Source organism: Meriones unguiculatus, chromosome 3 (genome assembly GCF_030254825.1).
Source record: "Meriones unguiculatus strain TT.TT164.6M chromosome 3, Bangor_MerUng_6.1, whole genome shotgun sequence".
Taxonomy (NCBI): Eukaryota; Metazoa; Chordata; class Mammalia; order Rodentia; family Muridae; genus Meriones; species Meriones unguiculatus.
This window is the reverse complement of record NC_083351.1, coordinates 66784119-66923001: the sequence shown is the minus strand read 5'-3', so window position 1 is coordinate 66923001 and position 138883 is coordinate 66784119. Positions and strand designations below refer to the sequence as shown.

The following is a 138883-nucleotide window of genomic DNA, read 5'->3' as shown; positions in this document are numbered from 1 at the left end:
TATGTATAAACATGTTTTTAAATATATTTGAAAGCCATCTAATGTCCAGATCTAAGAATACTTTATTCTTTTCACTTACATATATTTCACTAAGCTTTCTTTGATTTCATATGCTGAACTTCAGTTCTTTCCACACTAGGATAACTAAAATCAACTTTGAATATGAAACAAACACATATTATATTTACTCCTTTTTACCACCCTCTGTATTTTGCCAGACCCTTTTTTTGATTGTATGTACCGAATGTGTCTGTATTTTAAGGTTTCTTCATTTGGTGTTACAATTAGCTATGCTTACTGTCATTTCAGGTATTTATCAAGTGTTTGTAACTCTATCAGCTACTTCTCTCACTTCTTAAATATTTGATGCTCCAAGTTTAACTGTGGAATATATACCCAACTATATTTTACTAAAGCCTCTCAGGTTAATGTCATTTGCTGAATAACAATTATTCTAAATTGAAAAGGCAGCTCATTTAAAGCTTTTCTGGGATGAATTAGTGGCTCTGTTTATTGAGGTTTCTAATATAAGCAGTGTCTCTGAGTTGTAGACACAAGATGAGAATCTGGTTTATTTTCCCTGCCTTCTCCACTGTTCAGTAATTATTATGTTTAGTGCTTCTCCTGGGAACGTTGGCTTCTTTATATAATTTTCCTTAACACTCTGTTTCAACAGCTCTCATCCGTGTCTACAGTTCACCTGAATAAGTGCCTAGCCAATGGCTCCAGGAGGCTGTCTCTGTACCTTGAGTTTCTATTAAAAGAGCTGCAGTCTAATGTATTAAAGAAGTAAACTGAGACAATTTAGGAGCCTGAGTTTCCCAACAAGTAGCTAGGTATCATGCAATAATAAGCATCTAAGTTCAATGAATCACGGGTAGTCGGCCATTAGATGATATCCAAATACATCCAACTTCTCACCATGACCAGCTATTTCTGAACCTTAACCACTTTTTCTGTGTGTAAATATTGACTGCCCACATTGCAGAGTGGAGCTCTTGAACCTCTCCTAATGGCAAGTACTGCTGAAGCATTCTTTCCTAGAAATTACCCGAAGTCGCCGAAAGCTTTCTAACACTTGGTACTGCTCTCGGCAACATAAAGATGTTAGAATATAGAACTGAACATATTTTTGATCTGTGTGTATGGGGTATGTGTGTGTGTTTGAGTGCGAGAATATGGGCACCCGGCATGAGGAGTTTGCCCCTTGCCTTCCACCGTCTTTAAACAAGGTCCCTTAATATACAACAGTATGTGTGCCAAGCGAGGTGACCAGGGAGCATCCAAGGACACTCCTGTCTCTTCCTCCCACCTCACAGTAAGAACACTGGGATTATAGATGAATGCAGTTAAACACAGCATCCTGTGCACTCTGAAGGTCAAAATTCAGGTCAACACACTTTCACTAAAGCTTTATAATAACACTTGGTACTGCTCTCAGCCATATGAGGATGTTAGAATGCAGAACTGAACATAGTTTTGATCTGTGTGTTTGGGGGTGGTGTATGCTTGAGTATGAGAATGTGGGCACCCTGTGTGAGGAGGTTGCTCCTTGCCTTACAGTGAGAACTGTGCCCACTGAACCTCCTCCACAGACCAGAAGTGAATTTACTTTTGTTGTCCCCCCATATCATCCATAATGCTCAACATTTTAATAATAACTGATAACAACAGTATATGGAAAGATACTATGGAAACTCAGGTCAACATTTATTAATTATATTATGTTTAAAGTAAATATTAATTCATGCTGATATGAATAAATATTAAATAAATAAGTAATGGGAAGAAGGGGCAATTCTTGTTTCAGAAGAATTTCCATTGATAAATGTTAAAAAAAATGAGAGGAACAAAAAAAATTCACTATTTAAATGCCATCGTAATAGTTGCTGTAAACAACTGATAGATGCTAAAATTGATTGCAAAAGTTTAATGAGCCAGAAGGTAGTTGCATGGCTTTAGTGGATCCCCTAAAAGTGTCTATTCACTGAAGTAGTGATTTTAAGTCCTCAAATTCTCATTCTTCCCACTGTGGGGTGGACTTAATGTATTAACCCTCTCCCTCCTTGACACTGACTGCTTCCCAAACTAAGGAGTATGGAGTATGGAACAGGGAGGAGCACAATTTTACAGCTCAGAAACTTGACAGCCGTTTCACCTTAACCAAATGGTTAAGGCTGGCCTCTGAAATCTTACAAAAGAAAAACGTCCCCTCTTCTGTAACTTATGGATGCGCAGATGGCACCTGGGGCGGGGGAGCACAGCTAGTAAAGAGCTTGCTGTATGAGTATAAGGACATTCTGGGAGTCTTGTCTATGAGGTGAATAGCTTTGCTCCATCTAAGGCTACTTCCATGATGCTTTTGACTGGGTCCAAAAGCAATGGGTCAATCAAACATGAGCCAAAATTGGCCTTTTCTTTTTATGAAGGGATTGTTTTAGGAATTTGTTATCCTAATGGAAAGTTGACTCACATAAAAAGTTATATACAAAATAAAATGGGAAATGATGTTATTTAAGCCAGCTGATCACAATCACTTTTGTCACAGGATTCGACCAGGACTTCCACTGTTGACATGAAATACAACTCTTGTTCAAAGGGATCTAGGGATATTTGTTCTGAGTGTAGTATGAGTTACCACGGCCTAGGAACATGGTCTAGGTTTCTCTGAATGATATGTTCCACTGTGGAAGTGATTACATAAACTTTTGTGGTAACAGAACAAAAGAAAGTCATAAATGCACACATTTACTTCTTTGTTTACTTATTTATGTGCACACTTGTGGGTATTTGTGGAAGTCAGAGGTCAGTATCAGGTGCTCTCCTTAATTAGTTCTCCACCTTTAACATTTTTGTTTTTATTTATTTTTAATTGTGTAAGCCTGCATGTGTTTGTGCACATAAGTGCAAATGCCCTCTGAGGCCAGAAGCACTGGTTCTTCATGGAGTTGGAGTGACAGCCAGTCTCTCGCCACCTAGCATTGGTGCTAGGAACTCAAGTTGGGTCTTCTGGAAGAGCAGTGCATGATATTAATTTTTAAGTCATCTCTCTGAACCCTCCTGATCTTCAGTGAACTGATGATGGGCTGGGCTGGGTATCCAGCAAGCCTCAGGGATCCCATCACTGTCTACCGAGGTATGAACCACTGAATATAAAAGCAATACATCATGGGGGTAGCCTTAGATAGAGCAAAGCTATTCACCTCATAGCCAAGACTCCCAAAATGGACAAAAAGGAATATGTTGGGTGCCTTAAAATCTTCTTCAAAAGCATGTCCCCTGATCTAGTCATTTTCCTCTTGCGGTGATAAACACCATGACTGAAAGCAAGCTGGGGAGGAGTTTATTTCTGCTTACAAGTTATCAAGGGAAGCCAAGGACAGGCGCTCAAGGCAGGAACTGAAACAGAGCCTGTGGAACAGTGCTTACCAGCTTGCTCTCAGGCTCCCTTCCGAATACCTCTGTCACACAGCCCAGGCAGGCCTGCGTCAGATGAAGGCAATTCTTAAATTGTGGTTCGCTCTCCCCAAGTGGGCCAAGTTGACAACTGAAGCTTCCTATGGCAAACCGCGTGATGTGAAGACCCCAGGCCTGACCTCTTGATGTTTCCACCATGTCTTAATAACACAAAACCTGGAAATGAGAGCATTTAACCAGCCAGCCTTTCAAAGACATTCCAGTGTAAACCTGGCATTTTCCAGGAAAAGTAGAGATTTGCTCTCTGTACTGAGACAGCTGTGACTGCTTCCTTGTGGACAATCGAGAAGTGAAATGTTTTATGTGCCTAACAGATAATAAAACAAATACTGTTCAAAATAATTTAATGAAATGGGATTTAAAATACATACTTGTCAATGTGGTAAATAATATCCCAGCTTAATAACACCTACTTGCTAATACAAATTCCCCTACATTCACTGCAGCCGTGAGGCCCCTAGTCCAATCTCTGTCTCAAAAATTACATCAAAATTTCCTCCTTTTTAAAATTGTTGCTGCTTGTTTTGGGTCGCCTTAGGATCAGGCGTACTAGTGCCTGACACACCAGCTATTAACTCTATAAACTGCTCTATCTTTCCTTAAATCCTGGAAGCTGTCATTACACATCTTCTTCCCTAGACCTTAATAGGTGGGCTATTTGTACCTCAATAGTGTACCTCCCTTATCTAAAATTCCACTTTCCAGGGCAAATAGAATCAAACCAGAAGCAAGCAAAAAAAAATTATTTGTTTGCCTCAAAAAACAGTGTGATGGGGTCTGGTAAGCTGGCTCAACTGATAAAGGTACTTGCTATCATACCGTGCAAGGATTAAACTAAATTTAATCCTGGGCACCCATGTAAAAATTCTGACCTGCATATGTGTGCCTGGACACACACATTATACAAACACACAGTAATAAATGATAATAGAGCATGGTGTCCCACACCTTTAATCCCACCACTTGGGAGGCAGAGGCGGGCAGACCTCTGTGAGTTCGAGGCCAATCTGGTCTACACAGGGAGTTCCAGGATAAGCTACATAGAAAGACCCTGCCTCAAAAACAAAACAAAAACAAACAGTAAATGGTAACAGTAGTGGATGAAGTCCTGTGTCTTCCCTCTTGGGATATAAGTCATCCTTTTGTTCAGAATGTCCACGCAGTATACACTACCCGCCTCCTTCTCAGTGGTCACCTCCATTATCAGATCAAGTGCTGTAGTACTGAAAAACTTGTGCTCAAGTAACTTCTCTTATAACAAGGCACAAATTTTTAGTATGGTATGCTATTGTTAGTCTGCTATTCATCACAAATGTGTCTAATTTCTAAGTTAAATTTCATAGATATCGATGTATAGGAAAAGACAAAACAAAGCATAGTAATGTTTGATGTACTCTGCAATTTCAGGCATCCCGCTAGGCGTGTTGTAATGTATGGGATGGAGATAAGGAAAGACCACTTTGTGGCTTGTCAGATTCGTTTCAACCATTGTGCTAATCCCTGAGAAAGTGACCACAAGAAAAGATGTAATTCCGAACGTCCACCCCGCCTCCGTCTTTAAACGTCACGCAGCTGCGAAGAAACAATGCAAATTACATTTGCATCAGTTAGAGCCACTTCCTTCCTCCGAGCTCGGATCCTTGTGCGCTGGCTCCTTGCTCGAGGTATAAAGTTCCAGAGCCTTCCAGAAGCTGCACACTCGTGACAGGCTGGTCTGTTGGGGGACCTTCGACTTAATCTCAGACTCCACCCTCATTGCCCTTTGATCCTGCAGCGCGCCCTTATTGGTCTACCCGGCTACACCCCTGGGCCCGCCCCGAGGGGAGGGTCTCTACCGGAGGCTGCGCACTAGCGCCTTTAGCGTCCTGCCCTGCTGTTCGCTGGCAGGAGTTGGCTGTTTACTCCTAACCCTGTGCTTCTTCTGCTGACTACAGTTTCAAGTTCGCTTACTCTCTTCCCTGCAGTATGGGGCCGGCGCCGCGCGTCCTGGAGCTCTTCTACGATGTGCTGTCCCCCTACTCCTGGCTGGGCTTTGAGGTGACGCGGGAGAACCGCCAGGGCTACCGCCTGCGGGGCGAGTGCGCAGCGGTGCACTGGGCAACAGAAAGTCCTGGCGATTGCCCTCAGGGTTAGGACAAGGACAGACTGTTCCCGGGCTGAAGTTCACTTTGTGCTTCTAAACGGACTGTGGCTCCTCCAAGTAGGGTCCTGATTTCCTAAGGTCAAATATTCTCTTCCCACACGGACCGTAGACAGAAAAGGGGTGACTCCAAGAAAGCTAGGTGAAGTTTGGAGAGAGGTTCAGGGGCGCTAGGATGCTCTACAGGATGGAAACCACACACTGAAGTAAGGAGTCTGGTACCTGTTTCAAAGAGCTGAGAGTTCGGTGCTTTTAAACAAAGCTGTTCAGTGTGGAATAGTCATCCTCTGCACCTAGAGCCGGGAGACAGCCCTATAGTCACTTATGCCATCTGTCCTCTCTAAATGCCACACAGCCCCCCCATTTATTTGTTTGTTTGTTTGTTTATTATCTCTGCACTGGTAGGTCCTATGCAGATACCAGCACCTCTGGAACATCAAGCTGCAGTTGCGGCCGGCTTTAATCGCTGGGATCATGAAAGACAGCGGTAAGCAAGGAGAAGCCCTCTCAGCTGGGCAAGGAGGGTTGTTTCCTGTAGCCTGAGGGGCCTGTCCTACACCCCTAAACTAGCAGTTTGCTCTGTCTGGGAGGGGGTCCCTGGCCTGAGACCCACCTGTCTTCTCTCACCAGTTGTCTAACTCTCCACTGCCAGGAAACCACCCACCAGCTGCGGTTCCCCGAAAAGGCCAGTACGTGTACAAAGAGATCTCTCTCCTGAAACAGTTCTTCCAGGTTCCCATCCGCTTTCCCAAGGATTTCTCTAATGTGGTTCTTAAGAAAGGTGAGGATGGGGTTGGAGAGATGTCACAGAGCTTAAGAGCACTGGGAGCTCTTCTAGATTTGGTTCTTCTAGACCTGATTTGGTTCCCAGCACCGGTGGCCCACAACCATCCATAACTCCAGTTTCAGAGGAAATAGAAATAAAATTAAATAAATAAATAAACAAATAAGTAGGTGAAGAGGGTCAGAAACAGTTGGGAAATCTCATGGAGACCAGAACAGTCGGGGCTTTGTAAGAAAATCTCAGGGACCCAGGGTCAGCTAGACAAAAGTGGGGGGGGGGGGCAGTGGCAGAGACAATGGTTGCGTATTCTAAGACCACCATTAGAAACTGGAATTAAAGAGTTCAGGTAATAGAGCCTGGAAACATGTCAGAAGAAAGGATGAGCTGGGCCTCCATCAGGACACAAGAAATAGGAATCTTAGCTCTCCATGCCTCTGCCCCACAGGAAGTACAAGTGCCATGCGCTTCCTCACTGCTGTGAGCATGGAGCAACCAGAGATGCTGGAAAAGGTGTCCAGAGAGCTATGGATGCGAATTTGGTCTCAAGTAAGGACTGGATTCTGAATCCTGGAGGGAAAAGACAGATAGCTAGATGACATTCTGACACTTCCCAGGGCAATTTCCAGAAACGGGATCCTGCTGTCATACCTGTCTCTTTGCTACTTTGTTCCTGCTAAGCATTTTCTTTTTCTTAGGATGAAGATATCACAGAGTCCCAGAGCATCCTGTCTGTGAGTGTCTGCACTGGAGCCCCCTACTATTGTTACAGAGAATCTGAGAACAGGAAAGGTTCTTAATGATTTAGGAAGAAAGTCTGCATCTGAGGGGGACAGATTACTATAAAGTTGCAGCTAAGAGGGTTCTTTGAAGAGGTTTCTGTGGGCTAGGGTTGTATCTCAGTTGCAGAGTTAAGCTCAGTGCATGCTTAATCTGCTTGAGACCCTAAGTTCAGTGCCCAGCCTCAACAGCAAAATGTCTACTGTGGACCACACATGGATAAAGAGTTTGATGAAAGAAGTGAATTATGCCAGTGGGAGAGAGAGGAGCAGTGTGTGGACACTAGATGGAAAGGTGGAGCCTTCCATTCACAAGTCTCCAGGGATTCCCAGCACAAACGTCACTAATAGGTGCTTGTTACAGAGCAGGGGACTTTACACAGACAAAGAGATAACCGACAAGTGAGAGTTAAACAGATGCTCAGGGAGAGAAATGTAAAGTGCGCAAAACACGGAAGTGCATGCCAGACACAGATCGGGCTTTCGAAGTTAGATGATCCTTGGGATTATGTCAGGAAACTGAAAATGATCTTTTTCTCCTGTATATAGATGATAGTTGACACACACTGTCTCTTAATACACGAGACATCGAATCACTTCTAAGCTAGATATGCAAAGAATGGCTAGTTTATCCTCTAGTGTCTATGTTCTAGTTCTTAAAGGCATATATGCATATGTGTGTTTATATATATGTGCATAATTTTACTCTTTTGCTTACTATTAACAAATGTTTTTAAAAAGCCACTATTCTCAGTGGCTTATCCCTTCCCCTGTTGCTCAGGAACCGTTTCATTTAACTATCAGAGACAGTGGCTCATAGGAGGTCAGGTTGTAGCTGCTCACCTTGAGCTATACACTGATATCAGGAGTGCCGAGTGTCAACTCCAGAAAGGCTGATGTCATCATCTAGGCAATGGCCTTCACATTGGGACATTGAAAAGCTCCTTAGGAGATCCCAAGTTGAAAAGCCACTAATTCTAAACTTTCACAGGCATCCTAATCAGAAGCTCTCCCATTTTCTGGAAGCCAAGCAGGGAGCTGAAGCCATGACTCCATTCCACAATTATTCAGGAAATGATACAGGACTTAGAACCTAGCCTGAGACTGTTAGGAATTCTAAGGTACAGGGAAGAAAGTTTTCCAGATGTGAATTCTAGGGATATGGCTTTTAATGCTGCTACTGACAAGCTCTATACCTCTAAGCAAGGAATAAATAGCTGTTGACTGCTGTGCCCACGTTATGAAATGAAAAAGTGAGGCTAGCTGCTCTCTGCCATGCCATCTGGTGCTGTTTCTGTGACTATGACTTCTTTGTGCCCTCTGCCTTTTCTACTGATGTCAAGACTTTGGGAAAAGGAGACAATTTGTCTTGAGTAGGATAGATAACCTGTTATTTGCAGTTGGGCAAAAGTCTTTCCAGGAAAACTTGAGGGCAGGAAAGGAACAAAATAGCATTTTCTCCCACCCCCACAATGCAGACCCAGCTGCATGCTCTTCCTTTTCTCCCCAGGCAGCAGAGAAGGCAGGAATGTCCGCACAGCAAGCCCAACACTTTCTGGAGAAGATTTCCACAGAACAGGTGAAAAACAAGCTCAAGGAGATCACTGACGCAGCCTGCAAATATGGGGTGAGCAACTACAAGTGAATTCCCAGGCCCTGTCTACAGATAGAGAAGTAATCTGACCACAAGTGCTCCTGCTCCTGCTCCTGCTAGCTGAGTCCTCCCCATCATGGTTCCTCCCCGGCTTTCCATAACCACCTCATCTGCTCCCTTCCTCCCCCTAAACCTAGTCAAGGAAGGAAAGGAAAGAGATGGTGATTTTTAAAAATAAGAAGCTTGTGCCACATAGGTGGAGCTGAGAAGATGCCTGAGGCCAATAGGTCTCTTAGCAGACATTTGATTTGCTTTGTTCTCTGTCTTATGACTACTCTGTACCTCAGTCTAACAGGCACCTGCTCTATCATCTTTCTTCCTATACTCCATTTTCTCTAGGCCTTTGGGCTGCCTACCACTGTTGCCCATGTGGATGGTAAAACCCACATGCTCTTTGGGTCTGACCGTATGGAGTTGCTAGCATACCTGCTAGGTAAGTTTAGAATTCTATTCCCTTGACCTTCTGACTCCAGCCCAACATCCATTATATCACATGACCAGAATAGCAACAACAAAATTCCTGCTATTTCTAACAAGGATGCCTTATATAGTTGGTGCTGATCCAGGTTGAGCAGAGGTAGGAGGTCTTCCCCACAGGGGAAAAGGAAGCCTTCTAGACCTTGAACCCAACCAGGAAGATCTTGGGGCTCCTTGGGAATCATCTGCTGACCTGTCTTAGAACCGTATAAACATCTATAACTCTTTCTGTCTAGGAGAGAAGTGGATGGGCCCTGTTCCCCCAACCCCAAATGCCAGACTTTAAGACTGCCTCAGAAAGTAATCTTTGATTTCTCTGACAAAACTGACTTCTGTGGCCCCATGAGCTGGAGCAGGAGTCCACCTTTGGCTGTGGCTGTCTTTACTTCTGTGCCTCATAAGTGCCTTTTGAAAATCCTTACGTTCCACATTCCCATAAAATAAACCTGATGCCACTGGACAAAGCATTTCTGGGTCTGTGTTTGCCTGGCTGGTGTTGGTATATCATGATCCTATGATCTCATACCCACTCCAGAAGACAGCTCTTTCTGGATTCCCAGCTGTCCTTGCTCCCAGGAGTACTCTGGGGTAACGGTCAGGTAGGTGCCGGAGACAGTCTCCCCTTCCACTTGTCTATCAGCAATAGAAAACTAAACTCTGTAGACTTAGCAGCAACAAATCATCTTGACATTTGCTGACTCTGTTCCTGAAACAGTGAACGGTGGATGGAACCAGCAAGAAGTCCAGCTGTGCTTAGATCTTTAGTCCGTGTCTAGCTGCACTGACCAGTAGAACCAGAACAAGGCAGTCCCTGTGCCCAGCCTGCTCCACCGTCTGCTCCCTCCTAAGTATTGTCAGCTTTTCCACACGCACCCTCAGCCAGTTATTTACCTAAATGCCCGCTTAATGTCTAATAGTCAGAAACTTCTGCATTTTGATACCACGCTGACCTATGTGGGAGACTCTGTTCCACACTGGACACCTGATAGGAACCAGAGACAGAGCTTTCAATCAGGCTATGTCTTTGCCAGTTTCTCTTTCCTCTCCTGGCTTTCTTATCTCATATCCCATCCTCCCATCCCATCCCAGTACCCTATTACTCTCTATCAGCTTCCCTTCTTTTGTCTTCTGTCATCTGTGCATCTTCTGGGATCTAAAATCATCTTTACCCAGGTTCACTCTATGTACATTTTAGGTGAACGATATCCTTCTACAAAGGAGTCTTATAGTACATACAGCTCACACAAAATAAAAAATATGAAGACTTCCAATATTTACAAACATAAGGCCAAGTTAAAACAATGAGTAGTTTTTGTATCCTTTAGAGCTACCCAGGCAATAGTGTGTGTGGAGTATTAGGAATAATTGTCTACACTGTCTTCTCATTCAAACACTAGGGCCAATGAGACCGCCGAGTGGGTAAAAGTACTAATAACTGCCAAGCCTAATGACCTGAACTGAATACCTAGAACCTTCCTAGTGAAAAGAGAAAATAGATTCTTCAAAGTTGTTCTTTGATGGGGTGGAGAGATGGCTCAGCAGTTAAGTGTACTGACTACTCTTCCAAAGGTCCTGAGTTCAGTTCCTAGGAACTATCTATAATGGAATCTGATTCCCTCTTCTGGTGTGTGTGATGGAATCTTAAAAAAAAAAAAAAACCTCAAAAATAAAAATTAAAAAAGCTAAAATTCAAGAACTCTTTTTCATGGCGCCTCCTAGGCGGTTGGCTGTGTCAAGATGAAGCTGATTATCTCCTTCCCTGCCACTGGCTGTCAGAAACTCATTGACGTGGACAATGAGCACAAGCTTCATATGGTCTATGAGAAGCTCTGGGTGAAGAGCAGAAGGATTATGTGGTCCATACCAGTGGTGGGAATGACAAACAAGATTTTCCCATGAAGCAAGGTGTTCGGCCCATGGCAGAGCAGGCCTGCTGTTGAGAAAGGGGCATTCTTCTTCTTTTTTTTTAATTTAATTTAATTTTTTTATTATTAGTTACATTTTATTAACTCTATATCCCAGCTGTATCCTGCTCCTTTATTCCCTCCCAATCCCACCCTCCCTCCCTCCCTCATTTCCTCCCTGCCCCTTTCCAAGTCCACTGATTGGGAAGGACCTCCTCCCCTTTCATCTGACCCTGTTTTATCATGTATCTTCAGGACTGGCTGCAAAGTCCTCCTCTGTGGCCTAGCAGGACTGCTCCTCACTTGGGGGGTGGGGAGACCAAAGAGCCTGCCATTGAGTTCCTGTCAGAAATAGTCCTTGTTTGTCAACACTCATGCCAGTGTCACCATAGTAGCATAAGCTACAGGGCGGGGGATCTGATTTCTCTGGAAATAAGCCCCCTGGAAGGTCCCTGGCAAACTCATCCCACTTGGAAAAGAGACGTGTTCTGAGATTTCTACGCTTCTTCAGTTGTGGCTCTGGGGCTGGAATAATGAATTCTTTGATCTTTCTCTGTGACTCCTGAAACAGCACAACTAACTTTATAAAGAAATTTATTATTAGTAGATTGTTAAAGGCTTTAATATAAATAATAAGTTTAAGAAAGGTAATGAATTAGATTTAATATTAATAGGCATTAAAAATAGTGAAAAAATAATAGGCTCCTTTTTAAGAAATAATAGCATGAGAGGTGCAGCTGGCGGGAGTTTCCCCCTCCCTTCAGTACCTTGTTTCTAGAGAAGATTATAAATATTGGGCTGAACATATGGGAGGATGGTTAACAAAGGTATAGTTAGATTTTGATATGGAAAGGGACTTTGGCAGGCATCTGACTTAGCTCCTGACTTTCCTCTTCACTGGTTAGCAATAATGAAACTATATTTGAGGTTTCTTTTCCTGTGTTTGCTCTGATCAAAAAGTTTTTAGGCCAAGATTACTTGTGGGTACTGCTTTATATTTGACTGCATTTTGAGTTAAAATGTAAACTTTATGTTCTTGGTAAAAGTCTAAATGTTCTGGGAAGTATGCCAATTTTAAGGTGCCTTTTGTGAAATCATTATAAAAAATACTAGCTTGATTTCAGTAAAGTTGCAGCAGAGTCAAAACCATCAAGGTGTCTCTGTCTGTCAATTCTTCGCCGAAACCGTGTCTTCCTGTCCAAAGCCTTGTTCTCCCGAGGATGACTGGGCTGGTCCGTGGCACTTGTTCCCCTTACTATGGGAAACCAATTGGTTACTGAGCTACCACGGGCTACATCCGAGCAGAGGTTCTAGGTTATATCCATACATGGTCCTTGGTGGAGTGCCAGTCTCAGAAAAGACCCCTGTGCCCAGATATATTTAGTCTTGTGGAGCTCCTATCCTTTCCACGTCATACTAACTCCCCTTCTTTCATATGAGATCAAGGAGAACTGGAGAGAGGAAGCCCTTAAACAAAAAAGGTAAGAAGCCCAGGACCAAAGCACCCAAGGTTCAGAATCTTGTCACTCCATGTGTCTTGCAACACAAACACCTATGTGTGCCTCTGAAGAAACATGGTACTAAGGAAAACAAGGAGGTGGCTAAAGAATATGCTAAACTTTTGGCTAAAAGAATGGAGGAAGCTAAAGAAAAGCACCAACAACAGATTGCCAAAAAAATGTAGGCTGTCCTCACTAAGAGCTTCTACTTCTAAGTCTGAGTCCAGTCAAAAGTAAGTCTTTAAGAGTAACAAATAAATGATCATACCTTGAAACCCCTTTAACAATTGTTCTGTGAACCACTCCACTCCACATACACATATTGTGGCACACACATGCCTACGCACAAACATAAATGAAATTTTTATTTTTAAAACATACTTTATGCACAGCAATGGCTTACACATTAAATACCACAATAGAATCATTGAATATAGTCTTAAACGGATGAAAAAAAGAAATTTCAGTTTACAAAATCCCTCCCTGTAAGTTCCCATGCTTACCTACTGGGCCAACCTGACACAGCCATTTAGAAATTAACCCAGGCTCAAGATAAAGGGATCACGGCAAGACCAAAGCTGTAACAATTTTTATTGAGAGCAATTAGACTTTATAGCCTTATCAGAAACAAAATATAGTGTCAGTTGCCAAGATCAATACAGTTGTAGTTGCCAGGATACAGTGACATTTGTAAGCTATGCAGGGTACACAAAATTAATGTCTAAGACCAAATTTCCTGTCAAATTTCCATGCCTTCTTGACTTATAAGGGAACATACCAAGAAACACAAAGTGCCCTGAACATTTCAGTGGGTGAGGCAGTGCCTTGGTTTCTCTCAGGAGCTGAAAGGCCCAGGAGGCATGAACTCGACCCTAAAAACCGGTGAATGTGATACACTGCCCTGGGAAAAGTAACCGAAGAACGGAACGGTTTATTTTGGCTCACAGTTTGATGTGCAGTCCAGCATGATGGAGAAGTCAGAGCAGCTGGAGGCCGAAACAACTAGTTACTTTTTGCCCATACTCAGGAAGAAGAGAAAAATGAATGTTCAGCTCACATTTTCCTTTTGATTCAATACAGGATCTGAGGTTAGTGAATTGAGTCACCCACAGTGGGCAAGTCTTTCCATCTCAACCTAATCAAAATAATCTCCTTTCTTTCTTTCTTCCCTGACCCAACTGTCATTGAGTATCAAGTTGTTTAGTTTCCATACCATGCTCATGGCTTGGCAGGATTAACATAGTAAAAATGGCCATCTTACCAAAAGCAATCTACAAATTCAATGCAATTCCCATCAAATTACCAACACAATTCTTTACAGACCTGGAAGAAAAATTCTCAACTTCATATGGAATAACAAGAAACCCAGAATTGCTAAAACAATCCTCTACAACAACAGATCATCTGGAGGTATCTCCATCCCTGATCTCAAGCTATACTATAGAGCAACACTAATAAAAACTGCTTGGTACTGGCATAGAAACAGACTGGTGGATCAATGGAACCTAATAGAAGACCCAGAAATAAACCCACACACTTATGGACACCTGATTTTTGACAAAGATGCCAAAACCATACAATGGAAAAAAGATAGCATCTTCAACAAATGGTGCTGGTCTAACTAGATGTCTACATGTAGAAAAAAATGCAAATAGATCCACACTTATCACCCTGCACAAAACTAAACTCCAAGTGGATCAAAGACCTCAACATAAAACCAGACACATTAAATCGGTTAGAAGAAAAAGTGGGGAATACCCTAGAACTCATTGGTACAGGAGACAACTTCCTGAACAGAAAACCAACAGCACAGGCTCTAAGATCAACAATCAATAAATGGGACCTCATGAAACTGAAAAACTTCTGTAAAGCAAAGGACACCATGCTCAAAACAAAACGACTGCCTACAGATTGGGAAAGGATCTTCAACAACCCTTTATCTGTCAGAGGGCTAATATCCAGTATATGTAAAGAACTAAAGAAGTTGAAAAGCAACAAATCAAGTAATCCAATTAAAAAATGGGGAACAGAGCTAAACAGAGTTCTCGATAGAGGAATATCAAATGGCAGAGAAACACTTAAAGAAATGCTCAACGTCATTAGCCATCAGAGAGACACAAATCAAAACGACCCTGAGATTTCACCTTACACCCATCAGAATGGCCAAGATCAAAAACTCAAGTGACAACACGTGCTGGAGAGGTTGTGGAGAAAGGGGAACCCTCTTCCACTGCTGGTGGGAATGTAAACTGGTACAACCACTCTGGAAATCTATCTGGCGCTTTCTCAGACAACAAGGAATAGCGCTTCCTCAAGATCCACCTATACCACTCCTAGACATATACCCAAAATTTGCTCAAGTATACAACAAGGACATTTGTTCAACCATGCTTGTAGCAGCTTTATTTGTAATAGCCAGAAGCTGGAAACAACCCAGATGCCCCTCAACTGAAGAATGGATACAGAAATTGTGGTACATCTACACAATGGAATATTACTCAGCAATGAAAAACAATGAAATCATGAAATTTGCTGGTAAATGGTGGGACCTGGAAAGGATCATCCTGAGTGAGCTATCCCAGAAGCATAAAGACACACACAGTATATACTCACGCATATACACATATAATATAGGATAAACCTACTAAAATCTGTACACCTAAAGAAACTAATCAAGAGGGAGGACTCTGGCTAAAATGCTCAATCCCTATCCAGAAAGGCAAAGAGAATGGACATCAGAAGAAGAAAAAAAACAGGAAACAAGTTAGGAGGCTCCCACAGAGGGCCTCTGAAAGGCTCTGCCCTGCAGACTATCAAAGCAGATGTTGAGACTTATGGCCAAACTTTGGGCAGAATGCAGGGAATCTTATGAAAGAAGTGGGGAATAATAGTTAGATCTGGAGAAGACAGGAGGTCCACAAGGAGAGCAACAGAACCAAAAAATTTGAGCACAGGGGTCTTTCCTGAGACCATACTCCAACCAAGTACCAGGCATGGAGATAACCTAGAACCCCTGCACAGATGTAGCCCATGGCAGTTCAGTGTCCAAGTGGGTTCCATAGTAATGGGAACAGGGACTGCCTCTGACATGAACTGATTGGCTCTTTGATCACCTCCCCCTGAGGGAGGAGCAGCCTTACCAGGCCACAGAGGAAGACAATACAGCCACTCCTGATGTGACCGAACAGGCTAGGATCAGAAGGAAGAAAAAGAAACCCTCCCCTACCAGTGGACTTGGGGAGGGGAGTGTGTGGAAAAGGGGGCAGGGAAAGGGAGGGATTGGGAGGGGAGGAGGGAAAGAACTAGAGGGGGGATACAAAGTAAATAAAGTATAATTTTAAAAAAATCTCCTCATAGGCATGCCTAGGGGCCAGTCTCTCCAAGCAATTCTAGATCTCAACCAGTTGACAATTAAAATTAACTAGCATACCTCCTGAAAATAGTGTGTAGACATCTGGATTCTCTCTATTCAAGAGAACTGAACAGGCCCTACCAATAGTCTTTAACGCTGAAACTATTGGGATAAACAAGCAGGCCATCTGCTTAAAACCTGCTTCCCCTTAAGCCAAGGGAACTTGGGTTTTTCTCTGGTCTGTCTCTCTTCCCAACCTTCCCCAAGGTTTGCCAGAGAGAGTAGCTACCATTAGTATAGTCATTCGAAAAACAGTATGACTGTTTTCTCAAACAAACTTAAAAGTAGAGCTCGCGCGTAATCTAGCAGTAGCACTCTAGCGGTACCATGCGCAAAAGTACTGAAATCAGTATGTCAAAGGGATGTGTGCAGCCACATTCATTGCAGCATTATCCACAGCAGCCAGGATATGAATCAATGTAAATGTCCACTAATAGTTACATAAATAAAATATGCTATAATTATAATGCAATACTACTTAGCCTTAAAACAGAAAGAACTTATGCTTGCTGGATGATCCTGGAAGACAATATTCTCATTCAAATGAGCCAGATACAAAAGAAGAAAAAAAGTGCTTCATGGTCCCACAGGGAGAGTCTAAAAATCAAGCTGGGTGTTAGGATGTTAGGATATACAACTGTAATCACAGCATCGAGAAGCTAGGGGCAACAGAATTGTGAGTTTCAAGCTATCTCGGCCAATACAGAATGAAACACCAATAGAAGGAAGAGAGAGAAGTTGGATGGGTGTGTGGATGGATGCATGGATGGATGGATGGGGAAGGAAGACAAGAAGTCCATAGAAGAGTCTGAACATCAGTCTTAAATGTAGTAGAACGGTGGTTATAACAGGACAGGACAGAACAGAGGTCAGGGAGATACTGGGAAGATATTAACCAAATGCTACAAGGTATATGTTCAGCAGAAAGAATGAATTTTCAAGGCCTCTTGCATAATGTGATGGCCAGATTTATTTCTAGGTTGTAAAAGAAATTTATATTAAATCACTTCACTGCATAAAAAGATAAGTAATGTTAATAAATTCACTGCAATCTTTTCAGTGTCTACATATATCAAAACATTGTATCCCATAAGTATATAGTCATATGTCAAAATTTTAAAATACAAACACAGGAGATTACAATTCTACAGTGTTCCACATCTCTCCTTGCCAACAATATAACGGCAGTTTCAAAGAATTCCAAATATGTATTCACATGGCCTAGAAGTGGCTTATTGATTGCTATCATCATGTTGAAATTCTTCATATTTTTTTATTTTTTTAATTTTTTACTATTAATTACACTTTATTCATTTTGTATTCCTCCATAAGCCCCTCCCTCCTCCCCTCCTGACCCCACCCTCCCTCCCCCTTCCTCATGCATGCCCTTCCCCAAGTCCACTGATAGGGGAGGTCCTCTTCTCCTTCCTTCTGATCTTAGTCTATCAGATCACATCAGGAGTGGCTGCATTGTCATCTTCTGTGGCCTGGTAAGGCTGCTCCCCCCTCAGGGGGAGATGATCAAAGAGCAGGCCAATCAGATTATGTCAGAGGCAGTCCCTCTTCCCATTACTTTGTAACCCACTTGGACACTGAACTATCATGTGCTACATCTGTGCAGGGGTTCTAGGTTATCTCCATGCCTGGTACTTGGTTGGAGTATGAGTCTCTGGGAAGTTCCCTGTGTTCAAATTTTCTGGTTCTGTTGCTCTCCTTGTGTGGTTCCTGTCCTCTCCAGCTCTTCCTATTTCCCACTTCTTACATAAGATTTCATGCACTCTGCCCAACAGTTGGCCATAAGTCTCAGTGTCTGCTTTGATAGTCTGCAGCACAGAAGCTTTCAGAGGCCCTCTGTGTCAGGCTCCTAGGTTGTTTCCTGTTTCTTCTTCTTCTGATGTCCAACCTCTTTGCCTTTCAGGATGTGGATTGAGCGTTTTAGTCAGGGTCCTCTCTCTTGCTTAGTTTCTTTAGATGTACAGTTTTTAGTAAGTGTATCCTATGTTATGTCTATATGAGTGAGTATATACCGTGTGTGTCTTTCTGCTTCTGGGACAGCTCACTCAGGATGATCCTTTCCAGGTCCCACCATTTACCTACAAATTTCATGATTTCCTTATTTTTCATTGCTGAGTAATACTCCATTGTATAGATGTACCACAATTTCTGCATCCATTCTTCAATTGAGGGGCATCTGGCCTGTTTCCAGCTTCTGGCTATTACAAATAAAGCTGCTACAAACATGTAAATGCAAATCAAAACGACCCTTACACCCATCAGAATGGCCAAGATGAAAAACTCAAGTGACAACACATGCTGGAGAGGTTGTGGAGAAAGGGGAACCCTCCTCCACTGCTGGTGGGAATGTAAACTTGTACAACCACTCTGGAAATCAATCTGGTGTTTTCTCAGACAATTAAGAATAGTGCTTCCTCAAGACCCAGCCATACCACTCCTAGGCATATATCCAAAAGAGGCTCAAGTACACAATAAGGACATTTCCTCAACCATGTTTGTAGCAGCTTTATTTCTTCTTATTTTTTTGAGGAAAAGATTGAGGCAGGATCTCAGTCCCCATCCCAGGCTAACCTGGAATATAAGATCCTCTTGCCTCAGCCTCAAGATTCCTGGGATCAAAGGCATGCATCTCATCTACTGGATTTCTATGATGTTTGTTTTAATTCATTGATCTACATTTTCATTTTGCATAGGATCCCCACATATACACATACATTATGTTCCTGATCTTGGAAGCATATGATACATTCTGAGTAAATGATCTCAACATAATTAAGCAAAGTTTTTGAAAGGGAATAAAACAAGAGAGACGAAGACAGAGATGGAGGAGAAATCAAGGTCAAAAGAGTAAGAAAAGGTCAGTAAATACAAAATTCAAGTGCAGATTCCAGGAACCGGTTCCTCAGGGGAGGCCAGAAGATTGAAAATGTGGGAGGGTGTGGAAGAGCGGTGTTTGGGGTCCATTTATCATCTCTTTCCTTCTTGAGGGACTTATAGCCCTTCTCCATTCACCTGTTATTCCTAGACAGAGACAATGGTAACAGCAGAAGCAATTACCTAAAATAAGAGGTTAATGAAGGCTTGGGAGGCCAAAGGAACTCCTGCTTCCTCAGCGTAGGCTTCTCATGCAAGGATACAGTCTGTTCAATGAATTTAGGGAAGACAAAAACCATTGGCTTGGATCTGATCAACCCCTTTATTTATTTATTATATATATTTTACATATTAATGGATTATAAAAAGGACATGGAAATTATATGATGAAACATTTCAGAATCCCACCTGAATGATCAGTTTTGTGTGATGCCATTTTAATCGTGATTGATGTCTCCTGTTTTTGAGAAATGATTTTACTTATTTCCATGTTTATTTGTTGCATTTAAGTTTGAAATTATTCACTAACATCTAAGTCCACTTGTTTCCAGAGTATCACCATCTCTTTAAAAATAACTGGGCTGGCATGGTGACAAACATTTTTTTTTTTCTTGAATGAGGCAATTTATTAACCCAGCATCTTTTGTTCTAATGCTTCTTGTAGGCAACTGCTACCTGTCCAGAGATAAAGTCCAGATTTCTCTGCCCTTGAGGTGTCAGCTTGTCACCCTGATGTTGATCCTTTCCCACTATTTTCAGACCCTCCAGGGCTTAGAGGACCCAGCAGGCCACACTCTTGGAGCCTCTGCTGAAGTGGCTGGGCCTGACACCATTTCTCTGCCATCCTCCATAGATCTTGGTCACTGAACAAAGCCCTGCACCACCAATGGAAGTACAGGTGGCATGAGCCAGTTCTCATCATAGGGGCAAGCTCTTTATGTTTGGCCAGCTTGACTGTGTCCACCCATTTGGGGAATTTCAGCTTCCAGGACTTTTTTTCAGAAGGCTACCAGAGCACTGACAAACTCCTGCAGGTCTTTTACAGTAACTCCAGGCATCCTCTGGCCTCAGTGCTGCCAGCCAGGAAAAAAGGGGTGGCACACATCTTTAATTGGAGCACTTGTGAGGCAGAGACAGAAGGACCTCAGAATTTGAGGGCAGCCTGATCTACATGGCAAGTTCCAGGATACCTAAGACTGCATAGAGCAATCCTGTCTCCAAATAAAAAAATAAAAAAAAGGAGAAGGAAGAGGAGGAGAAAAAATTCTAACTCATTTTCTCAGCCATACCCATGTTCTAAGTGTAGTTAGAACATGTGAACCTGATACCAGATTGAAAAAAAAAAATAAGATAGAAGAGGAAGGAAACTTGAGGGAAAATCAAAAGATCAGAAGATCATGTGTTATTAAATTAATTCCTACCCACTAATTACCATTGAATGACAAGGCAATTATTTATTTGAATGACAAAGCAATTATTTATTTCCTATCCTACGCTAATGACTGAGCCACGCATAAAAGAATGTGAACAAACCCTCTTTGTCATATTCCCAATCTCCACCCTTCCCAGGACTCAGTCCCTCCTCTGAACCACAACAGCACTTTGTACCTTCCTTCCAGCTGTTTACAGCTACCCGTCTTTCCACTATGGACCATAAGCTCCCTGCCAGTGAGTTTCCACATTAAGCTTTTACATGCACCTCACAGTGTAGGCATAGCAAGTGTACGATAAAACATTTGTTAGATCTAAATTTGCTAACATTTCCTTGGGGTATGAAGGAGCAGGCACATCTTTGAATCAAAAGTACACTTTGAGTTCAAAGTGCTGAAACTTCTTTGGAGGCTGATTTGGCTATACCTACTAAAAACTTCATACCCTGGAAAGGCTGAGGCAAGATGCTCAAAGCAGAGCTGCAATGTACTGTGCAGATACCCTGTGTCCACATTTTTAATATGATTATGTTACAGAGAGAAAAGAGTTTATTTTATCTACAAATATAAAAGGCAGGTATAAAAATATATTGATTGTAAAATCCTAAATGCATTCTAAATGGTTATTGTTCGGAAAGTCATTGGTCAAATGAATAGTTACCGTAAAGGAGAATAAAATTATGTATTTGTGGCTTATGCTATAATACGTTAACATTTTAAAAGGTGAGAAGAAAATAATGAATGTCTATATAATTGGATGGGAAGAGTCTGGAAGATACTTTCTGAAAGAGAGTGGTGCTTTGCATTTGAATTGGCACTTGGTTTTACAGGTGTATGTCTATCAAAAGTCAGGGAGTGGCCTTTAAAAATCTGTTTCATGGGAGAAGGAAAGAGCTTAAAACACTGAACTCTACGTTGTTCATGCTGACATATTTAGGCAGAAATGTATGATGTCTGCAGACGCCTTTGAAATGTACCAAAAACTAAGGTGCATTGAAAAATGGATAAAATAATAAACCAATGCATATTTGTGTAACAAAGCAAGTATACAGTACAGTGTTGATAATAAAAACGCATTGAGTATGTATAAATGCAAATAGATCTATATTTATCACCATGCACAAAACTAAAATCTAAGTGGATCAAAGACCTCAGCATAAAACCAGACACACTAAACTTGTTAGAAGAAAAAGTGGGAAAGAAACTTGAACTTATTGGCACAGGAGAAAACTTCCTGAACAGAACACCAACAGCACAGGCTCTAAGATCAACAATCAATAAAGGGGATCTCATGAAACTGAAAAGCTTCTGTAAAGCAAAGGACACTGTCGTCAGAACAAAATGACAGCCTACATATTGGGAAAGGATCTTCACCAATCCCATACCTGACAGAGGGCTAATATCCAGGGTATATAAAGAACTTAAGAAGTTAAACACAACAAACCAAGTAATCTAATTAAAAAATGGTACAGAGTTAAACAGAATTGGCAATAGAGTAATACTGAATGGCAGAGAAACACTTAAAGAAATGTTCAACATCCTTAGTCATCAGGGAGATACAAATAAAAAAAAAAAAGCCCCCAAGATTTCACCTTGCAGCCATCAGAATGGCTAAGACCAAAAACTCAAGTGACAACACGTGCTAGAGAGGACGTGGAGAAAGGGGAACCCTCGTCCACTGCTGGTGGGAATGTAAACTTGAACAACCACTTTGGAAGTCAATCTGGCGCTTTCTCAGACAATTAGGAATAGTGCTTCCTCAAGATCCAGCTATAACACTCCTAGGCATGTATCCAAAATATGGTCAACTATACAGCAAGGACATTTGCTCAATCATGTTTGCAACAGCTTTATTTGTAATAGCCAGAATCTGGAAACAACCTAGATGTCCCTCAATGGAGGAATAGATACAGAAATTATGGCACATTTACACAATGGAATACTACTCAGCAATTAAAAAAAAAAAAAAGGAAATCATGAAATTTGCAGGCAAATGGTGGGAACCAGAAAAGCTTGTCTTGAATGAGTTAACCCAGAAACAGAAAGACACACATGGTATATACTCACTCAAAAGTTGTTATTAGACATATAATATAGGATAAACATACTAAAATCTATACTCCTAAAGTAGCTAAACAACAAGGAAAACCCTAAGGAAGATGCTCAATCCTCATTCATTCAGAAGGACAATGTGATAGACATGGGAAGCCGAAGACAGGATACAGGACAGGAGCCTACCACAGATAGCCTCTGAAAGACTACTGATCAAGGTATCAAAGCAGAGGCTGAGACTCATAGCCAAACTTTGGGCAGAATGCAAGGAATTTTATGAATGATGGGGGAGATAGAAAGACCTGGAGGTGACAGAAGCTCCTAAAGGAGACCAATAGAGACAAACAAACAAACAAACAAACAAACAAAAAAACTGGGCCCTGGGGGCCTTGAAGAGAATGATACCCCAACCAAGGACAATGCATGGAGAGGAACTAAAACTCAGCTCAGATGTAGCTCATAGACTCAGTTTCCAAGTGTGTTCCCTAGTAAGGGGAGCAGCACTCCTCCATGGTTCTGTTTCAGTTCCTGCCTTGAGTTCCTGCCCAGACTTTCTTCAGTGATGGAGTATGTCCTGAGACCTGTAAGATCAAATAAACCATTTTCTCCCCACGCTGCTTCTGATCACAGACGGTGTTTATCACAGCAGTAGAAACCCTGACTAAGACTATTCCCTAAGATGAAGTGGGACTGATTTGCACAGGGAGTAACTGGAACTCAGTAGGATCAAAGGCTAAACATTCTGTGATAGTGAATGTTGTCAACTTGATTGGGTTTTAAACTCTTAGGACATTAGTGGGACGTGATTCAGGTGTGTCTAAGGGTGTTTCCATAGAGGATTAGCTGAGAGGGAAGACCTGCCCTGACTGTAGGCAGCCCCACCACATAAGCTAGGGTTCCAGGCAGAATAAGAATTGGAGGAGGGTACACAGAAAGCTAGATGTCACCAGCATTCCCCTTTCTCTGTTTCCTGATGTAATGCCAGATCCATGGGACCTTCAGAGACAACCAGGAGGCAACTCGATGCAATAGCAAGAGAGCTTTATTATGAGAGCAAAAGCGATTGTACTCGGGACCCAAGTCTCACTGATGCAGCAGTAGAGAAGTTGGATCCTGAGCTCTGAGTAAACAGGATATTTAAAGGGAAAGTCTGTAAGCAGGGGGTTTCCATGGCAACAAGCGGGGGGGACACAAGCCTTGGCCTTACAGAATTGGGTGAAGTTTAGCAGGGCGGGGTGACATTTTCTGAAGCACACAATCACAATGGCTAAGGCATATAATCACAATGGCTATTTTTCTAAACTATATCTAAAACATTGGGGAGAATTTTCCCACCCGATTTCCAACTGATTTCCATTGATTATTGTCAGGGAGTTTGTCTCTATTTTCTACAAAGCATTTATTCTGTATTATTTCCTGAAGGCTGCTGCTAGGAGAGTTAACTTTGTTTTCTGCCAAGTGCACATTCTGTGATATTTCCTGGTACCTGAATTCAGCTCCCAGTCAAGATGGCTCTTTCCCCAGGCTAACTATACCCAGGCTAACTTAAACTCTTCATTACTGTACAAAAAATTCCAATAACAAGCTGGCGGTTGGTGGCACATGCTTTTAATGCCAGCACTCAGGGGGCAGAGGCCAGCCTGGTTTACACAGCAAGTTCCCAGGACAGCCAGGGCTACATAGAGAAACCATGTCTCAGGAAAAAAAACAAACAACAAAAAGAAAACAAGGGCAAAACAAAAACAATTGCTACTTTGCTTTTCCTTCCCTTGCTTTGGCCCTAGCAATCTCTAGCCTTCTTGCCATCTCTTTTAGCATCATTTTTAATGATAGAAGTGAATAAAGTACAAGGGGTTTCTGAGTAGCCTTTCAGAAGGGTATGGTAACAGAATTATAGCATATCCATTAAATAAGATGTTTTATGGACATTAGAAATAACTTAGTGCAGCTGAGGATCTATAGGTCACTGTGTTTGCAGAATAGATGCAAGGCCCTGAGTTTGATCCCCAACTAAAAATCATTAAAAGACTTTATCATCAAGTGAAATTTATGCTACCTAATTTCTAAAAAAAAATTAAAGTTGAAAAGCAATGAATATACACTAGTATGAACCAGACTATGGTCTGTTTTGTGAACAGCCTAGAAATACAAAACTTTTAAATGATATCAAGATAATTCATAATCATTTTCATTTATCTTTTTAAATTTTTACAACTTTTTGAAACTAGTGGAAATGATGTCAAATTACCGGTTAGAGAATTAAAGAACACAGACTTCAGACAGTCTAGGCTCTGATTTGTATCTAGTGCTTATCACAGTTACAGACCTCAAGGTCACAGCCTTCTCTGGCAACCCAGAACCTTAAGCTGTAAAGGTAGCAGCTCTCCCACCGGGAGCGCAGCCAGGACCTCGTGCTGTAGACACTCCTACCCACACCCTCTGGCCCTTCCCTTTTACCTCATTCCTCTCCCTCCCCAACCTTACATTTTAAGATAACTTACTATGTATACCAAGGACTCCTCACCAACTTCCTTATGTTGGCATATTAACTGAGGGTTTAAATCTGAATTCCAGTTGTACTTCCTCTATATGAGCTGAATAGTAAGAAAACTGGTGTGAGCAAACAAATTACTTTGGTAATTCAAGCAAAATAACCACAAGCTGTCCTTCCTGTCCCTGATTTATAAAGAGATAAACCTCACATGGGTACTGGAACCTGCCATGCCTCATCCTTTCCTCCAGAACAATCTTAGGGACAGAGGCTCACTAGGAAGTCACACCACTACCCACCTACACCTCTCTCTCTCTCTCTCTCTCTCTCTCTCTCTCTCTCTCTCTCCTTTATCAGTCTAGTCTAGGGCTCCCACAACTACTCCTGGAGACCCTGGATTACATTTGTGTTCCAGTCTCCCTCGCTTGGGTTTTTGTCCATTCTATTATGGCTCAGGGACACAGCAGGCCACCTCCCTCCGTTACATTCTCACAGCCTAGACCCACAACTATAGCATTCTCATAGATGCAGGACCCAGAGGGTGCAATGAAACACTTTGCAGGGAGAGCTCCTGATCAGAGCATAAACTCAACAGCATGGAGCTACCCAGAATCAAGAATCCACTTACTTTCAGGGATTCAACGAACATTGAAAAGAATCACCTTTCTGTAAAGCTCACAGTAGAACAGCAAAGGAACAGAAAACACTATATAACCAGGTAAAAGCTGGGGCCTAGACAGGAAGGGTGTGTTTACAAAGTGCAGACTCCAAAAGCAGGCTGGGAACCTCCTGAGAAGCAGCAGCACACCTCGGACGCTTCTCGAGACAAAGAATCCACAGTCAGCAGCAGAGGCATAACTTGCCGCTCCAGTTTCGAGCCTAGCTCCCTCTGTCCCCAGCAGGGGACGCCAAGGCCTCGGTTCCATTCGTTCAGGAGAGACAAATACAAAACAAATCAGAAGGCACCTGGGGCAAAGCACTGTGATTAGCACTCGTGACGCTTTGAGTAGGACGAAGGAAAAACTAATTCCAGCTCGGGACCTAAGTCTGAAGACCACTGGGAGTGGGTGGTGACAGGGCTTCACCGGTGGGTGAAGTGAAAATTAAGGTGGACAGTACTCAAAGGTCAGTCTTGGGAGAAAGGGGTGGAGAAAGACAGGCTTGAGGGAAGGTTTGGGGCAGAAGAGAGGGTGGGGCAAGTGGGCTCCGCCTTCTGCCTTAGCGTCCAAGTCTGGAGCAGGTTTTTGGCGTCCCTAGCCGAAAGGTGAGCCAGAGCTCTTGGGGCCTCTACAGGGGGCGGGGCGCAGGCCACCGGAGTTGGGCTGGTGTGGGCGGAGAGGGTCTGCGAATTCTTACTGCTCCTAGTTCAGGAAACTGGCAAGGTGTTTGCCTGGTGTGAACTGTCTTGAGATTGACTGTTGCTGCTTTCTCAGAGAAAAAGTGTCCCTCTTCTCACCCTCCTCCCAGCCTCTGTGCGGGCAGGAAACTTGAAATCTGAGTTTAGTGACTTGGGGGGTTGGGGGAGGAGGCTTGGGTAGGGACGACGTGGGGTAGAGAAGAGTCATTAGGACTTTTGGTGGTTTCCTTAGGCCTTTCTAAGATTCTTTCTCACTTACGTGGTGTCCCCGCGGCGGCCTTGTTGTGTCTGGATTCACATTCTCCTCTATCCATAGCATGGGCTGACTCAACTGTGACAGACAGCAAAAATCTGGCTGACAGGTGAGTCATGCGTCCTCCTCCTTTCTCCAGCAGGGTCATACTGGCGACCCTCTCGCTGGGAAAAACAGAATGGAGGTCTGACCAGACCAGGAAAAGGGCAAAACTTGGGCCCATTACCTGGATTCCAGAGATGCCTGTGTGCACTGAGCTCACAGGCCACAGGCCAGACAAGGTGTAGTTGGGAGCTAGAAGGGATCGTGCAGGAGAGAGACAGAGACACAGAGAGACGGAGAGATACAGAGAGAGATAGAGAAACACAGAGAGAGCAAGGAATGCAGGCAGTGCCAAGGCATAGTAAACTGAGATGAAGGCTGAGAATCAGAACTGAACTGGTTTCCCAGCTTTTCACACCAATTGCCTAAAGAGAATGATGGCTGAGAGCCTGAGAGGCTCTGAAGATCACGTATTTCAGACTGAAACCAGGAACCAAAATAAAGGAGCATAGTATATTTACTTTGGGTCCAGTACTGCCGTGGGATAATCGCTAGCTAACAGTGTGTCTTTCTGCAGGTGCCCTGGGAGGGGCCATGGTGCCACAGTTGTGGGGGAAACTGAAGCAACCATTTCTCTTCCTGAGCAGTGCCTCACTCCTCCTGGGTCTGGCTTTACTAGTCATCCAGCCTAATGTCGCGCCTGTTGCTTATTTCTTCCTTTGTTTGGCTGGCTTCTGCTTCTGTGCCTGCCTCCTGGCCTGTGTTGTGGAACTGTGCCTCCAGTCAACGCGGAGCTCAAGGGAGACTGAGAATCCAGAGACCTCAGGCACTGCGCGGTGAGTTGAGAGATGATCAGGATGACAGAAAGACACCCTAAGCCCTTGTTCCTTCTATGGCTATAGTTTAAGCACTGACTCTGCTTTCCTCTGTCGCTGGTATCATTAAGAGCAACAGTTAGCAGATAATAGAGGGGTCTTTTGCAAATGTGGAAAAGAAAAAAAGGAGGGGCTCCTTTCACGCAGCCACTCATGACTGTATTTCTGCTCCCACAGGGACAATGAAGCTTTTGAGGTGCCAACCTATGAACAGGCTGTGGTGGTGATGGACTCACAATCTCAGCGCCACTTCCCGGAGCTGGAGCAACCACCCCCTTACAGCAGCATCGTAGTATCCCCAGGAGCTGAGGGAGCACAGCCTAGCCAACCAGAGAGGCCTACCACAGGCAGGCTGAAAAGGCGAGTGGGCTCAGAGGGAACAATGACTCGTAGAGGAAACCCTGGAAGAGCACTTCGACTTAGGGGTCCACGAGTTGTGTCCACTGCTCCTGATCTGCAAAGCTTGAGGATGGCCCCCAAATTGGAGCCAAATACTCCACCCCCTGCCTATGAAATCTGTTTTGCTCACCCTGATGACGACGATGTGTTCTATGAAAATAAATGGATAGTTCCCTAAGCGATACCCTCAGAACCCATCATCTGTGCCTGTTTGCCGAGTATTTCCTAATATCTACTGAATCAAAAGCTGGCTTTTCCCGGACTTCACAAATGAGCCTTCAAACCAGCGAGGTGTCGGGCTATACCTAGTGTGGCATACTTGGATTCTTCTGGAAACATTTCTGGAGCCAGCCTGATGACAGCATTTCCACAGGAAGATGAGAAAGATAAGTGATCAAGAGTATCTGGAGCGGTACCTCTGAGTAATAGCTGTGTTTCATCTGTTCCAGACACCAAGCCTCCCTAAGATTTCTGGTGGGGTATTACCTACCAGGGCAATGAGAGATTCTAAGGGTGAGGGGAGCTGAATAGTTTGCACGAGAACAAGATACTAGTAAAAACATAAAAATAACTCGAATCAAATCCTAATTCCAGTGCCTACTGTTTTCAATACAAAACAGGCAATCCACATTACTTTAGCCTTGTCTTGGGACAACCTGTAGAGAAGAATAAAGGTCTAAATAAGACAGAGCGGGAGGCCATTTAAGGTAGGGTAAGTGCGACCAGGAGCGCTCCCAGCCTGGGAGAAGAGCGCCTTCTAGTGCTTTCCATTTTCTCCGCACCCTGGCCCTGAAAGTTCAAGGCGAACAAATGAGAAGAGAAGGCCAGCCTCTGTGGGCTCTTTGTAGTTACTGCAGGAGGGGCGGGAGGTACCAGGGGAGGGGGCTGCGGTTTCCGCGGGAATCGGTAGCCAATCGTGTCTCAGGGTGGGACAAGCCCCGTTCTTTTCCCGCCCCTTCCCGTTCCTTCCATAGCCTCCTCTCTTCCCATTGGACTGTTCGGGCCCCGGTGAGCAGTGTGCGCTTGCGCCTCTCCCGGGGGGCGGGGCCTGCCGGGTCGGGGCGTGGCCGCGCGCAGGCGCGGGGCGGTGCGCCGGGTGGGAGGCTGGGGGAGGGATGCAGGGGCTGGCGCGGCCCGGCGTTTGTTTGTTTAGTGGGTGGTGCGCGTGCAGCCCGAGAAAAGCTGGAAATGGCGGCGCGGAGCGGGAGGTCGCGGGCCACGCTGCCCAGGAAGGGGCTGATGGCGGCCGACCGGAGGAGCAGGTGAGGAGAGCAGGGCGGGGCGGCCGCCGCGCGAGCGGCGCCGTGTCTTGGCCTGGTCCCGCGTGGGCAGAGGTTGCGGCAGCTCCCTTTGTCCATCGCAGGAGAGTCGCGCCAGAGTGGGTCTGTCAGCCGCGCTGGACCTCGCGGGCAGCGTCTCCGGAGAAGATGCTCCTCCTTTTCTCTCCAGTTCTCGTCTGAGGACTGAAACTCTTGTCTCTCTAAAAAAACCACAAAGACCTTCTGCAGCTTCGCAGCGCGGCCTGGGGCGCTTTTGAGGTGGATTGACGTATCGCGCCCTGCACTGTTCCCGTCTGAGAGCTGTTTGCCAGAGAATCCCACGCAGGTTTAGGGGATTCGAATCCTTTGGAGGACCACACAGTTCCTCTTAGTCTCCTCAGTTAGTTTCGACGCAAACACTGCACAGGAGGACACAATTTAATGTTTCCTCTCCAAACCGCCAACGCTGACTTAGAAACGCGAACCTTCAAAGCGCACGGAACAAAAACGTTAGAACCATCTTGGTGCTGCTTTTCTCTGTTCCCTTTTCCATGGTGTCCTAAAATTCCGGGTGACTAGAAACTTTGGGAAAGTTCATACTTAATCCTCTTTTTGTAGGTTTTTTTTTTTTTTTTAAGGCAGTAGCAGGTGCGCGGAGTGGTGCTTTAGATAAAAACTAGTGTTCAAAATTCAAGCATGGGACATAAGAGGGCTCAGAACGTGAGTCAGTAAATTGTGCCTGTGGATGGAATTGCCTAGGGAAGAGGCGTCTTTTGCAGGGGAGTCCTAGTGTGATGTCAGCATTTAAAGGCTCCCGGGCTGTAATCCGGGCACCCTGATGGCTGAGGCAAGAGGATTGGACCAAAGACCAGTTTGGTCTACGGAGCTCTAGACCTAGTCGTATCGAAGGTGGTGGGGAACAGGTCAGATACCCTCAAAAGGAAACCAGAGCCTGGTGAGAACTGGAGCGAAGTGAGAATGTTAAGTGAAGGCAGCCTTTTAAGAAATGGCTGCTTCTGATGAATTAAAAAAACAAAACAAAAAAAAAACCACAAAACTGCTGTACCGTTAATTATGTACCCAAGGATATACCCAATTAACAGGTGCAGTTGGTTTATACTTAACCTCATCACTGTGTTGTCTTTTAAGGTTCTTACTGAAGTATTAAATTTATGTAGATGTTATTGTAGTGGATTTTGAGATAGCTGGTCCATTCTGAATACTTCCTCTGCCTCCATATCTCTTGCTAATGTAATGTCCTGTTTTTTTAATCTATCTACTTGAAGGACTTAATTTAATCTAGGGGCATTCAGCAAGTGCATGGTATTGCATTGATTGAGGATGCTTATTTGTTTTCTATTTCACCCAGAATGAAATCAGGATTCATCTAAAAATCTATTTTGATGTATAAAGTGAACCTGTTTTACAACATCACCTCCACTGCCCTCAGACCATAAGCACTGTCTCATGTTGAACAAACTGGAGATCTGAGTTTATATGCATTGTGCACCTAAAAGATATTTACTGGAAATGGGATTCTGTTATTCATGGGCATAAGCAGGTCTCTTCAAATTTGAGATCTATACTAGGAAATCTTTCAAAATACAGTACTGCTGGTAAACCAAATTACCAAAATAATTTACCATTGCTTGTACTATCCTTGTGATTACAAGTTATATCATGTTCACCATTGGTATCTACTTAGTGTGGTTTTATTTAGTTTCTACTTACCAATTTCTTCTTGGATTTTGATCATTTTTTAGTATTAGGTTATCAAGGAAATAGAGAATATTTTTTAAAGATTTTATTTATTATTTATACAACATTCTGCCTGTACACCAGATCTTACTATAGATGGTTATGAGCCACCAATGTGGTTGCTGGGAAATGAGCTCAGGACCTTAGGAAGAACAGTGAGTGTTCTTAACCTCTGAGCCATTTCTCCAGCTCATAGAATATTTTTAAAATTATAATTAATGTGAGCAGTCTAGAGCAAGTTTATGTCTTTAAAATGTGGCTGTCAGCTTTAGGCTTTTATTTCTTTATTCCTGTCCTAAGATCATTTTCACTGTAGGTTAGTTTTAAAAGTATGTCTTATTTTCTGAACGTTAGAGCTTGCCTATCAGAAGAGTGTTTCTTCTCTTGGATATATTTGTGCTTCTTTATATTAAATTGACCAAGATAGTTCTTTCCTCTCATAGTCAGATAATTACCTCAGATAGTCTGATGTAAACATTCTCTAGAGAATTATACCTTATTTGCTTAGTGTCAGTATGTTACTGCTTAGTTTATTTTTATTTAAAGAGCGTTAATAAAATACGCCTTTATCTTCCTTCTAAGTGCATTTTTCTCTTACCCACTTCTCTCCTCTTCCGTGTGCAGGCTTATGCTTGACAGTCCCTCTGCCTGCCTTCTTTTTGTAGGATATTGGCAGTGTGTGGTATGCATCCTGACCATCAGGAAACTCTGAAAAAGAACCGAGTAGTGCTGGCCAAACAACTGTTGCTGAGTGAACTGTTAGAACATCTGCTAGAAAAGGACATCATCACTTTGGAAATGCGGGAGCTCATCCAGGTATCTATAGGTGAAAGAGGCTCCAAGAAGATAAACTGGTTCTAGGGTGGGGCAGAGAAAGACTGGAAAGGATGTGCTTCCTTTTTAAGGAGATGGAAAGTTCTTCTCAGCCTTGAGAAATTGACAGAAAAACCTCACCTGTGTATACTCGCTTGGTAAAAAGGAATTCCCAAGATGAATGAGAACACTGCTAGGAGTTCATGTGGGAAAATAGCTTTATAACTAGATAAGAAGATATAATTTAATGTTTTATCCTTCTAACTTAGGCCAAAGGAGGCAGCTTCAGCCAGAATGTGGAACTTCTCAACCTGTTGCCAAAGAGAGGACCCCAGGCTTTTGATGCCTTCTGTGAGGCCCTGCGGGAGACCAGTCAGGGCCACTTGGAAGACTTATTACTCACAACTCTCTCTGATATTCAGCATGTACTGCCACCGGTAAGAAGCCGTAGAAATGTATCTTGGAATGGGTTAGTTTGATCAGAAAAGATAAGGAGCAGTGCACACAGGGAGAGACTTGATTTTATTTAAGACAGAGCCATCTCTCTGAGGTCTTTCATGATGAATCTTGATTTCTTACAGTTGAGCTGTGACTATGACACAAGTCTCCCTTTCTCAGTGTGTGAGTCCTGCCCGCCTCAGAAGCAGCTTCGCCTCTCCACAGGTGAGAATTAATAGGACAGAAGGAACCTCCCACATTGACTTAGCTGCTTTTTGACTGGTATCTGACTTTTTCCTAAAGGTGAGACACATTTCAAGATAGGAACAGTTCTTTGTGAATTTTTGACAGGCTAGCAGGACAGGTTAGAAGGGATATAAATTAAACCCATATCCCTCCATCATAGGTAGTATTCTTCAAAATAATTGGCTTTTTGTGCAATATATTCAGGTAGGAAATATGACTCACTCATTGTATATGATTTGAGATGTCTTCTCTTTAAAGCCAAATGAGAAAATGCTGCATTCAGGGCTCCCTCTATGTACTGAGGTGATTAGAACCAGGCTTGTCCCTCATTCAGCAAGTTGAGTATCTGCTGTTTGAATCCATAAGTTGCGGGGAGGGAGTGGCCAGTAATGAGCAGAAGCCAACATAGTCTGCCAGCATGGAACTTACATGTTGGGGGAATAAGCATTTAAACCTCAGTTTAAGGGCTGTCTGCAGTTAAAGTGATTAATAGGAGCAGTGCTGAAATGTGTACTAGCTTTTGGCATTTTTCCTACCACAGATACTATGGAACACTCCTTAGATAATGGTGATGGTCCTCCCTGCCTTCAGGTGAAACCGTGCACTCCTGAGTTTTATCAAGCACACTACCAGCTGGTGAGTTTGTCTAATTTCAAAGAAGAGAGGTGGGGAGTGCGAGCTTTTCCTGTTCTTCTGAACCTAGTTTGCATGTTTCCTTGCTGCCTTGTTTCTTGTCAGAAAGTCGTCCACTGATTCCTCCTTTGGCTTTCCTTTTTTTCCAGGTGCGATAAAACAGAAGAATTGGTTTTGGGGAGGTGTTGTCTGCTTTTGGGATGAGGGTTATTGTTTGGGGTGTGTTTTGATCTCGTAGGGTAGTCACAATGCCTGTCTTCAAGAAGCTCGAGCTCTAATTGGCTTCCTCCTCCTAGGCCTATAGATTGCAGTCTCAGCCTCGTGGCTTGGCACTAGTGTTGAGTAATGTGCACTTCACTGGAGAGAAAGACCTGGAATTTCGCTCTGGAGGGGATGTGGACCACAATACTCTAGTCACCCTCTTCAAGCTTTTGGGCTACAGTGTCCATGTTCTACATGACCAGACCGCACAGGTACATCAAGGGTGGGCTGCACTTTGGTCCTGGATGCTTTTCGCTCACTCTGTTGTGCTGCTTCTTGCAATCTAGTAAAAGGAACTAGGGCCAGCCAGTTGTCTGAACATTGCTGTCTCAGGGTAACTGCTTTCATGGAGTTATAATAGTCCAGGGTTGGGTTCCCACATTTATGTGTTCAGAAACTTGACTCCCAGTCACTCAGGAAGTGATGAGACAAGATCTGTCCAAATAAACTCTGAAAGGATATTTATAAATCAGGCTACACAGGCCTTTGCTTCATAGCTAATACCATTACTTAAGAACTCAATTATTGTGTAAACCATTACTTTTGGCAGATTCCGTTCTTCCTAGTAAAAAAATGTATATAAATACTATTTAGAGACAGTCGAAGTCAATGTTGGGTTGTTTTAGAGTTGTTCTGGACAAGTCCCACACATCATAAGCATTTTGTTGTCAGTTTTTCCTCACTGACTTGTTTCTGAGCATCACTGGCAGGTTAGGAGTTAGTTCAAGACCAGCCTTTTCTACATAGTAATTTGAAGGGCAGCTCAGGTAACGTGAGAACATGGCTCAAAAAAAAAAGGTCCCCTTTGGTGTCTTGAGGTGAAGGATTCTGGCTTTGTGTTGAGAGTTTGTTGTGGTCGTCTTGGCTGTCCTACTTCTGTGAGAATAGGTAATGTATTTGCTACACTTTGGGTGTGGCCAGTTTCATCAGTCCTTGTCTCTGTCATTCTTGACATGATACTCTTGCTGGCTTGCCCCTAATTGGCCACTTAAAATAGGTCCATTCTTTGCTTCAGAGCCATAACTGTGGGTTGAGGTTGTGGCTTAGTGTTTAGAACATTTGCCTAGTGTTTGCAAAACCCAGAATTTAATCTCTTGCACCAGAGGTGGATGGGGGAAGCTATAACTAGAACAACCTTTTACATCAAGGGGATTGAGGTAGATAGCTTGTCCTCCTCAGTTACTGTTGACAGAACCTACCCAGCTTTATGCTGTGTTTTTTTTCTGAGGGTATGGACTATCCTTTATATTTTTGTTGGAAACTGTTATGCCATGGTTTTCTAAATTGTATGTTGTTGACAATGGATCTTAGATGCCTGAAAAAGGATTTAATTATATGTTACTAATGTACTTGAAAAACGCTGGGTTTTTGGTTTTTTTGTTTTTGTTTGGTTTGGTTTCTTGTTTTTGTTTTTGTTTGGTTTGATGAGTCCATGAACTGTGCTTTATATAAGCCATTTCCATTTAGGCTATATCTGAGGCATATTCAGTGACTTCTGAATTCACATTCCCAAGTTGTTCTGTCACTTGAGTTGCAGTAAAGCTAACTTTTGAGCACCTTGTAATTTGAGAGCTCTTAACACACACTCACTCTCTTACATACTCATACACACACAAATTTAATGTTGTTCTAAATTCAAGGATAGATGTGGAGGGGGCTCTTAACATCAGTTTTTCTGCCTGCATTACTAATAGAGCTGGAGCTTCTATTACAGGAGTTGAGAGCAGAGACCACCTGAGTATATGAGGTCAGAAGAGTACAGTGGGCAAACTTACAAAACTCCTGAAGGAGAGACAGTGAGCAGCGTGCAGATGATATGAGCATGTCGGAAGCCGGGTAGTTGCTGTGAACATACTTGGCTCCATTGGGAATGTGCAGAGTGCCCTCTTCCTATTGGGCTTCTCTAAAGACTACTTTTTATCTTGAGTCTTTAGCACACAGTGAAATAGAACCAAGAAATCTAAGAGCTATAGAAAATAGTATAATTAATTGTACAGAATTTTTTTCTGCTGTTTTCATGAAGAGAGCACTAACTAGTGTTTTTACCATTCAGTTATGAATTCAGTGTCTGTCATCAAATATGTATTATGTTTACCTCCGGAGGTAACCGGCTTGTCACAGTTTAGCACATTACAAAACAGGTGTGTTGTAAGGTGGTAGGTTTTTTGTATTTGGGGTACAGATGACCAGGAGAATGTAAGGACAGTCGATGGGTTGTCACTGGAAAATGCAGCTATCTATACAGCTTTGCATTTATCAATAAATGGTATACTCCTCATAAGGCCTCCAGCCACCAGCAAAAGAATACCCAAGAGCTATAAGCCCTGCTGTTTATAAAAGTACTATACTGTTATAAAAAAGTTAATCTACAGATTCTATTTTAAGTTATGTTGCTTGTGGAAAAATCTAAATAATTAATCTACATTTGTTAAATGGTTTACTTTATATTCAGTTACAAATTATGTATGTTCTTAGCTTTATTGTCCACCTTTTTACTGATATAATCAGCAAGATTAAAATGGCCATATATATTCTATTCTTAAAGGAAAATTACCTTTTAACTGGTATCTAGAACATTCACAGTTACTCATTCTTTTGAAATTACATATTTTATAAACAAGTACTGTGTTATGGCTTGCTTCTCCTTATCCAGAAAATAGCTCTGCTTTTTCACCATCTCCAGTTATAGAGTATGTAAGCAGAAGTATCCAAACAGGCCAGGTGTGATAATGAGTATGTTTGATCTCTGTACTAGCTTAGGAGACTAAGGCAGGAGGATTAAGAGTTCAAGGCCAGCATGGGCTGCATAATAAGTTCTGGATTAGCCAGAGCCATGTAGTGAGACCCTGTCTTTAAACAAATAAACCCAAATATTTCCAAGCAGGTAGACTAGCATCTCTTAAACTTTAAATGCCAGAGTTAGAACAATTTTCTGAAGCTCAGCCTTTCATATTTTGCACAAGTTCTGAGTGCTGCTGCTGCAATTGTTGCTTTGGGAAACCATATCTTTAGAAGCACCAAAACACGCACAAGTGAGCTGCATATTGAGAGTGGAGAGGATGGTAAATGTGGGGCTAGTGTGCTGTGATGGTTCTGCCTAGAGCAAATTCATCTTTGTTATGTTTCCTTCGAATGTATAGTAAGATGAACAGACATGATTTTCTCTCTGTCCATTGCAAGTAAGAAAGAAGGCTTTGACTAGACCGCCTCTTTAATTGCAAAGGGAGACACAGATTTAAAAGTATATTAGATACTATGTAGTTTTCTTTTAGACAACCAAACTCTTAAGTTGGTGGTATCTGTGTATAGCAAATTAGTGGAGATAAAATTCTTAAGTTGGAACCCAAGTTGAGCAGTAATAGGTTTCTCTGAACAAATAATATTATTACTCTGTCAGACGTGTTTATTATAATAATGATCTATGGTATACATGTGAGACACAGTGAATAAATTCTTTCTTTGCAATATTCTATTTAACCTTCACAACCTAAGAGAAAATATACTTCTAATGATTTGCTTATAAGGTGAAAATGAGAAGTTGGAGGGACCAAGAAGCTTGTTCGAATATATGAATCATTCCCGACTAAATGGATCTGATTCCAGGGCCACATATGATGTCTGTCTGCCTGTGTGGAAGTACCTCACAGCTTCTTCTCCTGAGAAAAGGGTTTTTTGCAGACCTCATTCTGGGACATTTGAATCCAGATAGAGACTAGATAAGTCTGCTGTTCTCCACAGTCTTGAGGCTTTTTCCCATATCACAGAGCAGTTTATGCTTTTGTAACTGAGAAAGTCCTGTCTCCCGTGGCCACTTATGTATAAGGCTGAAGGTTTGAGAATGAGTCAAGATGACACGCTCAGAGTAACTTTTTTTTAACATCTATGTATGTGTGTTTGTATGTGCTTAGGGGTGTGTATGTGTTTAGGGGTGGTGTGTATAAGGTTGATGTCACGAATCCTTGATAGCTTTCAATCTTACATGTTGAGGCAAGGTCTCTCAGTTGAACCCAGAGCTTGCTAGTGTGATGAGCGTAGCCAGTCAGCTTATTCTAGGAAATCCTCTGCCTCTGCCTTCCATGTGTTAGAATTACAAGCAAGCCCATATGCTCACCCAGTGTTTCTCAGGTTCTGGGATCCAAGCTCTAAGCCTCAGACTGTAATGGCAAGCCTACCTGAGCTACATCCCTCTCCCCCATGCACCAGGTAGCTTCCTTAGTCAATTCACTTTTATATTTAATACATGGGTTCTTACCTATAAACCCACATTCACAGTTTGATGTTTGAGGTCATGTGCATTTTTCTTATGAGTGCATAGGTTTTTTTTTTTTTAGCATTTCAGAGAGTTTGTACCTTATTGGTGATCCCAAGAATATACAGAAAAACACTTATATCTGTCAGTAGGTAGGGTTTCTTTTAAATAAGCTAGAGATTAATGTTTATGTTGATGCTGACTGGTGTTTTGTTGATACTAGCAGGTGTCTCTGTCTTTTAGGAGATGCAAGAGAAACTTCAGAATTTTGCACAGTTACCTACACACCGGGTCACAGACTCCTGCATAGTGGCACTCCTCTCACATGGTGTAGAAGGTGGCATTTACGGTGTGGATGGCAAACTGCTTCAGGTGTGTATAATTTTGTGGAAATTGCCCATTGAAAATAGGTCATTCTTCTTCCTGCTTGTCAATCTGGATCAGCTAGTTTTTTTTCTTGATGTGACCAAATACCTGACAAGAAGCTTCTTAAAGGAAGATGTACTTTGGCTCATGGTTTGAAGGGATACAGTGCATCATGCCAGTGGGATGTAAGGTGCTTTGTTAAATAATGTCACCTGAATATTTAATACTGCTGGGCATAGAACATCCTCAGTGTTTTTCAGAGTTGATTAATTCTTTTTTTTTTTTTTAAGATTTATTTATACAGTATTCTGTGAGCATATACACCTGCACACCAGAAGAGGGTGCCAGATTTCATTACAGATGGTTATGAGCACTATGTGGTTGCTGGGAATTAAACTCAGGACCTCTGAAAGATCAGCCAGTGCTCTTAACCTCTGAGCCATCTCTCCGGCCCCAATTCTTTATTTGCTAGTCAGTGCTAAGAACATTGCTTCACATGATTAGATAGCATAAAATGGCAGCTGTATGGGCTTTTTTATAAATTGTTGAAAAAACCGTCCCAATACTAAACCAAAATTCATTTAATAATTTTTTTAATGAAACTTAATCCAGCAATTCAAAAAGCAGTTTTTAAAATCAAACATTCTAACAGCACAGTCCAAAAATGACCAATCTTATGTCAGTGCTAAAGAGTGAAGTAATCTAAACTAGGTGTTTAAGGCAGATTTACTGGCACGTGCAGTGCAAAGTGCACATGTGAAATGTTCAGAACTAAGACTGAAATGAAGTCACATGCTAGAAAACCAGCAAACACTAACAAACACCTCAGGTTTCTTATGCATTTGATTTTTGAATGAGCTGTTGGCTATTGTGAATGTAGAAACCTTTCCATAAATCTTTTGGCAACCCCCACATTTAGACCTCATAGGAAGTTACAACCTATAGTTTTTGTTTTTTTGTTTTTTTATTGTCTGCTTTTTAATAAACCCATAAAGCTTTTGAAAATAACTTAAGTGGAAGTTGATGTCAACAGAAGAAGGCCATCCCAACCTATTTATTGTTCCAGCTTCTGGGTAGGCGAGAACGGGCTTGGCTGAAGGGCCAGCCAATGGAGGCCGAGCTCGCGGGGCTCCTCCACCGGCGGGCTGCGTGAGCCCCGCCCCCGCCCTCGGCCCCTCGCAGCCCCGGCCCCTTTGTTACACCATCCCCCGTGCGCAGGGTGGCCCCGGCTGCACTTGACTTTGTTTGCAGGGGTTCGGGATGCCAAGCTCGCCCGCTGCCCCTTCCCACCGCAGCGGCCCGAGGCTCCCCACGCAGGACGTCATCCCTGCACGGGGACACACCCCGCTGCCAATGGGCTCCGGGATCCCGCACGCCCCGGCGCTGCGTCCCACCGTTCACACGCCGCGCCAAGGAGCACAACCTATAGTTTTAAGAAACTGTTCTAGGGGCTAGAGAGGAAGCTAAACAGGAACATTTACTGCTCTGTAGAGAACCCAGGCTTTGTTACCAGTCTCCACATCAGGCAACTCAACAGTTTGTCATTCCAGTTCCAGAAGACCAAATACCCTCTAGCTTTTGTGGGTGTCTGCATGCACAAAAGGCCTATACACTAGTGTAGGCACACATAACATAAATAAACATAATAGATCTTTAAAAAAAAAAACAGATCCTAAGTTCTATCATGAGGCACCCAAACACATCACATTAAACCATACATAACCTGCTCCTGGATCTCTAAGACTTAGTCAGCATCCCATAGTGAAAAATACATCTCCAAGCATCTTCTATGTTTTAACACTGTTCAAAAGTACAACTCTAAAGTACTATGAGACTGGGGGTAAAATTTAAAACAATGCAAAGAGCCAACCAAACAATATTATACTCAATATGCAATGACAGAGTAAATATTTCTGTTCCAAAAATAAAGGAATGGGGTCATAATAACAAAAATAGATGAAAACAGCACTGAAACCCTCCTGAGTGAATAACAAATCTCACAGTTCTACATTCAGCATCTGGGGTTCCTCATTACATCTTTTGCTCCAACTAGCATGATAAACTTGCCCTTCCAGCTTTAGCATGTGCCTTACACACTCTTTGGGGACTGCTTCACTTGGTACCAACAGCTTTCCATAACAGAGGTCCCACGTTGCTGGTTTCTTCATTATGCGGGGTCTCCACTTACATTTTAGACTTCACCTTCAGTTTCACTCACTTAGGAGTTCCATACAGATACCCAGCCCTGCTGAGGCTACGCATTATATGGCCTCGGTGACTTTTAGGAACCTCGGTGCAAGTATCTGATTCCACCTCCCTCTCTGCTGCCAGCTTGAGATATGGCCTGACCCTCTTAAGCCAAAACTAAAGCAGTCTCTACCTTTTTAGTGAACCTTGGACAATACTTTCCTGGGTAGTCCATACAGCAGGGTACACCTAAGGATTATTTTTGCAGGTACTCTGCTTTGTTTGTATTTGTACCCTCAACCCTGGAACTCTCCTGGTTGGGAACTTTGCCCCAAACCTCTTTGCTATTGTCCAGTGCAGAGTTCAAGTTTTACTATAATGGCTCTCTCCTATGATATCTAGTACTGGATTCCAGTCATCCTTGAGGACACAGTGTTCCCTTGGACCTTTGACACCTGAGAGTCTGAGGGGTTCTGGTAAAAAATAAGAACTTCCACCCTGTCCTTAATTTTAAGCATGCTCAAGAGCCTTTCTTTATGAAACTGCATTTTTATATCTTTATGCTGTATACTCCATTTACTATAAATGTGGGTAAATTTAATGAGCAGTAACCATATCATACAGCCTGAACGTTATACTAAAATATCCTTGGCTAAACAAATTACTCCATTATTTAAATTCAACCTCAATTTTTCGAAATACTAACAGACTGTATCCATATTCCTCACCATAGTGGGACACAAGCTGAGTACTCTTTGGATTCCTTGTTCCATTCTGTTATCTCTTGAGCCTGGCCTGTGCTAGAATTTCTCTTAATACTTTGGTCTCATGAAAACACATTAAAATAGCCCATGAAGTCCAGCTCACAGCACTCTAGGGCTTCCTAGTCTACAGCTTCTAATTCTAAACTAATTCTAATTCCACATTCCTCCAGCAAACTAGTTCCAACGACCTGTGAACACGTGGAAGGGTTATCACTGTATTGACCCCTCTCTGGTACCAGTTGTTACTGTTAGTTTTCTTGAGCTAAGACCAAATACTTAACAAGAAGCAACTTAAGGGAGGAACAGTTTGTTTTGGCTCTCTATTTGAGTGTATAATCTGTTGTGGCAAGGAAGCCAGCTCTCCCGTGGAGACAGGAGCGTGTAGCTGCTTATTTGGGTAGATCATGCAGCATAAAAAAAGATGCTGGCATATCTGGCTTCCTTTCAGTCTGGGCTCCAGGTGTTTCCTCCTCAGTCATTTTTTTCTGGAAATTGAGTGTCCTCGAAGGCACACTAAAGTATGTCTCCTAAGAAATTGTAATCTCGTCAAGTTGGCAAGGTCAGCCATCACCCCATCTTTCAAATGATGGCTGTATTTGTATGTGTTAGACTTCAAGAGCTCTCACTGGCTACCTAACTTCCCCTCTCCCATATTTGTTTCCGGAAGCTCCAAGAGGTTTTTCGACTTTTTGACAATGCTAACTGTCCAAGTCTACAGAACAAGCCGAAAATGTTCTTCATCCAAGCGTGTCGTGGAGGTGAGTGCCCTGGCAAACCAGCATCTGGGTGGTGGCTCCTGGGCAGCCTCCACCAGCTCTCACTTTCCTGTTTGCTCCTCTCAGGTGCTATTGGATCCCTTGGGCACCTCCTTCTGTTCACTGCTGCCACCGCCTCTCTTGCTCTGTAAGTGTCTCCCAATGCATGGGGTGTGCTAGGACTTGGGCAGCCCATGGCTCTCAGTCTGACCAGCTCTGTACACCCCCATATCCTGTTCTCCGGAATCTCATTAACTCTTTTCTGCTTATTAACTGCAGTGTACTTTTTTATTGTCTCTCATTCTAGCTTTCTGCTTATCTCTTCCAAATCTTCCTTTTCTGACCCCTCTTCCATTTTCTCTCTATACTGTGGTCACGCTTCCATGCGCCTGCCTCTTTTCTTTACCATTCTCAGAGCATGCAGGAGAACAGTACAGAATTCATGTCTGCCTCGGACTCTCCTATGCTGCTTCTAGCCTCCTCTTTCTTGCATGCAGTCTCTTCTACCCCTTTAAGAGCCAAACCTGTGTGACACGGCTCAGAAGACACGCAGGCCTCCTTCTCATCTAAAGGAAAACAGTAGTAATTAAGAGTCTAAATTTGGGGTGAGGTTGTGACTGTACTGCTTAATAATTATGTGAAGTTAGATAAGTTACTTCACATCCCTCCACTTCATTTCCTTCTTAAAAACTGTGGGTAGTCATTATATAAAACTTTAAGCTGTTGTGATGATTAATGATAAATCTGGAGAGAGCTAGCCATGACAGCTACAGTGTACTCAGCATCTTCAAAGGCCTTAACAGTTTGGGTTAAAGTTTGCATTATCCAAACATGCAGGTGCCTTATGTTTCCCTCTGTGCCACCAGAGTGTATTTTAAGGTCCTGCAGTGACAGTAAATACCATGACAGAAGCAGAAGAAAATGCATAAGTACGTCTAAGTAGTATATGTACTCAGGAAATAAAAGCAAGTATATGTGGGGCAGTTTGAGGTTAGTTCTCATGCAAGGATGAAGTTCGTGTCCTAGCAACTGTACAAGTAATAGCTACACAGAAATGATTGTTTTATCTGAGGGCTTCCTGAAGAAGTTTTTATGGCTAGGGAAAGGCTTATCTTGGATCATTGATACATACTTTACACAGGTGTGGAGAGAGTTTCCAAGAAAAGTGACAGTGCACATGACAAACACAGGATTGTAAAATGTACATTCTAATTATATAGTGTACCACAGTGTATTGCACATGCATGTGTGCGTGTCCACACGCCTGTAATATGTCATATATCTGCAGTGCTCAGACCTACAAAGCTAAGAATCTCTGTAATTGATGGAGTGAGATGTGGCTGTTCACAGGCTGTTGGTCCAGCTAATTGCAAACCTTTGGGCTTAGCTGAGATTTTGGGCTTCAACAGATAATGCTTTGGGAGTTTAACGATGAAATTAATGTGGTACATTTTACAAGGAAAGTTAGCATGGAAGGGAGCTGCACTAAAAAAAAAAAGAGCATGTGAGGGCAAGCATTTTTCATTTATAGATGTTTCCCCAAGCCCAGAGCATTGCATTACACACAGTAGCACTTAAAAATTTTGAGTGAATAAATGAACTGTATGTATAGAAATTGCAATACTGTAGAAAACAATTGTGAAGAAAAGATGGTTAATGTTTATTGAATAATATGCCTGAAACTTGAAGGCAAGAGGTAAGCTTTCCATCCCTTGAAGGAGCTTAGGCTGACCTAGATCCTTTAAGAGGCAGTAACAACAAAGCAAAACATTAATGGTCATTTTCTTCCTACCTCAGAAATGTAAGTATTGTTGGGGATGGAAGAAGAAATTCCATTTTTGTTTGTTTTGATTTTTGGAGTAATTTGAATCTTCTGTTGTGCCTATCCAATGTCTAAAATGCAGTCCATTAATCTGAAGCTGATGCTTCTCTGAAAATTCGAATTTACCAATCTTCTTGAAATATGATGATTGACTCTTAAGCTAGAGGGTGAGCTTGTTAAGAACATAGTTTTTGGTTTGGTTTTTATTTTGTTCTGCTTTGTTTTTAACTCAGTGTGTCCCTAGATCTCAGTAGAAGACAGTGCCTGGTAGGTGGTACATAGATGATACTTAACACTTTTCTGAGTCAGTGAATCTTGGTCCTTTCACGCAAAGCTCTTCAAACATCAGTTGGTCTTGTGAATCTCACTCAGGAGGTCCTGTGAAAGGGCATACTCTTAGGTTTGCTGTGCTGATGCACACACCTTCATTCTCCCTTTCTCCAGACATGATTCCTGCCTAACCCTAAAATAAACAGCAGCCTGTTATTGACTATTTTGTAGAAGAAAATTTTTAGTTTTTCTAATTTTAAGTTCTTCCTTTTTTGAACTTCTCTAAAAAGTCTTGGATGCCTGCTATAATTTGTCTTACAAACTTAATAAACAAGTACGGAAGGTTACAGAAGTGTAAAAACCACCTTGAAAACCACTGATCATATTCAGTCTCATTTTTTTAAACTGATAACATAGTTTGAGGTTGTAATTTTAATGTAGAATATGACTAGTAAACAGACTTGGTTTCTTATAAGACTGAATATCACCATTTTACTGTCTAATACAGAATAAAAAGTGTTATTTCTATTCATTACTAACTGAAAGGGTTAATGTGATGATTTCTAACTCCATTTGCAAAAAGTACTTAATTTGGCACTTTTGCACTTTGCAGAATGGGACGTGTTCTGGCCTATATAGGTACATGTGCCTGCCCTTTAGAAGTTACCCCTTGAGCAATGGATGCATATTTAGAAAGTAATGACTTTTTAAATTTTTTTTGATTCATTAGTTACAGGTTGGAGGCAACAGCTGAAAATGGCTCTTCAGTCAAGATTATAGGGAACTTGGGTGTACCTGTGTCAGATATATAAAAGACGAGAGAAAGTAATATCTTTATGTCGTCTGTTGGTCTTTTTACAGATGAGACAGATCGAGGGGTAGACCAGCAAGATGGAAAGAATCACCCACAATCCCCAGGATGTGAGGAGAGTGATGCTGGCAAAGAAGAATTAATGAAGATGAGACTGCCTACTCGCTCAGACATGATATGTGGCTATGCTTGCCTAAAAGGTATTTTGAGACACAATATGAATACAAATACTGTCCTAGGTGTGGGTTTTGTTTTGTGCTCTGTTGTCTTCATACTGAGGTCTGCTTCATACTAGGGAGGGTAGAAGATGTGGTAGAAGTCTGGCTTTGTGAAGATTGCCCATGACCTTCACACCTCCTGTTGTAGGCAATGCTGCTATGCGGAACACTAAACGGGGTTCCTGGTACATTGAGGCACTCACTCAGGTGTTCTCTGAAAGAGCTTGTGACATGCATGTGGCTGACATGCTGGTTAAGGTAAGTCAGTGTTAAATGGCTCTATAAACCGTTGCATCTCCAGTGTTCTTCCTTCTTGCTTGAACACTTTATTTATCTACCCTTCCAGTTGGTCTGTATCATGTAGCACAAAGTAATCTCAGACTTTGGACCATTGGTTCTGCCTCCTCAGGTGAATGCCCTTATCAAGGAGCGGGAAGGCTACGCCCCTGGCACAGAATTCCATCGATGCAAGGAGATGTCTGAGTACTGTAGTACTTTGTGCCGGCAGCTCTACCTGTTCCCAGGCCACCCACCCACGTGATGCCACCCACCACCCCCATGATACCATGCTTTTGGAAGTCACTGGACCACTGGGGGCACAATGGAGCCTTCTCTTCAGGATGGTTTTTGTTTTATTTACTCCCTCAGGGATCTTGAGACTCCCAGGCTTGATTCCTTTTGGCCGTCTCCATCATTGGGTCTGAGACTTAAGGGCTGCTCCTCCAGTGTGGAGGAGTGCTCTCTCCCTGTAGAGCCAGCTCCGAATGCATTTGTTGCCAGAAGCATTTTGGCTACAGCCAACGAGCCTGGGAAGTGACATCGTGAACACAGTATTATTGCAGGGAGAGGGCATGTGGGTTTCTCAATGTTTGTGGTATTTCTGTTCCCATGGTTCTTAGGGGTCTTTTGGTCATTGCTTTTTTGCGTCAGCTAAGGTGTCTCAGAGATCATCTCCTACCTTTTCTTCATATCTACAATGTTATTTGTCTCATAGTGAAGAATGGAAGATGTCATCTATCTTGAAGAGGCATATGGGAATGAGACCCTGCTATTCTGAGAAGTTCTTTGCATACCTTTGAGTGCAGGCCCCAAGTAAAGGATAGTCTCTCAGCTTTACTCTTGGTTCTTTTATGGTTTGTGCACCTAGCCTTTGAACAGAGCCTAGAGCCTGTACATTGGAAGTCATACTTTCCCTGGTCTTTGAACTGATATGAACCTTGTAGGACATAGCAACATAAAAATGCAATGGCGGGTCACTGCTATGTTTCACAGTCACCTGTCACTAGGATCTCTCCTTCCTTACTGTGGTTTCTGCTGTGCAGTTAAACCTCAAGGAAGTTTCTTGCTTTGCATTGGTTCCCCCTCTTTACCTTCATCCCATTCGCTGCTTCTGCCAAGTCTGTGAAATCCTCCTTTGCAGGATGTTCTGGCCACTTAAGGTGCAGTGCAGTACCTTGTTTCTGCATCTTCTTCAGTATAATGTCCTTTGGTTTTATGAGGCAGTGTCTCCCCTTGGCATTGTTTCTCTGTGTTTCAGTGAGAATAGTACCATACATAGTACTCCATTAACCTAGAAGCACTTGTCTCTGCTTTAATGAAACTTTCTTATTCTTTAAAACCTTTTGTATTTTTATTTTTGCTTCACTTCAGCTTAGTCTCCATATAACAGAGTAGTTTTGTTTTTTTTAAATACCTGATAATGTCACTCCCCTGCTTAGAACATTAGCTTCCTGTTACACCTCATCTAAAATTCAAATTCTTACCCCAGTTTACAAGATCCGGCTCTTACCTTCCCTTTGGATGTTATTAAATGGTGATTTCTCACTATGCTCCAGTCCCTCTCAGTTCCTTCTGTCAATGTCACAGGTGTTCTGAACTCTTTGTTAGGATGGCATATTCTTGAGTCTAGTGGAGCCCTCTTAGCCATGCTGTTTATGAACAGTCTTCTAAACCTCTTCTTAATTGCATCATGTTGGTCCTTCCGTCATGCTTACTGCAGTTTGTAATGGCACTTTTTCTTGTTTCACTTGTTGATACCTTCCCTCTTAAGCTGAAAGCTCCAAGAGAGCAGAAATTTTCTACTTACTGTATACCCAGTACCTGGCACTTACTAGGTCTTCGATGAATAAAGGAAAGAAAGAGATAAGCATCTAACTCCAGTTGGATCCTACATTTTAGCAATTTATAAATTGCTATTACAGTATAATTAGTAATTGTATTCTTTGGGGGGCTTTGCTGTTTATTTTTATCCATTGTTTTGTTTGTTTTAAATCTTTTGAAGACATATCACATGTGAGACAGGTAACTTCCTTCACATCTCCATGGTGCCCAGCAAATTTGAGGCCTATGGTAGTTGAGGTGCTCAATTAATGTTTGTTGTATGAACCAGGTGGTTTGAAGACTTGCTGCCAAATTCTGCCTTTGGTCAGTATAGGATACATATATTTGAGTGGTAGAATCTTCATACTTCCCACTGCCAAGATTTTGTATTGCCATCAGGTGCCAAATAAATGTTGATACTTAACTACTGATTTGTGCCTGGTGTCTATTTTTGTAGATGCTCAATCTTCAAAAGTTTGCGTATGTAATTTCCTTATCCCTTTACACTGCATCATTTTTTTCTTCTCATAAGTCATGCCTACATCTGAAATCCCTCGTAGTTTGCTACCCCTATCCTTAAGTATGGTCAGATCTGGCCCTGTCTTTGTTAGCATAACCCTAGGATTTCCCATGTTCAGATGAGAGAGAGAAACAAGTAGTAGTTCTGGCTTCCTAAGTTATGGGAGAAGGCGTTTCCTCATTCTCTTCCCCAGAAAGCACAGTAAAGCTCAGAGACTTTAAGCTATCAAAAAATAAAGAAATGCAGTATTGAGGACATTTCCTCTAAGACCACATAATGTAAGATCACATAAATAGCAGGTAGAGCTAGAAAGAGGAGGCAGAAGTGGGAGGATACTGGGATTTCATTTTTCTTTCGGCCCAAATTAGATAAAAGAGTTTTCAAAGTAGACAAAATTTTATCAAATTCTACGTTGGCCATAAGAGCTATAACCAGTGAGTACTTCGGGTGCATGCTTAGAGAAGCAAGAAATTCTGTTGGAGCGTTGGAATGTAAAGAGCTGTGAAAAGCTGCTAAGGAATAACAGGCGGCTATCAACCAGAAGAGCCGAAGCATGTCTCCAGATAGGGGAGTGCAGGTAGAACATTGGGAGCAAGGGAGCATAGGAACTGGAGAGACTGGTCAGGGTAGGGTACTACAGAGAAACAACAGTAGCTCAAGTAAAGGTGGGTATAAAATTTGAGAAGTTACATGGACATAGGTAGCCATTTTCAAGATAGCAAAGACACAGGAGGTATGGTATGTTGAATTAAAGAACAGTGCTGGCTTGAGCTGAAGCCCATGTCCTTCCCACCCGCCCTTGAATAAGAGTGTCAGGTTGAATTTCACAGCTCTCCTCCCTTCCCCCACTTACCTCTGCCAGGGGATTCTCTTCTAAAATTATCCCCCTCCCTGAGGTGGGGGCCAGTCCTCTAATGCCCTTCCCCATCCTGTTTTCTCAAACAGGAAAGGGAAACAGGAAGAAATGAAAGCGCCTTTCACCAGGGAGAACAAAACTGTAAGAAGGGGATGGAGTGTCTTAAAGAGGAGGAAGACACAGCTACAGCTGCTGGAGTGTTGCAGGCCCTGAGCTGGGAGCCTTCTAGTCCATCTTCCCTGGAGTCCCATAAGGAAGTCACTTTCCCCTGTTTTTCCCCAGAAGAGACAATGAGGCTCAGAAACTTTGATCAATCAAAAAAGAAAGAAAAGCAGTATGAGGGCATGTCTTCTGAGATCACATAGATCTGATTTTATGATAGAACTGCTTTTAATGATGCTGAGACACTGGCTAAAGTAACTAACAGTCTGTTTGCCCTTACCTAAAAGTAAGGAAAGGGTTTGTGTCTTTAAAAGTCATTGTAATGGTTAAAGTGATGATGCCAGGAAAATACTTTCTTCAAAAAGAAAGAAACAAGGTGTGACCCCCACTTTGGGAGCGCTTCATTTATCTGTAATGAACTGCCTGTTTCATGCATAGACACAGTGATATTTGTTTGGCTGAGAATAAAGCTCAGTAATAGGAAGCTTGACTAGCATGCATGAGGCCCTGTGCTCTGGGTAGACCAAACTAGCAGAGATAGTAATTGGGAAAAACGAGCAAAAGCTGAAAAGAAAATCAGTTCTTAAAATTTGGGGGTAATGATACTAAAAAGTAATCTCATATGTAAGTACCTGTATCCCCATCTTGTATGATACGGCTTTTTAGTATGGAATGTAGGAGACAATATAAAACTTACAAAGAATGCACATACACGCTTGTTTATAAATTTGCTTCCAAGTTTAAGACTTTTGTAGGACTACCCAGAGCCCATCTCAGGGCCCTCCAAATCAGAACCTAAGCTTTGAGTCCAGTGAGATGCTGGAATAAGGGATGGGCATGGTTAACATTTAGTGCTCTTGTGAAGCAATAGCCCATGGCGTTGAAACTACTTTTAATTCTGAACACAAAGTATTTAACACTTAAATCCTCCAGTCCAACCCTAGTAGCCCTTATACATTGATGCTCTTGCTTTGAGAATCACGGAATGTTACATAGTTGCAGCTGGTCCACAGCTTGGCAGGGTATGAGCATATGCAGGCCCTGCCAGTCTCCACTTTCAAATCTCAGTCCATGACCACACTGCTCCATTTCAGGGTACTGATGTGCTCAGGAATACTTTGGAAGCAGCAATCACATCTGATATTTGTTTCTGAATGTTTCCTAAGAAAGTGCTTACCTTCTTCCCCAAGTGGGAAAAATCTGTCTCTGAAGCCCTCCAAAAATATAATCTTTGTTCTTTATTAGGAATCCCTTGATCCCTGTTTTCTGTTGTCTTCATCTGACCTTTATCGGTCCCACATTTATAATCTTCATGGGTGGATTGTAAACCTTGCAATCACAGGGCTGATTCTAGAAAGGGTGTTTTTACTATTTTCAGCTTTCCTGGTATATAATTGACGTAATATGGTATATAAAGTGAAAGTATACAACCTGATGTACAAGGCATGTATGTATGCCTTGTGAAATGATACCAGGATCCAGATTCTCAGCCTCACCTTACCTATGTGTATGTGTGGTGACACTTGAAACCTACACTTAGCAGATGGCAGGTACACGTTGCAGTATTGTTAACTGTAGCCACCATGTACATTAGATCTCTAAACCTCAGATCTGAATAACTAAAGTGTGCCCATGACCAGCATCTTCCCAGGACCCCCAAAGCCCACTCCCGTCTCAGCTCATAGCCTTTGACTTTGTATGTGTTCCACTGCTGTAGATTCCGCATATAAACAGCATGCACAGTATTTGAATATGTCTGACCTTTTAGCATTGCCTAAAAGAAAGTATGTTTTTTGCTACTGAGTCATGTGTGTATACTTCCTTTATGCCTTCACCTCTTGTCAGCCATGGAGGTGGTTTTGTGTCCTGGCTGCTGCAGATATGCCACAGTGGACAAAAGAACACAGATACCTGAGAGGTGGTGGCTTGTTTCCCTCTCTGCACAAACATAAGTAGGATTGCTGTATCTAGTAGCTGTTTTTTTAACTTATTGTTTTCCATAAGGACCATGACAGTTTCTCCCCGTTAGTACCTAAGGGTTCCCTTTTCTCTGCATCCTTACCAGCTTGCCAAGCTTGTCCTTGGTGTCACTCATCATAACAGGTGTGAGGCGTTGCCTCACTGTCGTTTTGATGTATATTTCCCTCTGATAAGTGATATTCAACACCTAGAAAAGGTGCTGTTGGGACAACAAGACAACTCAGCATGTAAGGGCACTTGGAGCCTGATGATCTGAGTTCAAGCCCCAGAATCCACATGGTAGGAGGAGAGAATGAATTCCCAGAAGTTGTCCTCTGACCCTCACATATGGACATAGACACACACACTAAATGAATTTTTTTAAAGGGGCCAGAGAGATGGCTCAGTGCTTAAAAGAACACTGCCTTGTAGAGGATCCACCAGCACCTATGTCAGACCACTCACACTTGATAAAACTCCAGCTGCAGGAGATGTGACACAGTCTTACTCATGTCTACACACACATACAAAGACATGTAATTAAAAATAATAACAATAAAAATTAAATTTTTTTACTAAAAGAATTTTATTAAAAGAAAAGGCACTTTTAATGATGTCTATTTTCTCACTTACTTTGAGCATCTCATTAGCTTAGGTCAGAATCACGTTGCAGACCAGATACTCAGTGTCCATACCTTTCAGTCCCCAAACTTGGACTTCTAAGAGAGAACCCTCTTGATCCTAAAATTCAGTTTGCCTCTGTTTCTTCTTCATAGGGAAAGAATGTCTGAGAAAAAGAAAAACTGATGGGAAAAGCACAGTGCCTGATGGAGTACTTTGTCCTTGATCAAATTTAATTTATTGACTAGAAAAGGTTACTTCTCCATCTTCTCTTGTTTATTGAGTTTCCGTGATCACCATCCCTATGACTCTGGCCTACTTCCTCTTCTCACCTGTCATCTAACCTATCCTGCTAGAGCTGTCATGAACATCACTGTCCAGTTCAGAGCTCAGTCCCTCCCTGTTGATCTGAAGTGGTGGTGGGGCTAACACATATGTATGGGAAATGAGAGACATTGCAGAACCCAAGGCTATTACCCCTGCTTCCCACAACATTCCACACCCAGTGAGTGATAAGAGTGGGATCAAGAGGAAGGCAGAGAGCTGAAGGGGAAATCTGAGAATGGGATGTATATGGAGAGCTGGCCACAGAAAAGTTCAGTGTCCAGATGAAGACTGAAGCCTTAAGAGATACTGAGCTGAGAACATCCCAGCAAGGCGAGATGGCAGAGAGGCATCAGCTACTCTCCCAGGTGAGTTGACAGATGTTACCAGAACTTTGAGCGGCTTCATTGAGCACTCGCTTTCTGCTTACTTTCCAGGAGGTCTTCAGGGGAGGCTCAGTTGTACATGCAGCCTGAAAATTTCACTAGGAAAATTTTTCGTGCTGGTCCTAATGATATTTATAAAGGCACTAGTAACCTGGAACTGTGAGCTGCTGGCTGGCAGAGGGAATCCCCTGTTGGACTGTCCCACAGGTTCTCATCCTAACCCCCACCCCCACACTGCACTCACACCTGCTTCGACCCCAGAAGGATCAGATGTGGCAGTGGTGTGGGGGGGTGGTCATGTGATGGAGAGAGACAGCTATAAATAGCTGGAGGTGGGCATGTTGCCCCAGACGCCTTGGGGACAGGCAAAAGCAGAGGCTTAAGGAGTTTACTGGGGGAGACCGGGAGCAAGCAGGCCAAGGCCTGGCTGGGGCTTTGGGGGAGGATACATGGAGCGGACCCAGTCCCAGCGGCATGGAGGTGAACAAAGCTGGTGGGGTAGTGCCCCCCAGTACCAGTACATGCCCTTTGAACATTGTACCAGCTATGGACTGCCCTCAGAGAATGGGGGCCTTCAGCACCGGCCCCGAAAGGACGCAGGTCCTAGGCACAATGCCCACCCAACACAGGTAAAGTCCTGGGGAGGGGGGAGCAGGAGACAGATGTCTGTGGGACCAAGGATTGCTAAACATTGGTTGTTAGTTAGAAGAGAGAACAGTATTTATTTTGAAAACTAAATGGTAAGTGTATTCAAAATATGAAAACCTTTTAAAGATCTGAGCTTAGTGTGTTTACTTAAGAAATGCATGCTCTTTCACATAGCCTTTACTAACAGAATATTCAAACCACGTGGGGAACCAGCAGAGCCACACTTAAATTAAGAGTGTATGCTTACATAACCACAGTGGTTCTCATAGGCGCTGCAAATACCATGAGGATCACCTCCACTCTCACCCACATGAAGGCAGCATGGGCTTTCTCCACACAATGCACTGTAGAATACATGCATACACAAACACACACTCCACAAAAGACAGAAGAAAAGCATTGGGACAAGCAGGGGAAACAATGAATGATTTATCAATGATCAATGACCAGTACTGAAATGAGCTCAGAAGTGGCATTCAGTTTTTAAGGGCTTGGAGGTAGCACCCTGGTAGAGCATTGCCTAGCTTGTATGAGTCCCTGGGGTCTTGGTTGTTTTATTATTATTATTATTATTATTATTATTATTACTTTTTGGGGTGGGGGAGTTTTAATAATTGTTAAAAGGATCCAGCAAAATGATTCAGTAAATAAAGGTGCTTGCTTCCACACCTGACAGCTTTAGTTCAATCCCTGGGACCCACATGGTAGAAGGAAAAAATCTGTTCTTACAGGTTGTTCTCTGACCTACACACACACAATTAGTTAATTATAAAACAAAGCTTTATACTTGGGAAAGTACAGAGCTATTTCCAAAGGCAATTGCCCTCCAGGGCTTGGGGACCAGTGGTATATGGACAGCTAGGAAAAGAGAAATGAGGATGGACACAAGACAAGGAAGGTGAAATTGCCTTGGGAAATTTATTATCTACTATGAACCCTAATCCTATTAACTCTTAACTGCAAAGAATGCAGAATGGAACAGAATGGAAGGTGTCTGAGAGAAAGAGACTTTAGAAGAGTTTTTCTGACAGGGCTATGGTTCCTGGAGTCAGCCTGCGAACGTGGAGGTGGGCTGAGTGGGTGGTATCACCACAAGGGTCATGAGGATCTGGTCTCTAAGCAGTTGCTAAGGGTAGGTATACAAGGAGGAGGGAGGTGTGTTGAGCAGGAATTGAATGTCAGAGCCAGCTAATTCTCACCCCAATGCTGGTCATTTCTAGAGACGACAGGCTGACCATTTGAGCAAAGGTGCAGTTAGAGCACTTGTAGTTTGGTTTGTTTTTTTGTTTTTGTTTGTTTTTCTTTCCTTTTTCTTTTTCTGTTTGGTTGGTTTGGTTTTTCAAGACAGGCCTTCTCTGGGCTCCCCTGTAAAGACTTCCTGTCCTGAACTTGCTCTGTAGATCAGGTTTCCCTCAAACTCACAGAGATCCACCTGCCTCTGCCTCCTGACTGCTGGGAATAATGGTGTGCACCACCACCTTTCAGCTAATTAGAGCACTTTCTGGTGACAAGACACTTGCTAAAGAACAGCAAGTTAGATTGAGAGTAGAGTTCCAACCTGCCTTAAAAGCAAGAAAAAAAAATGTAATGTTTTCTTTGTCCAATGTTTGTGAGGGAAAATACAATACACAAAAAGTAGACTGAGCTCCCAGGATATAACAGTTACCAACATTTATCAAGATGGTTCTGTCCCCAATTCCCACTTCAGTCCTGCACATACTAGAGGACTCTTAACACTTTGTAGACATTTAATCATTATACATTTGGGTTTTGGTTTCTTCCTCCCCTCTTCTAAGCTTGTCATAGTGTGGTAGTTATCCTGGACCAGGAGGATACATATGGCTCTAGTACATTGTTTTCCCAGACTGAGTGTTGGAAGGGAGCACACCATTTCCTCATTTCTCCCAGACTGCAACTCAGAGTACTGAGGCAGCCCAAATAGTTCATCTTCAAGGGAATTATTTTCTGGCTTGTGTTTGTTTGTTTTTGAGTTAGGATACTACTATGTATCCCTGGCTGGCCTGGAACTCTCTATGTAAACCATATTGGCTTCAAACTCACAGAGATCTGCCAGTCCCTTCCTCCTGAGTGCTGAGAATAAAGGTGTATACTACCATATACAATTGAGGGTATTTTATGTCTCTGGGTCACTGATGGAGTCTGAAGAAAAATGCTTTCCTCAGTCACTAACCTCATGAGTGGAATAATTAGTATGTGCCTGCTCAGGACCGAAACATCAAACTGCTGCTCATATTGTGAAATAAGATCTCTTCTAGCAAGGCTCTCCCAGAATCAGCCACATGGCCTGGCCTGACCCTAGCTGCAGAGGATGAGTTAGTGTAGGGTGTGTGGGGCTACCACAAAGTGATTAGCATAATGAGCTAATACACCCTTCACAGATACAAATGCTAGAATGGAGACAGGTCTGCCTTCTCCAGTTGTTGGTGCCACCCAGTTAGCTCATTTTGGGAAGTAGATTAAACTATCTTCTTGAGCCCAGTTCCTATTTGTGTCTCTACAAGCTCTGAAATGTGAAAGGGATAAGCTTTGTACAACTTTAATAAAGAAGCTGAGTGTCTCAAGGCAGACAGACATACTAAAGCAAAATGCTAGCAGGCAATATCCAGAGCCGTAAATATATAAAGTCAATTACTAGCTAAGTTAATATGGCCTTTGTCTAAGTTGGGGTCCTGAGCTGGTGAGTCAATGCCAAGCAAATATAGAGACATGCAGAACACAAAAGTGATATGTGAAATGCCTGCCTGGTACAGAAGAATAATTTCTGAACAGTACCTTCAAGTAGAAGCGAACTTCCTTGGTAAAAGCTACTGTGGACCAAGACATGTCTGGATTCGGAGAAATGGTGAAACACAAGCAGGGATGAAAGATCAATGGAAAACAGAAATGTGTAAATGGACAATAGAGAAGTAAGAGAAGGGATGACCATGAAGTACCCTGTATGCAACTTTTAATGTCCAAGATTTGAAACAGCTCTCCTTTTCTCTGTAACTAAGTCTATGTAATGCCTTCTGTATTCTTTTTGGCTCTTCAAGATAGACACTGACCATTCATTATCTATACAGATATATGGCCATCACAGAGAACAATATTCATATAAGGAACAGGACAAGGGAATGCCCAAGAAGATGGGCTCCAGTTCTACCATGGACAGCTTGGATGAGGACCACTATTCTAAATGTCAAGGTGATGGGGACTGAGAAATAAAGGAATCTGGAATAGGAGGTACAGGGATTAGGAGAAAAACTTGTATTCCCCATTACACCTCCTAACAAGTGTGCATGCATACAAACACACACCACTAAAGCCCTCTTCTGCATAGAAATGAAAGTGAAAGACACCTCTCCTCTACCTCCTTAATACTTTACCTTCCTTCTTTCCCAACCAGAAGAAATGAGAGTTCTACATAGAAATTCATGTGTTCATGAAGAGTAGGCCTATGCTTTCTGGAGGGACAGGGACAGCAACTGGCAGAAACATAAAGAGATGTTCAGTGATTAATGCACCACCTCCCTACCTCTACTCCCCAACCTGCTCCCAAAGAACTGACTAGAGCACTCCTTTCTTCCTTGTTTACCCTCACCTCTTCCTAGATTGTATCCACCGCTTGGGACGTGTGGTCAGAAGGAAGCTGGGGGAAGACTGGATCTTTCTTGTGCTCCTGGGCCTTCTGATGGCTCTAGTCAGCTGGTGCATGGACTATGTTAGTGCCAAGAGCCTTCAGGGTAGGTTCTCCCTGCACTGTTGCCCTCTGTCTTCTCTGTATGGAAACTATTTCTGAGTTCTAGAGTAGACCAGGTGTGTTTAGGCTGAGCATGTTGCATGAGTGGTCAGGTGTGACGTCAGCTCCAGATAAAACTAAACTTACTGAGAAACAGATCACCAACCATGCCTTTCCTGGCTGCCACCCAAACTCTGAATGCCCCTCTAATAGGATGGCCAACTTGTGCAGCTTTCCCAGTGTTCCTGTCTGTCTCATTACTGAGATTGCCAAGTGTCCGGGTCCCCTTCTGTTGTCAGTGGCCACCCCAGGGCCTGTAGCCAGGTGCTACAGTCTCTTACTCAGCTGTGACTTGTACTGCAGCCACCAGCTACCTCTGCCAGAGGGTACTTGGACAGATAGCCACTGCCCTCAGAGTTCTTCTATGTACAGTGAAAGGAATGCCCTGGGGCCGGCATATAAGATGCTGTCTTGCATGAGAGCAAGCTGGCACGCTATGTGGTGGTACTGAGACGCTGTCACTGTCAACCTTTCCTCAGCTCTAACTGACCCAGGGTCTTTTTCCTGCAGCCTACAAGTGGACCTATGCCCAGATGCAGCCCAGCCTTCCTCTGCAGTACCTGGCTTGGGTCACCTTCCCACTTATCCTCATCCTCTTCAGTGCCCTCTTTTGCCAGCTCATCTCTCCCCAGGCTGTGGGTGAGTGAGTATTTTCTATAGGACAAGACAGTCTGTTTTTTTTTTACAGACCTCCAACTCTGAACTCACTCCATCCTCCAGACCCCTTTGAGGCCTCAACATGGTTACCTCCTTCCTCCTTTCTAATTTCCTCTTCCGTTTAAACTCCAGTGTGTGCCTGTACATACATTATCCTTTTTAAACCTCTTTAGGCTCTGGAATCCCTGAGATGAAGACAATTCTTCGTGGTGTTGTCTTAAAGGAATACCTCACAATCAAGGCCTTTGTAGCCAAGGTGGTGGCCTTGACTGCTGGGCTGGGCAGTGGCATCCCTGTGGGGAAAGAGGTAGGTTTGCATAGCTGAAGGAGGAGCCAGCAAAGCTGACTGGAGTGAGGGCCAAAGGGCAGTAACAAGGGCAGCCTTGGGAATTCCTTACCCTGGCGTTGATGACTCAACTGTTAAAGCTGGGGAAACCTTACATCCCCTCAACTGGGAATAAGTAAGGTTTGGGGCTAGAAAGCTCTGCTGGGAAGAGGAGTGTTGCTCTGCCCTGTGAGATGCTAGCATTATCCTCGACTTCTAACTACAGGTGAAAGTAGCAGGCCCCAGGCCTGAGTTACAACAACCAGAATTCTCTAGAAAATGTCTGCCTTATCCATATCTGGACCAGTCTTTTTGTTTTGTTTATTATTCAGTTATTTATTATTTTTTAAATTTTATTTATTATTATGTATACAGTGTTCTGCCTGCATGTACACATGAATGCCAGAAGAGGGCACCAGATCTCATTATAGTTGTGAGCCACCATGTGGTTGCTGGGAATTGAACTCAGGATCTCTGGAAGAACAGTCAGTGCTCTTAACCTCTGATCCATCTCTGAGCCCTGTTATTTATTTTATCTTGTGTTTGGTTGTTTGCTTGTTTGAAATAGTCTTATTCTCTAGTTCAGGCTCCCATGGAATTTATATGTAGCCCAGGCTACCTCAAAATCAGCACAGTCCTTGGATTTCGCCCTTATTTTGGCATGAGAAAACTGAGTCCTGGAGTGACACTTGTTTTTTTAAAGATGACAGCTAGGCTCCTTCAGCTTCATCCCTGGGTGTACACTTGTCCCCCACATCACCATTCTGCACAGTAGCCCTCATCTTTCAAAGCAGAATTGGACACATTTGACTTCTAGTCAAGAATGTCCTGAGAGCTTTCCATTTTACTTAGTGTAAGATCTGCACTCTCCCAACAGCCAGCCAGCCCTACAGCCTGCCTGCTTCCCTGTGCTTGGATGACAAAGCTTTTTCCCTATCTTTCTACCATGCCTACTATGCTACCCACTCAGGACCCTGAAGCTTCTGTTCTTTCTGCCTAGAACACTGTCCCTCTGACACCCTTGAGGTTCACTCATGTAATTATTACTCAAGTCACTTAATAGGGTGGTAACTAGCCAGGGAAGGCCAGCTTCTCTAAATCCCTATCCCCACCCCTACTCTTTTGCCTTACTTCTGTTCGTTTGCTTCCTAGGCCTTGGCATTATCTGATAACACACTGACTTATCTCTTCTTTACTGGGATTAGGGCAGTAGTTTTATCTGGCTTCTCCATTTCTTTCAACTAGCCCAGGGACTCGAGCAGGAAATTCTGGTTCAATAAGTCTGCACACTTCTCCATCCCTGAGCCCTCTTCCATTTTCTTCCAGGGTCCCTTTGTTCATATTGCCAGCATTTGTGCTGCTGTCCTCAGCAAGTTTATGTCCGTGTTCTGTGGTGTCTATGAGGTAAGGCTGAGGCAGTACAGCACACCAGGGGCCAAATGATAGAAGGAAGCCCTCTTGTGCGCAGCAGAGCAGGGGAAGGGTGCGTGCTCTGGGCTGGCCTTGGTGCTGAAGGTGGCATCTCACTAACCCATGCTTTAGTTCTTCATGTCCCTGCCTGCTGATCCTAGCCATATCATCCCCTATGTCCAGCTTCTGTCTGTCTTCCTAGTGTACAGCCCTTTCTGATCTGTGGTGAGCTGAGCCACACCTGCCCCATGTTTCCTTCCTACCAGTTCCTTTCCATGTTCCCTCCTGTGCTGCCCGCCCCCCCAGTCCTTTGTAGTTCCTGACACCCCTCCACTCTGGTTTACATATTGCCTGTTTGTGTCTGCCACCTGCCTTGCCCTTCGTGCTTCTCTGTTGCAGACCGTGCCTGGGCAGCTTGATCTCCTGGTGCCAGCCTGTGCAGTGGGCGTGGGATGCTGCTTTGCAGCCCCTGTTGGAGGCAAGTTTCACTTCCTCCCTACCTGGGTTGCCTGAGCCAGACTTGGAGGGGTGGGTGGGTGTCTGCTGTAGCTTGGGGTAGGGGGGCCATGCTCACTGGAGGGACTGATGGGTGGGCAACCAGGGAGTGACTGGATTGCAGCCCCTGGGCTCCAGGGACCCGTGTTTCTGCCAAAGAGCTGAGTGCTCTTTTGACATGGGCTGCTCACTCCTGCAGGCTTTCCTACTACTTTCCTGTTGGGATGAAGTCCTTGCTGCCTCTTGTTACTTCTCCTAAGCCCTTCTTTGTTTGGTCATTATTTGTTCATTTGCCTGACATTTTTTTACTTAGCATTTTCTCTGGTTTGTTCTCCATTGTTGGCCTTGAGCTTATGAGGTCACTTCCTGATTGCCAAACTCATTGAGTTTCCCCTGGCCTGGGAATCACAGGGGTGATGGGACCATGTTCATTCCTGTGATGCAGGCCTCTCATTCTGTTTTGTTTCCCATCCCTGCTTATTTTCTTCCCATCTTTCTGCCCCTGCCCTTCTCTTCCTATTTGTCTGTTTGTTTGTCTGTCTCTCCCTAGTAGCAGCCATACTATTACACTGACATCCTGACAGTGGGCTGTGCTGTGGGGGTCGGCTGCTGTTTTGGAACACCACTTGGAGGCAAGTCTGCCCCATCCCTAGTGCTTAGACCCATTTGCTTGGTCTTGTTCACCAACTAGTTTTTGCTTTGCGAAGTGCTACAATTAACTATTTTCAATATAACAAAAACTGTTACTCCTATGTAACACATGCTTTGTACCTTGTTCTGACCATTTTATATTCATTCCCCCCAATGCTGTGAGTGCAGTTTGATAGAAATACATTATAGAAAGATCAGTGAGCAGGAGCACGTTGGCAGCATGTGCAGAGCCAGATATTAGAACCATAGCATCTCTCCTGGTCCCTACTTATGCTAAAGCCTATTTGCATCGCTAATACTTCTGCTTTACACATACTGTCCTGTAACAGGAGATTCTGTGTACTTCTTTTGAAAAGAAAAACATACCTTCTGTGGTTTATTAAAGACACAGGGGTTTCAGTAGACTGTATATATGTTAATGAGGTACTTTAGAATGGGAAGTACTTTAGAATGGGATGAACTTAGAATGGGAGCTTTAAAAAAAGTTGTTTCTTCACTGGGTGTCGTGGCACATGCCTGTAATCCTGGCACTTGGGGAGGCAAATGCAGGCAGATCTCTGTAAGTTCCAGGCCAGCCTGGTCTACACATAAAGTCCAGGACATCCAAGGCTACACAGAGAAACCCTATCTCAAAAACTAAACCCAAAAGAAAAAAAAAAGTTGTTTCTTGATATGCCAGGAATTCACAAGTGTGTTTAGTGTTTTCTATCCATATAAGAAAAATAGTGTTATTATCACAGGTTAATAATGACAGGACGTTGTCACAAAAGGCAGGCTTGTTTTTTCCCTTATCAAAGTTGAGTCGTAGCTATGTTAATAGAGCAGGGATTGCATGGCTCATTCATTGAAATCACTGATGATGAAATTCCACGTTGAAAACTGAAGAAATACATTTATAAGAAGGACATGTACTTCTTAAACAACCAGCTGCTAGAAGCCTCTTTGCAATGGTGAAACTACTTTAGTCCTTTCATAGAGGTATATAAAATAGTCCTTTTAGGTATCTAAAATGGCTCGACTCAGAAATGATGTATGGATGAGAGTCTAAAATTAATGAAAGCATATCCCATACATGGTGAAATCACGTGACATAAGGGCATCTGGGAAGTGAGTACACCACTGGCATCCCATTTACACTTCTTTCATCAGCTCTAGTCAGTAAAGTCATTAGCCCCTGTCAGTGAACAGCAGTGTGTTTAAGTTTCTGCGTGTTAGACATTCAGCCCTGTATTTATACACACACTGCCTTTGTTTACCCCATAGACTTTCAAATAAAGAAAAAAAATTGTGATTGTTTTAATTCTGTTAGAAACAGTTTAAAGTGAAGAGAACCTGCATTCTCTTCCTGAGACTGCAGCTTATGAGGTTCTTTCTGGTTGTGTGACAAGAATGGGAACCTCACCTTAGGAAAGTTACAGTAGTATATTGGCTCTTGACCCAAAAAATTGCTAAGTACTTTCAAGTGAAGTGAAGGAATTGTACTCGGGCTGTTAAGATTATGCAGCCAATGACAAACCTATCTGCAGGTGGCAGTACTTGATTCGGTTTTATGAATATAGAATAACTAAAAGAAAAAAAAATAATGTTGAGATCTTCTCCTCACAACACAGGCAACTCCTAACTCCTTATATTGACCAAAGCAATATATTTAAGCATCCTCCTGAAACAACAAAAGCCCTTTTGCTCCCATTGTGTGCCAGGTAGTGGGGTTGGTCGTTCACTCTTAAGGGCTCAGGGAGACAGGCACACAGATCATCACAAGGCAGTTAAGTGACCATATGGTATTCCTAGGCAAAGTGCAATGAACCTTCACGGCAGCCTGGGGGAGCCTGTGAAGCTGTGTGAAAGAGACAGTGTTTGCCATGGGTGTAATTATTAAGTAGAGCCTGCAAGGAGGAAGGGAAACCCTGAACAGAATGGACAGTATCCAAAGTCAATATCTGCTGTAATAAGTGGCACTAGGGAGAGTGGAAAAGTATAATAGGAAGTGAGTCAGAACAGATAAATGGAGCTGGATGATGAAGGTGTGCAGAAGTCATTCAAAATAAAACAGGTCTTATTCTCTAGGGTAGGATTTGCCCAAATATGTTTTTCAGAGCACACTTATTCCTGGTGTTAATAGGTGTAATGTGTGAAAACCCACTGCAAGTTCCAGTTGGTTGAAAAATGCAAGATTAATAGGAATAAATAAGTAGTTTAAAACAAGTGAACTGGAAAGGTTATCAGAACACCTGAGGTGTTAGAATGCATTGTACATACCCAGGTAGCTGCAAACAGCGTTTCCTACCAAGCCCTCTTTGCAGAGACAATGCCATAGAACTTGTGTCATCTCATGGGACTGACTTTGTGAGGAATTGTCATGGGTGAAGTGAAACCATGGAAGGATTTAAAACAAGGAAGTGACATGGTTAGTTCAGCCTGCCTATCCAATCCCTTTGGCACATGTGTGCAAGATAGAATTGGCTGTGGATTAACAGGATTGATCTAAGATTAACAAGGAGACTATTGTCATCATCCTGATGCTACATGATGACAGACAGAACTGGGCAGCAAAGGAGATAGAGGAGGGGCTGAGAAACTTGAGTGCTATCAAGTCAAATTGATGCGGCCTGGTAGCTGATTATATGTGAAGATGGGACAGAGTTCTGTGCAAACACCCAGGCTCACAACACTGGCAATGCAGTAAATAGTGATATCAGTAACCATGTGAGAGTACATGGGTCTGGAAGGGAGTGAACTAATTTTACTTGAGGATATTGAGTTTGAAGTTTCTCCGGCATGGCTAAATAATATACAACAGGCATCTAGGTTGATGAGTCTACAGTCCAGGAACTAAGCTGAATCTAATCTGTATCCATGGTTGATGCCACAGCATAAGTGAAACTGAGAAAGAAATTATTTCTGAGAGTAGCAGGAGATGGAAATCAAGAGCAATGCCTTCATTGGACAAAGGTGTGGTGTGGCAACTAGAAGACAAATAGAGGAGGAACCCAGTGTGGAAGAAGAGAACAATGTTCCAGACCTGGGACACCAGAGTTTCTAACAGCTCATGTTTTTAAAGCTCTGTTTTCTTTTAGCAGCACAGTTTATGTTTGTCACAGACTATTATGAAAGTTAGCTCTCACTCCCGATCACACTGTCACAGACCTGCTAAGAAAAGTCTCCCAGGTCTACATCATGGAGGAAAATTGGTAGTAACGTGTAAGTTGGATAATTGCACCCAGGCAGAGCAAAGCTGATTTACCTTTTATTATGGCAAAGCAAAGGCGAGAGACCTACTCCACCTGATTCCCACTGTGGACTTCTGCCCCTGGAATTTAAAGAGCAGGGCAGGAAGAGTGGCTGGCGTAGCTCTGCATCACTTGGCTCCATTCTCTGAAATTCTCTCTGTGTTCTTTTCTCCTCCATATCCTCTCCTCTCCTGTCCATCCCAGTATAGGCATTGAATCCAAAAATGGGTGCTCACCACCTCACCAGGACTTAGTTTCCAAGGAACTTCCAATCCCAGGAAAACTCAGCAGTGTGAACAAATAGTCTCATCTGAAAGTGGAAAATACAATTGTTCAAAATACTGAGAGAGTGGGATGAGAAATGGATGATCTCTACTTGCCAAGAAGATTGGTGATGGCTTTCCAGGGAAGGAGATTCCAGGGAAATCCTCTGCAAAAACAGCTTTGGCTCCAGGAGAAAGTAGCTTCAAGCCATCTCCTTGGTACATAGACTCAACGTGACTATCACTGTCCTCTGCAAAAGAGATGGTGGAGATCAGGAGGTTTTGAATACTGGATAGGGAGAAGAGAATTCCTATTGTGTGAGCTGCTGTCTGAAGAGGGAGGGGATGGCCAGCATTGAGCAGACCAACAATGTACATTATGAGAAAAAGACAAAATTTGCCTTATTCATGGTTTGTTTTGTTTTCCTGTTGGACTGGTTCTCATCCCCATCTATCTCAATTCTCTGTCCTCCTGTTTGATATGGATGAGGCTTAGCCAAGGTTTAGGTAATGTTACTGATGACCTAATCAAAGGTCAACTCCCTTATCCTAAAGCTTACATAGTCTTCTCTTTGTTGTTTCAAATGTTGCCCTTGTGGCGTCATTAGCATCACTCCCTTTGGCTTAGCACTCCTTGTGTATATGTTACATCTCCTCCTCACTTTTTGCTTGTGCCTCTGCCCTTAAAACAACTACTGACTACTAGCTGCTATTCCTTTTACCTCACTCACCTTTCTAAGCATGATGGTTTACCTTCTTCTCACTTTAGTTGTCCTTCTAGCTTTGGTTCTTGTGAGCCACAGTTTATAAGTATCACCATTATTATTAGGAAGGCTCCTCTGCGTTCTTTTCCTGAAATTTCGAATCCCGTAGAAGTGCATAGTGCCCTATTCTGTTTTTCTTATTTCTCCTAGGGTGTGTGGAGCAGTAGGGAATGAGAAGGGATGTCGAGGAATATGCAAATCCTGAATTCTCTTTGACAGCAGTACCTGCTCTGAAAGCTTCTTCCTTTTTAATAATTCTGCAGAACTGTGTCACTGCTCATAAGTCTCCATGGATAGTTCAAAGTTGTGAACCCCATTCAGTCCTATAATTTAACTACACAGATACTTGAGCTTGAAGTTCAGAGAGTTAAGAGTCTATCTATTTCCCATTGTCTCTGTATCTCTTTGGTCCACATTCCTGGGCTGGGAGGGTGGGGGAAGCCTCTACAGACAGTATGTATAGACAGTATGTGGTTTATAGTAAGGGATGACAAGAAAGCATCACTTCCTCGGGTACTTCCCAGACTCACAGTTCAGGGGAAGCTCCTGAGATCCCAGCTGTGGGAGGTGTGGGAGAGCCTGCACCCAACCTGCTTCTCTGCCCCACAGGAGTGCTGTTTAGCATCGAGGTCACCTCTACCTACTTTGCTGTTCGGAATTACTGGCGAGGATTCTTTGCAGCCACGTTCAGTGCCTTTGTGTTCCGTGTCCTGGCAGTGTGGAACAAGGATGCTGGTAACAGGGGAGGTCTTGGTGGAGGAAGTGTGGGATGGAGATTGTGGTGAAGAGGTAGAGTGTGACTCTGCAGCACTCCAGAAAAGGAATAGATGGTGCTTGGGAAGCAAAACTCAGGGCAGAGGGAGAAATTAGATCATGGTGTAGAGAGTATAACCATGGGGAGATGCTATAGGAAAAGGGAAACTTAGTGGAAGGGAAGAGGTTAGGAGTGAAAGAAGGGAAGATTCCTGACAGGACTTTCTACCTTCGACTGTCTGAGCTCTCACCCTAACTGCTAACTGCCTTTTCATCCTACAGTCACCATTACCGCTCTGTTCAGAACTAATTTTCGAATGGACTTCCCCTTTGACCTGAAGGAACTCCCAGCTTTTGCTGTCATTGGGTCAGTGAGACCACTCTTTCTGGGTGTGGGGACTGGGGCATGGCTGTGGTCTGGAAGGGTCTGGAGCTAGGAAGAAAGTTGTGGAGAGCATAAATAAAAGCATGAATTAACTGGGAAGCAGCTGAATGGAAAGGGGGAGGCTGCTTGTTTGCTTCCCTGTACTGTCTGGATCAGAGCTTCCAGCCCTGTAACTCGCACCCTCAGGATTTGCTGCGGGTTCTTGGGAGCTGTTTTCGTTTATCTGCATCGCCAAGTCATGCTCGGTGTCCGAAAGCACAAGGCTCTCAGCCAGTTTCTTGCTAAGCAGTGAGTCATTGCCCTCCTTGCCCTGCCCACTTACCTTATGATTTGCCCCAGCAGTTCCTCCTCCAGGTGGAGTTGCTGTGTCCAGCTATGGGGAGGTCTGATACTGTGGGTAGGGACTAGTTGTGTAGGCTCTTCCCAAGTGATCACTTTCTTGGCAAAGAGAATATGCTTTGCTGAAAGAATGGGAAACGACAGCTTGGAAGCTGAGTTGTGGGTGCATTGTGAACCGGCCAAGTAGAGGAATAGGGTTAACTCTGTTTCTTTTTCAGCCGCCTGCTCTATCCTGGAATTGTTACCTTTGTCATCGCCTCACTCACCTTTCCACCAGGAATGGGTCAATTCATGGCTGGAGAGGTCAGTGCTAGAGACACCCAAGAGCAGGGGGTTAGCTTATATCTTTGGCTGTGTCTTTAGGCCTAGAGTGGGAGCTCTTGGCTCAGACTTGGAGCTTGCATCATTTTTGCCCAACTATAGGCTTTCTCTTGAGAAAAGAACAAAGTGTCCTGGAATACTGAGGCTGAGGATGAGCTCTCTAACACTGGAGGTACAGTTCATCCATGGAAAACCTGCCTCCTCTGCTTCTTCCCTCACAGCTGATGCCCCGTGAAGCCATCAGTACCCTGTTTGACAACAACACATGGGTAAAGCACATAGGTGACCCCAAAAGCCTGGGCCAGTCAGCTGTGTGGATTCACCCCCAGGTCAATGTGGTCATCATCATCCTTCTCTTCTTCGTCATGAAGGTACCCTGCCCCGCTCCTGCCCCTCTAAGCTTCTGTCTGTTATCAGTAGAGGAGCCTAGGCTTTGTATAGGAAAGATAGGACTTCATCTGATCTGTGTCCAACCTAGACAGAAATCAGGAGGAAACCATAGCATAAGTTACCTGTCTATCAAAATGAACCAGGTTGTAGCATAATTGCTCCACTCATGCCCACTTAGTGACGCTTGCCATAATTACTCTAACCCTCTAATAGCTCCAACTGTTATCTTCTTAAGGCTTCAGAGCCGTCAAGTAAATTCCAGTAAGACAGAGTTTAGCAATGTAGATAAGTGTGTAAAAACCCCAGACCAATTAACCAAATTCCCCCCACGTGTTAGATAATTAGATATTTAATCTCCATGGATCTGTTATTCACTTTCAGGTGATTTGCATGCAAATCTCTCTTTTCTCTTTTCTCGAATTTTGAAGGTGACGAAATACCAAATCAACCTTATTAATGACTATAAATAATTTTTACAAATATAATTATTCTCCACCCATGTCGTGAGAGTATGCAGATTTTAATAGCCTAGAGGAGTTTTTCCTAACTTTAATTAGGGAGTAAAAGCTGATACCTATACACCTTTTCTTGTTCAGATCTGTCCATTACAAATTATACATGTAGAGGCTTCATGTTACTGCCTTGTACAAAGTTATTCTTTTATTTCCAAACCTGGTTGTGACACCTATATAATTGATGGTTGTCTGGTGTTTCCTTTTTGGTGATTTCCCTTTTACTCATAGCATGCCTTAAATAAGCAAGTCGGTATTTCTTCTGTCTGTTCGGGTTCTCATAGGTATCTCTGTCCAGCCTGAACTCTCCTGCTTTGTCAATACTTTGCTCGTATTTATAATACTTTTATGATTCTATATTATATAAAATATGAATCACTAAGTTATATTAGTATGGTTCTTATAATACAGCAACTGTCACTTCTCAATAAATGTTATGATATACCATGTGCCAAGTATACAACTCTTGGTCTTCAGCTTTTGGCTAATTTTACATTTTCTTATTTGCTTGTTATTGCTGCTTGTTACTGTACTTTTCAATGATATTATGAGTAAAGATGCCAGCCGCTTCACACAGCAGGTCTCAGATCTCAAGCCGAGACCTGGATTTGCTGGGGGTTTCTTCTTTCCCAGTTCACTAAAGGTGAATTAACTGAATCCATATTTTGGACACTATTCATTTTACCCTTTCTTCAATATGCATGCAAAATTTTCATGAAGACATTCCAAGAATGTTGTAAAGAATTTGATGTCTAGACTTTCAATTATAATTTTTATCTTCTCTAATTTGTAAGTTCTGGCTTTCTATACTGGTTGAGCTTACTTTACTGGGGAATAAAGTAAGGTCTTATTTTGTAACCCAGGCTAGCCTTGAACTTGTCTTCTTCTGCTGAGATTATAACATGAGCCCCAACACAATAACTCTGAATTGACTGTTGAGTCTGAAATCCCATCTACCTGTCTACCTTAACTCAGTCCATGGCTTGATAGTATTTCAGAATCTATTAACCAGTAATGATATAGCTTGGTCTGAGCTGTATGTTACATTTGGGATTCTATAGACTGTTAAAATGTCAAGATTTTGAAAAGTTTTCTAAAAATAAAGTATTTTTAAACACTTACTCCTTACCTTATCCTCATCCCCAGATTTCCAGCTATATATCTTCACAAAATCAAGCTTATTTTCAGAACCCCACTTGGATGATATAGAAGGACTCATCTGTATAATTCACTCATCAGTGAATTATATCCTAGAGAATATTTATATTGTAAGTGTATAAGAAAAGGAGCACATTCTGGACTATATTTCAAGCCCAACAGTTTGCAGAAGGCCTACAATATTCTTTAATATTTCTAATTACAAAAGCATTCCTTGATGAAAATTCAGTTTTACCAGCCACTGCTTCCCAGCATTTTCATTGCCTAATCATTGGACTTAACAATAGTACTCTTTTTTTTTCAAGTGTGAAAAATAGAACATGTAGCCAATTTGAAATATAAAAGTACTTATATCTATCTGATGTTTTTCATTAGTCTAATAAAATGTCTGAAGTGGGCTGCCTTTTCAGGAAAAGAGTAGGGTCACACCAGTGATGGTGCTCCATGCCGTGGAAAGCATCACACAGCAAGCAACAAGAAGCACCCGTGTTTGGTGCATCTATGTGCTCTCACTCCTCAGAAAGCTGCCAGGAAGCCATTGCTGTGTCTCACCTTAGTGTCTTGTCTAATCCTAACACATTTCAAAAGCCTCCATTCCTAAGCACCACAGCTAGATTAGGTCCTCACTCTCTAGCTATCTCACAACAGAGATGAAATTTCCAAATGGAAGCCCAAGAGTCATTCAGTACTACTTTTCTGCAGTCGGACTTAAAATCTAGTCCCTGTGGCCTCCTGGCAGTGTCAGTGAGGGAGGTCACATTCTCGGTTCCGCCATTTCTTAATATTGGTGAAAGGAATGTCCTACTTCCCCAACTGTCCCAGTTTCAAAGTGTGCAAAGTACCATCATGTTGCACATGAAGAGATTTTTCCATGAATATGAATATAATTCTAACATCTCTGCTCCCTTTTAATAAGGCTAACACCATTGCCTGGTGTTGAGTTTCAGTGTAGCCTGTTGCTCTATGGAAGGATTTTGCCTGATTTTCATATTATTTCTTCTTATGGTGGGTCGAAATATAATTAAGTCAGTGACAGGTTTCTAGTTTCTCAGTTCTTTAGAACTGACTCTTGAAAATCTTAGACGTTACTTCTGTGCCACATCATTCTGGGTTTTGTCCCTTCAAGTGCCAATAGCGAAAAGTTTGCTAATCTCAGTCACGCCACTGTGGGCCATCAGAGTTGATAACTTCTTGATAACTGGTCTTGATCTAGTTGTTATACTTATCTGGGAAAATAATCTGCTTTACCCTCCAAAATTAGTCCTATCCATCACCCATGTCTGTATCATTGGTGCTTTTAGATAATCTGAGCCTACAAAATTCCTTATGACTTCCATGTGCTTATTCTGAGGAATACATGAGAGTGCAAGGATTCTTAATGTGTTAAGTGGCATCACTTAAGAAGCTTAAGCAACAGGTACCTGGAATCCTGCCTCCAGATTGTCTGATGTGGTCGCCTCCAGAGGCATCTGCTCATCTGCGTTTTCTACAAGTTCTGTGGATGAACATTGCTTTGGAATGTTCTAGTGAATATTAAGCTTTGGGGGGCCTTTGCTGTTATGCATGAATATAATTATATCAATGTATTGTCTTTCTTTATTTCCTGCCTACATTTATAGAGCATTGTGCCACTGCAGAGGAGGCAGAAATAAGAATATTTTTCCCTCAAGAAATCAACAGTCTGCATTCTTTTTATTTTGCACATTTAACTTGCAATTATTTTTATTTTTTAATTAATTTTTTTATTAATTACAGTTTATTCACTTTGTATCCCAGCTGTAACCCCCTCCTTCTTCCCCTCCCAATCCCACCCTCTCTCCCTCATCTCCTCCCATGTTCCTCCCTCCCTCATCTCCTCCCAGGCTCCTCCCTAACTTGCAGTTCTTAACCATCTCCATGATAACATTCTGACAGGAAGTAGATATTTTCTTCATCTTACACTTCTGAAGTAAAGTTTTCTCTGAATCTTCATCATTGCCTCTTGGGTTCAGGATTGGCTTAAAATAATCCTTCCTAAAGTTCGTAAAATTAAGAAACTTATTTTTCATTAGTGTATCTTACACATGATTCAAGAAATTTCAAATACTTTAATCTTCACAGCTTGTTAGACTTTGAGCTGTTTTCATCATATACCAAACTAGTTTGGAATCCTTTTCTAAGATTTATTAACTTACATTGGAAGAACTTTCAAAGCTATGTCTCACACTTTTATTTTATTTTTTAGATATTTAAGGTTCAGCCATTACTCCTGTTCTACTCTATTTCTCAATTCTTCTGCATTCTTTGCCTCAGAATGTACATACTGCTTTTGCTATAATTGCCCCAATTTCTGTTGGAATAGTGCCTTACAAAGTTGACCTTGGATATCTTTTTTGTTATGTTGAAAGACTAATCAGGTTCTCAGTTTGCCCTTGTGATATAGCCAGGACAGATCAATGTTTTTTTGCTTTTGTTTTTTTATTTTTCTCCCGTACTGGGATTAAACATGGTGTCTCGCGGAGTCTGAGAATACACTCTATCACTGTATGTCCCCAGAATCCAGATATAATTCTATCCTTGTTTAAGGTGGCTTGATAACAAAGACAAAGGCCCTTGTGGAACAGTCCTCTCTTCAGGTTCCCAGTGAGGCTTACCTTCAGTATGGCTTTGTAAATGGTCAAATCAAAGCTAAATTAATCATAAAGTTTAGGGTATATGCTGCATCAGTCTATGGCCCTTTTATAGAAATATAAGCTGAATGGGAAAAAAGCTTTTTCCAGCTTAGCATTGTAGATTACTCCATAGAGGCGAACTTCCTGGGCTGACTGAGTTCACTGGTCTTTTTGGAACAACGAAAGAGGGATCCTCTGGGGCTTCCTTGTTCTAGATTGTGGAAAGGAAAATACAGTCACTCAAAGTTGGAAGGGTTTGTGTTAGCCATCTGGAGGCTGGCTTTATTATCCTGGTGTCTTTGTTGATCTCCCAGCCAAGTTCTCAGGCTCTAGAGAATGGTGACAGAGAAGAAGGCTTCCAAAAGAGTTGGCTATCCCAGGACATTTTTGTTATGACTCTTGAAGCAGGAGGGAGGATGGGCAGGGAAGAAAGATGGGTGTGGGGTGCTTTGGAAAGAGTACACTAAATTTTTTTTCCCTAGTTTTGGATGTCCATTGTGGCCACCACTATGCCCATACCCTGTGGAGGTTTCATGCCTGTTTTTGTGCTCGGTAAGAATTGATGGCATTGTACTAATAACTACAGTCTGGGTGGCTGGTGGGAAAACAAGGAAAAACCTAGGATTTGGGGAGTTTGTGCTCTTAATGCCTAAACACAGATCATGCAGAAAACATAGAGACAAAGGAAATGCATCTTAATATTTTTCTTCTTTCTTTCTTTTTTTTATATTTTTCTTCTTTATCTTCCCTCTAGGAGCTGCATTTGGAAGGCTGGTTGGAGAGATTATGGCCATGCTATTCCCTGAGGGTATCTTATTTGATGACATCATCTACAAGATCTTACCGGGGGGGTATGCAGTAATAGGTGAGACATACTCCTAACTTCTATAACCAGACATTGGGTATTTTAAATACACTTATTTAATTTTGTTCAAACAATCAGCTCTTGGCTCTGCCTCTCACTGTTTCTTTTCTGTAAGCTTTGATTCCCTCCTATGGAAAATGGACATAGGAATCAATTAAGTAAGTAAAGGAGCCAGGAGCAGTGGTGCACACCTCTAATCCTAGCACTCAGGGAGGCAGAGGCAAGTGGATCTCTGTGAGTTTAAAGCCAGCCTGGTCGACAAAGTGAGTCTGGGTCAGCCAAGGCTATACAGAGGAACCCTGTCTCAAAAACCAAAAACTGAATAAGAAAATAAAAGAATGAGGGTTCTCTTCATTGTCTTTGCACGTTTAGTAGGCTTTTTCTTTCCTGAGAATCATGGAACCAATAATCCAGGTGATGAACCCAGTCCATCCAAATTGAGCTGTGCTAACGTTAATGAGACTAAGACAGGAATAAGAGCTGAGCCCTGAACTTCTAAAATGATGTCTGAGGTAGAGCTCTGTATGGCACTGTACTGTCTGATTCTAGTCCATTTATAAATTCTTCCATTATCAGCATCTTCTGTTCTCTTCATGCCTCTCAAGTATCTCTCATCTTCCATAGGGCACAGTTCCCAGTATACACATACTACATAGTTTATGTTCTGAACTATGCTCTGTGTGTTACCTACTAGGATCATACGTTCCAATATTAGACTTCTCTAACCTTTCCTTGTTACATTTTCACGTAAGGATTCTCCTATATTTTCCAACATTATATCTCCATCATTTTATTAGGTTTAGGGTTTTTGTTTTTGCTTCTGTTTCTTTGAGACAAGTTCTCTTTACATAGCCCTTGCTGTTCTAACACTTGCTATGTAGTCCATACTGGCCCTTCCCTCATATTTGAATAAGAAATAACATTATAAATGAAAAACTGCATGTATATAGGTTTTGTGACTTGGTGAATATTATATATAAACTAGGTCGAAAGGATAGTTTTTGAACAGGCCAGTATTCTAGCCCCTACTCTTGAAAAGTAATAATCCTGGGATTGTTGACACTGACCAAGATCCTGTCTCCTAGTCTGTGCCGTTCTTATTGTACCCTCATATATCCCCCATGCCAAGAAAAGCAGGTCTAACCCATTAATACATTTCTGTCACTCCAGGAGCAGCGGCCCTGACAGGGGCTGTCTCCCATACAGTCTCCACAGCTGTGATTTGCTTCGAGCTAACCGGTCAGATTGCTCACATCCTGCCCATGATGGTGGCTGTTATCTTGGCCAACATGGTGGCTCAGAGCCTGCAGCCCTCCCTCTATGACAGCATCATTCAGGTCAAGAAGCTTCCCTATTTGCCTGACCTTGGTTGGAACCAGCTCAGGTCAGGGCCACTAGCTGGAATTAGTTTAGATATGGTGGGATGTGGGAGGACCTGAAGTGGAGAATGAGTTGGGAAACACTGTTTTTTAATTATTTTCATGTTTCCATCCACTTAATAAATATTGTGTTTAAAGAGTGCATGGCAGACCTTGGGGGAAGAAGGGCCAGCATAGGCATATAGTGGGCTAACCCTGGCTGCTTTTTCCCTCCTTAGCAAATTTACGATCTTTGTTGAGGACATCATGGTACGTGATGTGAAGTTTGTCTCAGCTTCTTGCACATATGGGGAACTGAGAAACCTACTCCAGAGCACCACAGTCAAGACTTTACCATTGGTTGATTCAAAAGGTAAGTGGGAAGTAAAGAAGCCAGCTGGGGACCAGCAGGGTTGTACAATGGCAGAGAGCACTAGTATCACTTTAGTTACTGTCTAACACTGATATTAAAACACCTAATGTAAACAGGTTAAGAGAAGAAATGTTTATTTCAGCTCATAGTTTCAAGGAGTTCAGTCTACTATGGCAGAAGTAGAATGGTGGAACAGAGTAGCACACATCATGGCAGGCCAAGATGCCCAGGAAAAGATGTTGGTGCTCAGTTTTCTTCCCTTTTTTGTCCTTCTATTTTTTTTTCTGGGATGCAAAGCCATGGGATCACGAACATATATTCAGAGTGTATCTTCCCCACTTACTTATCTCTAGAAATGTCCTCGTAGGCACACCCAGAGGTGCCTCACCAATCTCCTGGGTGATTCAGAATCCAGTTATTCTGACAGTAGGATTCTCCAATGCAGGTATAGACTCAAACTCAGAGCTATCCAGCTACTAAGGGAGGTTATCTTACCCTTATTGAGGTACATGTTCTTCCTTCCGGAAGTGAGAAACAGCCATACCACAGGCACACAAAGGCAGTTAAAATCCAGTTAAGGAAATAGGAGCAAGTCTTACTATTCATGGGAGCCATGAATTTTAAAGTCTTCCTCAGTTTGGAATTAGTGAACAGTTTACAGGATAATGTTTCAAGGGGAATAAGTCTCTTGATGCTGGTCACAGCATTTTTGCCAAGCAATCAATACATAGCCATGCTTTATGTTTGTTTCTGTTTTAGATACCTTATTTAATATTTTTTTTCATTTATTAACTCTGAACTCATGACCAAAGCACTATAATTCTACCAGATGAAATTCAGCTAATGTGTTTTCTCAATAAGGCAAAGCACAGCCTTCCCTCCTTGTGCTTAGAAACAGCAGACAGCACTTCCGTGGTGCATCTGGGGGCATTTTACCCAGCAGAATCACCACACAAAGCACAGAGATTCGAAAAACAATGTGGCATCAGATAGACCGCTAAGAGAACACTTGTTTACTCGGCCTGAAATGGGAAGGCTGAGTGCTGTTTGTTCAACCTCAGCTGGGAACATGAGGTTCTGCAGCTCACTTTGTTGTTGCTCTGGGCATGGCTGTGAGTTACAGCCAAAGCATCTCTAGCATTGGAATTACAGATATACTCTGGTGGGTAAGCCAGTTCACTTCATATACAATGTGGGTCAACTGTAAATCTTGGGCTCCCTCCTACTTCACTAAATTCAGTTATTTCTTAGTGGCCAAGTAAAGGAAGAATGAAAACCGTGGAGGAGTGGGTGGGGATGTTCTTTCATTTACCGTTCTTCCGGCCCAGCACTGGCCTCTCACCCTAGTTGTCTTTTTCATTAGATTGGGTAGTCTTTGAGTATAGAGACCATGCTTTCTGTATTTTCAGAGTTCTAAGTATTAATGAGTACTGGACCTTCAGTACTCATTCGCTAGTCTGTGAATTAGCCTAATAGGAATTAGACATGAGGAGCTATTTGGGAGCCAGGAGTAATGTTAGTTTTGACCTCAGATATTCAAAGTATCCAAATTTACATTAGTTCAGGCATTTCCCCTAAGCTTGGAGACCTTCTCAGTAGCTTCTGAAACCACAGCTCTTCCTTAGAGCGAAGGTGCAGCCAACTGGGTGCATGGCTTTCATGATGTGACGAAATTGTAACAGTATGAGGTGGGTCTAAGTTCTAAGTGCCCTTGATGCAGTGCTGTGGTAATTAACTTACAGCAGTGTAGCAGAATTTCTACATATACATAAACACATACAAGGCCTGCTGGGAAGGGAGCATTTTGTTTATATCCCATGAGGGCCTACATGCTTTAAGGGATGAAACTTTTTCCAGGATAGGGGCCTCATGCTAGTGTTGCTCATAGTAGATTTCTTTCAGGGAGTGATTGAGTCTCAGACTGTTACAACTGCCTCTCAGGTTTCACTGTATTTGGATAGGGTTGATCAGCCTATTTCAATAGAGAGCTTACATATTTGCATATACTATATTAGGGCAGCGTACAGATAAGTACAGATTAGCACCAATTAGTGTGCTGCCAATCAGGTCCATAAGTGCTAAATGTGTGAAATTAAGGGATCAAGTGAGGCCACCCTGGAGGAGTTTTAGATGAGTTTTTAGTAAGAAAGAGTAAGAACTGGAGTAAGAAAAGGTTCTGAGCTTCTACTGCACCTGACCTGCTCACATGTAGGTGCGAAGCAGGGCCTCAGGGAAGCATGATTGTCTCCCAGATTCAATGATCCTGCTGGGCTCTGTGGAACGCTCAGAACTGCAGTCCCTCCTGCAGCGCCACTTGTGTGCTGAGCGGAGGCTGAGGGCTGCCCAGGACATGGCTCGCAAGTTATCGGAGCTGCCCTATAATGGCAAGGCACAGCTGGCTGGGGAGTGGCACCCTGGTGGTCGACCTGAGTCCTTCGCCTTTGTAGATGAGGATGAAGATGAGGAGCTCTCCGGGAAGACAGAGGTGACAAGACAGAAGGGGGAGGGAGGCTGACAGAAGGGAAAATGCCAGTAGGTGACATTTGTTGTCAGTGACATTGCCAGTGATGGCTGGGCTGGGCTTTGCTATGACAGGTGCTGGATAGAAGGAAAGGGGAAGGGAAACACTGACAAGTACGAAAGTGACAATAAGGATCTAGTGCAAAAGAGACCAGTGCCACGGTGCTGTTTTGAGAGGGAAAAAGGGAATCAGGGTGGGACTAGTAAAGGTAGCAAGGCATCATGGGATGTGGCCTCTTCTCCGAGGCTGGAAATTTTTGCTATTTATTTTTAGCTTCCACTTCCTCCTCCTCCTCCACTTTCCCCCTTTCCTGCTGCTCCATCATACCCTGAAGAACCTAATGGGCCGCTGCCTAGCCACAAACAGCCACCTGAAGCCCCAGATCCCGCAGGTAAAGACTTCTCAGCATGTCTTGGGAGTTATGTTGGAACTCACCTTTACCTAACAGCTTCTCTTAGTAGATGTGAGGCTAGGAGATTTCTAGAGCTCACTCTAATTGATTAATCCCCATAATGCTATCCTAGGGAGTTGGGACAGAGGTAGAAAAGAGGAATCCACTGAGGTACAGCATTGAAGAAGTGCAACTCTTTGGCAGCACAGTGTCAGGGGCCATTGGAAGTCCCTGGCCGCTTCCCCCATCTTCTCGCTATTCCTTTCAGGTCAAAGACCATCCATCTTCCAGCGCCTGATGCACTGCTTACTGGGCAGAGGTCACTCCACAAAGAAGAAAGCAACCCAGGTAAGGATATGTTCAGAAGAAGAAGGACAGTCAGGAAATTTTCTTTGAGGAATGAGAAACCATGGTCCTTAGTTAGAAGGACAGAGATCCCACCAAAGATGATGGTTTGAAAAGGTGGCTGCTTGGGACCTGCCCAGGAGGACATAGTTCCTGCTTTGCTGAGAACCATAACTAGTCTGAGAAGAGAAGGGAAGAACTTGTGTGTCTTTCTTCCCTAGGATTCAACAGATTTAGTGGATACCATGTCACCTGAAGAGGTAAGAAAATCCACAGCTTGGAATGAATTGTTTCATCCAATAAAGGTATTGTTTCTTCTTCTTCTTCTTTTTTTTTTAAGTTTTGCTTTTGAGACAGGGTCTTACAATGCAGCCCTGGCTGGCCTGAAAATCAGTAGCCTCAAATTCACCGATAGCTATCTGCCTCTACTTCCCGAATGCTAGGAGTAAAGGTGTGCAATCAGCATTTCTTATTGTACCAACAAGATTGAAATGCAGCCAGTCAGTGAATATGGCTATTTAATACCTATTAGAAATAAAGTGCATCCAGGTACAAAAAGAAGACTGATGATAGATTTCTAGTGTATATCTTTCCCAAGACATACATAGATGAGACATTTCTGAGGAATAATATCCAATACAAGTAAAAATTCAGAATATTTTGAGAGAAGACAACCTTGACAATATCAAGATGCTGATTTTGACAAAAATCACACTGAGCCAGTACAGAAATTATAGAAAGAATTTGTATGAAAAGAATTCACCTGTGTCCCTGCTATGATTTAAATTTCACATAGTAAGAACTCTGGCTGCTCACGTTTCATAAGACCCAGCAGCAACATCTTCCTCTTCTCAGACAAAAGCTAGAGTTGAGTTGTATCTGAGATTTGGTCAGCACACAAATGCTAGAGTCCATCAGTTGCTGCCTATGGAGCCCCCTGGCAGACATAGCACAGTACGTCTGTACTTCATCTGCAAAACGTAGATGGAGACAGGGTTGTTAAGAGAATTCAATGAGCTAAGACATGCAAAGAAATTAGTGTTATGCCCAGCACAGACAAAGTTCTTGGCAAATGTTCTCTGAAAATGTTACTGCCGCTGTTACTGGGAAAAGGCAAAATCAAACAAACAAACAAAGGATGCAGAGGCTTGGTATGAGCTCAGAAGGAGCAAGAAAATATCCTATCTAGGTCCTTTAGCCTCATCCTCTTTGCAACATTTTGAATAGGTGTCCTTTTATGCAAAACGCCAGTTAGGCTACATGTGAACCTTTAGTTGGGGCCATAGGAGTTTAGAGGATGCATGGCTATGACCAGAAATTTCAAAGGGACATGATACATGGAGGGCGCTTCACTTGACTCCATACTCAATCCTAGGACAAGGAGCTAGCTAACCTATACTAATAGTCTCTGAAGGCTGAAGGTTAGAGTGCAGATTTGGACAAGTAGAGAGTTGAAGTGTGACATCACTTAGAAAAATAGGATGGAAGAATATCTTATACTCATTTCTGAATGCTGGAGAGAGTGGCTTATCTGGCATCTTGTGGGTGTGTCAGTCAAGAGAATTCTGGCTTTGTGCCTTAATGATTTGGCTAATAGACTGAAAACAAAAGCAAGAAAAACATGGATAGTTCAAGTCAACTAAATACCAAGTGATATAGGGAGTCTGCTCAGATTTGATAAATGTTCACTCTGCTCTGCACATAAGGGGCAACTATTAGCTGCCTTGGTCTCCAACTGTTGATGTCACTTAACCCTCTCAATGAGTGTTCGTCTAGTAGGCAGAAGACAGGCAAGTGCCAGCGTGGCACTTTACAGTATAAGCAATGCCATTTTACAAAAGCAAAGATTCACAAAGTGTCAAGGTATGATAGGGATTATTAGACAGAAAATCATGGGGAGTGTCAATACGACACACAATGAAGGTTGGAAATAAATGTTTGGAGACCCAGGAGGACTCAGAAGACTACAAGAAGGAGCCATGTTCTTGGTACCTGAAGGTGAAGGGTAGAATTTGAGGCCAGATAACAGGAGAAGAAAACTGTGACCCTCTAAGAAGAAAAGGTATGCCTATTGATCCACAGTGTCTATGATGATTCCTAGATAAAGCTGAGTTGAAGGGGTCTCTGTGATACTCTGTCAACAGATTGAGGCCTGGGAGCAGGAACAGCTGAGCCAGCCTGTGTGCTTTGATTGCTGCTGCATCGACCAGTCTCCTTTCCAGCTGGTGGAACAGACAACTCTGCACAAGGCAAGCCCTTGCTGACTGCTCAGGGCTTTAGGGAGGGCAGAAGTGGGGACATACTGACCTGTGCTCTCCCCATCAGACTCATACGCTCTTCTCACTTCTTGGCCTTCATCTTGCCTATGTGACCAGCATGGGAAAGCTCAGAGGTGTCTTGGCACTAGAAGAGGTAAGGATGAAGAGGCCCCACTTGACCAGAGAGAGGCAGGAATGGACTTTGCTCAAGGGGCATGGTTGGGGAACGTATAGAGATTTCTCTAAAAGGGACAGACTGTAAGGCATGTTGTAATTCACAGTTCTATAAGTGACAACAGTTCTCTAGCCTAGAAGAGATCCTGTGTGATCTCCCAGTGGTCTGGACTGGGAAATTAGCTTTAGGTGTAAGCTATGGGAAGGGGTATGGGAATCTGAGGGAGGTATGAAGCCATTACTAGGAGGAAAAGGGTTTCCAGGGATTGCTTTCTCAGGGGAGCTGGATAGTATTTGCTGTGCAGGAATAGCTTTGTTTTTTCTGTCTTCTCTGATTGTTCCCTGTCTATCTCTGTTTATCCCTTTCTTACCACTCTTTCCATTTCTGTTTCCTCCTGTTTTGTCTGTGCCTTCGCTGTCTCCCTCATTGTCTTCCATCTTGTTTTTCTTTCCCATTGTCTATCTCTTTACCTCTCCTCTTCCTCCCCAGCTACAGAAGGCTATTGAAGGCCACACCAAATCTGGGATACAGCTCCGCCCTCCTCTTGCCAGCTTCCGGAATACAACTTCAACTCGGAAGAATCCTGGGGGACCACCCCCTCCTGCAGAGGGCTGGAATCTGCCTGAGAGTGGAGATGGGGCTCCTGAAACAGAAGCCATGGCTCCTGCTATGCCAGAGACTCCTGTACCGCCACCATCTCCGGAGGTCCCTTCCTGTCTGGCCCCAGCCAGAATGGAGGGTGAGCTAGAGGAGCTGGAGATGGTGGGGAGCCCAGAACCTGAGGAGGACCTGGCTGACATCTTGCATGGCCCCAGCCTGCGGTCCACTGATGAGGAGGATGAGGACGAGCTGATCCTGTGAACAACCCCCTCCAAGTTTTCTTCATAAAACTCATAGGGCCCATGCCATAGAGTGGGCTTATGTGTGATAGGGATGCCCTGAAGTTGGGAAGGCCTCCAATTCATCTTGTTCCTTCCCCCACTATGAAAGGTGATGGTGATGCTCTTAAGGAAAACTTGATCTCAGGCAGGGAAGAATTTGGGTCCATCAGATGCCCTCCTCCTTTTCCAGGTGGGATTCAAGGCCCCATCCTTAAAGGACCTGTGTTTTCCTGCTGTGCAGGTTCAGCCCCCATCACTGTTTAACCTCCCACAGTTCCCAGTCTTGTTCATTTACCATCCTGGCCCTGCCTATCTAGACTTCAATGTCTACAAGGAGTAGGTGAATGGAGGCCCAGATTGACTGACTCTGCAAATGTCACACTGGAAGGGAACGTGGGACCACAATATTGCCCTGTGGACTGAACGCCATACAATTTGCCCCCAAGCCTGCCAGCCTTACTCTTTACCTGTCTGCTCCACACAATTTGTTCCTAGAACCCTGCTGGGGCAGGGCTAAAAAAGCCAATCCTTGTTTCCAAAGAACCAAGTGCAGTTCCCTGGAAAAGAGGTTGATGGAAGTCCTGTGTGGAGAGACCAGTGTCATGGCCCAGTGCAGTGTCTGTCTACTACAGCAGAAAGCTCTTTCTTATCCCAGGCTCTCTGCCTGATTTCATACATATCCCTCTTGCCCGCTGCAAACGGCTGACTTAGCCTGCCAAGAGTCAGCCCTGCCTTGGGGCCACTCTTACTGGCACTCCTCCCAAAGCACACCCATCCAGCAATGGGTCATGCAGATTCCAGACCTTTATAATAGTTCCTTGGGATCCTCTGGCATAGACTTGAGGGCACCTTGGGGTGGCAAGCTTTCATTTGCCCCCTTAGAGGACTTCCATCTTTTTCTTCCAAACCAGCAAGGAGCTTGTTAGTTGTACTGCACAGCTTAAGCCTGTTTCACCTCAAAAGAGATGCCAGATGTTCTGAGCATCCAGATGCCCTGGCTCCATTTCTGAGCTCTTTTCCTTTCCTCACTGTGTGCCTTTAACTCTGCAGTTGAGCCCTCAGACATTCTCCTTCTTTCCCTCCCCTTGCCCAGGCCTCTTCTGTCCCCCCAAATAAGACACTCATAGTCAGAGATGCCACCACGTTCTGTTTAGTGTCATTGAACACAGACTCTGGTCTTCTCCAACACAGGTACCTTCCACCACCCCAGGCCAAGAAAGACACTGAGGCCTAGGTAGGAGGATTAGCAGCAGGCATCCAAGCCCATGCCCATGTGTAAATAATCTATAATACTTATATATATATATATTTATATAGAATTCTCTCTGTAATATATGTCATAGAATCCTTCTTGGGCCTGGGGTGAGAGTTTCACATTAAGAAAACATGCTAAGACTGACCATAAAAATGGGTATTTCTCAGACCTGGAAGACAGAGTGTGGGATATATAGGAACAAGGGTAAGAACTCGTCCTTCAAGATTCCCTCCTTAACACAAAGAAGGGAGGTGTGTGATCTGGGGGAGGGCCATGGAAGGGGTGGAATGGAAGGTTTGGATTTTCATTTAATAAAGTCTTTTGAAAATGAAAGTGTACCCCCCCTAAAAAATCATTCAGCAAGAGCAGTTTCATTCACAAGAATATTAAAAAAAAAAAAAAAAAAAAACAGCCCTGCTCCCCAGCTGCTGTAAAACGTGCTACACAAAAGAAAAAGCAACCCTTCCCACCCACCCCTAACAGCCTCCTCCTGCACATGCCCCACCCCTCCCCTTAAAGTAGGCTAGAAGCAAACCCCCATGCACCCTGCCCCAGCACCGAGAGGTGGTCTCTCCCTCGAAAAGAGTTCAAAGTGGTCCTGGGCCAGCTCCTTGAGTCTTCTTCAGAGTGGGGTGGGCCTCACCTGCCTCTGTGGCAGTGTGCCAGCCTCCTGGGGAAACCAAGCCCCTGCGTGGGCACAAACCCTATTAGGTTCCTTCAGGTATTTTGTGGTCTTTCATTAGGGACCATTTGGCTTCCTTGAGGAATGGAAGAAGGAAAGAAAGCTGCTTTAGTTTAGTCTTCCCAACTCTCTGGGGCCCTGAGCAAAAGGGAACCAAAATGAATAAACCTGCTCTCTGGACTCCATGTCTACCGTCACCTACGGGAAGAATATGGGGGCACTGAGATGAGACAAACATGTTGATAGAGCAGGACAGACAAGGCAAAGAGACCCTGGGAGTAGGTTAGCTTGAACATGCAAAGTCCCAGGGGGCTGAGACAGGAGACCAGGGGTTAGGGGTAGTTGCCAGGGTTGGCAGGCTAGCCCTTCCTAGTCCTAGAAATGAGGTCCTGATATGCTAAACCACAGCATACTAGCGAACACGAGGTATCTTCTCCCATTCAGGCAGCATTAGAGGAGGTAAGTGACTGTTCACCTACCTTGGCTCTCTAGGTTTAGTCCCATGTTTCCTACATTAACAGACATCAGGATCCCATGTGTCCTCCTCCCCAGTAGGATGTGGGATACCTACTCTGGTTATACTTTATTGTATGAATGTGGCACAGGACAGCATCACAGATGAAAAGAATCACTCCAGTGCTGAGCCTTGTCATGTCTGTGGGTGAGGGAGTAGCTTAGGACCCCTGACATTACAGTAGGACACACGGCCTTGGAACTGAAGCCATGGACAGACAGAAGGAGAAATATAGAGTGACAAGCTTGGACATCTCCTATCAAAACTCTGCTTTTGCCAAGGGCCAATTGCAGCTGCAGCTGCACCCTCATGGCAATACTGCACCAACTTGCTTTTGCTCCCTGCCCCCACAGTCCACTCCAAATCAAAGGGAAAAGGGGACAGGCAAGCTTGTGTCTCACCACAGACAGTCCTGTAAGGAACACCAGATTGAGGACCCCTGGGAATAGCTGACAAACAGAAGCAGCCAGTGTCCACCCTGGCCCTCAGCCACAAGCTATCCCAGCCAAGGCAGTGACAGCACCACACTCCCTACTCCACTCTGCTCAACCCTGAGTCCCCAAGAAGTTATAAAAATGTAGAAAAGGCAAAGAGAAAAGTGTAAACAGCTCCAGAGAATTAAGGGAAGGTAGAGGGGGCCTCACCCTCATAGTACCACCACTGGTGGGGACACTGCATCCTAGGTTAACAATTTGAGATGCTCACCCTCCTCAGGGCTGGGCGCCAGATGGAAGAAGGCAGAAAGGGAAGCCAGAACTGGAGTGCCAACCCCACTGGCCTTCTCCCAGATCCTTAAGGTCCTCCTTCCAGCCATAGGACATTCAAGTGGCTGTTTTTCCTTTGTCTCATCAGTGACCCTCTTGTCTCTGAGCAGGCCTTAGGATAAAGAATCATACTCTGACCCCTGTCAATCCCAGCTGCCACATCCACCTCGTCCTTGGCTCCTGATTTCAAAAGCCAAAGATTGCCTGAACCGGGCCCAGTGTCTGTGCTAAACACAGAAGAGCCCTTCAGGCCACTCTGCTATACCCGCCAAGCCATGTCCAACAGCCCCTGAGGCCTGCTTCCCACAGTGGGGATGCACTGGTGCCATTGGCAGAGAAAACAGAATCAGGAAAGCAAGAGTGAAATGGAGAAAGGAGGCATTCAGACAGCACAGCCAAGGCTCCTGGAAGACGAAATCAGGGGTGTAAAAACTGAGATTCAGTGTTCAGCACGACGGACCTAGGCATGGACCCAAGAGCCACAGCCGTGGCTCATCTCCCACCACCATGCCACCTAATTGCCTGGGTCCAAGTTCCTGGAATGATGGTTTCTGAAGCACAAGCCTAGATAAAACCCCCTGCTGGTCCTTCACTTTCCAGGGCTGCTAGAGGCCTGGTAAGGGCTGGAAGCGCCCGGTTCCCTGCTGTCTTCTGCCTGGGTTTAATCTGTGCTGCTGGAGCTTGGGAGGGTATGGGTTGCAGCCATGCCCCTCAGGTCGGAGTGGGGTGGGAAGAAGCTAGTTGTTGGCATCCCCATCCTCCTCATCAAAGGACTGCACACCTGAGGATGTGACATCAGACACCTTCCTACTGAGGGCAGTAGACATCTCTGGATCCTCTCGTGGGGAAAGTGACTCCAAATCCCGGCATCCTGCATCCTCTTCCTCTTCAGGGGCCAGTGGTCTCTTCTCTTCCTCTACAGGTCCCCTGGCCAGGTCCACCCCACCAACCTCTGGTGCCCAGTCACTGTCCACCCCCAACAAAGGTGGAGGCTCCTGAGCAGAGTATCCTGAAGCAGGTTGGGAAGGCCCCATGTCATGCAGGCTGGGCTGTGAGTCATCAAATGCAGGGCCAAGATAGGATCCTGTAGCTGGAGATGCAATGAGGGATTGATCACTTGCTTCCCAGGCATCCGATGATCCCAGACAGTACATCCCCTGTGACACATAGGAGTGAGGCCATCCATCCATGGGGGCTTGAGCTAACGCATCTGTAAAGAGAAGGAGCAAGGTTGGAGGAGCCACAAAACATCACTGGCAGTGAGAGGAGCTCACAGACTTCTCATACAGTTATGACACAGGTGCAGGGGCACTGCAGAAGGAGAGACAAAAGGGGAAGTCCTAAAAGAACAGAAAAGGGTAGAGGGAACTAATCTAAATAGGCTCAGTTTTCAGGGTTTGATTCTAGAGCCATCTCTCACCCTGACTCTCCATCAGCTCCTGGTAGTTGTCACTGTAGTTGCAGTCCAGTGGCTCCTGGGTAGAATTGACACTCATGTCCTCACCATCCATGGAAGACCAGGCCATAAGTGTAGCCTCAGAAATAGCAAACTGTTCCATAACCCCTATGAGAAGAAATGAAATTATCGTAAAAGTCCTCAAGTAATCTCTAGACCCATGCCAGTGGTATGGAGAAAGCTGTTACAGCATGGTTCAGGGGAAGTAAAACATAAGCCATGTGTGTGATCATTTAAGAAAAGTAAACAGAAACAAATGAAATTACTGTTAATAACAAATCCTACATAAGTATAATATGTGTGATTCTCTTTCAACATATAATCAATATAAACACCGTTAATGAGATACCTTACATTCTTCGTATGATGTCTGTGAAATTTGGTTGAAACTTTACTTATAGCACATCTCCACTGAGACAGGTCACATTTCAAATTCTCAATATACACATGTAGCCAGTGGCTATCCTGTTACTCTGAAACAAAGCTAGAGCATGGGGTATTTTCAAAAAGGTCACACTTAGAATTCCTAGGAAGAAATGTTGGGCTCTCCTGGTGAATTACAGTTAGATATCCCAGAAGCTTGTCTTTTGAGGTTTAGAATTTGAATCTGGAGCTGCAAAGATGGCTTATCAGAAAAAAGAACTCACTTCTCTGGCAGAGGGTGCTTTTGAGCACCCATGCCGGGCAACTCAAAATAGCCTTTAACTCCAGCTTCAGGGGTTGCAGCTCCGCTGAACTCCTAGGACTCTTGTACACATGTAGAACACATAAACTTATGCAAGCAAACACATGTGAACATAAATAAAATCATATTTTTTTAAAGAAAGAAATGAACCTAATTTCAGGTGGTCTAAGAGAGGATTATAGATAGTGGGTTTCAAGATAAATTAATTTCCAAGGGAGCATCAGGTGAACGTGGGTCCCCAGTTATATAAGTGACTCAAGGATATATCATTATATCACGCTGATATCTAGTGATATCAGTTGTATCAAGAGACTCAAGGTGGAGAGGGCATAATAGTGAAGATAGGAAGTTGTGAGCATTGCAGGTCCCTATTCGAGTCAGGGCCATGAATAAGCCAAAGCTCTAATTGCTATTACCTTGTCCTTCCTCTGTCCTCCATGTCCATCCCCCAGACCCACTCAGACCTCCTCCACCACCCACATCTACACCAACAATACTAAAATCTTTCCTTCTCTTCAGACCTACCCCTCTTCTTGGTTATCTTCCAGACACCTGCCAGCAGGATTAATTCACCTTTGTATGTCACCACATACTTGTCATCAGCCCTACACTACTTCCCTAGAATTAAACCACTGTCTCGAGGGCCATTCCCCTTAATCATCCACTAGCTGTCACAGTAATGAGTACAGTAAGTCAATTCATGAAATCAAACGTTGACGAGCATGGCTGCAAGAAACTCCCCAGGCCTCTTTCATTTTTAGAAACAAATGTGAGCAGAGTCATTTGAAGCCCAAGGCCCCTGTGTTTTTCTCCTATACAAAGGGAGGCCGGGGGGAAGGAGGGGAGATGGTACCATACTAAAGGGAAGAAAACATGTGTGACACATGGCCTTAGAAATCTCACCCGAGTAGTAAAAACATGTCGGAGGGCACTTAACCAGTCAAACATACTTGAAATCAAGGCTGGTGGAAAATGTGAGCCTGTGGCCAACGTGCAGGGAGACAGTTTTGCTATAGGGGAGCAGATTGGAGAGTGCCTCTGACCATCCAAAAAAACTGTCTCATTTGAAGGCTTGGGATGCAAGTACCTGCTAGGAAACGTGCCTCCTTCTCGCCATCGCTGAGGTCAGAGTAAGCATCTGTATCCCGGCGCACAGCCTCGTGGCTGTGTTGTGGCTGAATTGTTGGAGCCTTTCCCCAGCCCTGCCATTCAATCATGTGGGCCACCCGGCCTTGCCCCATGGCTGTAGGCTTTGTCACATGGTCCTTCATGCTCCTCGAGATCCCTGTGGAGTCAGACAATACCCATACCCTTCAGAATATCACACAACACTCAGAGCAAATCCTCCCTTCATCCCCACCCAGGTCCCATGTGATTCCATGCACTGGGCAAAGTATCCCCTAGTACCCTGTGGATGAGACCCGGGACAGGAGGGGCTTAGCAGAAGAACGGATGCTTCAGAGTCGTGGGCATGAACCCCATCAGGATTGAGGAACAGGGGCAGAAGGAGAAACCTGTCAGTTGTTCCATTTCCCGTTTTGGAGTCTCACCTGAGAATGATGACTTGGCCAGGGCCCCAATGCCATAGGCATTAGAGTTTCGCTTAAGCTTCGGAAGGATGGAAGTGGTGTCTTCCATGGAGAGCTAGGACAGGGGAGATAAGAGTGGGCAGAAGAATAAGAAGGCTTGGGGTGCCTTATAGACAGAATAGACGTTTTAGCTCCCAGGAAGGTGGATACCCAAGGTAGAAGAAAGTAACAAAGAAAACCAAGGAAGTGTATATCTGGTGCACCCCTGAAAACTGGGGGCTCAGCCTGTCTATAGAGGGTCCCAATGAACATAAGAAAAGAAGGGTCAGGGTAGATTAAGGAGGGCTAGGGTTGGCTGCACTCACATTGATGCCGTCCCAGGAGAAATCTGTTCGTGTTTGCTGTAGGAGAGAGGAGAAGGGATGGTATCGGGGCACCTCTAGGAGTGCAAATAATCCTGCTTTTCTCTGAGGGACTTCCAGATATGCACAGAGAGGCAGACCTTCCTGAGGCTGAGAAAGAGCTCAGTGTGGAGCATTTGGTGTGTGTTTTGGGGAAGCAGGGAGACATGGTATGTTTCCATCTAAAGGAGTCTTTGGGATGCTGTCATAGAATTAATGAAGAGAATTCCCCCTTGGGGCTTTCTGGAATGATGAAGTGGGCCAAGCAGCCAGGAACTTGAGGGGAGGTCGTTGTAGCTGGCGGGCTTCTGAGGTACCCATCCTTACCTCTGTAGATGGTCGATGGAGGCTGCTGCCATGCAGTGAGCTGGTGCTGTCCATGTTGATCTGATCGACATCTTTGAGGCCTTTCCAGTCCACTGCAATCACCTCATTCCCTGAAGGGGGGCGGTTCAGAAGGTCAGTTGCTCACCCTCATTCCCCTGCTTGCTCCCTTTCCATAAAAGCCAAAGGCCACACCCTAGGGTCGAGCCCTTCCGCCCCACCCCCCAATGCCATGCCTTCTGACTACCTATTTCTTTCTATTACTTTATTGTCCCCAAATTTTTGGAAGGAGAAATAATAAGTGAAGCAAAACACTGATTTTCAGCTCAATGGGCAATAATAGCACACCTAGGGAAAAAAATGCTTGGGTTGAATCAGGAAAACATTCTCCAGTCTGTGCTGAGGAATCTTTGAGATAGTCTTTATTGGATCCAGATTTCTCACCAATTACTGCCCTAAAAACAAGGACACAGCTTTCCAGGGGAAGCTACACTACTCTGCAGCTGGCTTTGATATTTGAGGGATGAAAGGAATGTGGCTTCCCCCTTGGGCCTTCCTACTAGTCAGGGAACTTGGTTGACAGGAAAAGATATGGTGGGGACAGAGGCAGGTGGTAGGTAAAAATGTGAGACTGTTTCCCCTGGAGCTAGAGGGCTCCAAAAATTGGCTTTGAGCCCGATTCTCTCAGGGGACAGGAAACGGATTCAAAAGGAGAGACCAGGATAGGAGCAGGCAACAAGAGGACTTCATGATTTCAAAGTTAAAAGAACAGAAATTCAAGGTGAGGAGACAGGAAAAAAATGTGAGGAGGAGGACAAGACACTTTGGGAACTCGTGGAAAAGTAAGAAACCAAGAGGGAGACTCCTGACCTGAGTCCAGTGTGGCACCTTCTGGAGGTCTTGGGGAAGAATCAATTGGGTGTTTACAGAGAGATTCAAGAATCAGGTGGCAGCCTGAGCCATTTGTGGAAAGCCGTTGCATCCTTGAAATTTTGCCTTTTGGGTTTAGGATCATAGGTCCCTTCTCTGGAAAAAGTGCACTGGCTGGGTCTTGGCCATGAAGAGGTATCCAGTATGGTGAAAAGCAAATGGAATGGAGAGGACTGAGAAACAGGGCTCTCCATTCTACCCAGGTTGTTCTGCTCTCTCTTGGGATCTTGTGAAATGAGATGGGTGAGACTAGGACCTGTGGCTAGGTCAGAGAGCAATGACATCTGGACCCAGCAGTAATGGGGCAGGCAGAGAAAGCTCTCTAGAGAAGAGTGGGAGCAAGGGGAGGAGCGGGGAGGTGGCCTTTGAGGAAGAGGGGGAGCTGAGTCAGAGTCTTAGGGAGCAGGGAGATGGAGGGAAGGAGAACAGGAAAGGAGGTGAAAGCAGAGGAGGGTCTCCATGGAAATAAACTGGGTCTCAGAAACCAGGCTTCCTGAGATTGATTGAGTTTGTTTGCAATAATAATACGAATTATTTTCTCAGTCTGAGGTCACTAGGGCGTGTAGGCGGGAGAAATTGGGAGTTAGGAAGGGGAAAATTGGGGGGTTTGGGAGAGAACTGCACTAATGTGTTCAGCTCTGAAGTGGAATGGATGCGTGGGGTGGGGGTATGGAGGGGCGGTAGCAAGGCAGAGGCTAGAGAGAGAGGACCTGTAAGGAAGCGCCTTTCTTCCCTGCCAAAGGTAAATAAAGATCCGGCCCAGCCCCGCCTGCCCCCGCTGACAGGTGCAGGCGGGTCCCGGGGCTCCCAGGCGGACCCCACCCTTCTGGAAAGCTGACTCCCTACCTCTCTTGGGGTAGTAAACCTCCACCACCTCCCCGAGCCACGACTCTTCCGGAGCACCCCGGCTCAAGCCCATTCTCTCCGGGTGTGGAACCCGTTCTCTCCCGGTGGCACTAGCTCTTCCCGCCCCCGCCCCAAAGGGAAAATGCACGTGAACAAAGCAAATCGGGGGAGGCAAGAGCGACGGAAAAAGGCTACCAAGAGAGAAATGGTTGGGGGCAAAACACACAAGCCATATGGAAAGGAGGGTGAGGATAGGAGGAGGCTTGCGGAAGAAAGTCGGGGCTGAGGATGGGGAGGAGGTTCTGAGAAGAGGGGCTATTCCAGAAAGAGGGGCGCGAGGAGGCGCTGGCCACAGCGGAGTAGACGCGGATGGCCTGGAGGTGGAGGGATGGGGCCACCGGGAGTAGGAACAGCGACAGAGCAGTGAAGGAAGCTGGTGGAGAGGCTACCAGGGAAGGACCGCGCCTGCGGGAGGGCGATGGAGAGAGGCTATGTCTGAGCCAAGAGGGATGGAAGCCCTGGAGGCGCGAGGGCAGAGGGATGCAGGGACCGACCAGAGCGGATGGAGGGAAAGTGAAGGCGCGAGGCAGGGCCGGGCGGGCGCGGAGGGAGGTCTCCAGGGGCAAGGATGGGAATGGGGGAGGGGGCCGGAGGAGCGCCCCGGGGCGAGCTTGCCCCTGACCCGCGCCCGGCCGCGGTACCCACCCACAGTCCGCGAGCCGATGCAGCCCATGGCTCCAGGGGCCGCCGGGGCCCGGCCCTCACCGACTCGGGGTGCGTGCCGGGGGGAGCACCGGGAGCCGCGCCGCCGCCCCAGCCGCTCTGCAGCGCCGCGGCTGTCTCCGCTCGGCTCCGCTCCCCCCTCCCCTTTCCATCCCTCCCCACGGCAGCCTCCGTCGCCGCCGCTGCCGCCGCCGCCACCGCCTGGCTCCCCCGCCCCGCTCTGCTCTCGGCGGCCGGGGAGGGGGCTGCTCGGGGATTGGCTGCGCGCGGCGACTCCCCGCCCTGCTCCCGACCGGGCGCCGCGCTCCCCGCGCCCCTCGCCGCGCTGCAGCCGCGTCCCTCCGCCTGTCCTTCGCAGCCCCCGCCCCCGGGCTCCTCGCCCATCCCCGCTGGGTGCTCCAGAGAGATGCTGATGACGAGTGGATAATAGCCGGCGTGGGTCGCAGGAGACGGGTCAGGAAACCAGGGCCCACCCTTAGGCTCTGCTTGATGGACTTTTGAGGGCTGCGGGGTGAGAAGGACGAGAGAGAAAGTGGGGCGGAGAAGAGAGGACACCCTGCTGAATGGCCTTGGGTACCAAATTCCGCAAACGTTTGTTTTCTTCCTGAGGCTGCATCTGGGATGCACGAATCGGGATTGGATGCTGTTCTGGTTGCCCTGCGTCTCACGTGCGTTGCTTTGCCCACCCAAACAGATCATGAAGTCTTTGCCTGTGGATGTTGCCAGATGCTTCCCTGTCCTCTAGCTGTTCTGGGATGGGTGTGGGGCTGATGCAAATAATCTGGCTCTAGGCCTGGTGCGGATGGGAGGAGAATGGGAATAATTCTATTGCAGCTAAAGGGAAATGAATATATCAGGACCCGAAACCGGCATCAAGGCATGGTTTTAAATCAGATTTAACTTTTCTGAGCCTTGTGTGGATGTCCGGAAGCAGCAAAGGGAGAATACTGCCCCCTGCCGAGAAGGGTCAGCACTACATCAAGGGCCCTATGGGAAAAGAGAGGGAGATCTGAGTTGCGGGAATCAAAAGGGGGTGGGGGGCGCTGTTATCACAATTGGCAAGATAGAAGACACACTAAAAAGGACAAATAGACCCTTTCGTCTTAGCCGAACCAGTAAACGCAAACTGTCAGCAAGCAGGCCTGAGTAGTACCACTGAAGAGAAGCAAACACTTCAGGGTCAGCTTGCTCTCCAAAGTTTGTTTGTTTGATTGTTTGTTTTTAACCTTCCTGTGGCTAGAAAGGGAGAGGAAAATGGAGCAGGGGCCTTTGGGGTTTAAAGCAGAGAGAAAGAACATGTCTTAGATATGTAAATTTGTGACATCTAGGTCACAAATTTATGATTGAGGAGTTACATCCCGTTGAAATCCCCGGTGAAGATGTGGGAGAAGATAAACTTTTGTTCTTTTTCTGGCGCCATAGCAGAATACCTGAGACCAGGAAGTTTATAAAAACTAAAATTCTTTTCTTTTCTTTTCTTTTTTTTTTTTTTTTTTTTTTTTTTTTGGGAGGCTGGGCGAGCCAAGAGCCTGGTGTTACCAGGTGCTCCAAGTGTGGTAAGGGTCTTGATGTATTTTAACACTCAAAACATCGTATGGTGAGACAGGATGTATAAGTTAGCTTCAGTCTCATAAAGCTGCTAATGCCAACCAACCCCTGCGAACTTCTCCAATCCTTACGATTGCTCTAAAACCCTGCCTCCAAGTAACCATTAACATATGAATTCAAGGATTAAGTCCAAGTCATGGATTTGAAGGGCCACTTGCAAACTCTATCTCAGGTACTGACACTAACTGAAGGTCTAGGGGTTGGACTTAGAACAGATCTGGGATTCTGGCCAGCTGCCTTCTGGTCCCTGCAAAGACAGTTACTTCTCACCACTTCTCACAGAATGGGCATTCTCTTCCATTCTCTGACTCTTTTGAGCCAAGGCTTAAAAGTTCCAGTTCTCAGACCCGAAACAAGCTTCTTGGAAGACAATATGATGGTACTGATCTTACGTATAAAAATACTTAAAATTGCATCTGCTTTTAACACAGCGATGATTTATGGAGCCTGGTGGAAAGACTGAAAGTTCAGGCATGGCTGAGCTACCCAGAGTGGTCAAGGCCAGCAGGGCTCACTTTGTGAGACTTTTATCTCAAATCAAAATTTTACAAAAAAACCATCTGGGTGAGCACTTGCTTAGAATATGCAAAGCCCTAAATTCAACTCCCAGGAACACAGGCAGTCCTAGTGTGCTGTCTGCCGCTGTGATGAACACCATGACTGAAAGCAACTTGGGAAGGAAAGAATTATTTTATCTTACAGCTTATAGTCCATCATCCAGGAAAGTTAGGGCAGGAGCTCAAGGCGAGCACATCCAGGCATGAACTGCAGCAAAGGCCATGGAAGAATGCTGCTCATTGGCTTGCCCCCCACAGCTTGCGCAGTGTGCTTTCTTAAATAACCCAGTGTGACCTGCCTACCCCGAGATAGCTCCTCCCACAGAGGGCTGGGTCCCAGAGACTTGCCAATCTGTGGGAGGCATCCTCTCAGTTAAGGTTCCCTCTTCTCAGCTAAATGACTCTAGCTTCTGCCAAGCTGACAAAAAAATTAACTGGTACTCAAATCACACACTCCTTAAATCATTAATATTTGTATTTTTATTGTTGTAAATTATTTTACAATTATTCTTTTGACACAAATATTCTAAGAAAATAAACATACAATGTGGACAAAAATTTAGCCTGCTTCACTTACAGCACAAGTTACATTATGCCTGAGACTAACTAGGTAAATCATGGAACGTATCTATAATAAAATACTATGTGACTGTTCATAATGTTACATTAGTTGACATGAAAAAGCATTCATAATAGATTTTAATTATCATTAAAAAGCAGGCTGTAATGTAAAATTATCAGTTTTTAGTTTTTGTTTAAGACAATACATATCCTTCCTGCCTTCCATCTTTTTATACAAGTAATTGATGGAATTTCCTGAGGAATGCTCATGTTTTACACAACTTCAACCCAACCAGAACTCACAGTTTGACCCTCAACCAAATTCTAACATTAATTAGCTCACTTCCAAAGTCTTAAAATACAACACTCTGGCAGAGTCCCCATGTGGCACTTCCTAACTAGTTCCCTTTGGAACAGAATCCCAAGGTGAAACCGTGTTTTCCCTTCTCTTGTTGTTCTCAGTACATGCCTGTGGCCCCTTGGGTTTCCCCTTGGACAGAAGGACACAGTCAAGTTTAGTGACAGCACTGTGAATTATGCAGATTCTTGTCCTAGGATCCATGGACAGAATACAAAATCCATAACTTTGTAAGGGAAAAAAAGCAATATCTATAATCATTGGCAGGTAACTGAAATTCTCCATTTACTTGAGCTGCACATATAGGAAAAAAGCCATTATACTATTACAGGAAGTGTGTCTTCATCACCAGTCAAAATCGCAGGTGCTTATAATACAAAACAGCCATTGGAAATTTTTTCCTATGTTATTTTTCATATTCACCACTCCTTTGAAAATCATTGAAAATAGTCAAAATTTCATACTTTATATTTAATGATTTTATTGAGAAGCAATAAGTTCGGTGTATAACTCAGCGATAGAGCACTTGCCTGGCATGCATGAAGCCCTGGGTCTTTGTTTTGTTCAGCCAATGAGAGTTTTGTGTACATGTATATTATAGTGTAAGTACATTTAGTTCCCATTCCCTGTTACTACCCCTCTCCCTTTAAATCCCTTCTTCTCCCTAGAACCCCAGTGGCTATACCATTGAAGAAAATGATATCTGGCACCGAATCTGGTAATAATTATCAGTCAACAGCTCCTTAGAAGGAGCCTGTAGGTACCGCCCCTATCTGTGATGGGCTGCTGAAGGGCCAGTCTTTTTATAGTTCACAACTGCTGTGTGTTCATGATTCCAGCAGCGATGGAAGGCAGCATTTCATAAAATGCCTCATCCTCCAGCTCTTGAATTCTCCATGGCTATTCTTTTCCATTATTTGATGCTGATATAGCAGCAAAGGCCTGTAATCCCATCTCACTGGAAGATAAATACAAGAGGGTCCAGAATTCAAGGTTAGTTTTGCTATATGGCAAGTTCAAGGTTATCTGTGCTATATGAAGCCCTATCTAAAAATAAATAAATATAAAAAGCATCTATATTACTATATTAAGGACCCAGGGAATTAAAAAGATATTTGAAGCCTCCTGAATTCTAATTATATACATAGTAGAGGATTCTCTTGTTCTTTGGGATTCAATCTGATTAAAGTCACAAATACAATAACCAGGTGACACACAAAGATTTTCTGGAGATTGGTGGTGTGTGCTTCCTTTCCCTGGGAGTTCTCTCAGAGGGTACGTTAGCTCAGAGGATAAGGAGTTCCCATCACACACACTCTCCCTGCCCCTGTTCCACTGCACAACCCTGTGGTATTTCTCCACAAAGAGAAATCCTCAAAGCCCTTCATCTTGAATATCTGTGTCTTTCATTTCAATGGGAGACATCCAGTTAAGTTAAAGAGCTAAGAAAATCCCAGCTGAGGAGACATTCAAAGTCCAAGAACAGGCAAGATTAGTTACCTCAGCAGGTAAGGAGGTGGGTGGGGGCTCACACAGAGGGAACCTTCACTGCTCTCCATCCCAGCAAAGAGGAAAGTGGGCTAATGCTAGCAGGTCACATGGCTTTAGCTTTAATAAGATGAGGGAGTCCATCTGATGGCATCTCTTTCTGAGAAGCAGAAGACAAGATCACTCATATACCGAGTCAGAGCATGGTAGTGGGAAAAGATAATATACAAATATCACTTTGCATCTGGGAAAAAATTTTTTTTCTGTGTATATTTGCAGAAGCCGTAATAGGAAGACAAGGTAGCCTTATGGCTGAGACCCTTGTGTATATATGTCCTTATTTGTGTGTGTGTCCATGTGCATGTCTGCAGAGGACAGGAGTCAATGCTGGACATCTTCCACTAGTACTGTCCACCTTATCTTTTCTTTATTGTTTGTTTTGTTTTATGTGTATGAGTGTTTTGCCTATGTGCACTTTGCTTGCCTGGTACCTGCAGGGGCCAGAAGAGGGTGTCAGATCCCCTGGAACTGAGTTGCACATAGTCAGTGAGCCACCTGAAATCAGGTGGGTACTGGGAATTGAACCACAGTCTTCTGGAAGAGCAGCCAGTGCTCTGAACCACTGAACCATCTCTCCTGCTCCTCAACCTTGTCTTTTGAGACAAAATCTCTCAATGAAGTAGGTGCTCATAGATTAGGCTTACTGGCCAGAGAGTTCTGGAGAAACAACTGCCTCCATCTGCCTCACAATCCTCCCCACCCGTGCTAGGGTTATAAATGCACACCACTACACCCAGACTTTATGTGGGAGCTAGTGATGTAAACTGAGCTCTTCACATTTGCACAGCAGGTTCTTTACTCCTCAAGCTATCTTCCCAAACCAACTGACTTTCTTGTCTCCATGATGATGCAGCTAGAAGACAAAAAGCCAGAGGTTACACACTCCTCTTAGATGAAAATACATCCTGGTAGTGTAGGAAAGAGATTTGGTTATGTTTCTTCCTTTGCTTTTAAAGAGTTAAATGTGCATGTTGTATTTAGGAATGTGCATGTATATACTTATACATATGTGCATGGAGCAACAATTAATGAAAAAGGTCATGAATTTGAAAGAGCACAAGAATAGGTATATGGGATGGCTTGGAGGAAGGAAAGGGAAGGAAGAAATGATGGAATTACATTGTAATCTCAAAAAGAAAAGAATTTAAATAAAGAGAATATAACAGTGTATAGTGAGGTGGTGAGGATCTGGTGAGGGGGATTTGGGGAAAGAAAAAACATGATAAAACATATTGTATAGAGGACTTTTTTTTTCCAATTAAAATAAATAAAAACAGTGTTACTCAGTTAAGGGAATTTTAGTTGATAAGCATTCTTTCACTCCTGACTTTCTTTAATTAAGGTGAGCTCATAAGCTAAGAAGGGATGCATCTACTTAACATTCCAAATTTCGGAACTAGAAGAGCAATCACTTTTCCTTAGGAAGGCCTGTAGCAAGAGGTCTCAGGTGCTGTCATATGGTACTCATGACTCACGTTCCATTTAACATCTATGAAAAGAGTTTGTATCTTGAGTTATAAAGACAGGTCCAGAAAATCCCCTTGCTGAGTCAGCTTTAGGGCAACTCATAGCTAGATGTTCATAGGAGCGCTGCTTGCTTAAGGGACCAGGAATGGGAATGATGACATGGGAAAACTGTGTCTGAGTGGAAAAGAGACTGAGAACTAGCAATAACAACATATTTAATCTATATGAGTTTCTGTCCTTTTGTGGGGGAGGGAGTGATACATGGTCTCTCACTACAGCCCAGGATGGCTTGAAATTTACCATGCAGTTCAGGCTGGCCTTGGGGTTATGGTAATCCTCCTTCATACTAGTGTGTGGAGCTCTCCTTCTCACACTCCCACTCTCAGCTCGGTGCTTGGGACAATCACTAGGTGAGCACAGCCTCTGTGCTGGTGGAAGGTCCTACACTGGACAAGACAAGTCCACTGAGGCAAGAAGGATAGCTCCAAGCAGTTAGCTCTATAAAACGGCATGAGCCACAGCAGATACTATCTGCCTTCTGTCGGGAGTAGAGACAGAAAGGCCTAGGCTGACCAATCTCAGATCTGCAAGACAGTGAGGAAGATAGAACTCTGTAGGCCAACACAGTTGGCTAATTTTTTGCAGTCTGACACATTTGTGAATTTTGCCTCTCTAAGCTAGGCTCATCCACATGGATCTTCAGATAAGGAAGCTTCTAGGCATGGCTCAGGGTGGTGAGCATTCTCTTTGGTGCTGTTCCAAGCCATGCATCGACTATGTGTGAAAGTCTCCCTCATGGATGTGGTTAATCTTTACTGTCAGCTTGACTAGATTTAAAACGGAATAGAAGACATATTTCTGGGCATGCCTCAGAGGGTGTTTCCAGAGATGGTTAACTGAATACAGAAGATGCACCCTGGCTGTGAGAGGTGCCATCCCGTGGACTGATGAAAAGGAGAAAGCAAACTGATCACCAGCATCCATCATTCTCTGCTCCCTGGCAAGTGTAACCAGCTGCCTCAAACTTCTCTAGTCATGACCTCCTTGCCATGATGGACTGTTCACACTCAAATGGGGAGCCTTCCTTTAGTTGTTTCTTCAGGTATTTTTGTCTCAGCTAAGAGAAAAGTAGCATCACCAGCCCACACAGCATGGGATCCTGGGATCCTGTCCAGCACATGCTTGTGAACAAATGGATACTTCCAAGAGATGCTCACAAGAGCTATGCTTCAGATCATCCACAGGATGGATTTCCTGTTTGTTGGTTTGTTTAAACGGATCTGAGTCAAAGCACAGCAGAGAATTACTTCTGATTTGAAGGTTCCATCTGCTCCAGCTTGGATATAGTTTGTCCCTTAAAGACTCATGTGCTGAAGTTTCCTTCCTACTATAACAGAATTCAGAGATGGTGGATCTTTTAAAGGGTGGAGCATAGTGGGAGGAAGATAGATCATTGAGAGTACTGTCCTAGGGATAGATTAGTGCCTTTCTAGCAGGAGAGCAAGCTAGGCCTCTCAGGACTGGGCTCAGTACTGTGAGAGTGGGTGCAGAGAAAGTTTAGCACTCATTTAAGGCCTCCCCCTTTCCCACTTGTAGCTACACATGAAATTTTGCTACGTAATGTTATGTACCAGTTGTACTTAGCATAAGGCAGTTACTCAAAACTTGTACATATTTACCTTCAAAGCCAGAAGCAAAAAAGAAGAACATTTTACTTGTACAGTACCCAGCATCACTGATAGGACTAAAAGTGGACTAAGACACTATCTAAATGTCCTGATGAGTAATGCCAGTCCAAAGGTTCTGGGAAGAGTAGAACACAGTTTCTCTCTCCAAGGGTCTAGTGCTCTCTTGATGCTTCCTGTCAGATCTCAAAATTCTCTAAGGGCATTGAAATCTTATCATTGTGCCCAGGCCACAAGCTGTAGCAGACCAGGTAGGATGCTAGGAAGCTAAAAAGCTGGCCCTAGCAGTTAGGCAACCAGAAGTCAGAGGGGAGGAATTAGTAAATATCAGAGAATAAGACCAGATGGGATTTTCTGAAGTCAAAGAACCAGTTAACTATCATAACCCCAAGAGCTGTGAAGAAAGAAAAGAAACTGGTCTGTAGCGCAGAGACTTACATAGCCACTTACTCTAGCTTCAGTGACCCTCCTGACAATTTCATACCCCATCTTTCAGGAAGGACAAACAGATCCTAGAACTAGAAAGCAGGCTTCTCACCATAGCAGATTCAGTTCATATGCATTTGGAGAAAGGAGCAACTAACACACTATTATGCTCTGGAGTCTTGCTACCTCCCCTGGGGCACCCCTGTGGCCTTCTCTTTATGTGGGTCTCAGAAAAGACCCCTGCGTTGTAATTGGTGATTAATATTCACTATTGATATATCTTCTGGTAAAGCTTGCTCTTAATCCTAAACAGCTGTATAACCAAATCACCACACAGAGACTATGATTTATTTAATTAACCTAGAACACAATGCTGGGCAATAGTTGTTCCATCCTAAACCTCCAAACCCTTACAGTTTCCTAACATTTAGATTTCTCACATTACTTTTAGTGAAATCTTAGGTCCAACCCATCTCTCCAAGTCATTCCAAGATCTCTCCTCCAGCTCTATTCTCCCAGCTTTCCTCGCCTTTTCTCTTCATACTCATTTCCTGCCTTCTGGCTCCTCCCCTCTTTCCTGTCCTCTGGGTCCTCCCATTGGTCCACCTTGTGGCTAGTTTCTTTATTTTGGCCTGTTTACACAAAGTTGAGACAGGATGCTTAGAATAAGTATCACAATGCAATATCTGGATTGAAACGGGGGTGCGAATAAATCAGCATTTGAATGTATGCTACATTCAAAGATAAAGTACATACATTTCAAAAGAACATTATACCAACACCCCTGGGCCCAGATTCTTTGGTTCTGTAGCTCTTCTTGTGGAGCTCCCGTCCTCTCCAGGTCTTACTATCTCCCACTTCTTTCATTAGATTCCCTGCACTCTGCCCAAAGTTTGGCTATGAGTCTCAGCATCTGCTTTGATACACTGCTGGGTAGAGTCTTCAGAGGCCTCTGTGGTAGGCTCCTGTCCTGTTCCCTGTTTTCTCCCTCTTCCAATGTCCATCCCATTTGCCTTTCTGAATGAGGATTGAGCATCTTACCCAAGGTCCTCCTTCTTAATTAGATTCTTTAGGTGTGCAGATTTTAGTATGATTATTCTATACTATGTCTAATACCTACTTATAAGTGAGTATAAGTGAGTGTCTTTCTGCTTCTGGGATACCTCACTCAGGATGATCTTTTCTAGTTCCCACAATTTGCCTGCAAATTTCATGATTTCCTTGCTGAGTAGTATCCTATTGTGTAAATGTACCACAATTTCTATATCTAAGTCCTCTCGTTCTTAGGCTCCCATTCTTTTTCCCTAGCTTATGTTTCCCTAGTAGTTCTGTTAGATTGCTTTTCCACAAATTTTTTTTGAGGCAGGGTTTCTCTGGATAGCCCTGGCTATCCTGGAACTATATATTCAAGGCTGGCCTTGAATTTAGAGATCCACCTGCCTCTGCCTCTGCCTCCTGAGTGCTAGGATTAAAGCTGTGCACCACCACTCCTGGCTTATGATTTTTTTTAATTGTAACATTAAACACTGTTGAAATAAACCCAGGCTTTATTTTCCTTTGCTATGAGTTTAAAACAATATTTTGAGGCAGGTTATATATAGATATACACATATACGTGATGTTGATATCATATACATAGTTACTAAGACTTCCAGAGAACTAGTTGTTCTTCTGTTCTGTGTGTCTAAGAATGGGTGTGTAGTGTCGGGAGAGGTCATTGTTTAGTTAAGGTTTTGTCATAATAAGCTGATAGAATAGTCTTTGCTCTCTGGGGTGGAGGACCACCTGCAGGCTGTTCACTGAGTGAGTCAGTTATGATTATTCTGCCTGTTCGTAGCTCCACCCAGATGAGAAAACTTAAAGGAGGCTGAAATTCAATTTCAAGTAATGTGTGCTTTTCTCTAACTTAAGGAAAAGTTCTACAAACAATATGCATCCACTGTAGGAAAAAAAAAATGTATATACAGGCTAGCAAAACAGAAGTTCATCATTACTCTCTATTTCTTGTACTATTAGCATTTTATATATTTCTTTTCAAACGTGTGTGTGTGTGTGCATGCGCGCGCTGCTGGTAATAAGCGTTGACTGCTGAAAGACAATTCTGATTTTTAATGTGTATGCCTGTGTGTCCGTGTGTATGCACATCTGAGTGTAAGTTCCTTTTGTATGCCAGAAGAGGGTGTCAGAGTCCCTGGAACTGGAGATGAGGTGGGTGATTGTAAGCTGCCCTATATGGGTGCTGGAAACAGACCTCAGGTCCTGGTCAAGAGCAGTATTTACTCCTAATCACTGAACCACCTCTCCAGCACTACCTTAGAATTTTTTTTTCTTTTACATTTATTTCTTTTGTGCGATGTGGGCATATGACACAGTGTGCATACGGAGGTCAGAGCACAACCTCAGAAGTGTTTCTCTCCTTCCACCACCTGGGTCCTGGGTCAGATGCAGGTCAGTGGGTCTGCACAGCTGCATCTGCTGAGCCATCTTGCCAGCCAAGGTTGACCCCTCTTCCTGAAGGTGGAAAATGGTAGGAGCAGAGAGTGAAGACACCTTCCTATTCTAATGTGGGGGCTGCACTGTGTCAGTCTTGCCATATCTCTCTAGTTTCCTTCACAGTCATGTCGCTTCAAAAGCCACGTACACTTCTTGTCTCCTTTTTCTCACCACCGTTCAGTCCTCAGCCCACCTTGTCTACACCTTCACTCTCCTGAAGCCGCTCATGAGCAGTCTATGTGGGTAGATTCTGTTCATCTCAACCCTGCTTTGTGCATGCACCAGGAACATTTCATACAATTGGCTACTTCCTAACAGTTTTCATTTTCCTGGCTTGCCCTTTTTCTTTTTTGCTACTTCTTAATTCCAAGTTACAAGTATTTACAGGGCACCTACCATTTCACAGTACTGCTCCAGCTACTGGAGGCCAAAATAAATGCTATTGTGGGGTTTATAGTCAAGTCAAAAGTAGTGGGGGAACAATAAGATAGCAACAAAAACAAAGCAACTAGACTGGGTGTGGTCTTGCATGCCTTTTATCCTTGCACTGTGGAGGCAGAGGCAGGCAGATTTCTCTGAACCTGAGGTCTACATAGTGAGTTCCAGGCCAGCCAAGACTACATTACACAGTGAGACCATATCTCAAAAACAAAACAAAACCCACTAAATTGTATGTATATTTGTACATATAATATATAAATTAATATTAAAGCAAAAAGCTGGATTATATATTAAAGATGATGGATACTTTGAAGTAAAAATAAAGGTAAGATGGAAAATAAATAGATTTAGTAAGCACAGTTCTGAACAGGGTGGTCAGGAAAAGAAATAGTGTTGCTCAGGATAATCCCAAACAACGTAGTCATGAAGAAGTTCACCAGAAAGACAGCGTTTGAGACAGTAAATGATACGGTAGTAAGCTGTATAGATCTGCGGTTCAAACATAAAATAATCTGCTGCCGCAGTGGTTCTCAACATGGGGTCATGGCCCCTTGTTGGAATGGTGGAATGACCCAGAAACACAGATATTTACATTACAATTGATAAGTATACCAAAATTACAGTTATGGTGTAGCAATAAACATGCTTGTATTGTTGGGCATCAAGCTCAACATGAGGAACTGTATTAAAGCGTCACAGCATTAGGAAGGTTGAGAGCTGCTGCCCTACAGTCTTATGTATTTAATCCTTAGCTTGTGGTATCTTTGGAAAGTTGTGAAACCTTTAGGAGGTGGAATCCTCCTGGAGAAAATGGGTCTGGGTTGCAGTAGAAGGGCCTGAAAGTCTATATCCTAGCCTTCATCTACTGCATGTTCCCTCTGCTTCCTGGCTACACAAACAGCTGTTGAACAATGCTCAGTTACTCCAGACAGATCACTCTGCCATGCCTTCCCAACCATTATGAACTCTAAGTCCTTTCATCATGAGTCAAAAATAAATTCTTCCCCCATTAAGTTGCTTCTGTCAGGTATCTATTCATAATAAAGCAAAAGTAACTGAGGCAGAAAATTGGCACCAAGAACGGGTCCATTGCTGGGATGAGGCTAATCATATGGTTCATGCTAATTTGGACCCTGTTTGCAGGAGGAATGGGGAGAGTTTAGAGCATTGGGTTACAGAAACCCTAGGATGCTGTAAGCAAAGCTTAGTAGGCCAGTCTGTGGGAGTTCAGAAAACCAGAGTGCTGATAAAAGTGTGGCTAGTAAACACTATGCTTCTGAGGTTTCAGAGGGAAAACAAGGGCCATTTCAGGAGATGGGCTAGAAAAAAATCTGGCTATGCTGTACATGTCACCTCAAGATTTTAGTGAAGTTTAATTAAAAAGTAGTAAACTAATTAATGCAGTGCAAGACAGTATAGCATCCAGGCTATGATATGGTCATTGCTCACTGGCCTTTGTTATGCAGATTGTCAGTGGCAAGGACCAGAAAGTAGAGCAGAAATACGAGAAAAGTTTGTGGTTTGGTGTATAAAGGAAGTTTTAAGTTGGCATGAGGAAGTTTCAAGTTTCAGATAAAATTGGGGAGGGAAAGGCAGCTACAGTTGTTAAGGATAGCGATGCAATTAAAGAGGAACCAGGCACTTTGCAACATGGAAGAACCACCCAACCCATAGAAGGCTCCAGAGTATTAAACTGAAAACTAATTTGAGAAACATGCTTTAAAAAGTACCAGGAAAGATAGAGCCTCCAGAGTAAAGACTATCTGTCTTCTGAGAGGGTCAGCCACAACACTCGCAGCCATTGTCAGAAGAGGACATTTTGAGCTGACAAGAGAGCTTGGTACCATCTAATTGGTGCTGGTTTTGAAGACAAGCAGGATGGAAGAATAACAGGAACAAGGAGGCTTGAGCCAAGGTTTTAGAACAACAACAACAAAAGTCAATCAATGAAGCTAGAGAGTGTGCCACAGAGTCAAATTTCCTTCAGCAAGGCTCCAAGAGGTCAATGAGTGAAACTTTGAGGGTGAAGCATAAACTACAATAGAGACTTCAAGATGTTGGAGATGGAAGGAATGTTGAAAACGTGCTGAGGAAAGCTGCTTGAACCAAGTGTAGCTGGTCCAAGGGAAAGCGCACATAATGCTGCAGGTGAAAGAGTCGTGGCGTGGGGCTGCTCATGCCTATTGTAGGGCACATGGTGCTACCACCCAAAGCCCGAGTGCCTCACATAGAGACACAGGGTTTCATGATCGACCTACTGAGTTTCAGTCTTGCTTTGGTCCAACCCTTTCTGGCTATTTCCCCATTCTTTTCCCTGGTCTGGAATGGGGATGTTCGCTATTTGTCATTATAGATTGAAAATACCTAATTCTTCTTTTTCAGTTTGTTAAGTCTGTTTGAGACTTTGACTCTCAAAAAGTATTTTTGAACTTTTGGCTTGTCTTTCTGCTACCCTAAATTGTTTGTTGGGTCTGAACTTTACAAACATTGTGTGCATTAGATGATAGAGCTGGAGAGTATTGCCTTTTCCAGTCTGTACAGTGAAGGCCACCAATAATGCGGTGGAGTTTGTGGTTCTGTCTGCCGATGGCAGTCCACACATCTCCGAGTGCTTGTGGACTGCTTTGGTGATCCACTGGGTGTCAAGATTCCTTTCAGTGGCAGAATGAGTTAATGAAGATAATCAAAGAATTTATAAGTTGCATCCTTAGGAACTGGGCATTCGAAGCCACCACAGAGGACATGAATCCTCTACATGACATAAGCTTGCTCGGCCTTGTATCCCTGCCTGCCTGCTTGATTCAGCTGTGTGGGGTGGGGAGCCATGTGCAGCATAGAGAGCTGCCATCTGTGGGCCCTCAGAAAAGTCTGTATCACCTCAGACTGCTTCTTCAGCTATAGCACTTGGATGTATTTGTATTCACTCTTTCACTCACGTGATGGCTGCAACCAGACCTGGACTTTTAACTTTTGAATGGTGCTGAAACTATTAATACCATCAGGAATTTTGAAGTTGAACTGGATGTGTTCTGCATTTTGAGATGGCCATGAACCTGTAGGGATAGGAGTAGATATTATTGTTTGAAAAGAAAATGGCCCCACAGGCTCATCTGCCTGAATATTGGAGTAGCTGGAACTTTTAAAGGTGCTGAGGCTCACTTGGAGAACATAGGTCAACAAGAATGGGCTCTGAGCATTATAGCTCAAGATCCATTTCTGAACCTAACCCTTTCTGCTTCCTGTTGGTACCATGAAACAAGTAGCTGTTAAACATTCCTGTTGCTCCAGAATAAGCCCTTTGCATGCCTTCTTCACTGAGATGGGCTCTTACTCACTGAGTCAAAATAATTTTTTTCTTTTCTTTCTTCTGTCAGGTAATATGTCACAATAAGTAAGAGGAATACAGCTGAAGAATACTGTTCTTTTGTTTTATTTTGTTTTATTTTGGATTATTTTTGAGGGGCATCTTTGAAAGGATGCTGTAACAGCTATTTTGTGTGGGTGTGACATGACCATCAGCTATCATGAAGTATGTGATAATAGCCTACAGAATACCTTAGCCTTCCAGAATGGCCACAAAATAAACAGAACAGCACAGTGACAGCTAGGTTTATAGTGATGGTAACATTCCCTCACAGAAAGAATGGGTAAGAGCAGAAAGGCCCCTTCTGAGATTCTTGTCACCACTCTGCCCTGTTCTCTAGAAATGGTCTTGGAGAAGTAGTACTTACTAGTGAATAGTTGGGATGTTGTAACTCTGGGGAACAACTTTTTGTGAGAGATCACCTGTGCTGGGGTTGGGCTTTTAGGTGATACAAGCTACCTTTGAGTTACCCATGTTCTTGTAAGTAATCCTGCACCCACCCTTCTGTTATTAACCCCCTATAATCTGATTCGTTCACCAAGATGAACTTGGATGGATTTTTTTTCCTTGTCAATTCCTGTCTAGGGTGATCTTTATGTATGCCTAGGAAAAATTACATGATATGAGTTTGGAGAACAAACTAGGCACAAAAAATGTCAAGTGCAAGGCTCCAAGGTAGGAGTATACTTTGCATATGTTGTTGGAACAGAATGAATAAAGGAGGTCAAGGAATTCTTCGGGCAGACAGGTGGCATGGGTGTGGCTAGGGAAGATCTTTCAATTAGTTTGATTTCTTCACTAAAAACCAGAATCAAGGCTATCAGTTGTGTGTGAGGCTGAAGAATGATAAGTAAATTAAGGATGAGGTCTAGTAGTCTTCCTAGAGACTGGGAAAGTACATGGACAGGAAAGTTAGGAGACTTATGAGGAAGCAGAATTAATTCTCAAGGAGCACTTGAAGTTTACGGTCATGGATTTTCAAATGGGACTAGCCAGAAGTTCTGTGTATTTTCTCCAACCCTGCTGAAGTGAATGGTGCAGGCATGGGAGTAGCATGCAGTTTAACCTTGGATTAGGTTTTGCAAGTACTAAAGAGGAAGAGAGAGAGGCACAAGGGAACTGGGAGCAGATTCAAGAGTGACTTTGTCAATAGTCTAAGGAATTTAAACTGATGTGGAAGCACGGTAATGAAAAGTGGAACCTCTGGTCTTGGAACCTAAGAATTGTCTGCGTTAACATAAAAAAAGAGGAGGGGCTGGAAGAGAAAAGGAACAGAGTGAAGTAGTGGCACAAGGTTTGTTAGGAACTGTTCTGTGATGTGGTGGCAGCTAGCAATGTGTCAATAATGAAGACACAAAAAACGAGACTTGTCTCAATCCATGTGCTGTCAGGACAGGTCACGAGACCCTCTTCCTAACTGCGGAGCTTTCGGAAGCTGATGGCTGCTGAGAGGGGACTGATTCAGTTCTCTTTAACAGCATGGCTTATGGTAGGCTGCCCATGAACTATGGGATGGCACTATACTCTTTCATATATGGGCAGTATTGACTGTACTTAGTGGGTTATAAAAGGGAGCAGGGAAAGGAGGCAAAAGAAGAGGAAGAGGAAAAAGAGACACGAGGTTTGAGGGTGTGTGTGTGCCCAGAAAGAGCTAGAAAGGGGATATGAAAAATGGATATGATTTAAATACATTGTATTTAAATAAGTATATGCAATTACCAAAGAACATATAATAATAATTTTTAAAGATGTGCTATAGTGTAAAATACAGAATGAATTCTCATGAGTTAGCACTAAAAAGAAATATTTCACTAATAATTTTTAAAGTGTGAGCTATACATTCAAATGGTAGGATTTTAAACATATTGGTTTAAAGAATATAATGGGGCTGGAGAGACGACTCAGCTGTTAAGAGCACTGGCTGCTCTTTCAGAGGATTTGGGTATGATTCCTACTACACAGAAGCAGTTCATAACATCTGTAACTCCAGTTTCAGGGAAGCTGACAACCTCTTCTGCCATCCTTGGGCACCACGCACATAAGTGGTACATAAACATACATGAAGGTGAGACACCTCTATACTACCACCAAACCAAAAAAAAAAAAGGTCTTAAAAGTATATTGTTCAAACTAGTTCCTTGCATTTTAAGAGTTAAAAAAAAAGCTATGGGTGTGGTTCACATTTTATTTCTTTTATATTTTGTGGAGGATGTGGTGCTTGTGGGTAAAGCAATGAAAGGAACAAGGCCAGTGAAGAGTCACCTACAAGGATATTAAAGTGACTGAAAAGTCATGGTAGAGTCGTTTTGGAATGACTGACAGTGAACCAGAACATAGCAATCCTCTGAAAATGAGGGTGTATGGTCCAGGATGATAAAGGGTTGTACAAGTGCGTGCACTAAGTAGCTAACAGTTTGATGACATGATGTTCAACGCTGGGAGACATTAGGGCACAACAAAGGGGTATTGTATAGATGTGGCAGTGAGGATCCAAAGAGACATCTGTTCCATGGTCAGTGATAGTGGCACAAAGGCTGTGGTGGAAAGGCATTGCTCCTACTTGACAGGGCTACAGAGGAGGTTTGTCCCTGGCAGATGCAGCTTACAGCATTAAGGGAGAGATTGCTTTTTGCTGAGAATAGCTTGTGAGTTCCAGATCCATCTAGAAGGTTCAGGAGTTGAGCAAGAAAGTAAGATGTAAGATCTTACTTTTGAAGATCTAGGGCTTCTTAACGGACTGACGTATGTGGAGTTAGGGTGAGATGTCCTCTTGAGTTTTCCAGGCAGAGAACAGAGGGAAAGCAGTGAGTGCAGGACGGTAGAGAGGAGAGAGTATCCTTTATTCTCTTCTGCTAGAGGACATGGGAGATTGCAGAAACAGGGATCATACTTAAGTCTGCAACAAGGGTACTCTGCTCCTCTACTTAGCCACCAGATGATGATGTCCCTCAAGGCCCACCATCCTAAGTGTTCCCAACTTCTCATGCAATGTTTACAGTATTGTTTGAATGGTATAAACAGATGTCAACCAAAGGCCCATATGCTAAAGGCTTGGCTGCCAGCCCATGGCACTATGCTGAGGTGGTAGAACCTTTAGGAGTTATTAGCTGGTAAAAGAAAATTAGTTATAGTGGTTTGTCCCCAAAGTGAGTATTGGTACCTTTCTTCTTAGCTGCTAGGAGGCTTTCGACTAGTATCTTCTCACAGACACAAGGGTTACAGGGACTGGTGACCATGGGTTGAAACCCTTTAAGTATAGGTAATTGACAGGTGAATTTCTTAGCAAAGAATATCTTCAAATTACTGTGCAGGGGCAGATGACTTATACATTTGAAACTTGAATATAATTCTATGTTCTGGATGAGGATAGAACACTACCCTGTGTGCACTGGCTTATTTTCTCTGCAGGTCAGAATGAAACAGCTCATATTTCCAGAGCTGTGACCCTGACGGGAAAACCATATCATGTAAAAGCCATAAAGCCAAAAGCTGAGTCAGGCCCATGATGTCTTCCTCACTCCTTCTCCACATTTAATCCATCTTCAGTTTCTACCACAATTTAAGGTCTCTAAACTCTAACCCATCTCTTCGGTTCATCTGCAAATCTCTCTTTTGCCTCTCCTGTTCTACCACAGCCTTTTGACTACACATTGTCTTTGGGCTTTATTGTTAGGACTTTATTGCCGTGAGGAGACATGACGACATGGCAACTCTTATAAAGAAAAACATTTAAGTGGGGCCGGCTTACAGTTTCAGAGGTTTAGTCCATAATCATCATGGTGGGAAGCATGGCAGTGTGTAGGCAGACATGGTGTTGGAGAAAAAGCTAAAAGTTCTGTATCTTAAGCCACAGGCAGCAGAAACTCTTGAGCTTCAGAACTGAAAGCCCGCCTCCACGGTGACGCACTTCCTCCAGCAAGGCCACACCTACTTCAACAAGGCCACAACTCCTAACTGTGCCACTCCTTACGGACCAAGCTTTCAAATACATGAGTCTATGGGGGCCATACCTATTCAAACCATGTTCCTGCTGTTACCACACTGTCCTACTGTAGCATTTATGACATTTCTGAACTCATAGTCTAAAACTCTGCAGTAGCTGCACAGTGTTCTTAAGAGAGAGCTATAGCCCTTCCTCAAGCTCTGTAGTCCCCCTAACCCATCCAGCCTTCCTTGAGCCTGCACTGCCTCTCATCCTCAGATGCCCGGTGGGGCTTGCCTCTCTGGGGTCCTGGAAGGGGCTGTCTCCAGATGTCACAGTCTTGCAGGAGTTGTGCCTCCCAGTTAACATGCCTGTATTCCTGATTTTGTATTGGACATCCTTTTCTTGATCTCTGGGGTCTAGGTAATAGTGACCCAATTCTATGGTCTTTCAAGTCTCTAGGACAGCTGCATGCTGCTTTTATTTGATGAACATTTACCTTCATAGATCCCCTAAGGGTGCATACTGTTTATGAGGGATGGGAGCAAGCACATCTGCCTTCATTCAGGATTATACTAGGCTTGATGTTAAACAAAAGGCTGAGAAGCAACTTTGTTCATATTATATCCCACCACAGAATGTCCTGCATGTAGTAGGTGCTTAACACTGTTGAATCAATAAAGAATGAGTTGGGATGTCATGAAGATCCTGAAGATTTTTGAAAATACAGGATTGTCCATTTACTCTGGATTCTAGTGGTTCTGAAATTCAGTATCAGTCATGAAATGTATCTAAGGCCCTAGATTTGTGCCAGGCTCTGTGTTGGGCTGCTACTAAGCCCACTGCAGCAATTCAGGGCTGAAACTAGAAGATTTGGGGGGCGGTACAAGTATCATAGCTCATACTTATGAACCAGACCTGCAGCAGTTTGCCTGAGCAAGTCGACAATCTTGGCATCTGCTCTTCTGGGCAAATTCCTTTCCTCTTTCTGATACAGCAGCCATTTCCCATGTAGCTCCCACCCCTGGGTGTTGAGGTAAATAGCAACCAACCAGGATAAGCAAGCTCTGCTGGTTAACTCATGAGCAGCCACTTCCTGTGTCAGAGCTGCCTCTTGGGTGGGTTTCTGATGTTCAGCCACCTTACTGAAAGGAAGCAGTAGTGGGAAGCGTTTCCATGTAAGTACTTTTCATCCCCATCATGACAGGTTACCTATCCATCCTCACCCTCAACTCCCTGAGATGTTTACTCCCCGTAATGACATTGCTATTTTCAGTGACAAATGCTGCAGCTTCTAGGCCAGGCTCTCTGGTTCTGGCTTCCTCTGGGTGTGGAAGATGGAAACAGCAGATGCCCCACTACCGGTAGCCCCTGTGCCAGCAATCTGCTTGAGTTGCTGTGGGTGCCCTGGGCCTCTTTTCCTGTCTGCCCTTCACAGTTCCTGTGATTGCTGACTCTTTGCCATTTGACCATCTGCCTTGCCTGGCCCCCACATTTGTGTGCTGACGCTTGCAATGCTTTTGGGTGCCCATCTGGCCCAGCACTAAGGGTGGAGGTCTCCTGCCTGCCACTGCTCCTCTGACCTCTGCGGACTTGGCTCTCTGGGCTCCATAATCCTCTCACTGCCACTTCACTCCTGATTGGATGATAATAGAGATTACATCAGAGAAGGCCACCCAGCTATGGTTATGTCTCCTCACTAAAAAAGCACTATGAAACATGTAGATGATAAACAAACAAACAACAACATAACTACATTTTTTCCCTTTGAGAGAAAGGACTAGGGTACCTAGAATATGGAAGTTATTTGAAAACAGGGGTTGCCCTGAGGTAGGGGAAGGGAAAGAGAAAGTGTGTGTAAGAGGAGGTTGTGACATCAGCTATTTGGGCTGACGGGGAAGAACAGAAGCTCAGTGCCATTATAATTCTCCTGCAAGGTGGTGGAGCAGCAGCTGGGCATAGCAGGAAGCTGCTTGGCTGGGGCTTTGCCCACAAAGCTCCACCCCCATCTCATCTTCACTGCCATCACCATTCTCAAGTCCAAGAATCTTTTGTGCTGACAAACAAGTGCCAGTGGGACCAGGGGAACAACCCTTTTGACTGTAAGTGGGAAACTGTAAGCCACATGCATGCAGCACTTAGTGCAAGGAGGGTACTCTGCAAAAGCAGAGATGTGACGGGTTCACTCCTCTCCTCTCTTTTATTTCTTTTTTTCTGTATTTATTTTCTTTTTAATTACACTTTATTTACTTTGTATCCCCCTCTAGTTCCCTCCCTCCTCCCCTCCCAAACCCTCCCTTCCCCCCCCTTTTCCACACTCTCCCCTCCCCAAGTCCACTGGTAGGGGAGGGTTTCTTTTTCTTCCTTCTGATCCTAGTATGTTTGGTCTCATCAGTAGTGGCTGCATTGTCTCCCTCTGTGGCCTGGTAAGGCTGCTCCCCCCTCAGGGGGAGGTGATCAAAGAGCAGGCAAATCAGTTCATGTCAGAAGCAGGTCCTGTTCCCATTATTATGGAACCCACTTGGACACTGAACTGCCATGGGCTACATCTGTGCAGGGGTTCTAGGTTATCTCCATGCATGGTCCTCGGTTGGAGTATGAGTCTCAGGAAAAGACCCCTGTGCTCAAATTTTTTGGTTCTGTTGCTCTCCTTGTGGACCTCCTGTCCTCTCCAGATCTTACTATTCCCACTTCTTTCATAAGATTCCCTGTATTCTGCCCAAAGTTTGCCCATAAGTCTCAACATCTGCTTTGATAGTCTGCAGGGCAGAGCCTTTCAGAGGCCCTCTGTGGGAGTCTCCTAACTTGTTTCCTGTTTTCTTCTTCTTCTGATGTCTATCCTCTTTGCCTTTCTGAATGGGGATTGAGCATTTTAGCCAGAAACCTCCCTCTAGATTAGTTTTTTTAGGCATACATATTGTAGTAGGTTTATCCTATATTATATGTCTATATGAGTGAGTATATGCCGTGTGTGTCTTTCTGCTTCTGGGATCTCTCCTTTATTTCTTAAATTGTAAAAGCAACCCATGTTCATGGGAAAATACAACTGTATAAAAGCCCTTTGATATCACGGATTCTTTTTGGCTTTGTTTTTGTTTTTTGAGACAGGGTTTCTTTGTATAGCCTTGGTTGTCCTGGAATTTATTCTGTAGAGCAGGCTGGCCTCAAACACAGAGATCCACCTGTCTTTTCTGGGATTAAAGTTCTGCTCCACCATCACCTGGCTCCTATCCCCGATTCTAGTCCCAATAGCTAATAACTGATGCTAACAATCCTGAGAGACCTTCTGGCCATGTGATGCTATGCAATGGAATTGTAAACAACTTATAAATGCAGAATGCATGCCCATGTGCACAGACAGAATCTGATGTGTAATAGGATACAAAGAAAGAATAGTGAGGTCCCGGTCAGGCAGAATGGAAAAGTCTGTGGATATCCAGGCTGGAGTGTAAGAGGAGTTAAGGAACGTGAGGATATGAGTGAGATTGGAGGTGGTAATGAATAGGAATACATCCCAGGTCAGAGTCCATCACTGAAGGAAGCCAGGGCAAACATTCAAGACAAGGAGGAGGGAACTGAGGCAGAAACTATAGAATAATACTGCTTATTGGCTTGCCCCTCGAGGCTGGCTCAGCTTGCTTTTATATACACCACAGGACCACCTGTCCAAAGATGACACTCCTCTAGTTAGCTGGGCCCTCCCACATCAATCATAAATCAAGAAAATGCTTCACAAATTTGCCTGAAGGCAATCTGATGGCTGCATTTTTCTCATTTGAGATTCCTTTTCCCCAGTTTACTTTAGCTGTGTCAAGCTGTCAAAAAAACTAGCCAAAATACTGTGTTACAAAAAATTATGTAGCTTAGAAGGTAAGACTCCAATATCTAGTTAGCTTTAGTTTCCTTAACTGCCAAATGGGAATGTGTGTGTGTGTGTGTGTGTGTGTGTGTGTGTGTATCCTTAGAGATTTATTGTGAATATTAAATGGGAGTAATATATTCCTAGAGCTTAAAATTCTGTAACAACCAACAGTGACAATGCATTATCTCTCTCTCTCCCTCCCTCTCTCTTTCTGTGTGTGTGTGTGAGCGTGTGCACATGCGCTCGTCTGTGCACCGGAGCATGGATGCATGTGCCTGTGCAGAAAAACATGCTGCTGGGAGAGCAAGCCTAAGGTGTCATGGATGCTAGGCAGGCATTGTACCATTGAGCTGTACCTGTCCCGAGTGTTGGCAATTATTGTTAGTGTTTCAGCCCTATGCTGATGCTTAAGGTAGTGCGTCACATCACGGCCCCTTTTGTCTGCCTGCAGCCAGCACATAGAAAGAAAAACTGATAGCATCTTTGCTTTGGAATTCTTTCTTGGGTCACTATGCTGTTTTGCCCGTGAATGCTTTAAATGCCGTACTTTGTATTGAATACCTTTGGGGGGAAATACTTTCTCTTACTTGGTGGATATAAAGCCTTGGAAATGTACAGGGATATTTTAGTAACCAAGGTCAGTGACCAGTTTCTTGCTTCCTCTCCACGGTCTAGTATAGTCTTGAAGAAGAGACCTTGACTGATTTCCTACACATCACCCATACTAGCCAAGATCATCAAATAGAATTTCTTAGGAAAAAACACCAAGAATCATTAGGGTAATTTCTGCTTGCTGTCTGCATTTTAATAGCATTAACTATAACCTCCACTTGAGACATTCAAGGGCCAGTCATTATGACCCTTTGGGAACTTGTTTTGCTTCTAATTTGTGTTTAGACTGGCTGGCTTAAAACTCCCAGCTCTAATATGCTGCATCTTGGATGCTCTTAGTTGTCTGTGAAACTGAGTTTGCCTACACACTCTCCTATTCTTGATGTATAAATAGGTTCAGCTGCCAACAATTACACATGCTCTATTTTTCGATATTCCTTAAGATGGGTTTTGGAGGGTAGGTGGCTTTTACTCTCATGAAGTTATTGGAAACTCGTTTTCCCACATGGGCATATTTGGAAGGATGGTGATAACTCTTGGTCTGAACAGCCCAAGAAACAATCTCCAACATGCAGAGTAAATCCAGGATCACATTTCTAACAGCTCTTCATAGGGACAGGCCTAGGACTAGCTTGAGCATGTTAGAGTATGTGCACCTGCGCACTCTGTGTCATACACGGCCACACATGCAATGCAAAACACTGGTGGTGGAGACGTTAAGATGACAGAGAAAAGAGAGACTACTGCGGCCTGGAAGCATGATGAATGAATAGTCATAGATATGATTAAAGACTTAAGGTCTAAGGAAGGAAAGGGCACTGACTGTATCAAGACACACTAGACCTGCCTAGCGAATTAGAAGGGAGCATGTGAGGAAAACTGCCTAGGATAACTGGCTGGGAATTTCCATTCTTTGCCAGCCTGGAATTTGCATGGAGGTAATACCGAGAACTATATAGAAATTTCAGGAATGGCATGTTATTTATTTCTTCAAATAAAGCACCAGGCAAACGAATTACATACCACCCCTTTTACAGATGGAGGTAATGAAACCGAATGAAAGAAGAAACTTTTCCTTTGGGTTCGAAACTAGGTCCCCTGGCCTCAACTCTGTACTCCATCTTTGCCAAGGATGCTAATTAACTCTGACCTGAATGCGCCCCTGAGGCCATCTCTTCAGGTAACATCCCCATTTTCTCATCCTAAGTTCATGGGGTTAGTTTTCATGCCCCTAAAGCATAGCTCAGAGTTTGAGGACAGTAGGGTGCAGCAGATGGGGAGCTCCAAGATTTAGAAACTCGAAGACAGTGAGGGTTGGGAGCGTCTCCATCAGGGATTACAGCGTAAACCAAAGGAAGCACCAGAGGGTGGCTATTGGACTAGAGGCCTGAACGCATGACTCTTACAATTTGGACATGATGACTGTGCAAGAAGTTTCCGGGTGTAATTTTACGAAAAGAACGATGGAAAAGGAAGGGAGAAAGGGGAGTAAGAAAGTCAGACACTAGCTTGGTTGATCTCTTTCTTGTAGCCTGAGGCACAATCTCAGGTGGAGGAATCCGGTTGGACCAGTGGGGGGCTCCACCGAGCTTTGTCCCAGGAGCCCCTGACGCCCCAAAGGCTCCTGAGAGACTCAGGAAGGTTTCCTGAAGGGCCCTCAAGGACTAGTTCCCGCAGGCTATTTGGGTCGTCGCAGATTGTTAGTCCCAGAGAGGCTTCACCTTAACTGTGCCCTTGCACCTCCATTCCTGGGCTCAAAAGACTCTCTCCCTGGGGCAGTAGATTTGCAGGCGGGTCTCGGGCTAAGAGAATTCCTAGAAGCCCTAAGAGGCTGCCTAGCTCAAGTTAGCATCCCCCAAGAGCGCTTAGGCTCCGGCTCACACACTAGTGGGCTACAGAAGGCGGGGCCCGGAGCCGGGTACCAGCAAGGTGAACGTCCCCTCATCATCCCCGCCCACCCACGAGCAGGGTCCCATCCCAGTCCAGCGTTCCCAGACTGACTACAGGACACGCGGGACGTGGAGCTGGAGCTGCTGGGGGTGGCGGAGGTCAATCAATGGCAGGCATGACGGAGAAGCCGGACTGAGCTGCTGCGGGACTGAGCTGCTTCGGGACCTCTAGGATACTTGCCGGCCCGCTCAGCCTGGAGTGGGGACGGTGAGTCAGATCTCCAGCCTCCACGGGTCGGGAGGGAGGTGGGGGTAGGTGGCAGGTCAGGAAATGACATCAGAGGCCTGTGCTGGGGAAAGGGTGGTCTGTGCCCGGCGGGGGCGGTGGTGAGTAGGGAGGCCGCAGGCGGACCTTTGCAGAGCCTGAAGCCCGGGGCAGGACCCGGGCCCCTTCCTGGGGGAGTTTCCTGCCCGGTCCGCCCTCCCCGGCCTCTCCCCGCCCCCTCTCCGGGCCGCTCCTTGTATGGTCTGGGCGCCGCTCTCTCCCCGCCCCCTCCCTCCCTTCCCTTGCGTGTCGTCCCTCCCCGCCTGGTTAGAGGCTGCTCCGGACCGGGACGCAGAGTCCGCGGACTCGGCGCCTAGGCGGTCACCGGAGACGCGGCGCTCACGCTCCTGCCCGCGGTAAGGCGCGGGGAGCAGCTCGGCCGCCCCGGGGAAGGGGACACAGGGAGGAGCGGGTAGGGTCACCGAGGGGAGCTTGGACCAAGGGGTGTCAGCCTGGCACCGCGCTGCGTAACCTGGCGACCCACCCCCAGCAGCCCGGCCTGGCCATGGCGGCCCCCCGCCCGCCTCCCGCGATCTCGGTCTCCGTCTCGGCCCCGGCGTTTTACGCCCCGCAGAAGAAGTTTGCCCCGGTTGTGGCCCCGAAGCCCAAAGTGAATCCTTTCCGGCCTGGGGACAGCGAGGCTTCTGTGGCAGCTGGGGCCCAACGAGCACAGATGGGCCGGGTGGGCGAGATCCCCCCGCCGCCCCCGGAAGGTATGCGGCTGGGCTTGGGGCCCCGCTCTTTCTCGGGAGCCAGGTGGGGGTCGGTGATTTGGGGGAATTTGGGGGTGTCTGGAAAGGCTGTTGCGGAGGGGGCTGGGCGCTGGGTGGCTCTCCTGTCCTGAGCAGATGTTCTTACCTCATCTTGGAGCTCCTGGCTGGGAGCCAGGACCCTTGGGACTGTTCCAAGTCTCCCGCCTGGGGGTGGGAGGCGGGAATGTGGGCCAGGAATCTTCCCCTCTGGATCCGTTCTCTGAAGTGTAACGGGAGCTTCATGGTTTCTCAGCCTAGTCCCGGCCTCTCTCGACCTGTTTCTACCAGGGCGTCCTGAGCCCTCGTTATGGTCCGCACAGGGATGCAGAAAAGAGTTCTTGGATTAGGGGGTTAGAACTGCCTGCTGAGGAGAGAGGGCCGGTACTGACAGCCTTCTCTCACTTTCCTACCCAGATTTTCCTTTGCCCCCTCCTCCCCTTATTGGGGAGGGCGACGACTCAGAGGGTCCTCTGGGAGGTGCCTTTCCACCTCCGCCTCCCCCGATGATCGAGGAACCATTCCCCCCTGCTCCTCTGGAGGAGGACATCTTCCCTTCCCCTCCACCTCCCCTGGAGGAAGAGGGAGGGCCTGAGGCCCCCACCCAGCTCCCGGCGCAGGTAGGGAGGCCTTAGAGGGCAGCTTTGCGAGAGGTGGGGTGGGGATACCACCGTGTACTGGAGAGATGTCTTTAACTCTCCCCTGATGGGATTGGGATGACAAGGGACGACTGGGATGGGTGCTCTGACCCCTGACCCTCCAGCCCAGGGAGAAAGTGAGCAGTATTGACCTGGAGATCGACTCTCTGTCCTCACTGCTGGATGACATGACCAAGAATGATCCCTTCAAAGCCCGGGTAAGGGGCAGGGCAAGTAGCAAAGTGGGCCCAGGAGTGACAGCCTCCTCTAAGTGTATTTTCCTCCCTCTGCTTCCCCTTACAGGTGTCGTCTGGATATGTCCCCCCACCAGTTGCCACTCCATTTGTTCCCAAGCCTAGTACCAAACCTGTCCCTGGAGGCACAGCACCCTTGCCTCCTTGGAAGGCCCCTTCTAGCTCCCAGCCAACACCTCAGCCACAGGCCAAGCCTCAGGTCCAGCTCTTTGTCCAGCCTCAGGCCAAGCCCCAGGTCCAGCCCCTGCCTGTGTCTTCTACTAATACACAGCCCCGAGGTCCCCTTTCTCAGGCTCCAACACCAGCACCTAAGTTTGCTCCAGTGGCTCCTAAATTTACTCCTGTGGCTTCCAAGTTCAGCCCTGGTGCTTCAAGTGGACCTGGGTCACAGCCCAGTCAAAAATTGGTGCCTCAGGAAGCTTCTCCTTCTATGGGCACAGGGTCCCCTCAGCCCCCTAGCTTCACCTATGCTCAGCAGAAGGAGAAGCCCCTAGTTCAAGAGAAGCAGCACCCGGTGCCTCCACCAGCTCAAAACCAAAACCAGGTGAGGAAGCCACGGCCAGGGTCTGCATGCAGTAGGATGGCAGAATAAAGGGCAAGTGGGTTGAGGGTGGGGTAGAGAACCAGAGGAGCCAGAGTGGGTGTGGCAGTAGGGTAAGTGTGGGGTCATTTGGCAGGACAGAGAGAAAGTTCTTCTGGAGGAAGTCTGGTACTAGCTGGGGCCTAGGTCAGTGGGTCCAATGAACGGCTGGAGCTTACAGTTAGGAAGATATAACTTTCCCTTGTGCCTCTGCCCCAGAATGTTAAAAGGAAGGATGACATCACAAGCCCAACCTTAGTTTTCCCCATTCTTGGCTTTGGCTTAATGCCTAGGCTCCTCTTGGCTTTTCTGAGCAGTCTCAGGGCCTGAGGGCCCATCTAGAGATACAGGTATAGTCAACACCAGTAAACACCTGCTGGGCCAGCATCAGCTGAGGGCCTGGCATTGTGCTCCGTGCTCCCAAGGCTGGGACATGGACAGGAGAGTTCTCTCAAACAGGTTCAACCTTCTGAAGTCCTAGGTCTGGGGTAGAATTTCCAGCCTGTTTCTCACAAGCTGTTTGACCCCACTAGTCAAGTTGGGCAAACTTTGAGACTTTTTTCTTCTTTCTTTGAAATAACTAACTACCCATCCCAAACAGGTGAAGAGCAAGTGAGCTTTTCTTTCTCTAGCACATAGTACAGTTGTTGCTCAAAACATAGTTGTTGCCTGCTAGTTCAGGGGAAGAGCTCTTTTGAGTTGAAGGGACCTAGTGGTCATCTGACTGATAACTGTACATGTCTGCATGTACTTAGACACCAATGTAGAAGAAGTGTTGCTGAGTTCCCATAGGTCAGAATCTGAGTTACACGGATTTGAAAGTAGGAACCAGCATGGGAACTGTCAAGTTAGGAACAGTTTCGTGAAGTTGGTCTGCCTTCAAGTACTTGAGGACTTAAGAATCCAGAAAGGATTGGGAATAGTATTCAGATAGGAAGAGATGATTGTGTAAAATTCAAGGAGAACAGAAAGCACAGGGTTCCTTTGGGACAAACTTTGAGCTGTTCTTGAGATTAGTGGGGATGGAAGTACTACGGAATATCTCCAGTAGGGAGGGAACTTGTGCATATTGGAGAATCACTGATGATTTCTCAATAGTGTGTGGCTTGGCCAGGAGGACTGGTGAAAGCAATACTTTTGGAAGCTTTATACAAAGTTTTTCCAGCCGAGATGCATATTAGAGGTAGAGAGGTCTGTGATGCAGGTGAGTTCACTCCTGGGCCACGTAGTATTAGTTGCAGTAAGAAATAAGACCCACAGATAAGAGCTGTTCCAAAGGAAGAGCCTATGGGAGGAGGCAAATGATACGCAGCAGGAATAGGAGCAGACAGATGCCAGGGGAGCTCAGAGCCTGCGTATATTGGGGAGTAACAATATTACAGACAAAATAGAGAAGTGCATACGGGGAAATACTTTGAACGGGAAGAGGAGGGGTCGGATGTCAGTATGTTGAGCAACAGGCTTCAGGAGCACTTGATTTCAGCTGAAACATTAGCTGTCATTCAGCTAAGTGGGACTGTAATGCAGGGGGCAGGCCTCAAGCCAGAGGTGTGCGCACAGTCATACACATCACAATGTAGCTGACAAGTCTTCCAAGAATTCCATAGCAGGAAGTTAAGAGGCCTTAGGAACCTTGGGTCATGCTAAGAGGATAGAAGAGGATCCTAGGATGGGATCCGTAGATGTGGCTGAGGTGACCTTGTGCCTCCTCATTGTAGGCTTAGGGAGTAGGACTCAGGTAAGCAGAGATGATAAACGACCTTGGGACTGTTTGTGCCCTACGGTGGTGGCAAAGTTGAGGGAACAGTTAGTGGAAACATGGAAATTGGTGGTGTAGCCTGATCTCAGAGTTTGGCAGTGAGAGCTGAGTGTGTAAGTCACAGCACACGGGAAGCTGAAGCAGGAGGACTGTTAGAGCTCAAATCAGACTGTAGTCTCTCTCTCCCTCTCCTCCTCTTTCTCCCTCTGTCTCTCTCTGAATCTCTCTCCCTCTCTCTCTCTTTTGTCTCTGTCCTCCCTCTCTCTCCCCTCTGTTTATGTGCCTGCGCGTGTGTGTGCGTGCATGCGTGTGTTAGGAGTTTAAAGTTAGGGGAGGAGAGTCCAGGTATGCATTTTAACCAGGAAACAGAAGCCATTGAGGAAGAGGCCAGAGATCTCTGAGAGCACCAGTTGACCCCAGAGGCACTAGAGGGAGCAAGGACAGGGTGACATACACTGTGTGATTGGGGAGAAAAAAGGATGAGGGAAGTTAGACTGGCTAGCTGCCAGGCATTTGAGGGATGAGGTCATCGGTGAGGGTGAGGGAGGGGGCGAAGCTGTTGGGGGCTCAGAGAGATGGAAAAGGTTTGGAACAGCTGTGGTGAAGGCAACTGAGAGTCTGGTAGAGCCAAATACCAGACAGAGAAGGTGGGGCCGGAGGGTGTGGCAGGTGCTGCAGTGTTTTGGGAGCTCTGCAGTGTTCCGCTGCCTCTCCACCTACTTTCTGCAGTGTGGGGCAGAAACAGGAAACAGGCGGTGCTGTGGCCTAGGGTTAGAGATTGGGCCAGATAGCCTAGGGTGGTAGAAGAAGCCTTTGTTAAAAGGTAGTGACAAAGCCATTCTAGGGACTTGATTGACAAGGCACAAGGACAGGTCCTGGGGCACTCTAGACCTTCCACTATGCTCTTAGTGACGTGGTGAAAGGAGAGGTGGGGATAGTTGGGAAAGATCTGACCAAAGAAGTGATAAACCATAGGTTCAAGCTGTCCTGAGGTAGAAGATATGGAAGAAGAGTGTGTTAAAGCTGTGGGTGTTGAACAGTGATATTGCTGCTGGCTGGGCGAGAATGCAGCAGCTGATAGTGTCCTGCAGGAAGGACACGGGTACCCACAGGGAGGCATGCGGTTGAATAGTTTATCCTTCCCAAGATGGGAACAGCCATTTATAGTAGCATTTACTAGAGAGCGAGGATGAGCTAAGTCCATTTCCCTCAACGTGCAAAGAAGGGGACTTGGGAGAGCACAAAGGCGAAGCTTGCATTCATTAGTTAAGAGGAGGAGACTGCAGGAGTCAGTCTTAGAAGTGGCTGTGGTCTGCAGGAGTGACTTTTGTGCTTTCCTTGGGAAGGCACAACATGGCAGGTAGAGCTCTGAGTACCATTCCAGGGTGACAGGTAAGAGGAGCGTGGTGGGGGAGGACAGTGAGGTGACCCAGGGGATGAAGGGGTGAAGGCATCAGCAAGTGACGGGCTCTCAGTATCCTGAGGGTCCTTAACCCCCACAATAGTCTAGACTCACCCAGACATGCTGGTGCAGGTCAGATAGCCCCTCCTCACGTTCTCAGGTTTCTAAAGTGCCTTGTTACTACTCAAGGACACTCCCTCCCCTCTATAGTCTTTAGCCATCAAGGTCCTCTACATAGGAGGAATGGTCTGGCCTAGGACCTGGAGACTTATGGGGAAAGACTACAAAACCCTCACTCAGCCCCTCACTTGGGACAGAAGGACCCAGGGTGTCAGGAGAGCTGAGAGCACCTGCCCAAGGCTTTTGAGTGTTTAACCTGTGCTTCCTGCCTATGTTACGTCTTCACACTGACAGGGGCTACTCAGAAGCTGGCAGGACGGGTAGGTGTGCGTGCCCACAGAGTGTGGCATTTATCGGGAAGGGGGACTGTCTGAGCATGCTCTGTGAAGTTGGTATGTGGCCTGATGTGTCTGGTGCCTCTGTGACCTGAGCTGCTGTATGGGTGGTTTCCATTGCTTAGTTCTTCTGGCTTGACTGAATGCCTCCGGGTGCAAGGGTTTGGGCTGTATGGGTGAGGATGTCCCACTGTAGGAGATGCAGCTAAAGTCAGTCATGCCCCTATATTTCTATGTGTGGTGCTTGGGGTCAGGGAAGGGAGGGGGAGAGAGGAGCTTGAAGAGTGCAAGCATCGAGGAGAGCAGGTGGAAGCTTAAGCCTCAATGTCAGAAGCGGTCAGCTGGCCCGACTGGGAGGATTTGGAGAATATAGAAAACACATTGGGGTTTTAGGTGCGCTCTCCTGGAGGCCCAGGACCCTTGACCTTGAAGGAGGTGGAGGAGTTGGAACAGCTGACCCAGCAGCTGATGCATGACATGGAGAACCCTCAGAGGCAGAGCATGGCTGTGAATGGTGAGTCCACCACCCACTCTTCCCCTGTTGGCATGTTGGCTGGGTGAGCTTACAAGAGCTCCTGTGAGCTTCTGTCCTTGCTGAGATGACAGTTTCTGATCTTCCCAGAGTCCTGTGGCCAATGCAAGCAGCCACTGGCCCGCTCACAGCCTGCAGTCCGTGCACTGGGACAACTGTTCCACATCAGCTGCTTCACTTGCCATCAGTGTCAGCAGCAGCTGCAGGGACAGCAGTTCTACAGCCTGGAGGGAGCACCCTATTGTGAGGGCTGCTACACTGTAAGTCTGTGTGGGGCTTCTGGCTGGGGTGGGGCTGCATGAGTTTGGGGAGATGCTTCCCTCACCACCTGCTCTGATGGGTTTGCTAGGAAACCCTGGAGAAGTGCAACACCTGTGGGCAGCCCATCACTGACCGCATGCTGAGGGCCACTGGCAAAGCCTACCACCCCCAGTGCTTCACCTGTGTGGTCTGCGCCTGTCCCCTGGAGGGCACCTCCTTCATCGTGGACCAGGACAATCAGCCCCACTGTGTCCCTGACTACCACAAGTGAGCACCTTTCCTGTCTCTTTCCCGTTCCATCCATGTTTTTCTGGAAACCAGGCTGCCACCTGGCTCCAGGTTGGCCACAGACTGGAGATCTTGCTTGTTGGACAGAGCTGTGGCCTCAGGCTGCTTCCAAGTTAGTCTAGGCTCCCTTGGGCTTCCTGGGGTGTGGCTTGTGTTCACATGCAGGCTGGGTTCTCAGAGTTCCTCTGGAGCTCAGCTGCTTGGAGTATAAGCTTCTTCCTAGAGCTGTAATAGTCCTGAAGGCTGGCTGGCACAGTACCAGCATGTAAGTACAGAATGGAAAGATTGAAGTTTGTCCCCATCCTGGATGGTGTGTGGGGGGTACATTTGCAAGATTTTGTGTGGGTGACTGGGATTCCTGTGCCCTCTGCTTTCTCTGGGGCCAGGCTGGAGGTATGCAGATGCAGAGGGAGGTGTCTTGTGTCCCTCTTTGGGGTTCTTGGCGAACTGCAGTACAGGTGGGGCAAGGGTGTGGGAGCCAACACCTGTGACCAAGGTGTGGGAGATGAAGCATTGTGTGAGTGGGGAGGCAGGAAATCCCTCCTGATAAGGGCCTGCTGTGTGTGTATGCCACTTGGTCCTTTGGCCTTTCTCATGGACTTGCTCCACCCACATATGTAGAAAAAGCAGGTGTTCCTGTGGCCACCCAACCTGTGCCTCCCTTACCCTGTGCATTCCTAGGGGCTGAAAGCCCGAGGTGCCTGCATCTACTGAGCTCTCTGGACCTGCTTTCTGACCCTTTAGGCAATATGCTCCAAGGTGCTCCGTCTGCTCGGAGCCCATCATGCCTGAGCCTGGCCGCGATGAGACCGTGCGAGTAGTTGCTCTGGATAAGAACTTTCATATGAAGTGTTACAAGTGTGAGGTCAGTTGTCTCTTCTGTTTTGGAGAGGTCACTTTGAGCCCTGGAAAAACTTACAGACTTCCCAATGGGAGGGAAGAGTGGTGGGTTTGCCTGTTTTTGTGTGTGCTCATGTATGTGCAGTGGGTTTGGAGTATCAGAGGTTATCAGTGAGAAGCACTGAATGAAGTCGGAATGAAGTTGGAATAGGATGGGATAGGCTCCAAACCTGAAGTAGGCTGGCAGCAGGGAGGTTCCTGGACACTGTCTGCTCCTGCCTTTCGTGCAAGAGAGGCCTGTAAGGAGCAGGGAAGGTAGTATGGTCAGGAAGACATGCAAGGCCAGTACACCAGCCCGAAGCCTATGAATCGTTTATTCTTCCTCCTAAAGGTACAACTCTAGTACAGTAGGGTGAAACAGGAACCTTCCTGGCCAGTGTCCCTCATACCCTTCCTCCTTTCCAGGACTGTGGGAAGCCCCTGTCCATTGAGGCAGATGACAACGGCTGTTTCCCTCTGGATGGCCATGTACTTTGTCGGAAGTGCCACACTGCTAGAGCCCAGACCTGAATTGAGGATGGGCCTTCTTCCAGACCACAGGTCCATCCCCCACCATGGACCACCCACACTGAGACCAATCCTTGCCTCCCTCCCTGCATTCCAAACCCCTCCCCAGTGTCTCAAGTGCCCTGACCCAGGGCCTTAGCATGGCCTAGAGTTGCTGAGGCCCCGTCCTGGTGCTGAGGCCCAGCCCTGGGCTCCAACCCTTGCTTCTCCTGCAAGGATTGCCCATCATCCTGAGGTCCCTAACCCAAGGGTCACGTTTAGTGCTGCTGCTTTCACTGCTGCACCAATGCCCTTGGCTGGCCTGAGCAGCCTATGCAACGTGCTTGCTGAGGGTGGGAGAAGCCTCACACTCCAGGAGCCTAGCTCCAGCAGCCTGGACCCACTTTGCCCTGTGCTGCTAGGCTGTGGCCACAGCTAAGATTATAAAACCTCATTTTCCAGAATTGCTAGTAGTAATTGATTCTTTGATAATATCTGAACTCTTGGGGTTGAAATAGAGGGAATCAACAGGGAAAAGAGATCAAAGATAGGGATGAAAGTCAAATCCTGTTTATTTATAAAAATAGATAATATGCATATATAAGTATATATTAAACCCTCCCCCAGCACCCACCCACAATCCCCTTCACTTGTACCCTCCCCCCTTTATAAACAAAGGCTCCTAGGTCCAAAGGCAGAGTCCTGATTGAATGGGCAGGAGCAGCACCAATAGCCTACGTCTCATAGGCTGAGCAAAGGCCCACAGAGTGACCACAGCCCTGTCCTTGCTCATGGAGGTGGGCACAGGGCTGAAGCATCTTCTCAGTAGCCACTCAGTCCTTAAATCCTTGAATACTGCAGAGAATGCGTTTCTGGTGCCCCGGCAATGTGATTCCCATCTGTGTCAGGTCCCTATGGAAGAGAGAAGGGAGGCCTTGAGTCCAGAGGCTTAGACCTCAACCACCCTGCCATGCCCAGGCTGGCTGGCCCCAGAGTCCTCACTCAGCTGTCAGCTCCAGCACACACTCCATGGTGTCCAGCCCGGCCGAGCGGAAGTGCAGAATGTAGCGCTTCATGCGGATGGACTCAAGCCACTCAGACACACTTCGGTAAGGGATCCCATCAGAGCCACTCAGGCTGGGCAGGCGTAGGGTCACCCTGTGGGAGAGTATCCAGGAGCTGGTTGGCCTGGGCCATCGTGTTGTAGTCAGATGCTCGCGTATAGCTTCATCTAGGCTATATGCATATAACGGCTGTTATCTGAAGTTGCTTCCTGGCCTGTCTTCTGGTTGGCTCTGCTCAAAGGGGCAGGTGGGCAGCTGACTGATCTTTCCATGGATAGATCTGGGAGTGTGGCTGCCGTGGGCATGCCTAGGAAAGTGAATTCCCAGCCCTTTAGACAGGAATGCATCCTGACCAAGATAAATCAGAAGGCAGGAGAAGTGGCCTAGAGCAAGGTACTGTCAAGCCTTCTCCTAACATGGCCACCTAGGAGCAGCCGTCACTTGCCACATTCAACCCCGACTATTATTCTTATTCTCTGATAGCCACAATACAATGAGTGTTCCTGTAGGAAAGCCAGCCAGAGCCAAAAACCATTAGCAAAGTAAATCTGCTGGGAGAAAAAATATGCAGCATTCCAGAAAGATTAGCACACACAGTCTCCAGCGTCCGAGGGAGTTGTGCTCCAAAAGATAGTCTCAAAAGTTGGAACATGGAAAACAATTTCTCCCAGAAACAAGGTTATATATGGTGGGTTTGATACAGAGGCCAGTACACCAGGCTGCCTTTCCCGATAAAGCACTTCAAGTCCAGCCTTGCCTGGCTACCCAACCTGACCCCTCCCCGCCTTCCACTTCATTCTCTACATTCTGGCCATGTTTTTGATGAAATACAATTTTAGGAAGCTGGTCAGCTTTTCTTGTTTTCAGAGTCCTACCTTCTCAGCAGGGCTGGTTCCCCTGTAATGGTCTCTCCTGACTCCCCATTCTCAGGTTTGCCATATTGCCTGTGACCTGTTGTTATTCAGCTCTTGCCAGACTGGCTGTGTAGTCAGACAGACCTATTTAGACTCCCTCCTGTCCCCACCCTACTCTAGCAGCCTAAGCTCTCAGGAGCAGGCTCCAGGTTGCAGCAAAGCACTTGTACCAGTCGGGTCCTCCAAGACTGTCAAATCTGTAAGTCTTTCTGCCTAAAGCAAGAATAAGTATGTAGGGAAAAGAAAGTGTCCCGAGTTTCAGATGGCCACAGGAACACCAGAGGAGGCATTCCAGTCATAGTGCGAGTGACAAGCAGCGAAATAGAGTGAAGTGGGTAATCTAGATCTAACTCTTTAAATCATGTCTTTAAAAACTCCTCATATTCAACCCAGCTGGTGTGCTCTCTGCTTCTTACCTTCCATCAAGTTACCACCATAGCAGATGGATCCTGCCTCCATTAGCCTGGGCCTTCCTGGCAGCATGGACTAGATGCTACCTCTTATGCTGGAGCCTGTGCAGAGCTCCCCAGGGCCCAGTACTCGGTGGATAAGGTGGATAGGATGGAATGCCCATTGTTATTTTTCCAGATTTGACCTCCAATCTCCCATCCTTTTTGAACGTAGTTACCTGGGGTCAAAGTTGGCAATGGTCCTTAGGGAATGGGGGTCAGTAAGCAACTGTTCCAGATGTGCCTGCAGCTGGAGGAAGTGGGGCCGACGGGCACGGTCATAAGCCCAGCAGTTCTTCATGAGCTCATACAGAGGGGCAGGGCAGTCCACAGGAGGGGGCAACCGGTACCCATCTTCGATGCTTTTCATTACCTATAGCAGGAGACAGGTAGAGATGCCTATGTAGGAAGCTAGAGGCATTAGAAAACCACTTACACAAGATTGCTGAGATGTAACTTCTAAGCAGCCCTGACTAGGGTAGCAAAGAGGCAACAAAGAAGGGAACACAGGAAATAGTGCCAAAAATTGGAGTGGAAAAGAAGAACTCATAGGAAATGACGGGGATTTTAGAAGAGACGGGGTGTATCAGGGATGCCATGGGGAGATAGTCCAGGTTTACCTCTTGATTGCTCATCTCCCCATAGGGCTTGTCACCGAAACTCAGCACCTCCCACATCACAATCCCAAAGCTCCACACGTCGCTGGCTGTGGTGAAGATCCGGTGGGCGATAGCTTCTGGGGCTGTCCAGCGGATGGGGATCTTTCCACCCTGAGAAGGCATTACGTAAAGCGTGATGTTTCAGGGTGTGGGCAGTACAAACCAATGTGGAAAGGGAATCAGAGGTCGCATGCTTACGCATGGTTGTCAGAAGACTTGTATATGTGAGCAGGGATGGGGCTCTAACCTGGGTTTCATAGGTGCCATCAAAGTCATCCAGGAGGCGAGTTAAGCCAAAGTCAGATACCTTGCAGCACAAGTTCTGATTCACCAAGATGTTCCTGGCAGCCAGGTCTCTATGGACATAATTGTGGCCACTGAGGTAGTTCATGCCAGATGCTATGCCCAGCAGCATAGCCACTAGCTGGCCAGGAGCTAGCTGGTCCTCCCGTTCCTGTAGCAGGATGAATGTATACATCAGAGGATGAGCAGTCTCCCACAAGGCATGAGGGTCCACGGTGCAACCCCTCCTCAGCTGGCCCCTGCCCACCTCACCTTCAGAAAGGCATCCAGGGCTCCATTTTCCATAAATTCTGTGATGATCATGATTGGCTTCCCTGAGACACAGCGCACACATTACACAGAGACCCGGGTTTCCCCTATTTGGCAGCCTACTCCCCTCTTCCATTGCTTCCACCCCTCTTCCCATTCCCACACATTCCACTCCAGTTCTTGGGGACCACTGCACATACTTTTTGTTATGACACCTTCTAGACGTAGAATGTGTGGGTGGTTGAACTGGCCCATGATAGTTGCTTCTCGAAGGAAATTCCACCAGTGGCCATCTGGGGATGTGTCTTTCAAAGTCTTAATGGCCACAGTCTTGCAATCTTGGCTGGGGAGTCTCAGGGCTCCCCGATACACTTCCCCAAACTCTCCTAGTTGGGAGGAAAATAAAATTGTGGCCTGATGCAGTCAGACTATCCCATGATCAGGCAGTGACACCCTAGTCCTTCAGTTTCTCCTCACTGGAAATCTGAGGAAGGACAGAGTTCAGGTTGCCCTTCTGGGAGAAGCGACAGTCTGAAACCACCATGATGCTCAACCTAACCAGTACTGTCTTCCATGGCTGGCATGCTCATTAGCTTGCCCTAAGTAAGTACTCAGTAAATGTAGAGGGACTGAGCTGTGCTTATGAAGGCCAAGCTGGGCCAGGGCTAGTGCCCAAATAACAGGAGGCTGGCCTGTCTCCTGTGAGTGAGCTGCCTGGTCATGGCTCTTGCTGGCTCAGCTGCATCACAGACAAGGACACTACTGAGCTTTGTTCTCCTTTGAGATCTGTTTTCCCTGGTGACCCAGGGGATTGGGGCAGCCCAAGGACACTCGGCCCCTGATGGGGTGGAATGCTCACTTAGGAAGACTCTGAATCTCTCCTGCTTTGGGAACTGTCTGAGAACAACCTGCACCTTGGCATGGTGTCACCACTATGGGCAGAGATGATGTGTTTAACATTCTTTATCAGAAAGCCCATAACCACAGAGCAAAGTGTGTAGGAGGCAGAGGTTGCTCCAGGGCATAGCAGTTCAAGGAGGATACAGGATAGAGCAAGCATGGGCTCACCTGGAAACTCAGGCTCGAAGAAAGGAACCTGCCAGCAGCCATGTGCTACCACATACAGGGGACCAGCTGGGGTCATAGCAGAGCATACCTTCTCCTATGACCGTGTCCACAATCAGCCATGTTGGGTCCAGTTCCTGAGCAAAGTCTAGGGCTCCCTGTGCAGGGTCCTCATAGGCCTGGAGGTCCACGTAGGGTTTTAGCCACAGCTTGTCCTCTACGAAGGACAAGAGGGCTCAGCCACTACCACACATATACTTCAGGGATCAGAAGGAAGAAGGGAAGACAGCTGAGCCAGTTCTCAGTACTCTGCTCTCTGGGTGAGCCTGGCTTTAGCTCAAGCAGAGGAAAATCTCTATTCTTAGCAATGAAGCCTCCATGTGGATCCCAGCCCTTTTCTTGTCTATACCCCAGGCTCTTCTGTCCTATTGTTCAGGGTCCACAGCGGTGGCCAGAACTTAGACACTGGAGTAAATTCCCAGCCTTGAGTTACCCAATCTTCCTATGACTTGTGGCCCAGCTTCTGTCCCCATGTTGTCTGAGTCACTTACAGCTCATTCACTCCCAAATGAAGCCTCCCTTCAATGCCAGCTACTCAAATAGACAGCAGACGATCCCTCTGGCAGAGCCACCTAATGAGGTGACAAGCAGGAAGCCCACATGTCTCAGAGGACTTCAACCTCTTCCTGCTTGGTCTTAGCCCACAGACCTGGCCACCGGGATGAAGAACACTGTCTAGAGCCCAGGGTGGCTATGCACTGGCACCAAGAGCTAGTGGGTAATTGTATCCGAGCTGCTGACAGCTATCAGGGCAGAGTTAATTAACCAAAATTAATTAGATGGCAAAACACAAGATCCCTAGGGACTATATAACTCACCCATATTCCCAGAGTTGACCTGGGCATCACACATAGACACACAGACTCTTGGCTCACCTCGATCGACATGGGTAGCACGATCACGCTGCCTCTGCTGCCTCTGTCGCTGGCCTCTCCTGTGGAGGTAGCGTAACTTCTTCAGGGACTCAGGGAAACTTCAGTGGTCCCGTGAGCTCTGGCTAAATTTGTCAGACATAAGAGCTAGGTGTGGGGCATATCTGAGCCTTGGTTTTAGGGGACAGCAAGATTATCAAGGCTGCAGGCTTCTAACAAGGCAAGGTTGTCACAGATGAATGGGTGGGGAGGGACAGAGCCAGCACCTTGAACGAAAGACATAAATCCCGATCAGCAGAGCTATTCCAAGCAGCAACCCGAAGATGATGGCCACAATCTCTCCTCCGGTCAGGCTCCTGGAAACTGGGCATAAGAGTCAGAAGTCGGGGGCTGGGGAGATGGCTCAGGGGTCAAGAGCACTGTCTGCACTTCCAAAGGACCCCGGTTCAATTCCCAGCAACCACATGGCAGCTCACAACTGTCTGTGATTCCAATTCCAAGGGATCTGACACCTTCATACTAATGCATATAAAATTGAATAAAGTATTAAAAAAAAAAAGAGTCAGAAGTCTGGGGCTCACAACCCTTAGGGGGATAGAGGCTAAAAGGTAGGGACCTGAGTACACTCAGGGTCAGTTTTTAAGTGGACATTGGCTCTATGACGCCCTTAAAAGAGACTGAGTGGGCACATGTATGTCCATAGTAGAGAGCAGGGGTCATTTAAAAAAATAGGAGCTGAAGTGCCTCCATGAGATCACAATTGCGTGTTCGGGAGGGGGTGGGGAAGAGATAGGTAACCTACCTGGTGGGCTTGTCCGAAACTCATGGTCAGGGGAGAAGGGGCCCGGGCCCAATGGGGTCAGTGTTCTCACTCTCACAATATATGTGGTATCTGGCTGTAGTTTTGTCAGCAAGACTCTGGGTTCTAGAACCATCTGGTGCCATTCTTCATCCTGTGGGTAAGACTTACATTCATGAGGCTGTGCTGAGTCAGCCTCGATAGAGAAATAGACAGACATGGAAGGGCCTGGACAGGGTGGGCTGCCACAGCAGGGTTGGAGACCTTTGCAGACATTTATCCTGAGGAAGCCAGTTTGTTCTGGATGTTCCCCTCCCCCACCCCCCCTGATGCTATACCCCAAGTTAGGAATGTTAGGGTATGACAAAATACTGAATGGTGTCTCCACGCAGCTTTCTGACCTGGTTCAGCACGTGCAGCTCATAGCTCAGGTTCCCTCCAGGATTTCGGGGCCGGGATCCTGCCCAGGTCAGCTCCAGCTGCCTCGGTTCTTTCTTCACCAGCCTCAGTGACAGGCCAGAGAGTGACTCTGGACACCCGGGATGACGGGGTTGAATTTGGAAGGAAAGCGGGGATAACTAAAGTTGCACCTCCACTGCTTCCTGCCCATCACTCCTCCCTGGGGTCTTAAGCTTGCTCCAGGTGCCTCACCTGCATGCCCCATGTTGATGCTGAGGGAAGCGCTGCTCGGGCTGGAACCGTCCAGACCCGACACTCCGTTTTGGGACTTGATAGTAAATGTGTAGTTGGCATAGGGCTCCAGGCCTTCTACTTGCACGGTGGATGCAGTGAGCCCGGACGCCCCTGGGGAGAAGCGGACGCCTTTTCCGCAGGGTTGGCAGGGACCCCCATCCTCTGCAGAGCCCTGGCACTGTAAGCATTCCACACGGTACTTGATATCATGGCGCCCCCCTGTATCTGTGGGGGGCTCCCAGTGCAGGGAGAACTGAGTCTTTGATGCAGAGAAGCTCAGATTTTGGGGAGCTGATGGGGGACCTGTGGGAGAAGGGAAGCCATGAAGCAGGCGACCATCTTGCTCCCACCTGAACTACTGACCCCTGCTTCTGTCCACCATCCCAATCACTGATGCTCTCCAAAGCTCTCCTGAGATTTGACTTCTACCCAAGAGGAAGTAGTGTGTAACCACACTTCTAGAGAGAACAAAGGGCTGGGAGGGGCTATCATCAGAGCACCTGGGTCCCCACTACTTCCTAACCTCTGGGAAGTCCTGGCCCTAATGAGGGGCTAGCATCTGTTGCCAGATTGCCAGGCTCTGGCTGTAGGACTTACGTGTGCATGCTACCTGGGGGCCCTCCCCAGGGGCTCGGTAATGTCCATTTTCACAGGTGCAGACAATGGCCCCCTCGGACTCTGATGTGCTATGTTGGGGGCACTTGAGACAATGGAGTGTGTCCATGTCCACACGGTAAAAGCCAGTAGGGCAGGCTGAAGAGAGAGGGCAGAACCTTGTTTTTTGTTGTTTTGTTTTTACAAGAAAGAACCAATTCTACATACTCTTTCTTTACCCCACTCCCTAGAACTGGAACACCCTTGCAGACATGCCACTCAAGTTAAAAATCATGGAAGTTAAGCCCTGTTTTGGAAAGCCCACCTGGGAGACCCTCCCAGATGGTCCCTGGGTTTCCCACCACCCCATTTCTTACCAGTGCACCCCACACTGCCACTGCTCTCCTCATAGCCAGGCTCACAGCGGCACTGGCCCACAGGTACCAGCCACTCGCCATCGAGGCTGCAGTGCATGCGGGGTGTGCCTGAGGACCCCGGGCTGATCTGTGCATGGGAGAGGCAGGTTCCTGCTACTTCTACCAAACCGGCAGGTCCAGGGAGAGTGTCAGGAAAGTGGGCTAAGCCATGCACAGTCTCTGCACAGCGCTGGTAGAACACTCTTACAGACACCAGTGCCACACAGGAACCTGGGTTGTGGAAAGCTAGGTAGAGGCCGCGGCGGGTGAGGTGGCCCAAGGAGCAGCGCTCCACATTCAGCTTCACAGAGCCAGATGCCAGGTCTCTGATGGTGAAGCTCTGGTCTGCTGCTACGGTCGTTACCTAGGAAAGAAGAAGGAATGATGGCAAGCCCACGCTTTACCCCTGCATGACACACAGCTCTTGGTTTAATATAGGTTGAAGACTGCTAATCCAAAAGTCTAAAACATGAAGAGTTCCCAAACCTGACAATGCCTATAGCATTCCACAAATGGTAATTTCCATATATGATCTCATGTGATGGATCCCAGCAAAAAATGCAGTTATACTAACAAGTCTGTATAAAATTCCTTCAAGCTACATGTGTAGGGCATATATGAAACATAAATGAATTTCATTACTAGAATTGGGTCCTAGCCCCAAGACGTGTATAAAAACATTCCAAGTCTAAAATCTGAAACACTTCAGACTCCAAGTATAGTAGATAAGGAATACCCAGTTTTGGGCTGGAGAGATGCCTCAGCAGTTAAGAGCACTGTCTGCTCTTCCAGAGGTCCTGAGTTCAATTCCCAGCAACTACATAGTGGCTCACAACCATCTATAAAGGGATCTTATGCTCTCTTCTGCTATGCAGGCATATGTGTAAATAAATAGTGCTCAATATTTTTTTTAATAAAAGGAATGCCCAATTTATATAGCCATGATGGAAGAGCTTATGATGTATGAGCTCTCAAGGGAAGCATATTGTAGACATGTTGTATAGCGCATGCCATAACCTTATGAGACAAGATGTGTTATCATCTTACCTTACAGAAAAGGCAATGAAGGCTACAAAAAATATGAGTCCTTCTAATAGATACTATAGCTATGACACGATAGAGCTAGGATTGGATCCAGACAGAGGAATGCTAGTGGCCATAAAATTTCCACTACTGGGAAGTGTTCCCAAGTCTAGTGCCAATGAGGTGATCAGTTACAGAGTGTGTCATAACTAATTTATTACCAATAACAAACTTTACAACCTTTGCTCTTTGGAAAGAAATGAGCACACAACCTCTAATAAGCTCTGACTGTTTTGTATTCTAGTGTGTTTCCATGCTACGAAAGAACAGCATGGTACTAATGATTGGCAGTCAAGAACTGTCCTATGTAGTTCCAGCAATACTCTTGGGGACAAGTCACGTATGAAAATGATGGGCACTGAGGTAAAAGTCTAAAACCTCCTTACTTCACTTCCCCTTTCAGCCACAGCATCAGCCTATAATCAATGGATGCAAGTAATAAGGTTATTACATGATGAGGCAACCAATGTTCAGAGAAGTTAAATGGCGTCCTTAAAGCCAGGGTACAGCCAATAGTACTCAGTTCAGCCTTTCTGGTGTCCTGTCCTGCATTCTTCCCCTTATTCTATATTCGTACTTGCCTCTAGCTTCTGCCCTGTCTCTCCTTGCCTGAGCTAGGTCATGGTGAGACTCAAGGTAAGCATCTATGTCAGATGGGACAGCATGGAGGGGCAGTAGCACCTTTTGGAACAAAAGCCTTCGGAGCTGAATGCCCACATCCTGATCACTCTCCATATAGTAAAGGTTGAAGGTCTCCTTGCATCCCGGAGGTCCAGCTCCCCCGGGGAAACTCTTACAGTCCCGCACAGTGAACTGCAGCTCCACATGGATGCGTGAAGCTTCCTCCCCTCGGTAGATCCAGTTGGAGCGAAGCCAGTGGTCAGTGTCCCCACCTTCCTGTATTGGGCAATCCTGGTACATGTACAGGGGTGTCCCATTCAGCATTTGCTGCACCTCACTCCACTGCAAGAAGAGAATCAGACTCAGCAACTAGAGCTGATGAAGAGGGAGCTGGGGTCAAAGATCCCAGATTAATGAGTCCTGCCTCAGTAAACCTTCCAGCCCCAGGACAGTAGGTTAAGTGTTTAAAGCTGAAGCAGGAGGTTATTTGGACTTGGGGCAGATAGGATAGTAGCCCCTTAACATTCTAGCTAGCCCTGGTTGGTCCCTTAATTTCATCTGCTTCAAATACGAGAGTCTGGACAGGAATTTTGACCTATTTAATCAGCAGAACTGTCAGGTAACCACAAAAGCAAAGCTCATTCAAAATCCATCTTCCTGCTTGTTCAGAGCCTTATTTTTTAAGCAGTAAAGCCTTTCCACCCTTGGAGGACAGGGACAAGCAAAGAACTGTCTGTCTACTCAGGGATCTTACCCTTTTCAATATTCCTTTTAGTTATAGCCATCACCCAAATCTCAACAGTTAGCTGGACTCCTAGGCACCATCTAATCTACCACTTGACTTTTTTTTTTTTTTTACATTGAAATATTTTTTAAACGCTCATAATCATAATGGCTGGCACTACTCTAACTTGCCACAGGCCACTGATATAGAGAGCCAGTGTGGAGTAAGTGGCTTGCCCAATATCTAGGGGATATACTTACTTATTAAGAGGCAGAGTTGGAATATGACGTCAGGTACTTCAGGTTCAGAATCTATGCTCTTAATCTTCACATCTAACAGGTTCAGGACTTACAAAGATTGGGTCTCCTCATCCTGCCTTTATCCTGAGAGGTAGCCATTCTCAATGGTTTGAACTAAAGCTGTCTAGACCACTTTCAAAACCTCCTGAGAAGTAGTATAAATGGGTCTGTGTTGTTAGAATAAATCTTGTACAAGGGTTATTCTGTAGCCTCCTTTGTTGTAACAAATATATGACCTGGAACTATACCTATAGAATACATATAGACCTGTCTCTTGTTGCAATATACACATCCATATATGTATATGGATGCACCATAATTGTTTAACCATTCACCTACTGTTGCTTTTTTTTTTAATTTTAGGAAAGCAGATGAATGAATGTGAGAGTTCTATAAAATTTCTGAATCTATAAATAGATCACAAATTTAATAAGACATTGATAAATTGGCCTCTGAAGGCTTTGTCATTTGACACTTCTACAAAAAATGCAAGAAAGTTCAGTTTCTAAAAAGCTCATCATAAGGGATACTGTTCTTTTTTATATTTTGCCAGTTCTATGGCCAAAGCAGCTTCTTAGCTCTTCTAGTTACATTTCTTTGAAGGTAAGAAGTTGTATGTTTCTCTTTTGTTCATTGGCTATTTATATTTTTATTGAATTCTGTTAATCACTTGGGTAATCTTTATATATATATATAAAATATGCATATTTATATATATATATAATATATACATACAAATAGATTTGCTTGTTTTGTATTTTCAAATATTCTCGCCATGCCACATTTTTGCTAATGGCACCTTTATATGAAAACATGATTCCATTTTCGCATAATAACATCATGAGTTTTGGGGCTGTGTGTTTTGGCTGACATCATAAATTTCTCATTATCTTTTGGCTTTGAAAATTTTGTAGGGTTTTTTTGTTTGTTTGTTTTTTTGGTTTAAACTTTATTCTCACTGGAATATATATTTTTGTCTATGCTCATAGAACATGGAGGGGTGTTTTTCCTCTCATTCTGTCATAAAAATTTACAGACATCCTGGCAGTATGGGGACCAATCAATACTTTTGGGGATCAGTGCATACCCCAAAATATATTTATTTAATATTGTTTGAGATGATTACTTGAAAAAAAAAAAAGTACAGACACAGGATTAGCTCATACGAGCTGCCCTTTGGTAAAAGAAACTTACACCTTTGGAGGGGACTTAAATTAGTGAGCTACCATTACCAGGAAGAAGGATGCCTAGAGAAAACTTCTTTTACCTCAGACTTTTCAAAGCGCACAGCAGGACAGCCTTTGTTCCTTTCACACTTGGGCCTGTCACCGCCTCCCCACCCCCACTCCTCTCCAATGTACCGACCCCCTGAACCTTCCAGGAACTTCATCCTGTGTGAATGAAAGTAATTAAAATAGAACTTCTCCTGTTCATTCATCATCTGTTGTGGCTTTTACAGGCTCACTTAGGGGGAGGCCAGGAAGTAGCTCTATCCCCAGCAATACTTTCCATGTTGACGAGAATGTCCATGGTCATCCACATGAAAATACCGTACATGTGGATTTGTGTTTGGACTTTCTATTCTGTTCCATGGGCCTGGGTGTTCTTGTCATCACTCCAGTTTTAATTACTGTTGATGTTCTGATTATCTGTTGGTGGGACAGATACCATACCTCATCAGTAACATTCTTTCTCTTAAGTATTTTCTCGGCCAGATAGAGTTAAGAAATCACAGATTTCACAAAATAGTTCACTGATATTTTGGATGCTATCCCATAAACTTGATGGAGAAGAGACTGAGGCCCTAAGAAAGTTCACCCTGAAATTTTATTCCACTCCAGTGAGTGGGTCCTCACGGCTTAAAAAAACAAACAAACAAGTATCACTAATTAAGAATTGGTGGGGTGGGGCCATTTTGAAGCACATAATTCTTCATTATGTAACAGAGTTCAGAGATGAAGAGGGATGTCCAAAGGCCACAAAGGTGGGATGAAAGGGCACCGGGACTCTACTGTGGGGAGCTCTGCTGAAGAGCCTAAGAGGAACGCATAGGCCCAGGCAGGTAGACAGGGTGGTCGGGGCAGTATGTGGCAGACCAGACTGCCAAGGCTACAGCTGGAGCCTAGGGAAACAGATGTTCCCAGCTGTAACTGCCTCTTCCAGTTCCAGCAGTGACAGATGGGGGACAACTGTGGGGCCAGGAAGAGCACTGAGGAGCCTTTCATTTGACACACAGGAGCTGCTGGTTGTTACATGGGTGTATTCTGGGAGGCTGGCGCAATAGTTTTAGAAAGAGGGAAGGGGACAAGGAAGAGAGTGGGAGTACAGTTACTGGCTGCCCACTGCCCTTCCAGCACTGGCGGTGAAAGGGGCCTTACTTCCTCTGGGGCTCAGTTAGAAGAGTTATTTGGGTGGGGCTGATAGAGCTTAAGGAAGGGCCAGGGGGAGCCAGCAGATGGTCCTGCTGCCTAGCTTGTGGGTGATTAGCTGGTTTATGAGATGAGGCACCTATCAGAGCTGGCCTAATCTGGGATTTTCCAAATGGCCTCTCCTGGAGGATACATTATGGTTTAGTCTATTAACTCTAATTATAGGCCGCTCTGTGGGAGAGCGCAAGGGGGACCCTCCAGTCCAAGGGAGAAAGAAAGCAGTAACCCTAATCCCAGAAGCAGCAGCACCATGCGCCTTAGCTACTGCAGTAAGGAAGGAAACCCAGAGAACAGGTCCAGGAGTAAGTCTACAACACCACAGTTAGGGTTCTGGGGTTCTAAGGCAAGCTTTACTGGGATGCAGCAAACGTGTCTCTGAACTTTGGGTCTGAATGCATTCTCTGTGGCACACTTACAATCCACCCCTCCTCTCTGGGTCTCAGGGACACCTAAGGAGGGAAGCTGGCTGTTTCTTTCTCAAACAGCTCGAATGCCGGGATGGAGAATAAGCCAGTGCCCAGGAGCCTTGGAGGGGAGCAGCTTTTAACTTTGAGGGAGTCAAAATATCTTTGAGGGCTTTGATGAAAGTTTTGGCTCTCCACGTCAAAAAAAAAAAAAATCCATACATCATTTACACTTTTATAGAGCACTCCACAGCAATGAATAGAGCTGAGACTGGGGGATGCTTTCCAGGTCTCTCTCTCTCTCTGCCTGCTTTCATCCACCCTTCCTTAGCACAGGAACGCTGTCCTAGGGGGTGTGAACTCATCTCCCACCCCCACCCCTACTAGGGTAGGATGGTGAGGCAGTGGAAGAGATAGTCTCTGCTGAGTGAAGCTTGACCCCCCCCCCCACTCCCCACAAGTACCATTCAGAGGCTCTGACTCAGCTTCCCCTCCCCCTCTTAAGGAGACACTTCCAGTTTTTCCTGCTCTTTTCTGTTCCTCCACCCACCTCTCCACCCCATTTCCCACTAGCCTTCAGACTTGAACTTTCCCAGGTCCTTCAGACACTTACCCCATCCTCCGGGGGATCCAGAAGCCAGCCCAACTCTCCTTGTGCCTTGCTTGTGTCCATCAGAGTGACTAAATGGGGAGAAAGGAAGGATGTCACTTCTGGGGGAGGAGATGCCCAACTCCCCACACTGGGTATTCTATGACTCTCCGGTCCGAGGCTGCCACAACCTCTTCCCGAAGCAGAGGAGCAAAAGGGTCCAGGAATGAAGAGCGAGCGAAGCGCTCCAGGGATTACAGTGGTTTTTTTCAGAGTATGAAGGGAGCAAGGCAGAGTGGGGCAAGAGCTGGGGTCTGGTGCATTGGAAGAGCAACCTCAGATATTGCACCAACGGGGCCCGGGAGGACTGGAGTTCCCATCTGCTGCAGGGGTGCCATGGGCGGTCAAAGACGCTAAGGCTTTGTAGTCCTGAGTGGGACCCTGGCACCGCTGTCGATGGCCTGCTCTGGTAGATGAGGGTATAGGAGGCGGCACGCTAGGTGCAGCTCTGATTTTGTTAAATGGGAGGGGCACGGTCAGATGGTGTGCAAAACTTTAGGTGTAAGGATGGACCCCTAGGCCCCAGTCCTAACCCTTCCACCAGTGGCAGTCTGTTTGTGGCCTGGTTAGGCTGGCAGAAGGAGGCTTTCCACCTCAAACTTCTGAGAGCACCAAATTCAGTGGTAGACACATGGAGGGTCCCATGATGCTACAGTGGAAGTGCAGCTTCCAGGCTGCGGTTAGGAATTCCCTCTCCACCCGCAGCAAATACCGCCGGCCAGCAGAGGGTAGGGGTGACTGATCCCGTGGGCAGGAGCCTGGGGTTAAAGAGCAAAGATTGGCCTAGCCAATCGATCTCCCCGCTACTGGGGCAAAGCCAGGGAGAAGGAGTGGGGCGCAGGGAGGAGGCCCTCCTCAGGAATGCCGGCTCTTGCAGGCTGCTGCCCGCCAATCGGGAAGGGGTGGGGGTGGGGGTCGGTACCTTCCTCGGCGCGCGCCCCCGGGGGCAGCGGGACGCAGAGCTGCAGCAGAAGCGCGAGCCCCAGGGGCCAGCGCCGCTCCATGGCGCCGGCCGGGACCTGGGACCTCGGCCCCGACGGCTGGGCCAGGTCGCTAGGGACTAGGGGAGCTTGGCCGGCCAGGCGGGGGAGGGGGGCGGTGCCATCGCGGGGGCGGGGCCTCGGCCTCACCTGGTTCACCTTCTTAAAGGGACAGTAGGGCAGGAAGCAAACTTGTTAGACAGGTAATAAACTTTAAAACCTGGAGGCAGCTTAGTGGGAATGAGACTGCGGGCGCCGCCTAGTGGGTGTTGCGAGGAACTAGCTAAACATTTTTAAGTGTAGCCTAAACCCAACTCAATCTTGATCCAGCTTTCAACCTAATTCCTCTTGACTTGGAAGAGATCACCGGATTTATTCCTTTTCTTTTCTTCAGACTCTAGACTTCTCATAGTCATTGG

At 45.1% G+C, this 138883-nt stretch overlaps 7 protein-coding genes, 1 non-coding gene and 1 pseudogene across 28 annotated transcripts; 6 read left to right on the top strand and 3 right to left on the bottom strand.

Annotated features, from left to right (window-relative positions):
* Positions 1-5323: 5323 nt before the first annotated feature.
* Positions 5324-9775, top strand: Gstk1 (glutathione S-transferase kappa 1). Of its 2 annotated transcripts, XM_021652651.2 has the most exons (8): positions 5327-5514; positions 6023-6104; positions 6270-6398; positions 6847-6947; positions 7097-7132; positions 8688-8804; positions 9171-9264; positions 9545-9775. In XM_021652651.2, exons 1-8 carry the CDS (start codon positions 5443-5445, stop codon positions 9592-9594), a joined length of 681 nt encoding a protein of 226 aa, XP_021508326.1. In that variant the 5' UTR covers positions 5327-5442; the 3' UTR covers positions 9595-9775. The 2 variants fall into 2 exon arrangements, with proteins under 2 accessions (XP_021508327.1, XP_021508326.1); XM_021652652.2 differs by lacking the exon at positions 7097-7132 and having other exon boundaries at positions 5324-5514.
* A 9885-nt stretch (positions 9776-19660) lies between these two features.
* On the bottom strand, positions 19661-20070 carry LOC110558413 (small ribosomal subunit protein eS19-like; annotated as a pseudogene).
* A 5872-nt stretch (positions 20071-25942) lies between these two features.
* Positions 25943-28493, top strand: Tmem139 (transmembrane protein 139). 7 transcript variants are annotated; one of them, XM_060380115.1, is made up of 4 exons: positions 25944-26110; positions 26659-26704; positions 27215-27473; positions 27690-28493. In XM_060380115.1, exons 3-4 carry the CDS (start codon positions 27232-27234, stop codon positions 28087-28089), a joined length of 642 nt encoding a protein of 213 aa, XP_060236098.1. In that variant the 5' UTR covers positions 25944-26110; positions 26659-26704; positions 27215-27231; the 3' UTR covers positions 28090-28493. The 7 variants fall into 7 exon arrangements, with proteins under 7 accessions (XP_021508959.1, XP_060236098.1, XP_060236097.1 ...); XM_060380114.1 differs by having other exon boundaries at positions 26575-26704; XM_021653281.2 differs by lacking the exon at positions 25944-26110 and adding an exon at positions 26142-26249 and having other exon boundaries at positions 26575-26704.
* Positions 28494-28993: 500 nt separating this feature from the next.
* On the top strand, positions 28994-47292 carry Casp2 (caspase 2). Of its 4 annotated transcripts, none has more exons than XM_021653299.2 (11): positions 28998-29173; positions 31594-31744; positions 32011-32178; positions 32323-32404; positions 32967-33061; positions 33355-33531; positions 37812-37940; positions 41553-41643; positions 44594-44743; positions 44910-45019; positions 45171-47292. In XM_021653299.2, exons 1-11 carry the CDS (start codon positions 29100-29102, stop codon positions 45300-45302), a joined length of 1359 nt encoding a protein of 452 aa, XP_021508974.1. In that variant the 5' UTR covers positions 28998-29099; the 3' UTR covers positions 45303-47292. The 4 variants fall into 4 exon arrangements, with proteins under 4 accessions (XP_060236091.1, XP_021508977.1, XP_021508974.1 ...); XM_021653300.2 differs by lacking the exon at positions 28998-29173 and adding an exon at positions 29198-29679; XM_060380108.1 differs by lacking the exon at positions 45171-47292 and having other exon boundaries at positions 28994-29173; positions 44839-44972.
* LOC132653402 (small nucleolar RNA SNORD88) lies at positions 40505-40595 on the top strand. Its single transcript, XR_009591146.1, has one exon. It is a non-coding gene; the product is annotated as a small nucleolar RNA SNORD88 (small nucleolar RNA).
* A 4632-nt stretch (positions 47293-51924) lies between the features above and the next one.
* Clcn1 (chloride voltage-gated channel 1) lies at positions 51925-81277 on the top strand. Its single transcript, XM_060380117.1, has 23 exons — positions 51925-52318; positions 55421-55541; positions 55949-56080; positions 56647-56775; positions 56967-57100; positions 58445-58522; positions 59577-59655; positions 64541-64666; positions 64967-65051; positions 65256-65357; positions 65627-65711; positions 65951-66100; positions 70923-70992; positions 71195-71305; positions 72476-72689; positions 72903-73036; positions 75289-75521; positions 75831-75948; positions 76217-76296; positions 76515-76553; positions 78438-78542; positions 78619-78705; positions 79216-81277. Exons 1-23 carry the CDS (start codon positions 52139-52141, stop codon positions 79585-79587), a joined length of 2964 nt encoding a protein of 987 aa, XP_060236100.1. The 5' UTR covers positions 51925-52138; the 3' UTR covers positions 79588-81277.
* A 2040-nt stretch (positions 81278-83317) lies between these two features.
* Fam131b (family with sequence similarity 131 member B) lies at positions 83318-89952 on the bottom strand. Of its 7 annotated transcripts, none has more exons than XM_021653274.2 (7): positions 89699-89950; positions 87221-87330; positions 86858-86893; positions 86514-86607; positions 86051-86248; positions 84243-84386; positions 83318-84032 (listed from the first exon to the last, which is right to left on the bottom strand). In XM_021653274.2, exons 1-7 carry the CDS (start codon positions 89724-89726, stop codon positions 83560-83562), a joined length of 1083 nt encoding a protein of 360 aa, XP_021508949.1. In that variant the 5' UTR covers positions 89727-89950; the 3' UTR covers positions 83318-83559. The 7 variants fall into 7 exon arrangements, with proteins under 7 accessions (XP_021508949.1, XP_021508951.1, XP_060236095.1 ...); XM_021653276.2 differs by having other exon boundaries at positions 89759-89949; XM_060380112.1 differs by lacking the exon at positions 89699-89950 and adding an exon at positions 88994-89014.
* A 173-nt stretch (positions 89953-90125) lies between these two features.
* Positions 90126-123602, top strand: Zyx (zyxin). 5 transcript variants are annotated; one of them, XM_060380109.1, is made up of 12 exons: positions 90126-90384; positions 113658-113800; positions 114589-114777; positions 115328-115547; positions 116001-116203; positions 116347-116439; positions 116525-117019; positions 121065-121185; positions 121294-121463; positions 121553-121731; positions 122497-122617; positions 123058-123602. In XM_060380109.1, the coding sequence occupies exons 4-12, from the start codon at positions 115340-115342 to the stop codon at positions 123160-123162; spliced, it is 1695 nt and encodes a 564-aa protein (XP_060236092.1). In that variant the 5' UTR covers positions 90126-90384; positions 113658-113800; positions 114589-114777; positions 115328-115339; the 3' UTR covers positions 123163-123602. The 5 variants fall into 5 exon arrangements, with proteins under 5 accessions (XP_060236092.1, XP_060236093.1, XP_021508970.1 ...); XM_060380110.1 differs by having other exon boundaries at positions 115325-115547; XM_021653295.2 differs by lacking the exons at positions 90126-90384; positions 113658-113800; positions 114589-114777 and adding an exon at positions 114869-115190.
* Positions 123603-123688: 86 nt separating this feature from the next.
* Positions 123689-138562, bottom strand: Epha1 (EPH receptor A1). The gene is made up of 18 exons (XM_021653293.2): positions 138407-138562; positions 137449-137516; positions 133040-133321; positions 131237-131639; positions 130863-131018; positions 130224-130568; positions 129974-130101; positions 129576-129726; positions 129040-129136; positions 128777-128835; positions 127933-128058; positions 126977-127162; positions 126780-126841; positions 126472-126678; positions 126186-126335; positions 125745-125938; positions 124141-124296; positions 123689-124050 (listed from the first exon to the last, which is right to left on the bottom strand). The coding sequence occupies exons 1-18, from the start codon at positions 138486-138488 to the stop codon at positions 123972-123974; spliced, it is 2931 nt and encodes a 976-aa protein (XP_021508968.1). The 5' UTR covers positions 138489-138562; the 3' UTR covers positions 123689-123971.
* Positions 138563-138883: the final 321 nt, after the last annotated feature.

Excerpts from the sequence above, each read along its gene's own strand:
- Zyx (XM_060380109.1), top strand. The coding sequence starts at position 115,340 with ATGGCGGCCCCCCGCCCGCCTCCCGCGATCTCGGTCTCCGTCTCGGCC. Across the intron at positions 121,464-121,552 it reads ATTGTGAGGGCTGCTACACT|GAAACCCTGGAGAAGTGCAA; the intron begins GTAAGTCTGTGT and ends TGGGTTTGCTAG. Across the intron at positions 122,618-123,057 it reads TGAAGTGTTACAAGTGTGAG|GACTGTGGGAAGCCCCTGTC; the intron begins GTCAGTTGTCTC and ends CCTCCTTTCCAG.
- Tmem139 (XM_021653284.2), top strand. The coding sequence starts at position 27,232 with ATGGTGCCACAGTTGTGGGGGAAACTGAAGCAACCATTTCTCTTCCTG. Across the intron at positions 27,474-27,689 it reads GAGACCTCAGGCACTGCGCG|GGACAATGAAGCTTTTGAGG; the intron begins GTGAGTTGAGAG and ends CTGCTCCCACAG.
- Fam131b (XM_021653274.2), bottom strand. The coding sequence starts at position 89,726 with ATGGGCTGCATCGGCTCGCGGACTGTGG. Across the intron at positions 86,608-86,857 it reads TCTCCTGGGACGGCATCAAT|CTCTCCATGGAAGACACCAC; the intron begins GTGAGTGCAGCC and ends CCCCTGTCCTAG. Across the intron at positions 84,033-84,242 it reads GGAGCTGATGGAGAGTCAGG|ATGCGTTAGCTCAAGCCCCC; the intron begins GTGAGAGATGGC and ends TTCTCTTTACAG.
- Casp2 (XM_021653299.2), top strand. The coding sequence starts at position 29,100 with ATGGCGGCGCGGAGCGGGAGGTCGCGGGCCACGCTGCCCAGGAAGGGG. Across the intron at positions 31,745-32,010 it reads AAATGCGGGAGCTCATCCAG|GCCAAAGGAGGCAGCTTCAG; the intron begins GTATCTATAGGT and ends CTTCTAACTTAG. Across the intron at positions 45,020-45,170 it reads TGGCTGACATGCTGGTTAAG|GTGAATGCCCTTATCAAGGA; the intron begins GTAAGTCAGTGT and ends CTGCCTCCTCAG.
- Clcn1 (XM_060380117.1), top strand. The coding sequence starts at position 52,139 with ATGGAGCGGACCCAGTCCCAGCGGCATGGAGGTGAACAAAGCTGGTGG. Across the intron at positions 65,712-65,950 it reads GTCAATTCATGGCTGGAGAG|CTGATGCCCCGTGAAGCCAT; the intron begins GTCAGTGCTAGA and ends CTTCCCTCACAG. Across the intron at positions 78,706-79,215 it reads GTGTCTTGGCACTAGAAGAG|CTACAGAAGGCTATTGAAGG; the intron begins GTAAGGATGAAG and ends CTTCCTCCCCAG.
- Gstk1 (XM_021652651.2), top strand. The coding sequence starts at position 5,443 with ATGGGGCCGGCGCCGCGCGTCCTGGAGCTCTTCTACGATGTGCTGTCC. Across the intron at positions 6,105-6,269 it reads TGGGATCATGAAAGACAGCG|GAAACCACCCACCAGCTGCG; the intron begins GTAAGCAAGGAG and ends CTCCACTGCCAG. Across the intron at positions 6,399-6,846 it reads TAATGTGGTTCTTAAGAAAG|GAAGTACAAGTGCCATGCGC; the intron begins GTGAGGATGGGG and ends TCTGCCCCACAG.
- Epha1 (XM_021653293.2), bottom strand. The coding sequence starts at position 138,488 with ATGGAGCGGCGCTGGCCCCTGGGGCTCGCGCTTCTGCTGCAGCTCTGC. Across the intron at positions 128,836-129,039 it reads ATTTATGTCTTTCGTTCAAG|GAGAGGCCAGCGACAGAGGC; the intron begins GTGCTGGCTCTG and ends CTACCTCCACAG. Across the intron at positions 125,939-126,185 it reads GGGAGATGAGCAATCAAGAG|GTAATGAAAAGCATCGAAGA; the intron begins GTAAACCTGGAC and ends CTCCTGCTATAG.